This window comes from Trachurus trachurus (genome assembly GCF_905171665.1).
Source record: "Trachurus trachurus genome assembly, chromosome: 16".
Lineage (NCBI taxonomy): Eukaryota > Metazoa > Chordata > Actinopteri > Carangiformes > Carangidae > Trachurus > Trachurus trachurus.
In genome coordinates this window covers 24,536,653-24,680,291 of record NC_139902.1, presented here as the reverse complement: position 1 = coordinate 24,680,291, position 143,639 = coordinate 24,536,653, and the positions used below count along the sequence as shown (strand labels likewise).

At 41.7% G+C, this 143,639-nt stretch overlaps 4 protein-coding genes across 5 annotated transcripts; 2 read left to right on the top strand and 2 right to left on the bottom strand.

The window, feature by feature from the left end:
* Positions 1–5,401: 5,401 nt before the first annotated feature.
* On the top strand, positions 5,402–11,406 carry prss35 (serine protease 35). Its single transcript, XM_083989867.1, has 2 exons — positions 5,402–5,603; positions 8,966–11,406. Exon 2 carries the CDS (start codon positions 8,985–8,987, stop codon positions 10,257–10,259), a length of 1,275 nt encoding a protein of 424 aa, XP_083845993.1. The 5' UTR covers positions 5,402–5,603; positions 8,966–8,984; the 3' UTR covers positions 10,260–11,406.
* A 19,809-nt stretch (positions 11,407–31,215) lies between these two features.
* Positions 31,216–64,113, bottom strand: snap91a (synaptosome associated protein 91a; the record flags this gene model as incomplete). The annotated part of the gene is made up of 9 exons (XM_083990540.1): positions 31,216–31,281; positions 34,978–35,019; positions 35,125–35,231; positions 35,824–35,935; positions 36,393–36,486; positions 37,091–37,193; positions 37,856–37,931; positions 41,164–41,306; positions 63,984–64,113. The coding sequence occupies 9 exons, from the start codon at positions 64,111–64,113 to the stop codon at positions 31,216–31,218; spliced, it is 873 nt and encodes a 290-aa protein (XP_083846666.1).
* A 1,998-nt stretch (positions 64,114–66,111) lies between these two features.
* Positions 66,112–97,647, bottom strand: dop1a (DOP1 leucine zipper like protein A). Of its 2 annotated transcripts, XM_083989653.1 has the most exons (37): positions 97,217–97,647; positions 94,499–94,694; positions 92,610–92,791; positions 92,333–92,503; positions 91,632–91,821; positions 91,234–91,332; positions 91,001–91,100; positions 89,996–90,105; positions 87,722–87,836; positions 87,470–87,590; positions 87,072–87,191; positions 86,722–86,839; positions 84,558–84,824; positions 81,561–82,083; positions 80,500–80,783; positions 80,262–80,414; positions 80,056–80,156; positions 79,567–79,832; positions 77,065–79,204; positions 75,595–75,706; positions 75,238–75,420; positions 74,406–74,531; positions 73,853–73,987; positions 73,424–73,479; positions 73,217–73,321; positions 72,975–73,041; positions 72,649–72,790; positions 71,832–71,911; positions 70,239–70,348; positions 69,272–69,421; positions 68,610–68,671; positions 68,150–68,302; positions 67,705–67,841; positions 67,513–67,568; positions 67,252–67,416; positions 66,895–67,024; positions 66,112–66,669 (listed from the first exon to the last, which is right to left on the bottom strand). In XM_083989653.1, exons 2-37 carry the CDS (start codon positions 94,634–94,636, stop codon positions 66,361–66,363), a joined length of 7,476 nt encoding a protein of 2,491 aa, XP_083845779.1. In that variant the 5' UTR covers positions 94,637–94,694; positions 97,217–97,647; the 3' UTR covers positions 66,112–66,360. The 2 variants fall into 2 exon arrangements, 1 of the variants encoding a protein (XP_083845779.1); XR_014596037.1 differs by lacking the exons at positions 66,112–66,669; positions 66,895–67,024; positions 67,252–67,416; ... (2 more) ...; positions 68,150–68,302; positions 71,832–71,911 and having other exon boundaries at positions 68,616–68,671.
* A 1,799-nt stretch (positions 97,648–99,446) lies between these two features.
* ube3d (ubiquitin protein ligase E3D) lies at positions 99,447–121,955 on the top strand (the record flags this gene model as incomplete). Its single annotated transcript, XM_083990318.1, has 11 exons — positions 99,447–99,466; positions 99,583–99,667; positions 102,890–103,101; positions 103,661–103,751; positions 105,531–105,750; positions 106,224–106,296; positions 106,385–106,463; positions 108,977–109,085; positions 110,704–110,870; positions 112,956–113,094; positions 121,935–121,955. The coding sequence occupies exons 2-11, from the start codon at positions 99,585–99,587 to the stop codon at positions 121,953–121,955; spliced, it is 1,194 nt and encodes a 397-aa protein (XP_083846444.1). The 5' UTR covers positions 99,447–99,466; positions 99,583–99,584.
* Between the last annotated feature and the right edge of the window lie 21,684 nt (positions 121,956–143,639).

The window sequence follows — 143,639 nt, the reverse complement described above, 5'->3', positions numbered from 1 at the left end:
TAGTGAGGTAGAGAGTCCTATCATATCAATGGTGGTCTGTTTTGGAGCGGAGCTAAAAGACCATTCAGTTGCCAAAATAAAGCCAGTGGAAGTGAGCTGTGGGTCAGCGCTGTGGCTGCTAAGCAGGTTTATTAGTGCGGTCTGTGCAGAGGGGTAAGCAGCCTTTAATGTATAGTGCTATATACAGCAAAAAGGTCAAAGGCTCCTCTGATATGGAGCTTCAATGGAGAAAAGCTTTGTGCTTGTTGTAACTCGAATGACGCAGCTTGTGGCCCGCAGACAATCGATCCCGTAAGAATGGGAGCACGGCACGCCTACAAGTGTTCAAGAAAAACCTGATATATTTCTTTAAAAGTCATCAGCCGTTGGTGAGTTTACTGTTGTGAATGTGAAGCCAGGGAAAGTGTCACCCAACACACCCAAACAACGCTAATGAAATGAATGTGAGCGTCGCCACCAATAAGCATCTGTCTACCACAGCAACGCGCACAAGGGAGCACTTCCCATGAGGGTGTGACACCAGGCACAAAAGCCCCTCTATCCCACCATGCAGCCACCACCATAAATATCATTGACTGCGTTTTTCTATTTGGAAAAGCCACAAAGCTGGGAGCATAGACAACTCTCTCTCTCTCTCTTTCCTCTGTTATATCACTCCTCCTCTGTGACCTCTGACCTTGAACATAACTGAAAGCAGGAACATTTGTTTAGTTTCTTTGTCTGCATGTGTTATGGTTGTGATAATAGTGGTCAAAGCTGGTTATTGTGTGGTCTCTGTTAAGAGAGGAGCAAAAAAAAAAGTTGCCAAGAACACAAAAACAATGCACCACATTTTTCAGATAGTCAGCTGACTCATTGGGTTATACTACATGGACAAAATCATCCATCTGACCACACTATCTCATGTGTTTCCACAACCTGGCATTCAATATTTTATCTGTCTGTAGTTTGTTTATGTTTAAACTCTCATTTAGCCAAACCAAACTTCTTCACTGCAGGATGGAGAAATATAGAAGATCCTTTGTACCTACAGCCATCAGGCTTTGTTTTAGGATCAATAAAGTAATTCTTCTTCATCAGCTCTTGTTAAGCATTTTCATGTTTTCCCATATTCTGTGTTGTAAACTGTTTTCTTGTCTGTACACACCATCTATTAAGCCTACATGTCTGTCCGTCCTGGAAGAGGGATCCCTCCTCTGTTGCTCACCCTGAGGTTTCTCCAATTATTTAGGCTACTGTTGAAAAGATTTTCTTGAGAGTTTTTCCTCAGTCAGTGTGAGGGTCTAAGGGCAGAGGGTGTTGTCATGATGCTGTGTAAAGCACTTTGAGACAAACTGTAAAAACGGGCTATACAAACAAAACCGCCTTGCCTTGCCTTAACTTTATGGGATTCAGTATTCTGATAAATGCACCTGAGCCTCCAAGATTATATATTGTAAATCCTAATGAAAGAAGAAGAAATTGGTCAAGACCCTGTTTAGGCTATTCAAAGGAGCTGGTTACTGTATAAGTAAGTCAATGTTAACATCAACAGCTGATTACATAACCAGTCTTTTTTTGGTCATTGATGCATTTAGAAAACAAGAGGTTATGATACATCCTCTGAGCAGTAACTAGACAGTCTGACTACTAGGCCAGGGTTACAAACCAGAGTCACAGTCTATGTTGCAGGGCAAAATAAAACAGTTGTTACCTTATTATTCAAGAGCTTGAATCCCGTGTGCAGAGTTACCCGGCGGTCTCTCTCGGCTTCAGAAGAGGAGCAGGACGGAAACAGGTGAGTGTCTTGAGTGTCTCTGCAGCGGCCTTGGTCTCTGACGACGACAGTGTAGTAGACCTCCAGTGTAGTCCAGGAAAACACCAAGCAATGTCTCCATGGTGCCGTGTTAGCTCAAATCAGTCTCTGCTTCCACGTCCGAAACAATAAACGTGATCTACAGTAGGCTAATGAATGCTAATGAGACATGTTCAGCATGCTAATGAGCCGACATAGGCTAGCTACGTACAGAACTCATTTTATTTCGAATAAAATCTCTAGTTGCTCACGAAATAAGTGTAGCCTAGCATCTGTTCCAGACTTACGAGTAAGTGAGTCTAAGTCTAAATATAAACTACACACTTGTTTGTACTTTTTGCGCAGGTTTTTCCTTCGACACGTCAAACGTTTTTGGATTAACTCAGGTGATCACTTCCTGTTTTCAAACGCCTCAGCCAATGAACAACTCTACCACTTTTAACAACCATGACCCCTTCAAAATAAAACGGTATTTATATTATTTATATCCTAGGCCTACCTCTGCACACTTTCAACTAATTTATTTAGATTTTACCCTTTTGACTCTAACATGAAATAACGTTTAGCCACAATTGACCTTTTAACATTAACCTTTTTTTTTTTTTTAAGTTAAAATGCTTAAATGCAACCAACCCTATTTTATGTAGGCTACATCATGAATATAATTTTTTTTACTTTGTAGCCTATCGTTATTTTTTAACATGGTTACAAGAACTAGCCTATCTATCAGTTGCATGCAATCTAGAAGAACTTAGGCCTACTGTTAGGGCATGGTGGCATCCCTAGCTAAAATGGTTTGAGTTTCCAGTGCTGCAGTTCCTTGAATGTAGCCTATGTCCACCAAATAGGCTAAAATCATCAGGGTCTACTGTGAAACAAAAACAACAATCTCCAACAAACTCAAACAATCGGCCAAACAGAATACAAGTCTTCGTTGAAGGCAGTTCCACCAGGTTTTAACCTTGACAGAAAAAAATATATAAATTGGATAGATTTTCTAACCACTGTGGAGAAAGTTGCTATTTAATCATGATTTCTGCCAAAACTGAACTACAAATTTATAATGAAAAGAAATCCTATAACCTGTAAATTTTATGTTGAGACAAGAGTTGGTGGTAGCTGCCAGTGCCTCTCCCCAGTAGTTTAACATTGTCAGCAACTCACTCACATTGCAGGGAGTGTGTTCTGGCGTAACTGATGGACACAAGATGCCTCTGATTTCACTGAAAAGGCCATTATCAGCAAGTTTCCAGACGCCACTCATGTAAAGTGAAATGTTGGCCCATGACTGACTTCCAGATTAGCTGTGATGGAATAGATGCACGCGAGATTAAAGGTGAGCAAAGAGAAACCTCCCCCATTCAGCAGACAAGTGTGAAAACAAACTCTGCTCATATCGTGAAGCTCAAACATAACAGTGAAGTAGCAATAAGAAAAACACGTTTTTGACTGGAGGGGACATGAAAGGACTCTCAGCTGTGGTCATCCCACCTCTGCTCCACCCACGCTTATTGCCTAAATAATTTAGATATCGTGGCTTCGGTAATTTGAGAAAGATGGTGGTGCGCGGTAACCAAAACTTAAGCTTCAAAAACTCCCTTCAAAAAGCTGTGGGTGATGTCACATACACAATGTTTTTCCACAGACTGTGTGGCCTCCTGTATAATTTAATATGCTGTGCATGACCATGCAAAAAGTCTTAGTATTGTGTGCAAGAGCCAATAAGGGACTCAATTCCTGGCCAAAATGTTTCATTAACATGACAAACCTGAGTGAAGAAGCAGGACCACACCCAGAGGGAGCAGGACCTCTCACGCTGACCCATCCTGCTCAGGATATATTCGGCTTTGTATTACATGTGATCACCACCACCACCCACATGGATGAGCGTTGAGCAGGGTCTTCAACATACTGGTCAGGTGTGCAGGCCACCCAAGCCCCCTCTCTCTTGCACGCACACACACAAACACACACTTGAGGTCTCATGGAACAGGTGTAATTTTATCAGCAGTTTGTTGCAATCACTGGACTTGGTGTGAAGCCTGCTGAACATCAAAGTGAATGACAGAAGTGATTACACCGAGATCGGTTTCTCTTCCAAAATGACATCCTGCACTCCTCATTCCCTCTTTATTGCCAGATGTGTATCATCACACCCCCACCTCCTCCCCTTCCTCTCTCACCCCCCTCTCTTTCTCTCCCTCATTGCACACATATTTTCCATGTCTTTTCTTGGCTCATTGAGACTTCAACCAGTCACCATGGCATTCTTCCTCTGTCAGCCAGAGGCCCTGCTTTCTTCCCTTTGGTCCTGACCTCACGTAATGAAAAGACTAAACACAAAACTGATCTTCGCTGGTCTCACATAGTCTCTCCTGTCTCGGACCTTTGCGGAGGCAGTCAAGCAGTCAAGTGCTCACAGATGCTCTCCTCCAACCAGAAGACAGAAGTTGTCAGTAAGCATCCATACATACATCCTCCATGTGAACATATGTGACCTCTTGCCAGAATATCGCATTTTACCAATAAACACTGATGTTATAGTCATCAGTGAGTATGTTCTTCCTGCGATTTTGCCATATGATCCTTTTTAAAATGACTGTTATCTGAATGAAATCCTTTATCACAGGTTGTGTCTGTCCATGAGCTGCAAGCACCTCCACCAAATCAGTGTTGGAAAGCACAGTATTACAAGTACATTATACATTATATGCTTAACAATTTAGTCATTATTTTTGTACTTTTGTTATATATATTCAATATAAAACATATGATCACTCTATAAAACGTAATAACACACAAAGCATCATTCAACTCTGGTGCCAATTCAACCAACCAACATTAAAATGCTTTGTTCTTCAAATGTGTTATAGCCTACAACAAGACTCTGAGCACTCTCACTTCTAAGACTACTGTATACTCATAATTTAATATTACTTAAGACTTTGGCTCACATAAAAGTATAAATGCAGGTGTAATGTTGTTTTATGATCAAGGTTTACAGTCATATCTTGACCTTTGGAGAGTATTGTCATGAGGTCCCACCACCACCACTATACTTTTGTTATGTGTCATGGATTAAAAAAAACAAAACACTATCAGAGATTCAGTGAATATTAAGCATTAAAATGCACACGTAGAGATCCTTTTAATGAACTGTCATATCTATTATTTGCCAAAGGCTGATTTTTTTTTCTCTCGAACATAGCCTGTTACACCAAAGTGGACATGGCAGTGCAGAATAAAGGTGCCGCATAGTTGGAGGTGAAACTATTGTTGGGACCAGTGGAACTAATTCCTTCACACAGTGCGCTCAAGACGCGCTTCATCTCTCTCCCTCTCTCCCTCTCTCCCTCCTCCTCCTGCCTCGCGGCCGCAGCAGCAGCCACACCGCGCGCACCTCCCGACTGGGCTGCTGCTGAATAGACCACTGACTTCACCCAATTCAGCCTTTAGTTAGAGCGCTCGGTCTGGTCCCACCCATATGTGAACAGCTTTTGTCACAAGTGAAAAAAAAGCAGTCTTTTTGAGTTTTCTTTTTCTTCCTCCCCCATCCCTCCCTCCCTTCCTCCCTCCCTCCCTCCTCCTCCTCAGCATCAAGTGCAGCCTGAGCGGAGTGTCCCGGCTGCGACTTTCTCTCAGCCTCTTTGAAGTAATGTGGAGAAGGGAGCCGTCGCCCTGCTGATACCAGGACGTCTGGGATGCACTAACGTCCGTTTGTTTTCTACTGGGATCATATTTGTATATATCTAAGGGAAACAAACAATACACTGCGGATTTGGCGTATCCATCAATCGGATGCAAGCAGGTAGGACGCCTTTGTCGTTTTTTTTGCACAATTTTTGTGATCTCTCGTTGGAGCCATATGGGAAACTATTCTTTCTTACTTTGTTTTTAATTGCTTATTACATATTTTTATGTTTTCTCTCAGTTTTGGCCGTACCTCCTTTTCTTTGTGGATGCAATTGTTGACTTTTCACGGAAGATTTAAACTGACTTCATGGTCTTAGCAGTGCACAATATTCCTTATTTAGCTTTCATTCTAAGTGCTGATATGATTGGATGAAGCCATTCAATGAAAGCATTTACATAAGTTGCTCAAGATACATTCTCCCTCTTCTTTCCACAGCTGATGATGCAGATGTGGAATTACAGATGTTTGTTTTCACATTTCACATTTAATCTAAAGTAACAGGATATTAATTTACATGCAATTAATTTTGTGTTATTTTATTTTATTCTTTATTCATTATTTTTAATTGAGTGACAGTTTTACCAAAATGTCAAAACACATTTTTATGATAATAGCAATTAATGAGTATTTCTAAACGTTTTGGTTGTTCAGACATTTTGGAAAACTTCCTGAGAGGTGAGGTTGTGAAAACGGGTCAAAATGAATGAAAACACCTCTTTGCAATAAACGTGATGTTGAACTAGACAATAGAGGCAGACCCATGCTTAGCCTACTAAAGAGGTGGAAAACTGTGCCATAGCGCCATCCCTTGGTCACTTCTGTCTCCAGGGCACCTCTCTCTCTCCCTTTGCAACTTCTTGTGACTCCCACCACCACCGAGGGATGGAGAGGGCACAGCTCCTTGTTGAGCTGACTACAGTGGAAAATAGTTGAGTTGAAATGAACGCCTTCTATGACCAGGAGCCATCATGGCAGCATATCAGTTTCCACTCTATGTTGAATAATTGCAGGCTTTCTTCTGATTTGTGTTATGTCTGAGTCTGGTGGTGGGAGTGTGAAGCTGAACAGAAACTAAAGGTCATTTTTTTGTATTCTTATTTATTGAGACTGTTTTACAGCTCTTGTGGGCTTGTACTTTATTACCGTCTCTTTCGGACTGGTTAGATGTTGGTCACTGGGTGCGTTTTATTGGACACTGCATGGTACACTTCATCCAAAATATTTGCAGTCAGATTCATCTGGAAGACAGAGCAGTACCTGGTGAACAAACCTGAGATAAAAAAGGGGGGATGCTTTGTAGTCTCAGATAATTTAAAAAAAAGTAGGAAGAATCAACATAATGGGATGATAAGGCTCTGATATGGTCCTCAGTCGATGCCACATGCAATGAGGCAATTCTCCGTCTCAGCTGAGTCTCCTGGGAGGTTTGCCAAACCAGGCAATGTCTCATTTTCATGCTGCACTAACAGCTCATTGAAAGGGAATGTGCCTCTGTGGACCCTTTGGCCAATCGAGGCTGCCCCCTCCCCTAAAGATGGCCCCCCTCTCCCTCTGAACGCCCCAGACGTCAGCCTGTCTGCCACACTCCATTTAAACCACTCAAACGGCCAGGATTAATGGTTATTTCACTCTGGACTTCTGTTTGAAATTAACTGTTGGATTTTCACTCTTGCTACATTGCTGCTCAATGAACAGCATCCAAATGATTTTCTTTGCCTGAAATTGCATGTGTGACTTCACCCCCACAGCACATGCTGACGTACTGAAGCTCTCCTGCTCCTTAGTTAAGTGATGGTCTGTTGAATCTATTAACACACACCCAGGCTGTAATTTACTTTATAGAGGTTATCAGGAGGATTATGGCAACATCACACTCATACAGTAAGAGGCATGAACCAGCAGGGCTGTCTGTCTGCACTGCAGCCTGCACAGTCTCTAAGTTTGATGTCATCTGTATGCATGGACAAGGAGTGGAGTGGGGCTAAGGAAACCAGATATGGTCATTACTGAGAGAGAAGGTTAACCATTGTGGCAAACCTCCAAGCCACTGTCTCAGCCCATTCAGAGGATCAGGGTTCATCCCGTCCTTCTCTCTGCCCGCAGCCTCCAGAGCGACTCACAGGACATAAATTTCCTCTAAACCACAAAGCATCAACTCTTGAGAAGTTTGATAATATTTTAAACAAAGTGCTATTTTCCTTATGAATAATGGCACCAACCCTTTTCTGCAGACCTGAGCATTTTGAGGAATCTTATAGCCTAAAAAGCCTTAAAAATATATATATATGTATGTTGTGCTGTCACATGCTGCTGAAGTATTTAAGTTATAGTGGCTCTGAGCCCAGTGGATGTCTCAAATAGTATGTGCTCTACTGCCTCCGTGTGGCCATACATGGAATTGTATTTTTTTTTTTTTTGTTAATCAGCAGATGGCAATATTGAATTAAAAAACTGAATCAATTTAGGGAAACCAAAATCAAAGCTGATAAATTCTGGCAAGATAATATGTTTGTGGTGCTGCACCAAATGAGAGGTTTAGTGCTTAACAAAAGACAAACTGTTGTAAGTAAGTGTGTTTTGTGAGCTATTAACCACATGATATGATGAGCTATAACTCATTCACTTCCAGCTGTTGGCCTGTGTTGCATATCATTAGTTTTTTCTCTCTCTTGGTATAATAATGATGAGAGACTGATGTGTGTCAAACACAGCATAACAACATCACATTAGTTAGTACTTATGTAGCTGATGTTTGCTTATCTTAAGTAGGAACAAGTCTATTCTTACGCAACTGAACATCTAATTTAGGTAGCTGAGGATGTGAATGCCTTTCATGCAGAGATTGCAAAAAAAGGTGGACGTCTTAAAATTTTGATGTGATGTTGAGATAACGTCTTGAGTCATGACATGACAAAGTTATCACAATTAATGGGGACTTGGGACTTCAATATCTTAGTGTATCAAATTACAAATAGCCTTACTCAAAGTCAAACAAAAATCTAATAGTGGTGTTGGAAAAAAGGGTTTGCAATAGTCATTATTAGGATTCAGTGTCAGATATTAATGTTTATGCAAAAGAATGTGCCAGTCCATTACAAAGAAGTTGAGACATTTCATTGAATAAGCTCATTGCCAGAAACACGACATGGAAAGTCTGGATACCAAAGTTGTTAAGAGTCATCCTCTGGATACCATGGATATCTCAGCCAGTGGGAATTTATGCTGTATGTCTCCAGATATTTAACTAAAAACTACAAATTTCAATCCAATAGTGGCACTAAAGTAAAAGTTAGGGTATCACCAAAGTTGGTATAGGATTCATCCTCTCGGAAACATACCATGCCTAACATGCCTATACAGCTATGCCAATTGAGAAGCGTGTTGCCTTTGGATCCAGAAAGAACAAACTGAATGTTGTGCTGAATTGAACACATTGTCAAAGTTGCTCATGACTTCTTCTCTTTTCCGTTTTTCAGAGCCAGGCCCGACTTAACTATGGGCCCTATACCCCTGTGTGTCCTGCTTCCGGTGTTGGCACTGGCCGTGGTGGTGGCTGTAGCTGCTGAGGAGAACGCGATAGATGATGAGTATACATGGCCACAGTGGAAGGTGCCTTTGGTGAGGAAAAGACGTACCGTGTCGCTCAGCAATCCCGACTTCTCAGCCCATCCACAATCCGAGCTGAGTGGGACCTGTGGGATTGAGTGTCAGCGTCGCCTCCCTGTGCCTTCTCTGGACGACCTGGAGCAGTTCCTGTCCTACGAAACGGTCTACGAGAACGGTACACGCACGTATACCTCAGTTTCTGTGCAAGGTCTCAATGAGGTGACGACCTGGAGCAGGAATTCCTCGTCCAGCTCGCGCCACAAACGGGAAGTGTATGGCACAGACACCCGCTTCACCATCTCCGACAAGCAGTTCTCTACCAAATATCCCTTCTCCACCTCCGTCAAGATCTCCACGGGATGCTCTGGGGTTCTGGTGTCACCTAAACATGTTCTGACGGCGGCCCACTGCATCCACGATGGGAAGGATTATCTAGACGGAGCACAGAAGCTGCGTGTTGGTATTTTGAAGGAGAAGTCCAGACGAGGGAAAGGAGGCAAAGGGAGGGGAGGGCGAGGAAAGGGCAAACGGAGAAAGGGAGACAAGGATAAAGAGGAAGGTGAGGAAAAGGCCGAGAACGATGGGAAAGGAGAACGTAAAGGAAAAGGGAAAGGAAGGAAGAGCCGGAGTCGGCGAAGTGCGGAATCTGAGAAACCTTCATTCAGGTGGACCAGGGTCAAGCAGACCCAGATTCCTAAGGGTTGGTTCAAAGGTGTGGCTAATGGACTGGCTGCAGATTATGACTACGCTGTTCTGGAGTTGAAGAAAGCCCCAAAAGTCAAGCACATGGATCTGGGTGTCATCTCCTCGGTGAAGAAACTCCCTGCTGGGAGGATCCACTTCTCTGGCTTTGACGATGACCGACCTGGAAACCTGGTCTACAGGTTCTGCTCCGTGTCCGAGGAATCCAATGATTTACTTTATCAGTTCTGCGATGCCAAACCCGGCTCCAGTGGCTCCGGGGTCTACATCCGCCTCAAAGAGCCCGGCAAGAAGAAGTGGAAGAGGAAGATCATTGGCATTTTCTCCGGGCATCAGTGGGTGGATGTAAATGGGGACGGGATGCAGCAGGATTACAACGTGGCAGTGAGGATAACGCCCCTCAAATACGCTCAGATCTGCAACTGGGTCCACGGGGACTCAAGTGAGTGCCAGGTAGCCTAATGAAACACAGGATCCAACACCACCTCACTCCTACCCCACAGAAAACCTCTGAACAAGGGACACCTTCCCCTATCCTTACCCCCGAACCTACTATGACCAACCAACCAGGGGCCCGACGACTGCCTCTCCTCTTCCTGCCTTCCTGTCTTCCTGTTACCTTCCTGTTGCCTCCCAACAACTCCTCCACTGATCTATACCCACTGCACACACGCACACACATACACACACACACACACACACACACAGCCATGCAGACTCAGTGTTGACTGCAAGAACTTGTCAATGCATCAAGAGAACGGTGGCTCTTCAGCTTTTCTAATTTATTAGTTTAAAAAAAACGGAGAAAAAAAAGTATTGTACGTATTTACAGATCATTCAGATCTGCAGTTTTGCCTTCTGTTTTGACTCTTTTTTAAGTAAAAAAAAAAAAAAGATTTGACCTTTTTGGATACAATATTGGAAAGTATGTATATGTGAGCAAAGCTCCGATACATTTGTCATATATTCCAACTAGGCTTTGTATGGAGAGACTTGCATTGTCATTGGCTTTGACAAAAGACCCAGGAAAAGAAAATGTTAACTTTTGTTTTGATGAATGAAATGAACTATATAGAGATATTGAGAATACTGTTTTATGAGCTGGTGTTTTGCATTGTGTATATTTAGAAGTCTGAATTCTTTTTTTTTTTTTGTTGTTGTTACAACTACCTTTTTTAAATAAGACTATTTTTCTGTCAAAATAGAGAAAGGGTCCTTGTGGATCCTGGATAGAAACTTTTCTCTGATTTGTGAGTCTCACCATCTTTTCTCTGTTCTTGCAACACAGTGAAATGTGGCTTCATTGTTGTGCACATAATTATATCGGTGCTTATCCAGAAGACGTGGTGCTAATTTATGGAATTGTACACTTTTTTTTTTCTTTCTTCTTTTTGATTGGGGTCAGGGAGGGGGCTTTTCAGAATATATTTTGATAGCCTAGCCTAGTACTGTAACTATGTATTTAATGTGAGGCTACATATTTGGGTTGTGTTAAGATGGGACTGAACCATTTAATAATTTACTTGAGCTGTTTAGGTTTCTGTAATTCTGAGGGTTAAATATGATTACAAAAGTAATATTGTTAACACATTTAAATCGAGGGATGTGATATTTTTTATTTTTCATGTAGCTTGTTCCAAAAAGTTTAAACGACTATCGTTTTGAATACCAAATACCTGAAATTAATCTGAGAATAATGATGCAGATTGAAGACTACCAACCATTAAACCAAGATTACTTCTTGTGTGTGTGTGTGTGTGTTTGTGATTTTTCTGATTACAAAAACGGATTACCACTGTAAACTGTTTTTTGGGGAACAATCATTAAGATCACTGACAACTGTACTAATACTGTATCTGTTACTGATACTATTACTACTACAACTATACTGTTACTGAGAAGAATATCAAATGATGGCCCAAACAGAGTGGGTGTGTAGGTGGATTATATACCTGAGTCACATATTCAAATGTGATGAGTCAGAAAGTGTCTACAAGAAATCAATCCTATCGGACAGTTTCTCAGAAGATATCAATTATGGTGAGTAAATTTCCAACAGTACAACTTTCACTGAATGATCATGACACACAAAGTGTGATTTATAATATTACAACATAAACAACGAAAATGGCAAACCGTAAATGTAATAATCAAACAAATAATCTCTAATACAGTCATTGTGACAGTAATGAAAACATTAGGCTACACAAGAGCGATGGTTTACTGAATAAGTTTTAAACAAAACCTTGCACTCCCAGCTGTCTGCATTTCATTTGTTACACTGTTCCAGTAAATCTCTGTTTCAGTAACTTCCTGCAACTCAAATATTGAAGTGAAAGTGATTGAAACAAAAGTTTTAGCAATGGTAGAACACTTAACTTCTTAACACAGAGGCTGCACTCACCCTGTGTCTGTTAATTTATGTGTGATGATTTTCTCGGACAACGTTGTAGTTCCACATTCAGGATTTGACCATAGGCAGTCTAACATTGAGCCAGGTTTATAGATAGTGTATTTGCTGCAGCGAGTGCTAAAGATCTGTCTCAGGGTGATGAGCCCGTTGAACGGGTAGTGAAGGCCACACAAGATGGTGAGCACCTATGAAATACAACAGCTAAAGGACAGACTAAATACACACTCTGAGATTCAGATACCAACCAACACATGGTTGTTAAGTAATTGACAAATAATGAATCTTGGTTTTTGTGGCTCCATTAGGGTGCTTTCCTACTTTTTCAGTTTTAAATCCAGCATTAGTGCTCAGTGAAACATGCACCGGTGGCAGGCTACTAATGATGAAGTGGAACTTAAGTTAATGAAATCAGACATTATCTGCAATATACTGAGAAAGAAAGGAAAAATAATTCAGTTCAATCCGCCATAGAATTTATTGCATCTCAAAGGGCTTACATGCACTGGGGAGGGCCATCGTAAATAAAATAAATTTACAACTCAACAAAAATACAATTTTAATAATCCAGTCATGAAAAAATGTCAATAATCTCCCATTATTTACTCTGCATCTCATTTGATTCTCACAACCAGTTACATGATACACAAAGTACTGTCTGTACTTTATAACAACAGGACCTTGGACTGACGGCACACAGCTGTCCACATGAATATCAACACCAGAACATACTGATCCCACTGAAACCAGCGACAACAGTACTTTGTGTAAAGATGCCAGTGGGGGGGGGGAGGACAAGATCAGGGCCAAAAGATTCAAAGAAAGAAATCCAACGTCCTGTGGGTGTCTCAACACGCTGCTGCATGTGGCCACAGAGTGCATCCCAGAAGTGATAGGACTGACAATGGGTCAAAGGTCGGCAGTGATCAAATGAGCAGGTTGAAAACATTATGTTCGGACAGGAATCAAATCTATTCTTTCATCAAATTTAATTTGGTCCAAAAGCACTGGGTGAAATCTGTTGATAACATGGACACAACATTAAAGGTGCTCTAGGGCATTTCTGAGCACTAATAACCTTTTTAATGACCAAATGACCACATTGTTTGTTTACAGGTTGTTTATGAGTAAATAAAAAAAAAACATCTCAAAAACTCAAGAGGAAACCTTTAATATGTTCCAAAAGTCTTTTGCACCATATGACCATGTTGACTACTATTCTATAGCTGAGTTTCATGTCCATTTCAAACTATGTCTCATTATAACTTGTCTGACCTGTCTGAACACAGAGTTTGGTATGTATATATGGGAAAAATATATTATTAAATACAAAATTAGTTGCAAAGTTGTGAATAAAACACAAGCAGAAGACATACCCACATGAGACATGTTAAAATCTAAGGTAGACTCTTGTACAGTTACATTTAAGGACAGTTTGAATTCACCTTCATGATGAATAAGTAAAGCGCTTTCTCTGGAAGTCAGTGTTGAGATATGTCTTTTAATTGCAAAGCCAGCAAATATCAACAGCAATCTTGAGGATTATTCTAAAAGAAACAGAACATATAAATTAGACAAAAAGACAAAAAGACAAAAAAAAACATAGAAAAAAACAACAACAGGTACAAAAAGATACAAACTAAAATGATCACTTGCTGGTCTTGTATGATTGAAGCCCGTAGAAGTTGTTTCTCAATATACAGTATATTAATTATATAGCGGTATTCATATTTGTTTCCAAATACTTTCAATTGATGACGGGAAATAGAAGGATACTCACACAACTTCTTACAATTTCATGTCAGATTCACATTTATATTTCTCTTCAACAGACATACAGAATAGAGACGAAATCCTCGCCAGAGAAATCTATGTACATCAAAGAGGACCTTTCTGTAAACAACACACCACATGTTTCTCTGAAAATCTACTGGGGGGGGGGCTTGGTGTACCACTCATAACCAGTCAGAGTGGGACAAAGAAGAGCTCCGCCCCCTTCATAAGGAGGCGGGGACAAAAATACAGGGGTGGTGGGGTGGAGCTTAAGACACCAAAGCACATCCATCATTCAACTCAACACTAGAAAGAGGTCTAAACACATACGCCTTCACTTCCTGTCACTTACTTTTGTGGACCTTTTTTTCAGGGTTTTGTATGGTTTTGTTTAGACAAAAGATCGGTACATCTACATAAGCACACGCTTGTATTTTTTTTTTCTCTTATATTTATATATAATCCGCTATGGTTCACTTTCACAGTTTGTGCTACAACATCACACAGGGGAAGGGCGGGGTGTTGATGTATGGGGGGCGTGGAGGGGGGGTTAGAGAAAAGAGACTTATAAGGTTGAGTAGCTGAACGTCGCTGGCATCCTGAGATGTTGACAGACACCAGGTAAAAGGTGAGAAGGCCCTGCTCCAGAGAAGGAAGCAGCTGGAAGACAGGAAATAGACAGCATTTCAAAATAAGAGTCTGGAGTATTGTTTTCTTGTGGATCTTGGTTGAAAGATTAGGTTGATTTTCACTTTATGCACACTCCAAATGGGCCCTTAAACAGCAATGATGGGAACTAATCATTTAAACGATAAACACGCAAGAACTTTGTAAAAAAAAATGTAATTGAAAAGATGCCAGTTGGAACAACCAAACCCAATGTAGATTTCTCTGTCCATCAAACATATATTTAAGGGATAATTCAACATTTTGGCAAATTGGCCCATTGCCATAATCCCTATAGTTTTAGGAGTAGGTTCGTTGCCTTAAATTGTCGGTGCAAGCTATTTTTAGAACGGCGGAGCAGAGCCGTGAGCTGCTTACAGCTACGCTACGGAGGATAATGGGATTTCTTGGTTTCCCTCATCAAACTCATCAAATACACAATCCAACAAATCCGAAACGCTCACGTGGACAAGTTGTGACCTGCACATTCACAACGCTATGAGATAATAACGGCAAGCAGTCTCTGCATTTGCCTCGAAAACAACTCTGTCTCGTAACGATCCGTTGTTATCTCATAGCGTGGTGAATGTTCAGGTCACAACTTGTCCACCAGAGCGTTTTGGAGTTGTTGGATTGTGTATGTGATGAGTTTGATGAGGGAAACCAAGAAATCCCATTAGCCTCTGTAGCATAGCTCTGAGCAGCTCTGCTCCGCCGTTCTAAAAATAGCTTGCACTGCCAATTAAAGGTAACAAACCTACTCCTAAAACTATGGGGGTTATGGCAATGGGCCATTTTGACAAAATGTTGAACTATTCCTTTAACACATGCAGCAACTAGTGATGAATCAATCACCACACAGAGAATGAATTAAAATCTTCCAGGTTGTTGGAAGCTGTTTCATACATACTGTACTGTGCTGTATGTGTTGTGGTCTAAACTCTCACCTGGGGCGTTATAAGAAGTCCTTGAGATCGAGGTCAGCCAGAGGGTCCTTGGGCTTTTTGGGACTCAGGCTTGCAAGTGCTGGAGAAAGCTGTGAAACAAGCACAAACATTACATCTTTTTACAACAGTGTGTCTTCAAATGAGTTTTCTTGATAAAGGGCGTCAATAGTGTGTGTGTGTGTGATCTGTTACCGGCGCTCCTGGTGCAGCGGCTCCAGCTGCAGCCACTCCTGTTAATGGAGGTCTCATCATAGGCTGTGCCATCATAGGCTGCCCCATCATGGGTTGCATCAAGGGCGCTCCAGGCCCTCCAGCTGGAGCCTGGTAACACAGGAAGTACGCAATAGATTGGGATTTATTAAAGCTATTGTACCTGAACAGTTTTCAAGATTTTCTCGATGTTGATTACATCTGGACATGAGGGACATGATGAGCTCACCATGCCAAAGCCAGGCTGTGCACTCATTGGTGGCACCATGGCTCCACCAGGGGGGGCTGCTCCCGGTGCACCAGGAGCTCCAGGTGTGGCACCAGCCTAAAGGAACAGACAGCACAACTTTTATTTTCCTAAAAACTTTTAAGCACAAAATCACAGCTTGTTGGATTTCTGAAACTATTTCCGTCATGGCTGCAATATTTTTTTTTAACATTTAACTCATGGTGGGGGAGTAAATGCTGTTCTTACCATGGAGGCTCCTGGTGTGCCCCAGCTTGTGGGCGCCACCTTTGGCATCCAGTTAGCGCCTCCTGTCAGCTTCTTCTCACTCTGTGGGTCCCTGGAACAGATCAGACACAGGACATATCTGACACTCTGTCCAAATCCCAATACATTTTTTACCAATTGTAATAGAATTAAAACTGCTGCTGTAACATTCATCACCATATTCATGTGTAGTTTTGATCTTACAAAACAAATATTCAGGAGACATGACACAAACTTGAAGTAAGCAGCTGATTTTGTGCTGCAGTTCCCAAAAATAAGTTCAAATAATTGATGCATGATGTCTTACCAGCCTGGACTATTGCAACCTTTATTATATATGAATAAATAATTAAAAGCCTTCTGGACATTTCAGCTCTATAGGAGGCTGCATGTTTAAACTGTATAAGATTCACATATTAAAATGCACACTTACTTTTTCTTTACTCCAAGATCTGAACAGAAGAAAGAAAGAACAAGAACGGGTTAACTTATGAAACATATTCATTAGAAACAGGAATGTACAGGAATGAAAAGCTGCTGTCTACCTCCAATCAGATTGGCCAGTGACGAGTCCAGATCTCCACCAATAGTTTTGGTGGGAGGTGGGGTGGCGGGGGGAGCGGCTGCAATGCCTCCCCCACCGACGGGAGTTCCCATGCTTCCAGCTGTGCTTCCAGCAGTGCTGCCCCCGGTGCTCTGGGGCGTCAGAGCAGGCATCAGCAAGTCGCCTAATCCATCAAACACTTCGGGGAGAGGAAACAACACCGATTACACACCTCTAAATCTCTAATCTGATTACAACACAGGCAGAGGGGCAGAGGTGAGACCGGGCGGCACGGTGAGGGTGGACAATCCAGCTGTGACAGCATCGGTTGTCATCTGTGCATCGCATGCCCAATGTACAGTCGAACTGTAAATATATCTGAGCATTCAAAAGGGGGATACAACTACAGCAACTGCACTCACTTGGCTGGTTGCTCAATCAGTTTACATACTGTAGACACATGTCAGGAACCTAGACGCTGGTTGGTTTTGGAGTAAAGTTTTGAACCAGGTGTCATCAAGGACAAAGACTTTGCAAGTTTTCACTCCATCTAAATGCAGAAATACTAATAAACATATTTTAAATTTGTACAGAAATGGCCGTTTGTCCTGTTTGTCGCGCCGAGTTGTCCCGAGCTGCAACACGAGTTTACCCGAGTAAGGAAAACGAATTTGATTGGTCGTTATCGAGCGGGCGGGATATTCAAAGCTTGGAGCGAGCCCGAGCTCCGTGTGTGTGTGTGTCTGAGACGTTTGAGTGACAGATGACGGATCCAATATCAGTGGCTGGTGAATCGTGTACAGGCTGACGTATAATCCGTGCGCCTGCATTATCCAATGCGAAAAAACAAACAAACACACTTTCATCCCTTTTCTGTACACCTTTAAATAAATCTTGACTTTACAAATATTATAATTTATTTATTTTGTATCTGTATTATTCTGTGCACTTTTTTATGCTGCTTTTTGATCAAACATTGTGGTGCTACAAATGAAATTTAGTTTTGTTTTTATACGCAATGATAATAAATTAATCTATCTATCAAATAATCCTGGTTTCCTTAAGACATACATTAGATAAACATGATTTAATGTGGAGCTGACAAGTAAAAATCTTACCTGGTGTCCACACAGAGCCCTGATGCAAAATGTTGATTGATATTTTATAATATTGGCATATATATTATGGATGTCACAATGGTGAGAGCTGAGTTTGTTTTTGTGTTTGTGTTCTGGAGAGAGTTACTTGTGTCTTATGATTGTTTATATGATGCTGCTCATCTGTGTTCATTTTGCCTGATGAACAACTGGACAATCTTATCAAAGTAACTCCAAATGACGTGGCAGCGTGTGGGTTTCTTTAATTCCCTGCAGTGACAACAATGTGAGCTGTTTAACAGGCCAGTGGGAGGAGAAGAATATCAGTGAAAGGTGTTACTGTGGCTCCTTGGGTCCAGAGTGAAATCTTGCAGACAGGCTTTGGCCTTGATGACATGTGGTAACTGGAGGAGCCGCTGCTCCAACAGACAAAGGAGAATAAAGATGCTTTGTACAAACACACACATCAGTAGGCTGTGTCTCATGCAGGAGTCAAACAGGGTCAGGTTTAGCAACATGCCATATCCTTAAAAGACTCAGAAGAGGAGACTCATCCAAACTGCACATGCTGCAATGAACTGCCGGGTTGAACTCACCAAGTACAGATTAGAAGAAGCAAACAATGACCCAGCAGAGTGGAGGGGTATGAACAGGGGGGCGAAAAAGGAAGACAAGAAAAGAAGCAGTACGGTGAAGGCGTGGCGCAGAGAGAAAAGATTTAAAAAAAATACAAAAAAAAGAGAAAGATTATGGAGCAAGGGTGTGAATGAGCAGGAGGTGGAGAAAGCACAGCATTTGTGAAAGTGACAGAGAAGGGAGTCAGAGCAGCTGAGGAGTGAAGCAGTCAGCAGAGAGAACAGTTTCATGTCTGGAGAACAGTGACAGCAGCAAAATGTCAGTGTGACATCCATGCAGCAGTCAGGCTCTCAGCAGGAACAGATCCGTTGTAAAGACAGGACAGTTTCAATAAAGCCGACCAGGTTAATGCACATCAAGCACAAGTCCTGTGCAAATATGAGCAAAAGACGATTTGAAATTTTCTAACATTTCATTTTTCACAAGGCGTGGCAGCGACAGACATTACTGAAAATAATTCCTCTTTAAAGACAAATGATGTTGCACTTACTTGAAGCATCAAAGCCACCAGAGGGCGCTGCTGTGGTGGTTGCAGGTTCTGTTGCTGCTGCTGCAGGAGCTGGCACTATTGGTACTGCTGCAACTGCAGCAGGTACAGGTGGTGTCGGCGAGGGCAGAGAGCCCAGAGCGTCAAAGCCTGACTCCAGCAGGTCATTCTGCACCGGCGCCAGGGCCGGAGCCAAGGGGGCCAGAGCAGGGGCGGCGGTGGGGGCCAGGGTGAGCGACATCAGGCCTGAGGGGCGTAACAGGGATTATATAAGAGAGATGCATGCAGTGCTGTTTCCTGTCAGAATCACGCTAATTCCATGACAAACACACATTAAAGACGATAAAACCGACGCAACAGATGGCAGATGCGACATCTTAAAAGGAAAATGAAATTTGAACCCCATCTGGGAAAGGTTGATCACTGCAGCAGCAGTTAGTAGCAACATAGACAAGATGAATGACTCAACCAGCTACAACACTGGATCCTATTGAAAATATTAGGTGGACAAATATGAATCAAATTGACATTTCTGCTTCACTGCTTTTCAATGGGTATTATTGTAGTGTTCTTTTGACATCTGTCGTTACTAATTCATTTAGTCCAGCACAATGAGCTGTAAAAGACCTCTTACAAAAACAGTGCCTAGTTTCCCCTTGTCATATTTCAAAGCTGAACAGCTCAGAAACCATCTGAGCAGTACCTGGGGCTGCAAAGAGGTTGAATTCTCCAGTATAAAGTCCCTCAAAATAATGAGATTTCTGTCACAGACCTCTTTTTATTTAAACTTTTAAGACTTTTATGAGCCCTTAGATTGATCTTGTGAGCCTGTATAATGCAGCTAAACTAATGTAATTTAAACCATGCAGCTGCAATGGTAAAATACTGTGCACACACTGAAGTGTTTGCAATCTATTAATGCCATATACAATAATACATCAGTCACAGGAACATTTTTCTGCAGCACGGACACTTTAACATTTCAGCACATTTTGGTGATAATACTCTAGTACTTTTACATTATTAGGACTTTAAAGGCAGGATTTTTCCATTGTAAATAATTTAAGTGATTATCAATGTGAATATTGAATGAGCCAAATGTGTGAAATGTGCAATGTTTTTGGTTTTACAGCTACATGTATGATATACACTATAAAACCCCTATACTGTTAATGTAATGTACAATTGCAGTGCTGAAACTATAAGCAGTCAGTGTAAGGTGATGTGACTCCTGTCTAACAGTTTTGGCCCTACATTTAAATTCTGCATAAAGTACTTGAAAAAGTCATATTCGTAACTTTAGACACAAGGACAAAAATATTAAAGCAAAGAGCAGCGACACTTTAATGTTCTTAATTATCAGCTATTGGCCACATAATACTGACAAAGATACGATTTGGCCATGACATCACTACGAGGTCATGGTGGACAGATATTTCAGACTTTTCCAAATGAGTCTAAAGCCACTGTAGAAATGCTGTGTAATCAATTCAACCATTCCTGCCAAGTCTGCGCCATTACAGTATTAATTTGACAAATGCATCTCCATCATTACTTACTGCACCGTTTCTTACTCAGCATAAAACACTTCCAACAGTTGTGTGCCAATGCCAACATTAAAAAACTTTTTGACAAGACTGCCATCATTTAGTAAAACATCTCTGGTCCATTCAGCCTCTGTGATTTAAACATCATTTACATCTGATGCTTTGATGTAACTCTGAGAAGCGAGAGGAGTCGGAGCAGTCTCACCTCCCAGCAGGTCGTCTCCCGGACCTCCGGGGGCAGAGCTCTGTGTTTCCTCCACAGGAGCGCTGAAGGAGTCTGAAGGTCCCGTCCAATTATCCACAACGCAGCATGGAGGGTAGAAAGGGGTGAAAGGTCAGCCCTGGACCACACACTGAGACGTGGTGGGGGACGTAGGAGACAGTGAGACAGATCACACTCTCAAGTTTAGAGGTGGACAAGGAACAGATTTTAGTCAGTGTTGGGATATGGCAGCCTCTTTTACAGTACTTAATCTCTACCTTTTTCATTTCGCACATGAATACTCCAAAAATACACCAGAATCAGCACATATAAGCAGCATATAGATGTTGCAAAAATACTAACAGGAGCTTGAAGCCAGGGATGAGATGCAACAGATCCATTATACTGGTCTGCACAGCCTGCACACTTACACATGCCAATTGTGCTGGGAAAAGCGTATGAACAGAGCTTAGCATTTGCTATTTGGCTCTAAACTCATTGTACTGTACAGCTAAGGCTTCTGGGACATTAGTTTTGCAGGATATTGAGTGTCTGTACAAATCTCAAATCCAAATCCATCCAGTAGTTGTTGAGACGTATGAACACACTGCTGCAGTGGTTAAAGATGTTACTCCAAACCTCTGGATTTAGCTCGGCAGATTTAGCTTAATTACATAAACTGAAGTGAAATCACAACAGAGCCAAACACACAATGTAATAAATATTTTTGGAATGTGACTGGGGTCTACTGCCAACTATTGTCTGATCTGTTTCTATGATCTATCTACTGCCTTTTTTAAAAACCTACTGTAAGTCTACACCACTTCATCCTGACAGCATCAGCATCACTGGCACAATCATCACAGAACTTACTGGAACAAATCAGCAGTGATAAAAATACCAGGAAGGAAGAGAAAAGTTAAATTATGAAATGCACATAAAAAAATACACAACATATTTTGTCTCAAAGACGAAGAATGTGTGTATTTGTATGTGCACACAGTGAGGTACAGTACCCAGCAGGTCAATGACCGGCGCCGGCTCTGCTTTAGGTGGAGACGAGGCTTCTGGAGCTGGAGCTGCAGCTGGAGCAGCGGCAGGAGGAGCAGCAGCAGCAGCTGGAGATGTAAACGTGTCTAAACAAAGAGACAGAAGCAGAGAAGGGGCCGAATTACCCTCAGATCTAAATGACTGCATTTGTCAGTGACTGCTTTCGTTTCAAGAAGGAAATGCTCTTGCTCATGCAGTATTATTTTTGCCTGCTCTAAAATGCTACAGCAGGAAGAGGAGAAGACGAAGAAGAGGAAGCAGGAGAAAGGAGAAAGCATCCCTGCATCTTAACTGTGTGTCCACATCCTTGAAGCGTGCATCATTTGGGAGAATAGGACTGGTGTGCATGAGCACGTCAACACCAGCACCATGCAAAAAATTTGATTTTTTTTAAAGTCGAGTCTGGCTTCTGGCTGCACTCTTCACGGAAAAAGGAAGGGAGACAGTGATGCAGTAAAGTTAAAGCAGCTTAACTCACCCGTTACAATGTCTCCAGCCGGAGCCGGCTCGGGCAAAGGAGAGGGCCCGCGTGAAACAGCAGGAAGGTCTAATTTACCAATGCAAGCGAGAGGCAGAATACGAGAAAGAAGAAAACCATGGAGGTAGGGGGGGGGGCAAAGAAAAGCATTAGCGTGGCAGGTAGAAAGATACTGCGTAGATAGAAAGCGGCTACAACTACGACAATCCAAGACTGAACAAGTGGGTACATGCACAGTTCTCATACCACTATGGGGGACAAACCAACATGTGAAGATAAAAAAAAAAAAAGAGGAAACAGTCGACAGAGGAGTGGACGTATGGAAACCAGAAGAGATGAAAGAGGTTCCACACAGAGAAATGGATATCAGCTCCTGTACCTGAACCAAAAAGGTCTACGCTAGGAGTGGTAGCAGCTTTGGATTCTGTGGTGGGGCTTTGCTCAGGCATAGAATCAAACATATCTAAGAACAAGGACAAACAATCATATGTACATTCAGAGTTTAGGTCCAGTGCATAAAGAATGATGAGTTAAGAAGAGACAGATGGAGGGAAAGCAGAGAGAGCATATACTTTGATCATTAATCAAGTTGCAGTGTATCTTTTCAGTGCAATGCAAAATGAAATAGTGCAAATGTTAAACGGGAATGTTGCCAAATCTCAATAAAATAATGATCTGTTTGCATTAGTCACATTTGACTACATAACCAGAAATCAATGTAGATCAGAGGTTTTCAAAGCTGGAGGTGGGCCATATCAGAGGAGGGATAGTTATTACATTACATAGTTATTAGTTAATAGGAGGATTATGTAAATTTGTTTGATTTGGTCTAAGAGATAGTTTTATTTTTCCCACTTTCACAGAGTCAGAAACTAATTACAACCAGATGATAAGATCTTTTTAGGCAAAAGGTTCATTCTTAAGTAACTATGCAAAACAAAGCATGTAAAGTAGGAAGTGCCTTTTCTAAGGTTTGTCTGAGGGGAGGCCGACAGTCTCTGACTGTGAAAACCCTTGGAGGGGATCATCCAAATTGTAACATCTAATGTTAGAGTCTGTGTCCTGGGCTTTCTAGAGCTAGTATATGGAAAGTCTGATTCACCATAGACAGCAGGATGCATCATCAGGAGACCATGAATACATACTTTCACCTATTACTGTAGTGGATTTTATTATAATAGCTTATATATATCCTTACATCCATTATCTATGTATCCAGGGGGGTTTTGATCCCGTCTCAGCCCATATTTAATGAGTTTTATGTGGACAATCTGGTCTTAACCTATTCACCTTATCTGCATGAAAGTGGGATCTAACCTAAACAACCAGAAATACTGTAAAATCCACATTGAAATTGAGCAACATTCCCTTTTAACCAAAGTGCATACACAACATTAGAGCATTCTCAGCTGTCAGTAGCTAAAACACTTGGTCACAGGCAGGAGAAGAAAACTAATTTCTTCTCTCTTAGGCTTGGCAGACTATTTGTTAGTATTAGGATAATAATCATAACAAGTTGAGCCACCTCTGCTAATGAAAGGAAAACATTATCCATATCTGTCCCTTGAGATCAAATTAAAGGGGTTTTCTGTGTCCAAAAACAGTGGATAATTAACGGCTACACTTGTTTGTTTATCTATATTGTTTCTATTGTGCAGAGGAGGCCAAGATGCTTGATTAACTTGTTCAAATGGTCTGTATCTGAGGGAAAGGCATCATGGAAAATAGAAAAAAACAAAGCTGAAATGTAGGGTCTGGGCAAGTAGTTATCATTTCCACTACTACTATCATCATCATCATCACTAGCAAGAGCAACACAGTCATCATCATCATCAAAACCTTCAGCATGTTCATCATCAGAGTATCATAATGCAGGGCAATGCAAGTGAGAGGCATAATGAGAGCGAGAGGACTTTACCACCAAAGATATCTAGAGTCGGAGCGGCTGCAGACTCTGTGGTGGTGGTTGTGGTGGAGGTGGTGGTGGAAGAAGGGGTGGGGGCAGCGGGGACAGCGGGGGCAGCGATGGGGGCAGCGATAGGGGCGACGATGGTCGGCGCCTCACTAGAGGTGGGAGGGGTGATGGTGATGGCGGCGGCGGCGGCAGCGGCCCCCGTGTCGGAGGGCATCATAGCGAACAGGTCCAGCTCTGGAGCAATGTCCGCACTCCCCTCCGTCGTAGCGAAGGGGTCTTCAGGAGGAGCAGCAGGAGGGAGGGGGCATGGTTAGAGAAGAAGGGAAGGGGATGGTGGGTGGATGGGGGAAGGAGGGGATTGTTAAAATAATAATAATAATAATAAAAACACTGTAAAAAGCATATTTGAGAGGTGAGACGCCTCTGAAGCTCAGGGTTAGGCACAAAGAAAGTAAACCATGCACAGGGTCAGTAAGTCCATGTAAGTGCTGCAGCAGACAGTGGGCGACAAAGCTAATCACTGACTGTGCAGCTGGTAGTGGAGGGTAATTATAGGTTGACTATTGGCCTCGTGAGAATCATCTCTGTCCCTTGTACATTGTTATGTAACTGTACAAAGCCAGATGTTACTCACTCGCTCAATTCATTCACTTCTAACCCGGTAGCCTATTGTTACATACAGCAAATATCAAATTCAGATTAGTGCAACCAGTACATTAGTAGCCATCATCGGTTCAAACATTGATTCTTGGGTGTTTTTAAGAATGTACAGGCACCATTTCTATGTTGTTACTTTACTTTTCCTTATTTTTTTTCGTCTGAAATGTTGGAGCTACAGAAGACACACATAATTTATTTAAGTATTTGTAATTCTACCACTAGAAAGTTAAGATGACCATTAGGAAAATATTTAAATGACAGAAATTAAGGGTTGGGGTCCTATAGGAAAATGAGACAGGACATATTTTAATACTCAATATAAACTGTTTATAAAAGTAGGTTAACATGCCACAACCTGAGTGACAGTGACTGACACACGTGCACACAGACACACACTCAAGCACACGTGCGCACACACACACACACACACACACTCTATATATATACAGATATATCTCTAATGTGTCGCCTGTTGCCTTTTATATAATATTGTAGGAAATTATATTGTGACGTTTAGTCACTATTGTTTTCCTCAAACTGTCCTGCCAATAAAACATCTTTTCACACAGATAAACCCAAGAGATCAAGTGTTGGAGCAGAATGAAATTATTGTAAGAAAGTGTTACATTAATGTTAATATTCTACTGTTTTAAAATAAAAATCATAATAATCAGTGAGAAATCATGGACAACTCATGGATTGCTCCAGTTATTGTCCTGCTGTACTGTATCTCATTGACCAAAGAGAGAAACTGAATGGAGTTATTAAAACAATAAAGGCAAAAGAAGAAAGGCTCAGTGATGATCAGTACAATCATCACCATCAGGGTTAGTGATATCAAAACAAAGTTGTATCCATTCCTGGACAACAGTGTTACTGTAGAAATATCCGCACTGTGCTTTTTACTGCAGTATTCACTGGGTGAATATCAGGAGAGGGGTCGTCAGGATGTGGGAGGAAAGGGTCCATGACTGGGGCATTACAGCAGGATTTGGGCTGAGACAGTAGGCCCTCAGGGGCAAATGTTTGTTCTACTGTCTCCTATGGAAGCAGAAGCAGCTTTGGTATAATAAAAGCAACAACAGCTTTCACATTCACACACACATCCATACATTCACAAAGACACACACACACACACACGCACGCTTGCACATAAAGCTGTTTTGTCACCCACCAGATCCACCAAATGCATCAGCAGCAGGGCCCGCGGCCACGGCAGCAGGACCATCTCCTGGGGAAGGTGCAAACGCATCTAGGGTATTGCAGACGAAAACAGCCGGACCGCAAACACACACACACACACACATAAAAAAAAACAAGAACACCCGGGCCGACACATCGACAGACACATGAATGTAAAGAATAGAGGATGAGTAAACAGATGAAACGGACAGGAAACAAAAATGAGAGGTCAGCATCAGGAAAAAGCAGAGAATACAAGAAATATGCAGCCCGGTTACCGTGGCGATTGGTCTGATTGAACTGTACCGCCACCAGTCAGGTTATGCGTTTTGTGAGGCTGCATAATGCTGCATTCAGTGAGTGCACGATCTGTGCGGGCTTGTGAAATGAGGAACGTTGTCACAAGTTACTGGCACTCTGTGACAAGAGGGGAAAATGTCAAGTTCAGGGATGAACGGAGGGAAAATCTCTCTTTGACAAAGAAATTCAGCCAAATATTTGATGCTTCACCAACATCAGGGCTGAGTCTAAAAATAAAAAAGCCGAAATATCATTAAATGAAATCCAGCTACTAATCATCTTGACATATTTATGAAATCATTGGGAAGCCATCAGGGAGGAAATCATTAAGGTTGATGAACAAAAACCAACAAATCCCAAAATTGCGAGTCTTAATAATAGATGAATTACATTGCAGTGGGTTTACTGAGGTGCACACGATTATGATGAAACCCTCTAATGAATATTTAAAACATGTCCAAGCTTTTTCGGTGCAGCTCTGAATAAAAAAGAAAGGACAGTTATCCACTACAACGGCCCGTAGTTTTGGGATGTGCCAGAAAAGACAAACGTTTTGCTCAGTGCTCAGAGCAAAAACAGGGTGAGTATATTAGTGTGCATGGTAGTAACAAATCAGGATGTAAAAACATTAGTAAAAGGTGAGAATAGAAAACTATTACATCTGAGTCACAGCGCTAACCATCAAATATTTGGAAACATATAAACCTCAAACAACCCTCACTGCTAATCTCAAGGTTTTTTCAGGATCCTCACTTACTCTTACGGATAAACAGCTTTTTAAATGATGGTAACATCAATTTGATCAACATGAACCAAAACTTAAAATTGAAATATCAGTTATATTCATATATTTTTATGTTTCTTTTCAATACTTTATATTTTGCTTGTGTTGAAAAAGAAAAAGAATGTGTCATGTAGAGCTAAAAATAAAATAAAAAATGAAAAAAAGAGTTATCTTCAGTAAGAAAAAATTATATTCCTTCCAGACGGCAGGAAACAACAGTAACACATCAGTAATAACTGAATGTTTAGCTTGTGTGACTTGAATGTGATGGTAAAAAATCTGCACAAGGCACAAACTGGAGCTATATGGTGCCATCTTCTCACTGAAATGTCATAATATACATAATATACTTTTCAGGTTTCTACAAAATGTTCATGTGACATCAAAAAGTGTGAGAATCACAAGGTCAGATTCTCAGCAGTCTTTAGATGTCACAGAAGCCATGCATAATATCACATACATGTGTCATCTGATGCGACAAAGGCCTGTGGACTTTTCTTGTTTTACATGTGATAGCCTGTAGCCTAGGGAGCGATGGTGAAATCCCAGCTTTTTATATACCAACTCTATCTGTAAATTACTAAATGGACAGCAGCAGACGAGCAGGCAGGCTGCCATGTTTTTTTTTTATCACAGCCTACATCCTACCCTCCAACCACACTGACCTCCGAAAAGGTCGATCTCGGCGGCCGAGGTGGTGGCGGGAGCCGAGACGGGCAGAGAGGCTGGTGCAGCCACAGCAGCAGCGGGAGCAGTGGCGGCGGCAGCGGCAGCAGGTGTGGGTGCAGCAGCTGCAGGGGCAGCAGCAGCAGCATCATCATCATCAGCAGACTCTCCCTCGTCCAGGAGAGCTTCAGAGGCTCCATCAGAGGCAGCTGGAGTAGCTATGTAGATAAACCACATAATCCAAATGCCGTGACCCAGTCACAACCCCCCCAGAAGAGAGGCACAGGAGGAGAGAGAGGGGAGATAGGAGGAAGAAGGCGGTGTCAAAGAGACTGAAATGTTTTAAAATAGACTTGGTGTGTGGTGAGAGATTACCAGGCAGGATTCAAGTGCTCACGGTTACAATGTGTGTGTTTGCTAAACAAAAATGACAAGGAATTGCTGGTAGAAAGCAAAGGCAGCAAAAAAGGCAGCAAAAAAGTCAACTCACCCTCAGCCAAGAGATCTGTAAAGCAGACAGACAGGAAGAGAGACAGGTGAGAATGAATGAATGCAGAGTGAAAGTATAGAAACACTCTAATGAAATGTAGAAATCGTTCATTTGCAAGCTGCCAACATTATAAAGTATGATCCAAAAAAAAAAAACACAGATGTACACCAATGGTGAAGCCCAATTGAGTTAAAAGGTCCTTAATGTAATTTCGGTAAAGGAGGGTTAAGGTTGGACTCTGGCCAGGGTCAGTGTATCAGTGGAGATGTGGGGATAAACAGAGGCCATGCCAAAGACCAACTGCAGTTTTATAATGAAAATGCTCTATAATTTAAACCACTGGAGGTTTTTACACAGTCCAGTAAAAACATCAGAGAGCTCCACTTCTTTATTTTACTGTAGAGAATAAACTGTAAGAAACTAAAGCTTTACCGTCGGTTTTCAAATTGATTTTCTTCCGACTTCCTACTACCAGGCAGCATTTGGTTTCCATTATTTTTACTGTGGTATTAAATTCACACTGTGCACACACTCTCTGTATGCTTCAGAAGAAATGCTCCCCAGTAACGTAAAGGGGTCTACTCTGTAGTTAATGGGATGAAACATGCAAAACATTAACATGGTCCATTTGAATGTGATGAATTTAAGTGAATTAAATGTGTTTTCATTTGCTGATATTTGCTTCTATAAGTAGATTAAACTTTCAATGTTTTTTTCTGTTGGGTTTAACACAGATTAGTTTTTCCATCTTGGACAGATTTACAGTTTCAATTGTATAATACATTTTATATTGTAAATAATAAAGATGCAGTTTTGGTTTTGTGTTAATAAGCAGAAATGGGAGTTGAGCCAGTAAAGGAATGAAGATTTTGTTAACTGTACTGAATTATACAAAATCAAAGACCGCCTTCTACCAGTCTGGAGCATTACATTCATTTAAATGTCATTTTATTTTCAAACTGTGTTTGAAGGTGGTGAGAAAAAAATCCAAATCTACACATCTTCCTTTCTTATCAAGTGTCTGTGTGTCTGTGTCTGTGTCTCCACACACAAACTGGCTGCATGTGGTAAAACAACATAAAATGATGCAACTCTGATTAACAGTTAAAAATGTTTTTTTTTTTTTTTTTTTACCTCAGTCTGAAGGATCCAATGTTTAAATTACAATTAAATTCAACTTTGGCATGCACACTGCTGACAAACCCATAATGCAATGTGAGTGAGCTAATGAAGGTACATTATATGGGAAGTTGGGAATGAAATACTGAATGAAATGTGTGATTTCAGAAACCAGCCAATTACTGTGAGCAGGAAGTTCTCACCTCCCCATCCAGTTATGGAGGAAGCCGCTGCAGCGCCCCCCGTTGACGAGGAGGAAATTGGATCTAGATCCAACAAGAACCCATCATCAAGGGCGCTAAGCACAGAGAGAGAGAGGGAGAGAGGAGGGAGCCCATGTCTACTGTATTATTCATGTAACTGAGTTCAAACACTTTGTCATATTGTTCAGTGACTCTCACTTGCTAGCGGCGGCGGCGGCTGGGGCTGGCGCAGTCGGGGTGACAGAGGGCGGAGGAGGTTTGGCAGGGGGCCCGGGGCGAGCAGGGGGCCCGCCGCCGGGAACAGGAGGCGCGGGCTTGGCTGGTGCAGCAGTGGCAGTAGCAGCAGCAGCAGCCGGTGAGCTGTTGTTGGCTGTCACATCCTATGGCAGAAAAAAAAGACCCGCGTTAATATGACACACAGCACAGTTATGTAAACAGCTTTTTACTGCATCAGTTCACAGTGAATCACTACCTGTAGCAGAAACTGTTAGGGGTGAACTTAAAAGTCAAACTTGCCATTTATACAAGTTAATGTGAAGATCTTAATAGTAGGCTATACAACAGGTAAAGACTATCATTATAGCCACTACATTATGATTATCATGAAACGTAGCTTACCTTAGTAGGTGACCTGCAGAAACAATCAAAATACATAGGTTAAAAAAAGCTTTATGATGTACAGTACTGGCTCACACATTATGACTGTTTCTGAGATGGGAGGCAAAGTGATTGAGTATCACTTTGGCGTTTTCAAGCAGGCAGCATTTCAAAGCAAATCCCATTTAGTAAACATCTGCAATTAATGGGTCCATGCTGCACTGTTGAGTAACAGCACCTTGGCCTCAGCTCCAGTGTAATAAGGTTTGTCTTTTTCACATTACAAACACAAAGTAAGAGCTGAGTGTTTTTCAACTGCATGCTTCTAAAATAAAAATAAAAAAGTCAAAGCTGACTAGAAGATGATGCCACACTATTATCTGAGTAATGACGCAGGGAAACGGCACAAAATATGTACGAATAACACTCATACAGAAAACAATGAAACAATGGCGCTGTTTGCTATAGAAGTGTATCTTGAACAAGGCTGCCTGAGTATACAACAGTACCAATGTCTGTTGCTTGTTCAGATATCATTCTATAGACTTTCAACTCAGAAAAATCAAATAGTTGAAACAATAAGTAGTAAGGAGGATGGTAAATTAGTATTTCCAAGTCCAATTCCATTTGATATTAGGATACTTACTTATCCTCTCTGAGTAGGGTAAAGACGGAGGAAATGACATGTTAGAGAAGTAACACTGAATAATAAGGAGATGTCAGCAATTTAACACAAATTAAAGATCAAACAGGTCCCAGGAAAAGAGAGAAAACTCCCCCACTAAAACACCAAACGTACTCTGGTGCATGCTGGATAACCATATGTCGCACCAAAATCCCAAAAGACATGGGTGTCATCAGGATTAGTGATGCTTTGGCTCTGTGCTATACTTCTGGTAAATAAAAAAAAATAAAAAACCCACAACAACAACAGGCCCCAGGCTGCAGATATATTTAGCTACTTACGGCTTCTTCCCCTCCAGAGTGTTGAGGTGGGTCTCCAGGGACTCCAGAAGACTTTCCGGGGCCTGCAGAATGACACATAGTGGATACTCTACCAGCACAAACACATAGGTACGGTCGGACGACGACAAGAGAAACTTTGATCATGTCCAACAGAGTCACTGAGAGGCTGCATCAGGACACGATCGCAGCTTTTATAAAGATGTGGGGCTTTGATAGATGAAGTTTCTTGCTCCTTTCGATTTAAAGAGCAGAATAAAGATGAATAATGAACATCACTTAACAACAGCAGTAAGGGAAGCGCCGCATTGACTACATGTCGTCTGTGCTGCTTATTTGCAAGATGGATATTTCAAATAAACCAAACAACCAAAAGTAAGAGGCTCTCTAGTACCCTGATTGTTGCAGTGGGTTCTGCCGTCCCTCCACTGATATACTGATAATCATCTTCCTTGTGCAGTTTTACAGAATAATCTAATGAACAGTGACTCACACGGCTCCAAAGTGAACTGAGCCTCAGTCCGGCACAAGGTTCAGGTGGAGACACACCACTTCTCTCAGGTGACACGCTCCCTCTTGATCCAAGTGTCCTTATTAGGATTTTAACTAACTGCTCTCCTGGCGTTACTTAACTCTAGATTTCTGCTTTAAATGAATTAACATTTAATAAACTTGGTTGCTGAGTATTAATCCCTGCATACTTCCTTTGTGATCCTGTTTACTTACAGTATTTTTTTTTAATCAAATATTCCTGGTTTCAACTGATAACTTTGAAGATTTCACATATAAAAGAACAAATACAATAATTATACAACATTTCTCAGCTATTTTTATGAATGAATCATATTTTGTAAGATGTTGTTAGTATATTTTGTTAGTCATGAAATGAAAATCCAAGAGGAGGATAAAGCAGGATATAAAAACAACTAACAATAATAACAACACAACAGAAAAATAACCCAAAAAAAGGTTTAATCTTCATGCCAGTAGAGAGAACAGAACAGAACAATATTCGAGCCAGCAAACATGCAAAGCTGCGTGCTCAGTCAGGCTAAATGAGACATTATCACCTCCCGACATGCAGTAGAAAAAGATCGCACAATAATATCCAGCAGGCTTATTAACGAGAGGTCAAAGCTAATTCAGCCAATGAAATAAGTCACTAATTCACTTTCCTTTAATTCCCTGCTCCATTTCCTGGATCTACCCTTTTGAAGCTGTCTAGTCTATTATCCCTAAAACTTAAGAGAGACCAGGAAAGCAGTGAGGCTGATAATATTTTGTCTTGGCACTGAGGGGGATGGGTGGACGATTTATCATCCAGCAGGGACTTTAAAGCGTTTTGTCCTCCAAGAACAAAAGAAGGTTGCTCTGGGATCAGCTCTGCCACAGTGACAGAGTTGTAGTTTTCATTTGAGGACACTGGCATGAAAACCGCTGCACTTTCTCGCTGCGGATGCTGTGACAGGCAACAAGCATGCGTTTGAAAGATTATCTGATATGACTGACAGTGCCTTCAGTGTTGTCTAACAACTCTACACACAAATATACAAAAGTGCACATGAGTGATGACATAACAACACAGCTCCTGAGTCAGTCAGATGGTAATATTATTATTTTTTTTTTTTGTGTGTGCGAGCTGATGTAATACCTCCTGGAAGGGATGGGAGCAGAAATTGGCGGCTGAGAATGAGATTAATCCACTGTAGTTTGAGGGATCTGGGAGATTAATATGGTTTGCTGTCCTGGACACATGAATCGAATTTTATTTATCACTCATTTAAAATCTCATTTTCTAATGGTAGGGCCACTGAGCTCAGCGGCAGTGACGATTAATCAATGATAAACAGTTAATTTATTGCAGAGTAGTATCACTGGTGATACTCGCTGAGATTTATTTGTTGTTTACCTTTTATTTCATTAGGCTAACACTTCTTTTAATACAATTATCTACATTGTATTTCAATTGAAGTCAATGAGGAACAACTGATTGGTTTTTCAGACACGACAAAACTCCAGAATAAGTCCAGACACTTCAAACTGAAAGAAATTCATCAGTAAAGAGGCCGAGGTGACGAGACTTCGCCACAGGCAGAACAACACAGCAGAACATCGCTGCCGGACATATTACATTTTGAGAAACCTTGTCAGGAGAAACTCTTGCTACTCACTTTCTCACTATACATTTTACATGCCAGTGATGGAGGTTTCAGTATCTGTTGTTTTATCTTCTTTACCAGAATGTGCACATAATTAAATGAATCGCTAAAGTAAAATACAAACGGTTGACATTTGGGAAAAGGCTTTAGAGAGAGCTGTCCGTCTGTATGATAAAAGTTAAGAAACAGGAAGCAATGGGCTACAATATTTGTTTAAAATTAGGCTTTTTTTTCCTTCTTGATTAAACAAACAACATTAGCACGCTAATTAGTGAGTCTCAGAGGAGCTATTTAAGGAGGACTTCAGACAAAGCCAAGATAGCAGCTTCCCCATTTGCAGTCTTAAAGTAAGCTAAGATAAGATAAGCTAAGATAAACTAAGCTAAAATAATAAAAGCTCAGATAAGCTAAGGGCTGCTTGCCCTTGTATTATATTTAGAGTATAAACAAAAATATTGTGTCTCAGTTACCTCTCAACAAGAAAACCAGTATGCATACTTACAGGAATTTAGAATACCATCAGCATAGCAGCACAACACAACTCAGGTAGTAATCCTTGACTCAAGCATGAATTTATGAAACCCAGCTTGACGCAAATTTATAAATTTGACCTCTTCTGAAAAGCCAACATCCAATCTCCATTTCCAAATACTCTACCACAACAGTGCGATACATGTTTAGTGTATCACAGTTTGGATTTGTTTTATACCATTGGCTATACATGGACCTGACAAACCTGAGTTTGATCAGGCAGCATTACAGCATGCTTTTCATGCAAATCGTCCATACTGTGAAAGGTTAACCTCAACTGAAGAGTCTCCACAACAGGACATAGTGTAGATGTCAAAGACTAATTCAGGGACCAACGGAAGAAATCAGCTTTCTCTTTAACTTGTCGTGGAGACTCTGCAGCACAGTCCCAGGATAACAGCCTGCTATTATTTTATACAGTTGTTGAACTAAAACTATGTTTAGCTCAAGAGTTTAAGCAGCAAAAAAAACAGCCACCTGATCAGCAGCATTGCTCAGCATTTCACAGTTTATCCAATCAGCTCTTCCAGTCACATCATCCCACTTCATCACAGCGCCTGATGTCTGTCTGCTGGGTGTGCACTCGCTGTGCAGTGTGCTTCAAGTCTGTGCACTCAAAGAGAGCTCATATGTTGACCTGCCCTATATGCTTTTTTGCTCCCCAAAGCTAGCTCTGTGCACTACTCAACTACTCACACTCTCAGCCTGAATGATCAATCTGCATCTCTGGAAGTGAAAAGAAAAAAAGGGGGGCACAGGGGCCGTGAATCATCACCACAGAACCACAGCTCATTGGCTGCATGGAGGCTGGAAGTGCACGTGGGGTACAGTCACCTCTTTAAACGAGACACACAGTGTACTGTAGATGTCTGTGAACGTCTGATTATGATCAAGGGATAAAAAATCACGGTGAACACAGCAGAAGAAAAATTAGATGGCAGCCTGAAGACATTCACATGACATGCAGTGTAAATGGGGAAAAAATACAATACTGACATGCTAAGTTAGTATTTAGTCTAAAAATAACTTCACTGATCCAACAGTAAGAGATGAGGTAAAGAAAAGTCTTACCTGAGTCAGTTCAGGGATGTCGTTTTTGTCTATTCCCACTTGCTGTAGGTGGATACAGTGACATGTTAATAGAGTAGTTAATAAACAGCAGAATATGTATCTGATATCCAGTGATATAATAGATGATACATGCGGATTGAGGACTACCTCAGCAATTTTGAAGAACTCGGACACCCGAGTCATTCGTGTCAGGAATCTCTTGTAGATCTCCAGCCCGTCTTTACACTGGCTTCTCTTCATCTGGAAAAATTTTTCTAGACAAGAGAAATTGCAAAATGTGACTCCTCATTCTCATAAATGACACTTCAAATTAAATGGCGTAACAAAAATAAATTGATCCTTGTAACAAGTAACGTAGCATGCAAAAAAAAAAGAAATATCTGATTTGTCTGTGCCAAAAAACATCCACTGTCCAAAAGCTATTAATATCACACTGTGTTAAACCATCGCACTGGGTGACATGTTCCCTCCTAACTGTGAACCTTAACACTGGAGTTTATAATGAGATGATCCCACATATATACTCACTAGTGCACCAAATACACAACTAAAAATAATTCCCAACACATGCACAATTTATTCCTGTAACTGTAACTTTTGCTAAAAGCCGCAGTTCTCAGCATTGACTATTTGTGACCCATGGGTTCATCCTGTCTGTACTGTGGGAACAGATGTCTTGGTATTGTCAGGGTAAAAAAAAGTTTTTAAAGCTTGTTGAAAATATAAAATATAGATATATACAGTATAATAAACACTATAATAACCCAGCCTCCTCCCTTCAGACAACCTAACTTTCATTCATTGATTTTGAAGCTCACATGCAGCTCTTTACTTTAGAGTCTTTACCTAACAGGTTGATGATGCCGTCATTGTAGCAAGCATATAACTTGATCAGATCTTTGAAGAGTAGAAGAAAGCAGGCGTTTATCACTCCGTTGTTCAGCTCCGGTGCATGTACCTGTAGATGCAGGTAGAAGCCAAGAGGCACAATGTAGTTAGGAATCATTGAGAGTCATTAAATGTAACAGAAAATAACTTTTAAGTCACAAATGTGGAGGCAGTAAAAGAATAATACTTGAAAAAAAAAGTAATACATACAGTCTCTGTTTATGTACTCTCACTGGTATATCAGCCTCACTCTGCTATTGAAGGTAAACCAACCAGAACTTTATATTGCACATTAAGGATTAAGGGGGTTGAAATGTACTGCACTGTTTACAGAGAAACCACACATTATTAACACCAGCACTCAGGGAGTGGGCCCATGTGTGAAAGGAGCTGTGACTACATGTCATCATACATTCTGCTATGACATTAAGCGGCGTTAAACGTGGCTGGCAGTTGTGTTCATCCCTCAGCAAATTCAGTAACCTTGCGAAGAGCGACTTTGTTCCCTTTTAGCGAGTGTCACTCACTTCAAAATCGAGCAGTGCGTCGATCTGGCTCTGCAGGGTGGGCATTCCTTTCAACAGCTTCTCTACTGTCATGGTCCTCATCACTCCATCAGCTCTGAGGCGAGAGAAGAAAGCAGAAATGTGTGAATATGTGAGTATGTGAAACATTTTAGGCCAGAGTATTAGACCTTCTTTAATTATAGCCTGGCCTGCAGGGTCTAGAAACCACAGAAATGAATCCAGTGCTGAGACAAAGTCAGACTCATATACTGTCTGTCAGCACATGGATACCTATGCATGCACCTGTCACACATGTAACATCCATCAACGCGTCTAATCTCTATTCTGTAGCCTGCGTCTGTATTTTCAGTGCCTTGAGGGACCTTGTGTCTGCCAGCTAAACAGAGCTGTCCACCCTGTTTGCATGAGTAATGGCCCACTCTGTATTCATCTCTGCACCCAGTAGACGCCAGTAACGCCATACACTTGGCTAAATGCCACGCTGGAGGTAACCAAGTTCATACCACTCACAAAAACAACCTCTGTGGGATGTATGTCATTCTGATGGATATGGAGGGCAAGTAAGCAGCAGGCAGCGCTCTAGCCTCGGATAAATTAACACACAAAATATCTAGCAATAAAAAAAAAAAGGAAAATCAATAATAGTGCTGAAACAGTCATAGAAGAAGGGCGGTGCCATGAGAAATGAAAACCAATACCCTTTCTTGACTCGGCCAAAGTCGAAAGACATCTGTCTGTAGGAGAAGGCCTTCTCGTTGAGATAGCGGCTGTAGCGTCTGATGAATGTGGACATGTCATAGCCTGAGGAAGACATGGAAACACATGCACAGTAGTATGGTATTATTATGATATTATTCACATTACTTCATGGTTAAAAAAGATAAAACAAACATTGAGTCAAGAAAAATGTCATAAATAAAACTCCTCGCACACAAAATCTTTGATAAAGTAAATACTGCATTCATTTCATTCTTAAAAGGAAGAGTTCAACAAATAAATATTCTTATATAGCAGATGCTAAATAATTTCCTGGTCAGATAAGACAAGCTTGTCATTCTTCTCATTCCTCTTATCTGTATGTTAAATATGAGATTAAAACCAGGACTGGAAGCAGATGACTAGCATTTTGTGTTTCTTGATTCTAATATAACGGAAAATCTCTCAAAAATGGATTGTTCAGCTCTCTCAGCTCTGCGGACATTTAACCCAGTGTTTATCACTGTGGGAAGCTGCACTGATTTCCATGGAGATGGGTTTAATTGAGGGGAACAGGGGTTAGGAACAGGGGTTGCAAAGAAGAGTGGTCACGTTGGTTTTAACATTCAAGCTTGTTCTGCTGTTGTCTGAACTGTTTAACGATTAAAATGCACATGCTAGAGAGCGCAAACTCGAGTGGCCTACATAAATAAATTGATAAAAGAATTAGCAAATGGAGGGTGTCTGTAGATCTGTATATTACGCACCGTGGGAGCCAGTTTTGTCCAGGAAGTTGCTGAGGTTGAACAAGGTGTTTCTAGACGCCAGAAACTGCACGAACCTCTGCAGGAAAAGAGGAAACACACAGGGTTTAGTTCTCTGCAAAGCGCTAAATGAAAAACAGATGAGATAAAATAGTTAGCATTCTCAATTAAAACTTTTTTTCTGTGGCGAGTAGCTGTGTGCAATACAGATGAGCTCTGTAACATCCCTGGCCCTGAAATTGTGATGCTGTACGTGCAGTAGACTCCTGCATAGTTTATTGTTCTTAATAATATACTGTTTAGAAGAGGAGAGTAGCCTGACTGCACCATATTTTTTTCTATATTTAATCTTAGTGGTCAAATTAAGGTAATAAGGCAATCAAAAATAAATAAATAATAATAATTTCTAGTTTAGACATTTTGGCTTGTTTTTGCCAAGAATTAGTAATGTTGAAGCAAAAAAGTCAGTTATCTTAGTACTGTATAGCTTAGCTTTGCATATACAATGAAAACAGGGGAAACAACTATTCTTACTCAAAATGAGCTTAGAGGTCCTGGTCCACTTTAATTGCCTTTGAAAATAAACAGTCTCTCACTCCAGTCTCCATGCTGTTCCCAGCCTGTATGCTAAGCTAAATTAGGCTAACTAGCTGCTGGCTACAAGAATTTTGTCAACTGTCAGCAGGAAAGCCAATGATCATATTTCACAAAATGTTCAGGCCTAGCTTTAAACATCACTCTGCTATAACTACATCCCTGAAGTCATACCTTATTATATTTTCATTTGATTTTATTTCATAATTATCAAAGGCATGCAGCGGGGATAATATAAAGAGAAGACTTGTTTGATGTTGGCAGCTTCCCTCAAAGGAGATGTTCAGCACTTTCAGCACAAAATGTGAAACTGCCTATAGAAGATAATGCAATTAATATAAGAGGTGTAATTCTGTACTTGTCTTTTTTTTCTTTAATGATTAGATCCAGTTTAAAGGAACCATGCTACAGCTTTCATAAGCGGGAGGTGTGAATATGAATTAGACACATGGGGAGCACCAGGAAATAGAGCATAATAAAGACAAATAGGCTCCCTCTGCAGCCCCGCAAGTAAAAAGCTTACTCCAGTGACAGTGACACACATGGACATAAAACACCCCCCCACACACACACATACACTGCTCATGCTTATTTTAATTACACAAAGCAGAGCACCATAAATTGAGGAGAGGTTAAGATTGAAAATGTCCTCCCAGTGAGCCACAAATGACCTCCTCCAACTCCTCTCACCCTCGCTCCACGTTGAACCAGTACTCAATTTATCATCGCCAGGGACACTGCCTGGTTAATGGCAAACATACACACACACACACAAAAGGTACATGCTGTATAACACAGACTGTATTACCTCGTCAAACACGATATCATAGTTCACCTACAGCAGTATCCCTTTGAGCTTTTGTTTCCACATCACAGTTATATAAAAATAAAAATTGTGTGCGTGTCGATAAAGAGTATCCCATTGTGGCCCAAAGCAACATAAGTACACTTGCCCTTTTGACCTGATACGTGATGTAATGACTTCAAAGGTTAATGCTATTATCTCCATGTACTTAAATCTCTTCCAGGTCTGCTTTCTGTCCAATGCATGCTAGCATAGACAACCCACACAGGGAATAAGGAATAGTGAGATGAAGGTACAGAAAGGGAATGAATAACTAAATGAGATTATGGTTTGATTGCACTGCTTCTCTCATGTCGTTTATTCTCCTTTACTCTGAACCTCTCTCTTGTTTTGCTGTATCAATATCAATATCTCTCTCTCTCTCTCTTTCTCTTTCTCTCTCTCTCTGGCCTTTGTGTCATCTACAGCCCAGTGGCAGCTGGGGCTTTTTGATGGGCAGTGAAACAGCATCTGTTTATCTCTCCAAAGTTATCCCTTGTCGCCCATTCAGAGCCTTTGTTTTTCTTCAGCTGTCAGGACATAAACTGGGTCAGGAGGTCAGGACCAGAAAGCAGCAGGCCAGTCCCTTTATCCAGCCCATGGAGGCTTTGTTGAGCCATATTTAGAAAGTACAGCACAGAAGTGAAACTTGAATGGTATTTTACCTAAATATCTGACATCCACAACCAGCAGAGCAGAGATGATTTTAAAGTGAATTAATAACACTTATATATAACCTATAAATATATATGGATAACCATTGGCTACAGCATCGTGCCACTAGATGCATATTGTCCAAACAGTTGCCTTTGACACGGTAAAATGTTAGCCTTTACTAGAGTCATGTTCCTGTCCACCTGCAGAATTTAAGTCAAGTATTTACTCTGTCCATTCTCCCCTCTCTCTTGCTCTCTCCTCCCAGCACTTAGCTCTCACTCGCCCAACACCAACCCCCTGTGGAGCTGCTGTTATGAGAGCGAGAGTGAGAGTGCTGCTGTGTTATGTTCACCAACTAGCCACTAACACTGTCAGTCTGCCATTTGGTGCTGGACTGTAGCACCTCTTGTTGGATTTCTCCTAAATGCTGTATCGACCTGAGGAGGAGAGATTTTTTTTGTCACTAAACTGCAACAGCGTTCACATGGTTATTTGGACCATCCATCCAGCCATCATTGACGCCAGTTATTATCGGTGAGGATGGAGCCAATCTCGGCTGACATAGGGAGAGGGTGAACATACATAGCCACATTCTCACCTACAGGCAATTTAGAGTCAATTTAGAGATTCCAATCCACCTATTACGCACATGTTTGGACTGTGGGAGGAAGCTGGAGAACGAGGAGAGATGGCAAACAAGTACAAGGACAGCATGCAAACTCTCCCCAGAACCTGTGGCTACAAGATTGAAACATTTATTCTAGGTTGTTAGATAGTATATCACCTGTCCTAAAAGACATTGTAGCTAAACACTGTCATCAGGTGTGGTTTTTACACAACTGTTGCAAAGTTTGACTGTGATATTAGTATCCTGAGAAGTTACTTCCACTCGTTTACACTTTTAACATGGTTGAATGAACAGAGATCAAAACTGCAGCTTGCATTTACATGCATGGAAGGTTATCTGTGCTCCTGCGTTTTTGAGCAGGTATGTGTGTGTGTCTACTTTAACTCTTGTGTGGAAAGTCGTACACACATGTCCTTGTCCAGCACTGCCCTACTTTATATTATATATAGATTCCCACAACAGCCAGTCTCCTGCTGTCATGACTGGGGGCTGCAGTTGCTTGGTGCCGGGCTGGAAGTGTGTGTAGCTCAGGGAAAGATCATATATAGACTTGGGTTGTGTACGTTTAAGCTTGTGCTAGAATCTCACCTCGTTGCCATGCACCATGAGGTGGTGTGTGGTGATGAGGGCTTTGAAAACCACCACCCAGCTGGCGTTGCCGGCCCTCTCCATCAGCGTGTCGGCCATCTGGGGGACGTTGACGTTGGTCTCCTGGGTGGCCTGGATCAGGTCTGACAAGCACAGAGAAGAGAAGGAGCAGGAGGTCAGACCATGATATTAAGAGGGGAGAGACTCAGCAGGTACAGACTGTGCAGAAAGACTTTTGTTCCACAACGGCAGGGATGAAGAGGACAGATGGGTTATAGATGACAAAGAGACGTGTAATAGAGTAAATGTGTTAAAGTGAAACTGAGATGAGCTTTGCTGTTTTTAAAAGACACAATCTCTCACATCCTGGTTTTCGCTCATGAAAAAATATTTTCTTGGGCAAATTGAAAGATGTACTTTTACTTGTGCTAAGTTAAAGGGATAGTTCACCCAAAATTCAAATTTCACTCATTATCTATTCACCCTCATGTCGACTACGGGCTGGGAGAATTTTCAGAGTCCTCCGTGCCTTCTCGGAGTTACGAGGGCGTCAGCGCAGCAGTATTTGTCCATCTAATGGTTGTGAATGGTGCTCACTTTTCTTCATCCAAAAAGACACACCAAAAAACATCCAAATACCTCCATACTGCTCGTCTATAATGTCCCCCTTGTATTGATTATATGGACATATACTGCTGCGTGGACCCCCCCCCCCCGTAAGCCGTAACTCCGAGAAGGCGTGGAGGACTCTGAAAATTCTCCCAGCCCTTAGTCGACATGAGGGTGAGTAGATAAAGAGTGAAATTTGAATTTTGGGTGAACTATCCCTTTAATCAACCTGTTTTAAGACTTGTAGTATAGTAGAAATGTCCTCAGTCTCATTTCACAATATCTCCCTCCAGTGACAAATCGTTTTACCAATACTCTATAGTGCTTTATTGGGAGCTGGTGGGAGTAAAAGACCAGCAAGATAAAAACTGAACATACAGTATGTGCCTGTCTCAAAGCGCCAATTTTTTATTAAGTAGAAGACTAATCTGTGCAAACAAAAAGAGATAGTTTTTATCGACAGAATTGCCTCTGGAAGCTGCCATGTTCCATCTTAATGTTTTCACATGCTACAGTACCATTGCTTGGTATGAGTCACACTGGCTGCTGCTACTTTGTTCATCTCTGCAGCCGGTCATTAATACCAGCACCGGCAGAGGAAGAGTGGAATATTCCACAGCAGAGAGAGAAACAGAAAGAGAAGACATGATTGCAATGAGAATCAGATTTCCGGCCTTTAGAGACCAGAGTCAACCTCACAGACAGAGCACACACTGAGGTTTGAAGAGACTGGCCTCTTGGTTAACATACTTATGTGGTAACTGCCTATTTATTTACCCATGTTGATTATTCTCATTTACATGCAATTTGATTCTAATGAATGAAAAAAGGCCTGCAAAGGGATGACAAAAAATCACCTTGTCCAGATGGTCACAGTATTGAAATCCCAGCCATTATCAACAATTTATATAGCAAAGTAGCCTAAGCACTGTGGTTTTATGATTATAATTCACTTGTAAACAGCTGACAACACATCAGTGGCAAGAATTGCTACATTAATCTTTTTATAGATCTAATTGAGTAATGTAGCCTACGCACATGGCCATTTGTAGCCATGTGTATAACTGCCACAGAGTCGTGGAGGAGCAGAGGGCATCATCCACCTATGTAGGAAATCTGTGCCCAAAAAAATGTCCATTCTCATGAGTTCATCTCCTTTTGTGTGTCTGAAGAATAACACACAATGTCTATGTCTGAGGCTCAGCAGACAAAGTTAGTGACCAGCATGTCAATACATCAGGCCATTTAGTACCTCAAGAGGAGGTGGAAACCAAACCAGAGCTTCAGTGGGAATGTATGAATGTTTGGAGGCCATACACAACAAACTACAAATCAGTTCTAATATCCAAACTACATATGCATCTGTTTGCTAACATAATATGTGATTATTGTCAACATGTCAGCTTTAGACAGCTTTTTCTGCTGCCTCTAGGTGGGCAAAAAACATGTGTTGCCACTCTTGATTAGATATGTTTTAAGATTCTCTAATTATGAACCTGTCTTATCTCCATTAGAAAACACTGTTTAACTTCAATAGTGTTAGCTAACACTGCAATGCGTTGTTTATGCCAAAGTGTTAGCACTTAGCACAATGCTGCTAAGTAATTCAGAGCAGCCTGCACTGTGTCTGTCGGATACCAGTGGAGTCTTAGTAAAGAACATCATCCATTCAGTGGCAGATTGCAGAGCTGTCCTGGAGGCAAACTTCAGGGCAAGTCTTCAGAGACAGCGAGAGGAATACAATAAGCAGGTGTGTGCACAGAGTGATGGACGGAGGAGGAGAGAAAACCTGACCGTCGTCATTTTAAAAGCCTTGATTCAGCAGAACGGGATGGAGCAAAGCAACTACTACTGAGCCCTGTGATTCATTAATAGTGTCATATCCATGTCTGCACATTTACTGCCAGCAGCGAGGCAGCTGAGAGGTGTCTATTGAATTGTCCTCCCTGTCTTAATATAGACTAAATGCCACCAAAGCTCACACACGGAGCAATCAGCCACATGCTATTAAGACATGAAGTAATGAGTGATGGGGTGGCGGAGTTTCTTTGGAAACTGAAAAGTTACAAGATATTGAAGGAAGTGAATATTTTCAACAACCTGACAACACTTTAAAGTGGTTACAGATTGATTTTTTTGTGCAGGATAAAAAATATGCAAAAGCTCACCGAATCATATCTCTCATCTTGTTAATTTAATCTATATAGGAAATGAAGTGAAAAATACCAATTTACACTTCTACAGGAGGTCACTGTATGTGCCAGACCTGAATATTTCATAGCTGTGACTAGCTGGAGTCGTGTTATCCCTGTGAGGCAACAAGCAGAGGATAAAATACCCACAGACATCATTCTGGTGATTCATAGTAAATAAATACTGACAAACCAATGCTGAAAACTGCAGGTGTTGGATTCAGAAAATCACATTATGTTTCTTCTGAATTGTTTTTGAGCTGCTGCAAAAATAGGGAAGCATTTTCCCTCAAAAGATGAACTACCTTTATCACCATAACATGCAGTGCTATACCATTTTGACATGACATTACAGAGCTCCAGAGACATCAGTGATCTATTCTGCACTCAACAGTCTACTTCTCACATATTGCCATGGTGAAAAGCAATACAAGACAAACATGCAGCATATGGGGTGGATTGATTGGTATAAAATCAACGTGCAGCCATATTTACAGATGGATTCTTTTTCCAAGAGTAATTTAGTGGCTTGAGACTGATCAACATATTTCAGAGTTGTTTTATTCCTATTATTTAGTTTTTGAGTCTAACACTTCTTCATCTCATTTTTATTCAGATATAAACTTAGTCCATTAAGATTCTTCAGCTCTTATGATGATTTCTTTAACCACCAACAACCAAACGTGGACCTTTTTCAGTTCATCAAATGCTGACTTTTAACAAAAGTCATTATTTGGACTCCAAAATGGTTACCATTTAAAACAACCCACTCTTCAATCTCTGTGTAATTTAAGTGTTGACTGCAATTACACGGTTGCAGTCTTGTTTTGCACTGACATTGCAATGAGAAACGTAAGTGTTAGATAACAATTTCTAGTGCCGTCGTCTGTGGGTTATCTACAAGAAATTATTTTTTGAAGTTTAAAGTTTAATTCAATTTTAAAATTTAATAGTGTTACCATTAATAAATTCAAATGCCCGGTAGCAAGAGTGGGAACAAACGCGAATGGATGAATAATGATGTGAAAATGTGTTCAAGGTCACTTTGACTGCCATGCTACTAGTCTGCTGGCTCATTTGCTGCCTCTATCATGCTTTTCATCATGCGGTGATGATTGCTATGCATGTCCTCTTCTGTAGTAAGGCAGTCGACACACACACACACACACAAATACAAACACACACACACACACACACACTTAAAATACACACACGTATATGCACACAGAATGTGAAGGATAATCCCTACAGGGCTGATGAGTCAGCAGCCTGCATCATCCTACGCTTTTCATCTCTCCATCTCTTGTCTGTCGCTCTGTGCGTCTCACTCTCTGTCTCTGTATGTTTCACTCTGAAGGGATTGTGCTGTAACTGTGAGACAAAATGTAAAGCCAACAACACCATCTCATACAGTATATTTATGAGTGGCTGCCTCAAATTTACTGTGAATTGTGTAGCCTACTAATAATGGTAAGATGATAAACAAAATTTAACTGATATGCAACAGATCTGAGCTGTAACAGAAGATAATTTATTCATCTTTTTCTTCCATGATTTGCTCCCAGGTGTTCGTTGCTTCAGCACTGCAGTAGATGTCTCTTCTCTGCTGCTGTGCCGCTCAACAACTACTACAACAAGTATTATGAATTGTATTGATACAATCTATCATAAACTGCTGAATCCCTGATGTGTCCAAAGGTGAGCTGACATTAGCTTGTTTGAAAGTCTGTTAGATTAGACTTGGGAATTATTTCCACAGGCAGCAGAGCAGCAGAATCTCAATCATGTACAAAGGGAGGGGCCGAAAGAGAGAGGCAGAGAGTCTCAGTTGTGATTGAGATGCTGAACAACAATTCAGCAGGAACTCCTGACTCACCGCCCCCCCCCCCCCCCCCAAAACCGTCCTCCTCAATTATTCATGTGTGCGTAAGAAAGAGAGAGTGAGAGAGAGGGAGGGAGGGAGAGATAGAGTGGCCTTGAGGAGTGCTAATACACACACACCACACATATTAATTGCTTGAATCCATATTCTTTTTAAGGTAAAATGCAACACACAGCAAAGTGGATCATTTTTGCACTGCAACACTTTCTGTCACAGTGATGTAGACAAACGACACACCTATGCATCTATGAGAAAACAAAGTGTCAATTTCAAAAGTGTATTCAAACATTTTAGGTCTTCATTTCAATAATGCGGAGAGACTCATTTCTGTAAAATTGCCTCGATCAGTCAATCATAACGTAGGCAGAGAGATATTCTGACATTTAGATCCCCGTTTGAGACAGACAGATCCATTGCTTTCTGAGCCAGAAAGCAATGGATCCTACAGTTCCCATAATGCGACTCAGTAGAGGAACAGCCAGCTTGGCAACGCCCCGGGCAGTTTTATCGGTTTATCTTAATGAATGGAGAGAGTCATAACTTCACTTTTAATGGTTTCCATCCAGGAGATAAAAAAAAATCTGCACTTACAGAATGTCAAATCTGATTTAAAAATAATAATAAAATAAAAATAAATGATAAATAAATAAAGCAGACGATTGTCCTATCGAGGTATAGGGGAGGGACAAGCATCATGTAATACCAACTCTCCATAGTAAATGCTCACATGTTTAAAACTACATAGCTGAACACTAACCATGGTGATATTACCAGGATTATTTCACTTTAATGAGTTCCTCCAGGGATGTCACATGCTGATCTGTAGCCTACTGTCTGCCAAGGGTTAAGTGTGACACTAATGGAGAGTAAAGATGACAAGACAAGATCTCTGACATCCACATATGAATTATATTGTAGTCAGTAATAGTATTACTATGTACATTATAGTATATTCTTCATAAAACTGTTGTAGCATCCCAGTACCTGGTCCAATCCAGTGACAGCACACAGCAGCATGCCCTTCACTTAAAGCCTGGGGATTTTTTTTTAGATGTTACACAAGGTCATTAATGGCATGGGGATTACATAGCCCCTACAATATTCTACTATATCATACACATGCTTTAGCAACAGCACATGTACAATAGTCCACACGCACATCTGCTCTTTTTTTTTTTTTTTTTTTTTTTTTTACAGCAGCAGCACCTGAGCTGCGATCGTGCAGCGTAGCGAGCAAAACCAGTGTAACATGTCCACATCCTCTCTAGCTACAGCCTGTGTGACCACTCGTTATGGATCCATGTTTTGTTTGATGAGCACGAGAACAGAATAAGTTTTGTGTCCAACATGCAGCCCCCTCTGTTACACAGTAAAGCTGGTGACAGTCAGTTCTCTCAAAGTGTCATTGTGAAGAATCACCATATCTTTAGTGCCAAACTCAAACAGAAGCTACTAGGGCATGTCTGGATTGGAAGACTGGAAATAAGGCTGTTTTACTGTTAGCCAACACTGGTCAGGCTACACAGCTGATTCCAGGGCAGTGGCGACCTCGGAGGTATTGCAACATTTTCACAGGCATGATATTTTTAACACGAGTTATTCTCTGGTTCATAGCCACAATTTATCACTGAACCGTGATAGGCTTCTAGCATTCTTTCTAACCACTGTGGCAAAAGGTTGTTGTTTTGAGTATAAAGCTGTTGTTCTTGTGTTGTTAGTGTTATTATTCCCCGGCATTGCTGCAGTCTGCAAACTATTAAAATCACATAAGAGTTGCATTAGGCTGACGGATTCACTCATTGAAATAAATATGGCTGTTTGCACCGCAATAACTCCATGATTGCAATCTTTGTCTCAGGGGAGCAGCTCTGTGTCAGAAGAGGACATTCAGGGATGTGGCTCCTGTCCTGTTAAAATGTTGTTGCTCAGCTGAAAGTAATAAATTACCATGGTTATGTTTATTATAGCATGGCTCTTTTATGTGTTTTTAGTTGTGTCTGGATGAGGCCTATTGTTATATCAGACTGCAGCTACACGGACATCGACTTCATATTTATATTGATTATAAGAAAAAGACTGACTTGAGAGCTTGTAAGATTCCCTGAAGAGGCTACAGAGACCTTACTTTTCTACCAGTATATCTCTATGATGCCAGTGGCCGTTATAGCCCATTTGGGGCAGGAGAAACAGGTATACCATATAAGACGGTTGTGTCCATGTTGCTGGATAACTATTGCCCATGTGGCCCAAGCCTGTTGTGGCTGAGAGTACTGCTGTATTATCGCTGTGTTTTGCAATGCTAAATGCTAACCATACCATTTTCCCACTCACAATGACAATGTGAGCATGCAGATGCACCACAGGTTTGTTAACCATATTCACAACTGTATTTTGCTGCTGCTTTCGCATGCTAACATCTGCTATTTATGTACCACTGCAAGCAAAGAACAGTTGAGAATGTCATTCATTTTTCATTAGTGCAGATCTGTCAGCTTCACTTCATGCTGCCAAGCCAACCTCTTGTCACACCACATCCCAAAGGTGTTAGGGTTATCTTTTTTGTTTTTTTCTTCCTGCATTTTGGACTTCATGGTTGAGACTATTGTCTGTGAAAATCCAGACCTGCAGCGTTAGAGACTCTCGAACAGTCATTGAAACTGTGGTCACCTTTTTCTTATGTTTGTATTTGGATGATTTTATGAATAGTGCAACATGACTGGCTGACGGGATAACTGCATGAATAAGACAGGTACTGGTATTTGTTATAAAGTGCTTGGCCAATCTGCTGACACATCAAATTGGAGACATGGGATCCTTGTTTTTTTTCTATGAACATGAATACTGTAGTTTATTCTACGTCTATAAACAAAACAATAATAATTCAAATTGATATTTATTAAGCACTATTGTCTGTCTGTTTTAAAGATAATATCTCCAGTAGAAAGCAGTGAGCTAGGAGCTGAGTGTAACAGACGGGGGAAAAGGGAAGTGACAAGAGTTTTGGTCTTTTTATATATAAGATAAGAAAAGTAAAGTCTAATATCAGGCTTAACCTGTAGTGTTGTCTTAGTGGGCGATGCAGAAGATTTGTATTGATCAAGATCTTCCCCTCTCACACTTTTGGACTTGTGTGTGTGCGCTATTGACCGACACAGTGTCAGATAACAGTGACTGAATACCGTATCAAGATGCCCTGCAGTGCCTGCCAAACTCAATACATACCTGAAAGGACTCCAATTTCAAATAAGACCCGTTAACACATCAATAAATGTAACTGATATCAAAGCCCCCGCTCCTGTGTGTGAGTACAACTGATGGCAAAGCACCAGGTACGCATGCACCGCAGGACACACTCGAGCATAAACGAGCCTGCACGACACAAACACGCAACATCCTCCTCGTATTTTTCATAGATGGGTTTTGACAAAGGCACCGCTGGGGACATGCCAAGGTGGTTTCCTAGGCAACAGGCTTTTATATTTGCAGTGGCATCAAGGATTCAGTGAAATTCTTTTAAAATCAAACTCCCACAGCAGTGTGGTCTGATAGGGGTCATCGAGCCAAAGCCTGGTGTATCTGAGTCATAGCAGGCTGAAGAATTCAACACAGACTCCACCAATAAAAATCCAATCAATACCCTTTATATAAGCTTTATGTTGAATATTATTTTCCATACTGGCATGTCCTGTACATACATATTGTTGAATGGCTGACTAAACATGAGGACTGGTGAGGAGTGAGCTCTCCCGTCTATGTAAGAGGGCAATAGTGTGATACAAGCCATGCTGCATGAGTGATGCTACACATGAATGGACCATGAAAGCACAGCGTGTATTTATAGCCCGTCTCTCCCTCCAGCAACATACAGAGGGAGGGAGGAAAAAAAAATACCCAGAATGCACTGAGCCCCAGTGTAGCATAGCACGACTGTGGCATGGCAGCCAAACAAAGAGGAAGCCATTGGGATCCAGACACCAAGGAGGCTGGAAGTGACATGAGAGGAAAAAAGCTGGCAGTCCACACAATGCTGCCGCTTCTGCTGGTGGACACAGATAGCAGCGCTGTCTTCTGAGTTATTTCGGCTTCCAGTGACATTACGCTAACTAACTTGTTGGTGGATGGAGTTGTGGTTTGTTTTATGTGGTGTAGCTCAGGTGTTGAAAACCCCTTCTACTCAGTTTGTGTATAAGGTTGTAAAAAGTTAGCTGCGTCACAGAATGTGTGTGTGTGTTGATGATGCTGACGCTGATGGTGATGATATCACTACTATGCAAAAGACAGTCATGGATATCGTGTACTAGTAAAAATGTAATGACTACTCACACAATTGGGCTTGAATTTGAACATGTCGACAGCATTCAATTGGTGGTCTCTAGTTAGATTTGGTTTAGCCAAATGCTACCTACTGCATTTTATGTTAAAGGGCATTTCCAGTCGTAATCACCTCAGATATCAGGTCACCTATGTCAGTTTATTTCATACCATCCATACTCCCAACTCAGAGAACACAACAGTAGAGAGACAATGCACAATTGAACAATGCAAATTTTGCTTTAATTTAATTGTAAAGCAAATGTTTTAATTTAAATGATGGTCAAATGGACGTTACTTGCGACAACAGAACAATTTTAAAATTAGTCCGGAGCCCATTAATGAACATTGAAAAAACGATAGATTCTTGAACAAAAACGAATATAAATGTCCACACGCTGCAGTTGGGAGTATGGATGGTATGGAATGAACTGATATCTGAGGTAAACATTGATTACGACTGGAAATGCCCTTTAAACCAACACTAAGGAACTTTTCAACCTTCATAATATTTTCATAACTTTTGTGATGGTACATCGACTTACAACAGGTTGAATGACACCTCTGTCATGGCCTGAGGGGGTCTGTATTGCCTTCACTGGCACTAAGCAGCTTTGAGGAGCATGGTAGGAACCCGGCTCTCACTTAAGTTTCACTTTCACTTTCGCAAGTCACAACGAGGAGGGAGCAGGCAATGCGTCACCTTTCTGTCGGATTGTGTATGTGTGTTTACTGTGAAATGATCCGCTGGTAACAGAAACTTAGTTTGGACGTCTTCTGTTAAAGGGATAGTTCACCCTAGAATGATATTTCGCTCATTATCTACTCACCCTCATGTTGACTGAGGGCTGGAAGAATTGTCAGAGTCCACCGTCCCTTCTCTGAGTTACAGGGGGTCTCGGCGTAGCAGTGCATTTCAATGCAACGGTTGCAAAGGGACACCAGAGCTCTTCGTAAAAAAACACACACAAAAAAACATCCAAATACCTCCATGATGCTCGTATGTAATGTCCGTCTTGTGCTGAAGCCCCAAATTGCGTAATTGTCCCGAAAAAAATTAAAGGGACAACGAGGAGTTTTGGAAAAGCGAAGCGTTTTCACACTACATTTATGAGCCTCCGCGCGCACCGTACATTTCTTTGACCGGGTGCAAGACGGACTCATGTTTTCATTCATCAATAATTAAAGTCAGAGGTTCAAAGAGGTTCACATACCACCGTAGTTCCGACCATAAACGGCGATGCGGCTGCGTTATTCTCATGATTCGCAACGAAGGAAACGCTGGTCGGCTCGACCAGCACTTCCGCCACCACTAATAATAACAAAATAACGATAGAGACAGAACGATATATTTATCGAAAATGGGCCCATTAACAAGTGTGGGTAGCGGAGATTCATCCACATTAACGTGAGACTTTTTTATAACCGAATAGAAACTCCTCGTTGTCCCTTTAAATAAGTCTATATTTTAAGCTTGTTTGTAGCGGAAGCTTCTCGAAGCTCCTCTTCCTGGTCCGTCCAAATCTCGCGTGATTTGCGCCGGCGTCAGTGCGGTTACTGCGAATCACGCGAGATTTGGACGGACCAGGAAGAGGAGCTTCGAGAAGCTTCCGCTACAAACAAGCTTAAAATATAGACTTATTTAATTTTTTTCGGGACAATTACGCAATTTGGGGCTTCAGCACAAGACGGACATTACATACGAGCATCATGGAGGTATTTGGATGTTTTTTTGTGTGTGTTTTTTTACGAAGAGCTCTGGTGTCCCTTTGCAACCGTTGCATTGAAATGCACTGCTACGCCGAGACCCCCTGTAACTAAGAGAAGGGACGGTGGACTCTGACAATTCTTCCAGCCCTTAGTCAACATGAGGGTGAGTAGATAATGAGCGAAATATCATTCTAGGGTGAACTATCCCTTTAATTTCCATGCACCGGGAGATCAGGATGTTTACGGCGCTATGCGCTAGTGCTCATGGGAAATGGAGTCTTCCTTCAGGCAAAACACTACCACTTTGGGCCACTGGCGCCGCCAAACTCAACCAAAATTGAAAGTTCTTAAGTACTGCTTTAATTAACTGATTAAAGGAAAACAATGAATGTCAGACTCACACAGGTCGACAGCTCCTCATTTACAGTGTCCAGAGAAAGACAATCATGTGTCTGTCTGATTAGCTCTGCCTTGACCTTAAGGTCGTGGGTTTGATTCCCATGTATATCATACTGTGAGGAAATGTTCTTGTTATTGTCCTTCCTCTATCCCACAGCTCCCAAATCAGCTGACAGCTGATGGCCTCTCATAGTAGAGCCTACTGTATGTAGCTTCTACCGCCTTTCATCTTTTCCCTCCCTGTGTAGATTTATTTTGTCCCATTTAATTCCCTCTGTCCTTTATTAGCTGTTCATTTCCCATAAGGCTTTGTGTCATCCCTGCTTGAGTAGAGCTTGTGTTTTTCTATAGGTGCAGGTTCTGCTCCAAGGGAGGCAACAGAGACAGAAATCCACCCTGCATGCTGAACCAAATAATACAGCCGAGATATTTTTTTCTTTCTGGATTGTTGGAGAAAAATCTGCATCTGTGTGGGTGCTATAATTCATCTGTCCAGGCCTGAATAAACTCAGGAAGGGAAGGTGGGAGGTGGGAAAGTAACAAAGGGATAAAGGAGGGAAGGAATTAGTTGATACATAACAATTAAAATCAACCATGCCCTACTAATGTTTGTCAGCACTGAATATATCCATATTGCAGTGGTACACAGAATACAAAAGGTCAGATCCCCACAGATGTTACAAACCCATTAAAAGGCAAATTGTAGCTGGCACTTTGGGTAACATTCAAGCCTGATTTGGGCCAGATCTGATCAGATATGTGACTCACAGCATCTAAACCAATTAAGCTGAATACTCCAAATAAAATATGTGAGTGCGTAGTCAAATAATGAAACAGAGGGTCAAACAAAACATTTCACAGTCTGTCTTGAAAATCAACATCTAGGTGTCTGCATGGGCTTTCTCTCCTTGGCAACAGACACTGTTCATATAGCCTTGTATAGTTAAGGATGGAGCCTTTTTCCTTAGCCTGTCTAAAACCAATCAAAGGTGTGGTGAATTTATTATCTCTCAGTAAATAAATTAAAGATATGGGCTAGTCATTATTGTGAGACCCCATTAGTCTAGCTCTGTCTGAAATCATCTGTCAAGTCATTATGTTAAACAAATGTGTGCCAACTAGCAAAGTGACAGTAACAAAGAAGTGTTCAATTTCTAAATCTGATGATGACTGATTTGCTGACAGATACTGTTACTGCAGGGGCTTAAGGGAGTGTTCCCAGGGGAGCTGTGGCTCTCGCATAACTTTTGAAAATGAGTCCAAACTTTTTAAAACAACATAAATGTTCCCAAAGGGTCTCTAGCATCTGGTGATTTAGTTATTAGTAAGGGAATACCTCTCCGTCACACTTTTTAATAGCAGGCAGATCCTGAGGTCAAACAGTAATAAAACTGCAGAAAACCCAAGCAAGCACCACTGTATTAAGTGTTTTACTGTAGCTGCCTACACTGCTGCTTCTTGCCTTCATATAGACAAAAAACTGTTTACTTGCCTCCTACTCTGGGACATCAAGCTTCTGCCGTCACAATCTGCCCATTTAAGTGCACAGAAACCCCCACTGAGGAAACTATACTGTAATATTAATGTTTCATATGCTTAGAGTAGGAGGCTCAAGGGCATCATGACCTCTAGAAAGCATGAGAAAGAGAACTGAGAGGCATGGGGAGAGGTGGGCGGCATTAAAAAAAAGAAGAAGAAGCAGCAAATCAATTTAGATCAGCTGGTCAGTTTTAGAGCAGATAATGGTCTGATAGCAGCTGTATGGGGGGATCCTGGACCCAGGTCATTAATCTGAACACACACTGTTAGTAGGACAGTCCAACTCCCACACAGTTTGACATTAGAGAGGGATTCTGAGCCTTTCAAGGATGCCCGCTGTGAGATCAGCTCTGCAGTACGTACACTGAGCCCTCTTACTGTATCAACTAGGGCTGGACGATTAATCGAATTTTGATCGTGATTACGATTTTGGCTTCTCACGATCATAAAAACACTGTAATCGAAGAAAAACTATTATTTTTTTGTCTATTGGTGTTTTATTCTGAAAAACACACATGCGCGCTTCCGCCCCCGCGCCTGCACTGCACTCCTCTCTCAGTTAATGCTGTGGACGAGTCCGCTCATGTGTTGACAGCGGCGTTTAAAAATCAGCGCCAGTGAAGAAAGAGCAGCGGCCACCGCTCAGGACGAATGAACGGGAAATAATCATTTAAAACACTCGCTCGTCTCCTCAAAGCGGCCGCACAACAACAACCCTTCTCCTCCTCCTCCTCCTCCTCCCCCGGCCCGTAGGCTACATGTGCATATGTTTACAAAGCCGGCAAGGAAGCCATCTGTAGAGCGGCGGATAACTTTATACGATGTTACGACGTGTATTTGTGTAGTTTAATCTGTCATAAACAAGAGATCACTTATGGGGCGCGTCAAAAAAAAAAAAAAAGTTATGGGGTGCGTTTGTGACGAGAGCTGGGACAGCGCAGCGGGGCGGAGGCTCTGATCTGAAGCAGAAGAGCCTCCATTCTCCCTCTTACGTAATAAAGTTAAACCATGACAATTACTCCAAATCTGTTTATTCAAGGTAAAAATGTAGAAAAGTTAAGCTAAACATCCTGTATAGTTTCTGCTGCTGGATCATAAAACTTAAAAAAAAAAAGTTTTAAATACATTTTGAATAAATATTTAAAATTATAAACTTAAAAACCATAAACACACATTGACACTGTTTATTTAAGGTAATAATGTACTATAAATCCTGCATACCCCCCCCCCCCCCAATAATCGTGTATAATCGTGATTTCAATATTGACCAAAATAATCGTGATTATGATTTTTGCCATAATCGTCCAGCCCTAGTATCAACCTCCTTTTACATTTCTCTGTTCATTTCAACTTACCATTAGGGAAGCACTGCGCTGAATCGTTATAAAGGAGAGAAGAATAAATAAGAGCAGAGTGGGAGTAATGGTGTTAGGGTAGGACAGGAGAAAGATGAGGAAAGTGGGAAATAAATTAGCTCCACTTGAAGAACAGAAATGGTGAAGTATTTTCCCTTTATCACATTCAGACACTGATACAAGCACCTTAGACAATCTTTACACAGAATCATCTAATGTTTGATGGGTTGTTTATTCAACTTTTTGAATCTTTAGAGATTCTACGTCATTGTGGAGTACCACAGGGGTCAATTTTGGGACCAATTTTATTCTCATTGTATTGTCTTTGATCCCACTCCCTACCCAACGAAAGCTCCAATAGGTGGATTCTTAATGGCCTAGTCAATCCTTAGATTGACCAATTAGCATGCACACATGCACCATTAAACACTTCTAAATGTATTGGGTTTGGGTTCAAGTGTTAATCCTAGGACCTTCACACCCTAAAATTTTTCTGAAACATTTCGTAAGGTTTTGCTACTCAATGCTACAGGAGGGGACAACCAATGACGGAAAAGACAAAGAGGCTTATATCAACACACTGCATCATGTGTGTGTGAGCAGGTTGGGATAACTTGTGTGCAATGTGTAATGTGCAAGTATCTTAGTATCTTTAAAGCAGTGTCAATTTTTGATCTTTGCGTTATTTCAACTTCACTGCACTCTCTCAGCCACGAGCTGTCATGTAGGGTGTGGGAAATATCCTGCTGTGACCCGTTTAAAACGAGAATCTGTTTCCTGGATTGTAACTGTGAAGCAGCATGAAAGAACAACGAGCAGCTGTAGCCAGCAGATTCAATGAAGTTATCCACACTGACAGCGTTGGGTCAGCAAGTGGAGGTGCTTAAAACAATGTTACTCCGTGTCAGTTTTACCCACATTTTTCAGGCATGCCACACCTCTGCTGCTAACGTTCAAACTCTGTTTTAACTTCAATAGTTTGCTCGTGCTTGCCTTGGAGTGAGGACAAGGTGTCTAAATACTGTTTGAGCTTTCCTTCCTCAGACAGCGGACGTGACAGCCTCAGTTCAACGTGTTACTGTTGCTGGGAGACATCAAATCCTTTCTACATATTTGGTTAATACCTGAAGCAGAAGACATAATCTCAAAGCAAACTGGTGACAAAATGAGAATCTTAATATTTCTAAACCTGGTGAGTCACTTTGATGGTGTACATATTCTGATTGCAAGAGCAGCTATAAACCAGATGTTTACACAGGCTGGACCATTTAGCTGTGTTATCAGACAGAATTAGACTAGCATAAGACTAGTTTGAGACATATGTTTACTTCATTTCTTGCCGAGAGTTAAATTAGCAGGTTGAGACCACTCTCATGTCTGTGTATTTTAATATATAGCTTCAGGCAGCAGCAAATTAGCTGAAGGTAAAAAAAAAAAAAGCTAATGTAACAGACAGAAGAATGGATTTCAATCTTCTCAACTCTAAAGAAAGTGGACTTCCTAAAACGTCAACTCTTATTTTAATTTGTGAAATGATACCACAGAGTGGAAACGGGGGATTAAGCTCAGATCATTTTTTACACACTGGCCTTTGTACAGATCCGTAACAGGCCATCCTCTCATGAAATCCAACAATGGTAAAATGTCACGATCTGATTTATTTGAAAATGATGTTTAGTTTAGTTGAGTTTACTTTGGTTTTTGATTTTAGTCAACAAGTCAACATTTATGCAATAGTGGGTGTCAGGTCACACACCAGTACAAAGTAAAAACAAAGTGTAAACAATTGTGTAAATTATTGGCATTGGCATTGGGCGTCCCTTTCCTGCCTGTCATTCCCCCTCTCTCTGCCTCCCCATTTCCTGTCTCTCTCAACTGAACTATCAAATAAAGGCATTAAAACCCAAAGACATGTAAAAAAAAAAAAAAAAAAAAAAAAAAAAAAAGAAAGTTAAATCTCACATGTGCTACATTTGCCTTTACATCTTGTTCAAAATGTAATGTATTTGAGATGCAACCTGCATGTGCAGCTGCAGGACATCACAGTGACGTGCCGTGACCTTTAGGCAGGCCATCACAGATTCAGCAAATCAGCTCATCACCTTATTTTTACAGTCTATGCTCATCATGCAAAAAAGTCACAACAAACAGGTTTTGCACAATGGTTTGCACGGATGAGTCTTAAAATGTGTGCAACACCTTCTCATCACAATCCATGCCATCTACACACAATTCTCAGCTGTTATTAAAACCCAACTCATCAATAACAGGATAGCGATATTGGAGCACCGCTCACATTAGCTACAACAAACCGTTAACAATCCACACTCAAACCAAAGCAACAATAATGTTAACTGTACTCAACAAGCTATTATTATTATTATTATTATTATTATATTACAAGGTTTTCAATATGACATAGGCTGTGTGTGTGCGTGTGTGTGTACGAAAGAGAGGGAGGGAGATAGAAAGTAGCTATAAAACCTGCTAACTGTTAGCTAATGCTACCTTAGCTCAGGCGTTGGTCTCCCGTCAGGTAAAAGCTGCCGTTTATTCCTCAAATGAAGCTCATGAAGTTGTTGATCCTCTCCGGTAGTGTTATCCATCACTGCAGTTGAATTAGCCGCCAAACTGCTGGACGCAAAAAGCGAGGGGGCTGTCTGTGTGTTGACAAGTCAAGAAAGCAACGTGAACGTATGTGCCGCTCAGCTAAGTATATGTGGGAACAAAGTGCGCATGCGCAGCCACATGGACACCATACTGGCAGAAGAGGTAGAGCAGCTCTGTGCCTCTCCTGAAATACGACAAGACAGCGACTGGCTTCTGCAACTCTGTTTATTACTAGACTATGGAAATCACCAAATGCAGACACATTTAAACCTATAGCAAAGTTATCTGAAATAAAAAAATAATAATTAAACCTTAGATCAACTAAATTATTTAATTTTTCCTGACAGCCTAGGTGAGGCACTGCCTCACCTGCCTCCCCTGACTGCACATCCTTGCAGTATATATAGGCAGATACTCTAAATACACCATTCAAGACTGACACAAACATGGGGGGCTTTAGAGATTATCATAACAGCCCCCACACTTCACTCTCTCTCCCTTCCCCCTATATCAAGAAGACTGTCTGTATCGTAAAGGTGGGAGTGCATTGATGGTGACTCATATTGTGTAACAGCACCAAAGAAGCCAAAGGGAACTGAGCACGCTGTTTGTGTTCTCACTGCTCACCCCTCAACAAATACACACACACACACAGCAGGTCATATACCCTGCATTTGCTCTGAGCAGGGCTTAATCGCATCTCTGTGTTAAAAATCCTGTTAATTGGAGTGACTAGATTTAGAGCTGCAGCAGAGCTTGTGATAATTATTGCAGCAAGGAGACATAACCTGAACCACGATGCTTAATCATAAACAAGGTCATGATAACGATAAACATTGGATTTAAATGATTGAATGTAAAGACGATGCAAAAAAAAAGTGTGTGCGGGGTAAATTATGCCATATATTTGTCAAAACATAACCTTCAAGCTGCAAACCTGTCTTAACTGTCTTCACAGTGGAAGGATTAAGAGGCTGGGGCAACATGAATAGCAGTAGATAAAGATGGAGGCTATTAGGAGGAGCAGCAGGAGTGGATGATGGGCCTGTCTGTGGAAACAGAGCCAGCTTCATTTGGCAGATATTCAAACCCTGATACACTGGTTCTCTAGTTGTCGTCCTCTGGGCAGCAGATAACCTGCATGTCCTCTGATCTGTCCTCCGGGCCTTTGGATTCACACTAAGAAGCAGCCCAGTTGTTAACCTGAACAAACTAGAAAAAAAAGAGTATTTTTCATCACAAGCCCCTGATTCTGAGTCAGTCAGCTAGTATGAAAATATGGTGGCACTGCAATTCAGGCGCTTCACTCTCTATGCCACCAGTGAATTGTATTATTTACCTTTGAGTCTAGTTCAGGGATCGCTTTGTCATGCTAATATTTCTCACAGTAGCATCTGACTCTCGTCCCACACATCGCTAATAACTCCTCGGATTTACAAGTGTCAGTGAAAAGGCTTGTGTGTGCCATCCGCCCGTCCCTCCCTCCATCTTGAACCCCTGAGTCATGTGGCTGCCAGCGTGCCAGATGGTCAAACTACTGCAGCACGAGAAGACATAGTGTAATCAAAAGCTCACTCCCGAGTTAGAAAAAGGCAAGTACTCATAGGTTACTTTCAAAAATTGATAAATCTGTCATAATCAATACTTGAATATATGAGAAGAACATTTTCAGACCATTGCTCCTGCTGTACTAAACCAACAGGTTGTTTTTATGTTTAGTGCTTTCATGTGGAATCCATTATTCAAAAAAACATTTGCAAAGCTAATATTTTTTTTGTCTATTCTGAATCCAGGATTGTGTTGAAAGATGGCTGACTGATACCTGTCTTCTTCTTGTTCGTCTTCACTACCTGTATCAGCACATTGGCAGGGATGTAAGTTTCATGCAGGTGCATCCTTGTGTGCATGTATGATAGAAACAAATGTCCACTCACAATATGATTGCTCTATAATGCTGCTGCTGACAGCTCAAACTTCCACAAGGTACCTTGTAACCTACAGCACAAAACACTTTTACTTTATGGTTTACGGTTGTTAATGCACAATGAGCTTCCAGATTTCGCCACAGACGAAGACAGCTAATCTTCTTAGCAATGCTTCTTCTTTGTTCACTGTAATTATCCTAATGCCTTGAAAACTGGAGTCAGCTGACTCACAGCTGCATCTCCTCCCCTGCACCACCCTGCCTGCTCCCATCTAAAAAAAAAAAGGACATTCAGTTGGATCCTCACACAAGTCTTGTACTGAGATACTGGTAGTGGCATGTTGCATCCAAGTACCTGTTTGCACATGTGCAGGCACAGTTGCACACACACGCACACATACATATTAAGCCAGTCCAACTCTCAGTATCAATATCAGGATCCCTCTGTAGGACACACTCAGGTCAGCAGGGTGTCGGCAATCTGTGCTGCCGCCGTTGTAATCATTTCAGAGTTGAGACGACATCTGACCGCAGTCATCTGTCAGATACTTTAAATAAAAGGAAAATTAGTCTGCAAAAGTCCTGCCAAAACTCTGGAGACACATCTCTGCTACTGTTTTGTTACTGAGAGTGCTTCTTGTAGCCTCAAGTCAGTCGAGCTTGCAGTTTGTGGTGGAAACAGCTTTGAAACTAACCTGTAACAAATTTAGCTTATAAAAATGAAACAAAATAGAAATATAATCTGGATATTTACTATGCTTACTATGCTATAAAAGAAACCAACATGTCTGTTTGTATCTGTGTCCCACACTTTAGTAACATCTTCTATTTATGTTGCCTTTGATCCACAAAACGCTGGAGCACCTGATTCAGTTCAAACATTGTCTGATGTCTGATCTTCTCAGTTTTTTTCCTCTGTCCCTCTGTCTGGGGCTTTTGGGTCACAGCGTGAGCAGCTTACTGCCCCGCTGGCCGCTGCTCTCTGGATGTCAGTTGAACTAGATCAGCTGAGCAACAGACCAATACACATTTGACCGTCAGTGGCAAAATCTATAAAAGGATTATTTTTAGACCCTGGACACATACAGTATCTGTTGAGAAATGTCCAGATGTTGCACTAGAATAAGGTGACGATCGGATCCTCGGGTTAACGGTTAATTCATGCTTTAGGCATGATATTGCTTTAACATTGATGATTAGCTTGAGCCACTACATTACTGGATGCCTAAGTCGGTGGAGATCACTTGGACAATGATGAAAAAGAAAGATAAGAGATCATCTCCATCATCTTCATCACTGACCTGTCACTGGGCTGATTAGCAGCTACGTGGATTAGAGCCACAAACCCAGAAATAAAACAAGATCAGATACTATCAGTGATATCTTTCCAGCATCTTAACATAATTAAAATATGCAAATTACTTGAATGTATATGTGCGAATACCAGCAATATCTGTAGCATAATGTGGAGATCTTTGAAGTGAAACAGGAGGCTATGGTGTAAGTTGATGGAGTCGGTGAACTGGTTTCTAAAGCAGTCCTATATAACCTATACTATACAGCATGTTAGTGTTGATAGTTTTGATCGTCTCAGAAAAACACACTAATAGTAATTAAGATGTCTTTACTGAATACTGTCATGTGACATGGTGTAATAATAAACTGTCCTTTAAGCTCCTCTGTGTGAAACAGGGAGTAACAGCATGCTGGTGATGAGGTCAGTAGCCTACTGTGGTAAGGGAATAGGGAAAACCCTACCAGACCAAAACTGGATTTTATTTATTTTTTAATAAACTTCAGTTCAGGATGAAATTGGATGAAATGCCAAACAATATCCCTGCGGCCTGTTTCTAATATGAAACTAATTCACCTTTAACATAAAATGAACTGGTTGCTTTAATGAGTGAGTAAAACAAACCTCTGACTTCTTCTGTTTAACTAAATGCTTCCTAGAAGTCCATGAATTCACAGGTCTATCAAGCTGTCAGCACTTGTAAACTAATGTTCAAAGTGAACATGTAAAATGAATGGTTTGAGACAGTTTTAGTGGTTGTGTTGATGGAAACTCTCGCTCTCTGTACTGAGAAGGTTTCAGAGCAGGTTTGAGTAGCAGGTGTTAATATGCAAGATACAGTCATAAGCCTTTACAGGTGTGTAGTTGAGAATATGGGTGTGGATAACTACTGTGCACTCTTGGAATAACACAGTCGTACGAAATCGCAACTTGTTTCATTAGTTAAGCTTGCAGTCGGCTCTGTTGTGCCATCAATCCATTAATCCCTTATATTAATTACGGAATCTGTTAATTATCATTATTTCATTTGTTTCACTTCCTCTGTGGATGACGAGGGGTGAGTGCTCCCATGCCGACAAAATGCTGACACACACCTTGGCAAATGGTAAAGCAGTCTGTACTGATTCAATGCAGCTCATCATTCAGATTTATTTCTCAGTCTGGACACGAACCGATGTCTGGGTTCAGTTTGTAATAATTGCCAACTTCAACTTCACGCCATTTCCTCAGACTAACAGAAATGTGTGATGTTGATGGCTCAACAGTGCGCTGAATGTGTATAGCTGAGTCATTTGTACAATGACCTGTTGTTACAAAATTTGGTGACAATTTAGCTCCTTTTCAGTATCTGTTAATATGTAGATTTGGTGTTGAACATTTTGTTATAAGCTCTCTGGACTATTCTGAGGCGAGAAAGCAGCTGGAGAGAGCAGTTTTATTTCCATGGATGTTCTGCTGTATTATTTCTAATTGTTGCAGTGTTGACTGCAGAGGGCTAATTTGAAATTATGGATGAGTGGAGACAAGATAACAAAGGGAGGGAGAGAGGAAGGGGAGGCTACATTTATATCTAACATCAGATTTTTAGAGTTTATTGATATTCACTCAGACTGCTGGTGAGCATTTATTCATTCATTATTGGATGTGGATCGAATCAATCCTGTTGGGCCTGGTGTACAACACAATGTGTCCGATGTGTTTTCTGCAACTGGGCCCACAACTAAGTTCAGCCCTCACACACTGATGTTGAGCTGTCTCTGCATGAACTGGGGGAACATGTCTATCTTAAAATATGATTATGTAACTTGTAGGTTGCTTTCTTCAGTTATTGTTAGACGGATAATGATGAGTTCACACCATGTTTGTCCAGTTAGAGAGACAGGGAAGATGTGTTGGGGGCAAGAGCAGAGGTCAAATCATGGAACACGAGGGAGGAGAAGAACAGCAGCATCAGTACCTGAGCTGGAGGAGTGTCAGAGCAACACAGGTTTATGGTCTCCTCCCAGTACGTCCTCTCGTGTTGGACTGAGGACAGACTGGACACTACAGTGACTCACTATCACCTCTTATAAGGGTCAAAGTGATACCACGAAACAGGACAGCTAGCTGGTTATCATGCAAACTTCAGCAGACATCTCTGCAACACAACACATAGATGTCTTTGACACATCAAAACAGATGTTTTCTCACACACTGGTGATCATTTCAGTTAATCTATGAATATTTTAGATATTGTTGCCCCTTTAAATCAATATCAAAGCAGGTAACTAAAACACTATAGGGCCAGATGATACATTCACTGTACTGTATGTGCATCCTCTGCAACACCACCATGGAGGCCCATGGTGCTGCTCACCTTCCCAAACATAATTTTTCAATTCATTCATTATAGAAATTCAAATGAGAGCCTATATTAATCTTTTCAGATAGAACCAATTGGCAAATTGCTCCAAGACAGAAACAGCACAGTGATGCCTTGTATAAGCTACTGTAGCTAATGCTGGTGTGGTACACAGCTATCATAATGGACAAGATCCCTGTGTTTAGTAGTAACAACAACAGCACTTTTAACCTTTTCAATTATGCATCCACCAGTAGGGCTACTGGAGCAGCATGGGGAGAGACAGACCTCCAGTCAGCAGGAAGCTCCAGCACCGGTTCAAGTTCATCAGGGTGAAGATGAAGCCCTGGTGGCATTATAGATTTGTTTGTAGGCTACAGTGTGTGTGTGTTTGCTTGTACACGTGAGCATATACTGTGGCTGAGGAAGGAACCCCCTCCAAGCACATTGACACATGCTGCTGGAGCAATGGATGGGGGAGGCAACCATCATGGTAGGCTACTTGGTGCATGGCCTAGTTGTGCATGAGGAGGATGCATGGATGGATGGAGGGTCACAATAGATAGATAGATAGATAGATAGATAGATAGATAGATAGATAGATAGATAGATAGATAGATAGATAGATAGATAGATAGATAGATAGATACTCACATTCCAGGTGTTTTTTCTTTGGAGCGGTCTGTTCATGTGTGGTGGATTTACACACCGCCCGGGCCACCTCGGATCCCGTCAGGCTGTACTGCGCCGCGGCGATGCGGTCCGTCAGCGTTTGACCCGACATCTTCTTTCCGTGGAGCTCAACCTCGACTAGGCTACCAAGCGTCCAATAATAATATGGTCCTACCCCCCCTCCTCTCCTCCTCCTCTTCCTCCCTATACAGCGAAGTGAATGACCAGCCTCAGTAAGACCAGCTGCTCTCAGAAACCCCCCACTCCTCCCAAAGGAACAAGTAGCCTACCACTAATAAAGAGACAGACTGGAGCTCACTTTCCTTCTATTAATTGATTTTAAGCTGCAAAACCAATTCTACAGGAGCAGGCTGGTTCCCACTCAGCTGTGTTGAATCTTTCTGGAACAATCATGAACTGACTTTCTCTGCTCAAGGCCAGCCCCCTCTGGAAATTATAGCCTAGTCTAGTCTATAAACGGAAAACAATAAGCAACTGCAAAAATCCTTTTCCTTTTTTCTTTTCGATCACCTCATTGTTGGACACCCTCCCTGACAAAACGCTCCTCTCTCCGGATGATGCAGCCTCCCTTCCTCCCTTCCTCTCTTCCTTCTTCTTCCAGTCTCCTGGATAATCCTCAGCAGCACCACCACCTCCACCACCACCAGTCCGACAGTCCGTGTGTATCAGCGGGGCGTGCAGGGGAACATCAAGCCCTGGCTGGCATCATCACCCTCCACCATCCACTGCAGCGGTTTCTCCTCCTCCTCCTCCTTCCTCCTCCTTCCTCCCCCTGATGGACGCTTCCTCTGCTGCTGCTGCTCCACCGTCAGCCTGCTGCGAGCCCCGGCGATGGACGGCGCTTCACACCGGGTCGATGGATGGATGGATGGCGGTGTTTTCGGAGGGGATTTACTTACATCCTCTTGTTTATTTAATTATTAATATATTTATATTTCTCACCACGCCCCGCCCCCCTCGCATGAGTCAGGTGACGCAGTGTTACCAACCCTGCGGCTGCCTTTGTCATCGCGAGAGCTGGGAAGAGGAGGAGGAGGAGGAGACGAGAAGAGGTTGCGAACGTGAGGGGATGACGTGAAGGGTTAATGAAGCTACTACACACACGCAGGCAGGCAGGCAGGCAGGCAGGCAGGGCTGGATGCTCGTCATCATGCCGCCACCACACTATGAAGGTCATGTGAAGCGTGCTGCCTCGCTTCACACTATTTTCTTTGATCGAGGAGCCATAAAAATGAGATGAAACTGCAGGCACGCGCGAGGGGACGCTGCCTCTGTCTCTGTCCATGGTGCTGATATCATCAGCTCTGGTGTAGCGGGTGGTTTGGACTGTGATTTGTTGATCTTTTCTTTTTTTACATAAAATACTAATTTTTTTTCTTTTTATCATTGCACACGTTATAATATAATTTGATATGTAGGCTTTTTTTTTTTTTTTTTTTTTTACTTCTGGTGAGATTTTGATATACAGTGACATGCAAAATTTCAGTTAATGTGAACAGTGAACAGCAAGTGGAAGATTAAATGATTTCCAAAGTTAAACATGAAACACTCTTTTGCAATATTTTAAGCAGTATCAGTGTATTATTTCTGTTTTCTACAATTTATGAGTGAAAAAGGGAAAGCAGCAGAATCTGCAAAAGAATGGGAATCCCAGGAGACTTGAGCTCTCAGATAACTTTGACCAAGGTATCAGACAAGCTATTTACACACACATACACTGTGATTGTTTCCAAAGGGGGGGCTACTAGGTACTAACTATGCAGGGGACCCAAACCGTCGCTGCAGGCCCCTTTCCTTTTCTGTCATTTTGATCTTCCACTTGCTTAACCTTTGCAAGCCACTGTAGTTGCACAGGTATTTTTTCTTTAAATGATCCATGCTTCATCTACAGTTGGACACTGGGTGAGTCACTCCCAGTATTTTATGCAATAAACTCTGCTCCCTAATGTAAAGTAGAGAAGGAGCCGTGACCGGATCCCCAAGACCTGACCCTGACAAGTGAATATTCAACATTGTGATGAGAGTAACACAGGTCCTGTACCCCTCCGTTAGAAATCTTTATTAAGTCACATCGATATGGAATGGCACAGCATCTTCACTTTGTCCCAGGGGACCCACATAAAATGTTAAAAGTCAGTCATCAAAGCTGCTCCATATATACAAATAATTAAAATTAAATACAATAGCCTTTGAAAAGTAAAATAATCATTATAAATACAAAAAATGTACAAACTATTTTCCCCATTTATATTCCCTTCTTCTTAATGTACAGGTTGAGGTTTTTCACTAGTGTTGATCAGTTATGAGTTAATCCCATGATTCTTTCCTTGCCGTGTTCTCACGTCTTGATGAGTCCCTCTAGAAAGTCTTTTTCCACCATCTCCTCGATGTTCTGTCGAGCTTGACTCCAGAAGACTTTCTGGCTCTCCAGTTTGTGGCCCTCCTTGTGGCTGGGGAAGGATGAGTTTGTGGGGTTGTGGGTGTAGGAAAGCCCTGAGCGGCTGCCGGCCTTGCTGTTGAACACCTGGCTGAGCAGGTTGAAGAAGGGCAACAGCTGCTCCATGCTGCGGATCACATACAGGGTCAGCATCAGGTGGCCTGGCTCCCAGGACAGGGTTTTGGTGGAGCAGTCCTCCTCTGGGTTTTTCTAAGGGAAGGAAGACGTAACATAACGAGTTACTATAGATGACAGAGTAGACAAATGAATGTGAGCTTCTGGAGGAAACTGCAGCAAGAATGAAATGAGCTGTGACATAAAAGAGAAATTGGTGTCCTTTCATAAATGTTTCTGTGAACACTAGACACGTTGAATGAAGCAGCCATTTCTCTCCATCACTTATAACCCTGTGTAGACAGAGGGCGGATGATATACCTTCGCTCGTTTCCTCAGCAACTTGGCCAGTCGGACCACGTATGGCTTAAACTCCCTCTGATGAGTCCCCTGACGTCTCACTTCCAATCCTGAATCATCTGAAGCCTCCGGGATGAACGCCCAGCGGTACCTATAACGAGGCAGATCTCACTCAGGAATAGCACAATTTTCGTCTATTTACTGAGCCACCAAAGCATTAAACGAGCAACTTCCAAACACCTTATTCACGTGCCCACTCAAATACACACAACACAATGTGATTGGACATTCTTCCATTCATCGCAAATGAGGAAAGGCACACATTTAGAGTGTCACATCATGCACAGCTTATTTTCACCCATGCTTGTTTGTACTGACATCTGGAATTGAGGCAGGCTCTCGGGAGGCAGAGCCAAGGCCAGATCAAGGAGCTTGCAGGCAGACAGATAGAGGTTGAGCCAGCGCTGGCTGTTGTAGGAAGTGGAGAAGCCGTTCCCTCCGGAGTAGGTTGTCTCCAGCCCGGCTACAGACGGGCCTGATGTTCTAGAGAAGAACAGGAGATGACATGTTATTTAAGGAACACAGAAAGATGTTATTATTTTTGATGCTGAAATCCAGTTTGCAGTCATCAATAAATACCTTGATATGTCTTCATCTGCTGTCAGCTCCTGCTCCATCAGTAGAAACACCTGAACCTACAGGAAGACAGTTGTATCAGCTTATGAATAAGTGTATGTGTGTGTATGTGAATGGGTGAATACATATAGAAGGCTGGAGGAATGAACACAAAGGTAGAGTGAGTGAGAGGAAGAGAGTGCAGTTGTTTCTCACCAGCTCTGTGATCATGGTGGGCCACAGGGAGGTGAGGTGTTGAGGCGACATGCGCAGCAGCAGCACTCTGAAGAACAGGAACACCTGAGCATGGAGGATGGGCACCTGAGGCAGACGCAGACTCTCCACCAGACGCTCTGAACACACACACACACAGACAGTTAGTACCCGCTCAATTAATGTGGTAAAACTTGATGGTCAAAACACCTGAAAGCTTCATCTGCAACGTTTTTAACACAATTGTTTTCAGATTCTAGATAAAACAATCCAAAGCCACCACTGTGGATATTTGCAAAAATTCTCAATCACAGTTTTCATGACTGTATCAAAACCTCAATGTATGATTTGTCTGATGTAACTCAGTCCATTAGGGTTAATTTTGTATGCTGCTTGGTATGGGAAATGGTGTAAAGTGCTGCTCCACGTCTCTGTGTGTATTATTTACCTTGTATGTCTGGCAGGTATTTCTGGTACTGGTCCACTTCGCTGCTGTAGATGGTGAAGGCCAGCCGTTTGAGCAGCATGGCCCTTTGTTCCAGCTCAGCGTCTCTGTTGGTGAACAGACTCAGAGAGCTGCTCTGAGCTACAGCCACCCGGGCTGAAGTAGGACACACACACACACACATACACACACAGTCTTTTAACTCGTAATAGACTTGAACTATATTACATTAGCATATTTTTGCAGCTGAATGGGTTGTTGATTAATTGGAGTGGAAATTAAAGTGTTTGTTTGGATCAAGACACAGCTTTAATTCTGTCTGAGATGAAACATGAAAAGGGCAAAACAATCTGCAAGTGTCAGTTTGATGATCACGATCTGCTAAATGGTCTGTGACCAAACACAGCGGTGAGAGCTAAACTTATATATAAACTAAACTGTAGTAAAGAATCATAAAGCTTACTCATGAGGTCTCTGAATGTCGTCTTATCATGAGTCATCAGGTGGTCGATGATGGCTCTCCAGCTGAAAAATGACAGACATTTTCTGTATCTACCATTATACAAACACACTGAGACAAATAAGCAGACGTAGCCTATGGCATTAAAATCTGCCATTAATAATTTATGTTGATGGAAAATTTAGGTAAACACACTCTAACACTTTGACTTTAAAATGAAACTCAGCTGTGCATGAAATTAGTTCTATCAGAAAATAGCACACTGGGAGGTCTCAGTCCTTTGTAAACATACTGTGCATATAAAATGTACTGTATGTGACTTGAAACTTAGTCTTGCTTCTTGCACTAGAAACATGTGGTTAATTCAATTTTAACAAGTCCGTATGACATTGCTTTACATTAAAAACCAAGAGTTAACTAGGAAGAATATAGATGACAAATAAGTGTAAAGACATGGGAATTATTTCTGATAATTAGTGACTTTACACCTCAATCTTTAAAATGTCTTGTTAATTTCTTATGTAGGATCTTCAGTACATCTTGTTAGATAGTAAACGTGTTTATTTTCCCCCTCTATTTCAGTGTAGTTATTTAGGCCACATGTTAAGAGGAGCTATAAAAGTGGTCACCCACACAAAGCCCAGCTCTCTCTCTCCCCTACTCACTGACTGACGCAGGACGAGTCCATCTGGAAGAAGGTGTGGTCCATGAAGAGGTCGAATGCCTCCTTCTTCCAGGCTCGGCGAGTGTACTGGTATCCACTCAGGCTGCTTAACAGTTGGATACAGGCCCGGTAGCTGGGGGCGTTGTGAGCACTGCCACGAGAAAAGGAAACATTACACTTTCAAATTCAAACATGCATGTGATCAGCTAGACTTAAAGCAGATATCAGTGGAATGTTTTTGTTAATATAAGTCCTAAATAGTCCTATTTTCCGTCAGCAATCACTTACATGAAGTATTTCAGCCTAAACACGAGTCTCTCCGTCACTCTGCTCTGCTGTAACCCGAGGAGAAAATTTTCCTTGTGGGATACAAGTGTTATCCAATGAGGAGAGAGAACGGCATGAAGGGCTGTGTGTGCAGCCAAGGGATGCGCGTGAATGTGGTGACGTAGCACGAGGACCAACTGATGCCTGACAAGGGCGGGGGCTGCTAACTCATGGTGCGTTCAAAGAAACTCGTACTTTGTGTTTTTCCTTCCTGTGAAGTCATACCAGTTCGATCTGGTACGAGTTCACGGGTCGGAAGTTACGAGTGGCCGTTATAGGGAACTTTCACAGACAACAGGATGGTAAAAACACGAGCTACGGGTTACCTGGAACGCTACCAAGTCGTAGTTGTGACTTGAAGCTGTAACTTACGGTTTCAAAAGCCTGCCTTGAACGCAGCATTAGCCGAAACGGCCGTGAAGCTGATATCTGCTTTAATTTCATACTCGCCAGTTCACTGCACTTCATCCTCCTTAGTAACATGAAAAAATATTTGTTTGGCCTTTTCCTGACATTTCAACTTGTATTTTACGTAAAAAGACAAAAAGTGGAATTTGTAGGTTACAGCTGTGTAAAGCACAATATTAGCCTCTAAGCACAACCAATTTAATGAATTTAATGAAAATAAGGTTTGTTCACACCTGTGGTTGCGGAGGTAGGGCACTACATAGTGCATGATATTAACCAGCAGTGGGATCACCCTCTCCTTCTCATCGCTGTAGAAGACCATGTCCAACAGATGAGCCAGCACCTAACAAATAGATGAAATCAGGATTCCTTAAGTAAACACGGCAACACTGACTGATGATGTGCTTACAGATATAATTACAACAGCAGGCAGCAAGATTATAAATACATCTCTTCAAACTGGCATCTTCCTAGACACGTTCAAAACAGCCACTGTAATACTCTCATTAAAGAACCCAGGCCCAGAGCAGCTATAAGCCCTTCTCCAACTTTCATTGGTTAGGTACTTAAAAAGATGGTTTCAGACTGTGTAAATAAAATAAATCCTGGAGGATCCTCAGTCAGACTGTAGAACATTACACAGCACTGAAACTGCCCTTAAACCGCTCTTAAAAGAAGATGCAATCTCAGACTACACTGTGATGGAAATAAAAAGTCTTGAGTATTGTTGTCTCAGATCTAAGTGTAGAGCTTGATATCCTAATCAATTATTATAAAAAAGTTGTTCATCTTTCTGACTACAAGGTAAACTGGTTCAAAACAGACAACAAAGGGAGATTTCAAAAGCCTTTATTTCAAGTCAGCTCATTTACTGTAATGCACTTTTTACTGTCCTCCCCCCAAAAAATGAAAGCACTGAGACTTCAACTAGTTCAAATACACACTCTTCTGTTAACCACAACCAAGAGGAGAGGGCACATTAGTCCAGCTCCAGCTGCTCTGCTCTGGCTTCCTGTAACATTTCACATTGATTTGAAGATCCTCCTCCTTTTATACAAAGGCTTTAATGGATCAAGCCACATTGCTGCTAACTCCCATGTTGCCCATTTGCTTTCAAGAGCACTACAATCAGCAGACCCAGCAACAGCTGAAAGAAAAGCAGGAGTGTGGTTTCTGTCAATTACGCTCATCAACACTAATTAACACTATGGAACAAATATAATAAATATGAAGAAGAAAGCTAACTTGCTAAACATTTTTAAAAGAAAGGTTACCTTTCTTCACCCTAACCTTCAACCTAAATTCAGCTACAAGCATTAAATTGCATTTTGTCTATGAATGTGTTTGTTATTTATTCATTTATTTAGGGCGCCAACCCTTTGAATGACAAACTGCAGTTTAACATACTGTATATTGATAAACTGCCTCTACTAAACATGTCAGTGTATAAAGATGCAAATAGCAGTAAAGCTCAGGCAAAATCTGCATAATTAGCTTCTAGACTGGGCTAAAACAGCCAGGGTGGAAAACATGGTGCATGGCTTCCATTGTCCAGCTCAGCACATTCACAGCACACAGCACTAATCCCAACAAAGTGATTTATTGGTTGACTAATAATGATTTACATCAGGGGAGGGGAGCTAGTTGTAAATCAGCTGTGTGGAGTTCAGTAGGAGTGTACTGTGTGTAGTCAGTGTACTGTCGGGCTACGTCTGAGAGAGCAACAGGCCTGGACATTGCTGGTGAATGTGAGTGAAAGCAGCTTGAGACATAATCAAGATGAACAATGGAAACAACTAAGAAACACTGAGACATGAGTGTTTTACCTCAGCCAACAGTGTGAGGGCGTGAACACTGTACACTGATGGAGTGAAGCTGGAGGCCTCCATCACTGTGAGCATTAAATCTACAAAACACACATAGCAAACATTAACAGCGGCTAAACAGCAGAATCATATTAATATTGCCATGCTGAGGCATGCAGACCATTATGCAAAAATATGCACACATCTCACATGCTTATTGTGGTGCATGTGAACAGGAGCATCTGAGTGCTCTGTTCTTACCCCTCACATGTAGTTTCAGTGCCTCACATTCAGATTAATTTCTTTCTCTGAATCAAATGGATCACCCAGATTAATAGACATCTCTAGTATACACACAGAAAATACCTCTCCCTTTCCAAAACAAAGACTACCACAACTTTGTATTGAACTTATAAAATATCAGGGCTGAGTTCTCAATCATGCCTGTTGATGTGACTTTGTTAACAAATCAGACAGCAACATATATGTCTGTAAACATATATGCGTATAATAGATACAGAATGTATTTTCTTAGAGCCCACATGAATCTCTTTCAACCCTGATTTATTGAGTTTAAATTTGTGTTGAATTTGTGGTTATAACTGATCACACTGTTAGCACCAGGACATCTCTCCCATGTGTTAATACAATGTGGAAAGGGATATAGAACAATATATTAAAGCATTTTTTTCACTTTCCTATTAGACATGGTGCCAAAAGTTTATATTAGTTTAAGGTGTGTATACATATATATACACATTGCAGCAAAATCTAATCAAACAGATATGATCTTCATTGGCACTTGCTCCAATGGAATAAGTGGATGAAAGAATCTCACCTTCTACATCAGACTCGGTGGTCCCATCCACAACGATCTGAGGAGAAGCCTTCACCTCCAGGTTTCTCCTCAACCACGTGGTCTGCTCCAGAGAGGATCCTGCTATTGTCCCGATGGCCTCCACTACTTTGTGGGTCACGTCCTGAATATGCATAGAATACTGATTAGTAAGGAGTAATATCCAATCAGGGTGGATTACAGTAATTCAGTCTATGATCCTGTGTGACTGTAGATCATGAAAGTAAAGCAAAACTTCACTAAACATTAAAACAACATGAAAACTACATGACATAATCACAATTTAGAGTTAAAGGTGACATAATCACCTGCAGCTCCCTTTGGTCCTTCTTACTCTCCAGGTTGGGGTTCTTCAAGATGAACTCATTCAGAACTCTAGAGAAAAGAAAGAGAAATGAGCCTGTTATATAAGACTGACCTCAGTGATCTTCACTCCAACATCCACAGATGGACAAATTTAAATACAATTGTTCAACTGATTCCCCAGAGGTTGTGAGGCTATAAGGACACCTATACAACAACTGGAAGGAGAGAAGGAGGAGAAACCCACCCCAATATGAGAAACTGTCCAGGGGCAGGCAGGCCCAACTGCACAGAGTCCTTCAGCAGCGCCAGCAGAGATGGCCAGCTGTCCACTAAACTGGACACAGGGATCCTAGGACAATCAAGAACACAAGTTTAAGTGTAAAAAAATAAGTTAAATCATATACAGTAGATAAATCCAATATATACTATTGTTTGGAAGCAGTGGGCTCACCTTTGAACATAAGCATAGAAGAACTGTAGCATGCAGACCTCCAAAGACAGGTGCTTCTGTGTGTGTAGAGAGGAAATATCATGAATGACGAGGTGAAAATAAGAGACTCGTGAAAAAGCAATGAACCAAAATTGCAATATTGCACTGCATAACTTACAAAAGCATGATTAACATGCTAATATAACAAACTTCTAACCCTGTACCTGCTTTGGAAATAAAAGCAGCTGTGATTAAATGAAGTGTGATACAAATTCCTGACTTAAATTACAAGTTAACAACCTGTGCTGCAGTTGAGCAGATGTGAAAGTTATGGTGTGGTGATTCAAAGCTCTAATAGCTCTGCAGCCTCTAATGGTCCTTTGAATAGTCTACAAGCTACAGTCAGTAACAATACAGTTACAATACAGCGACACAAACATAAACACAAACCTTGTCCTTTGCAATGGCAGGTGGCTGTTTCAGGACCTCCTTGACCGTCTGCATGACCGTCTCAGTGCGCATGGCGCTCACCGAACGAACCAGCTCGACCAGCAGCAGCTGCTCTTCACTAGCCACCTGAATCACCTGAAAAACACACACAGCATAAATCCAGGTCAGAGGTTTAAGTGTAAGCACAACACCTTCACTCAGAGTAAAACACATTGAGTCATCAATAACAATACATGCACTGCATTTTCAGTGGCACCTTCTGAGCACCTAGTGATTAGAGAGTCGTCAGACACACTGGGGTTGTAATGTTTTACATGGACGGTAATGGCACAGGAAACATTCTTATCGCTCAAGGGCCTTTTTAAGGTATCATCTCTCAAAGCCATTATAATGAGAGGTTGGAATGAAACGGCCTGCTGTTATATTTCACTCTGCAACATTAAGACATTTTTCTCTACTTAGTGAGCACGAACGACTACACTTGAAAGTAACAAAAGACGTGTTAAGATGCTGCTCAACCCTGAAACTGCGGGATGTTTTTATCAGTACTCACCTTATTTCTGACTGGAGTCTTTATCTGTTTCCTCTCATTCCAGACATAAGCAATTGCTGCCATGAAGTGAGCTCCATGGTTCATGGAGATTGGACCAAGCAGCTCGAGAATTTGCTGACGGAGGTTCTGTCAAACAGATTTATGTGAGGTTAGACCTAAAAACATGTATTATTCAACACTTTTAGTTTCAACACACTATAAGCTTTGCTAATAAAATGTCTGCAGTGTATTGTACAAAGTAAAACACAATTGACTGCAATAACTCAGTGTTGTAATATGCTTAAATCACTCGGGCGACATCTCATTTACAATATTACATGCTAGACCCTCCACATGTAGTCTGGTTAGATACAAAACAAATTCTCAAACATTATCATTATTGTTGTGCTGCCCTGATGTACAATGTCCACTCCCCAATCTAAAACTGGAAAAAACATGGGAGTCAGTTGTTAAAGTAAATTAGGTTTGTTATTATTCCTCCTTCAGGGACACAGGCCGGCCCATCAATGATTACAAATCATGTTCTGTGCATGATAGAAATCACTGTATTATCTCAGTGAAAATTACATTACAAGTCCGTCTCCGGAAAAATGTAATGTTATTTAGGCAAAGTTATTAACTATTTTAAGAAAAATACAGAGCTATAATTGCAGAAAAAGTACTTCACGGTCATTACTGAAACTGTTGAGACCTGAAATCCATATAATGTGCATTAGTTTCTCATCTTCACCGTACCTCTTATGGAATTATTCAGGCTTTTTTTATCGGTTAGTAAAACATGCTAAAACTGCATTTTAATATATTACAGAAAAACTCATGCTGCCTGGTGTACCTTTGTGGAGCCCAGGTTGATGTTGGAAGTGGAGGAAGCGGAGGCAGCAGCTGGCTTGTCAGAGGTGTCGGCCTGGTGGAGGACACTCCACAGCAGAGTGACGGATGACATGATGGTATGGAGGATGGACAGTATACCTGAACGGGCCTCAGCAAGGTGCTTCTGGTCAACACTCACTTGTAACTGAAAGACACAAAATTTAATGAAACTGTGAGTGCTTATTGAACAATACCACATTATGCAATGAAGTAGTACATTTGGCATCTCAATAAACATGATAATTATGTATCAAATAATGACACATATCAGTTTTTATGTTCCAAACTGTTACAACAATGCTGCTAACAGCGCCCTCACCTGGTGATACTGGGAGCTGGGATCCAGCAAGCAGTAATGGATGATGGCCGTTATCCCCTCCAGCACTGTCAGAATCAGGTCAGGAGGGATGCAGACGGCCATCCACTGAGGTCTGGAAGATAGAGGGAGAAAATACAGTTTAATCAGTGCAGATTTGGAGTTTTTGTTTATTAACATATCAGGACAAAAATGTGGAATGCTGCACAACGAACACAATTAGTAAACATCCAAAAGATGGATAATGTATAACAGAGCAACTGTATCCGGCAGTCAACACTGCCACCTGGTGACCAAAACCTTGCTATGTGGCTCTACAGCACTGTACTAGCTGTAGGATGTCCAAACTATTCCACAAAGGGCTGTGTCTGTGTGGCTACAGGTTTTCTTTCCAACCAAGCAGCAGAACACCAGACTTGACTCATTTAATCATCTGATCTCAGTCTTCAGACAAGTGATTGGTCAAACTGTGTGCTCTTGATTGGTTGGAACAAAAATCTGCAGCCTGATGGCCCTTTGTGGACTAGTTTGGACTAGAGCACTGGAAAAGAGAGTAACGACACGCATTGGTCCAATGGAAGCGCCTCCTGATGGCGGAATATGGGTATTGCAAAAGCGCCCAAGAACTGACAACTCTGCATTGTTGGTGAATGAGCAAGTGTGGTATTTTCAATAATTTAAGGACATTTAGATCACCCACGTTAATAGCATCATTGAGGACCCTTTACAGATAAACATTAACACATAGGCGAGTAAAAAAACAACAACAAAAAAACAGTTGTCTACATTAAAGGTGTACAGAAATGGCCGTTTGTCCTGTTTGTCGCGCCGAGTTGTCACGAGCTGCAACACGAGTTTACCCGAGTGAGGAAAACGAATTTGATTGGTCGTTATCGAGCGGGCGGGATATTCAAAGCTTGGGGCGAGCCCGAGCTCCGTGTGTGTGTGCGTGTCTCAGACGTTTGAATGACGGATGACGGATCCAATATCAGTGGCTGGTGAATCGTGTACAGGCTGACGTATAATCCGTGCGCCTGCATTATCCAATGCGAAAAAAAAAATACACACTTTCATCCCGGATTTACTCAAAAATAGAATTTTGCACAAAGTTTGGCCTACAACGTCTGAAAGATGAGTTATCACATTAATTGTATGACCCAAAGTGGGCTCAAATTCAATTTTCTTTTCTGTACACCTTTAATGTTTCAATCTACATTTTGTAATAAACAAATTATAAGTATAATTTGATATGACCAAGACACCTAAAAACAAAAACACGGCCGTTTTCATCAATTTACAAGCAAGTGGGCAACACATATACATTGGAATGAATGGGTTTTCTGGGCGCTTTTGCAATACCCATATCCTGCCACTCAGGGCGCAAAATGCTTACCACGGGAGTCAATGGTGGTGTCGTTACTCTCTTTTCCAGTGCTCTAGTTTGGACATGCCTGATGTAAGTGATGTTCATACCTGGTGTCAGTAATCCCAGTCTCATAGCGGTACTGCTGAAGAAGATTGTCCAGGTTCCTGCACAGCTGCAGAGTGACAGAGGCCACCACCCTCCTCAGCACCCTCCCCATGTACGGCAGCGTGGCTGTTATGAGCCCGATCCACTGGGGGTGCATCTTGCACGCGTGGTGCTGATGGAGCGCCCTGATCACCGCGCACAGGAACATGCCCTGCGCCGTGATAGGCTGCCCGTGGAGGTACTGCAGCGATGTCATCGGCTGCTGAGGGTTGACGACGTGCTCCACTTCGCCGCCGAGGATTTCGAACCCTGCCCCGACGCCGCTTCCCGTCCCTCCGCCACCTACCGCGCCTCCAGCCACGGGTACTCCTTCTCCTCCCTCCTCGGCCGGCACCAGGACTCTGTGCTCAAGCACGACGAGGCTCTGCAACAGTCTGAGCAGCTGCGACTGGACGGCGCTGCAGCTGTCGATCTGGTCCTCCGACAGGTTGATGACGCTGTCCTCCGACAGACCCTCCTCCACCGTGGCCACGTTAACCCCCGCCACGCGCTGATCGTGCCACTTCTGGGCGCTGAATATGGAGGAGAGCAGGCAGTGGAGGACCACCTTTTGAACTTTGCACTTGGAGAGGACATCACTGATGAAACTGGCAAAGCCCTTAGCTGAGCCACCTGTGACTTTGGATAGCTCGCTAAAGAGGAGAGCCAAGACCTCCACACTGGTGAGCTGCATGGCTCGGTTCCCCGCCAAGTCCTGAGGGCCCGCCGCCAAGTGGGCGGAGTAATAGCTTCGGAGGAAATAGAGACAAAGGGAGATGATGATCTCCAGGTACATGGCGCTGCGAAATGAGTGGGAGTGAGAGTCCTGGGGAATGGGGCAGTAGAAGTCTTTTCCCATGACGGAGACTCTGTGGCGTGCTAAGAGGTTTTGGAGTAAAGACAGCTGTGGAGTGTAGGTGTTGTTGATGCTGGTGGTGGAGATGGCACTTACGAACCCTGAGGGAGCAGCTTTCAGCATGGCCGCGATGGCTGACAGGGCGTGGAGGGTCCGGGAGGAGTCGTACAGCTGGAGGTAGAGCAGGACGTGCTGGTAGAGAGGGTGGATGTTAAAGCGAGGCGGGGCGGAGGAGGATCTGCGTCCCGTGACACTGCCGCCCCCGACGCTCCCGACGGGACCCCCGCTGGGTGAGCCGGTGTCGCTCTCTATCTCTGATACTTCACCTTCCCCACAGCTGTACCAGTTCTCCAGGTCCAGGCTGTCCCCGAAGAAGATACTTGGCGGGCGCAGCTTCTCGGCTTGGAGCGCTGCTTTCCTCTGCCTCTCCTCCTCTTTCCTCTTAGCCTTCTTGACCTTGGGCTTCGCTCCTGGAGATTTGTCCGACAGCCTCTCCATGATCTTCCCTTTAAGGCTGAGTTGGGTGCTACTATGGCTACGCTTGCGGGCCTGAGGGTCGTCCACCCGCAGGTTGTGGTCCGGGGTGGCCGGGTCGGAGCTGTCCGGTAAGGTGACGATGGAAGGGGACGAGCTGTGACGGGTGATGCCCTCTGTGTGCTGCTCCTCTGCAGACATATCAGCTGGTGTGACAGAGAAGAACTCCAGTGTCCCACCGGCCAGCATCTCTGGCAGAGTCTGGTGGCTGGAGCCAGGAGGCGGACCACCGCAGTCGAGACGGTGACCGGTCGATGTGTCGGAGGAAGTGCTGTCTGTGTCCGTCTGCGGCCAGTTCTCAGGTTGAGACGAGACCTCAAGAGACCCCTCCTCTACTAAACTCAGAACCCTGTCTATTAGCTCTTTCATAACCGAAGACACAACTTCTTCTATAGAGTCCTCATATATGTCATCAGATGAACCCATCTGTTGGTCCGAGCCATTGACGGCGCTGATGCCACCCTCTGGTTCCTCAAAGCTGCCATTTTCCACCGTTGATGAATGAGAGCCACTGGACTCTGAGCTGGGGGGCTCCCCCTGCTGGTCAGCAGGCTGATAGTCACCAGCTAGTTGTAAATTCTCACTGCTCAGACTCAGTAAGGACAGGCTGTCACTCAGTGGATTGACAGTCAGACAGAACGGCTCCATGTCACCCATGGCCAGGCCTCGGAGCTCCTCATGTGTGATCCTCTCCCCATGGATGTGGCCGAAGTCTAATGAAAGAAGAAAGAAAGTGGGAAAAAATTAAAGACCCCCTAGAAACAAAAACTTTTTGAAATTATTAACATGTCAATGTAGTGTTTGGGTTCTGCTACAAGACATTTCAGCAGCAAAGTCGCTAATGCAGTGGGCGGGTGCAAGTAATGATGCATTTGCATACTCATGAATATTCATAGAATCTGGATTTTTCAATGGGGGAGAAATAGTAGACGTGTTTTTAGCCCCTTTGAGAGTTTTTTTTTTTTTTTTTTTAATTTTGTGGGAAAACAATTTTAATCAAAGATTGGTCATAGCAGAGCATTTTTACACATTTTAAAATGCCTCTTTAGGGGGAAAGTTAACAGGTTTTGCTCACTGTCTGAGAAGCCAGAATCCCTGGCGTAGATGGGATCTGATGGCTCCTGTTCAGGACGTTCAGGATAGACCTGGGCCCAGTGCCGCTGGGCTTGTACTCTCTGAATGGACACTCGGTGGGTCTTGGGGTGAAGGAGAAGGAGGAGTAGTGGCTCAAGGACCCGGGCAATGTCATGTCTCTGAAGGACCTGATTCAGCCAAGCCCGACCAACAGCACTGGTACATGGATCCCAATAACTCAGACAGTCCAGCATGATGAAAAGAGACCTGCAGGACCAAGCAAGGAGAGAAGAGAAGAGAAGAGAAGAGAAGAGAAGAGAAGAGAAGAGAAGAGAAGAGAAGAGAAGAGAAGAGAAGAGAGGGGCAGGGGGAAAAAAAAGTTCAGTGAGACACAGGAAAGGCCCCTTGATCCAAAATACAACTGGATCAAGAAAAGCCCCATCAAATGAATTAAGCACAATATCCATGTTGTCGATAGCTTCTGACCCACCTGTCAAATGTGCGACAAAAAGGAGACGACTTGGTGATGTTCAAATCTCGTGTCAAATGCCACAGCACGGAGAACTTCACGTGAGCCTCCAACCGAATCCTCTGCAATAAAAGGTGTTTGGTTTAATGGTGTGTGCTTTTGTTTTATGTCTGTTGGACACGTTGAATGACCTTGTGTGGATATGTTTCTGAGTGATTCGTGCCAACCTTGTCTCTGTGCATGAGTTGCTGGCTGATGACATCCTCACAGATGCTGGAGGAAGGCACCAGGTTGTGCAGCTGGTAGAAAAGCTCCACACTGCGTTGATGGTGCTGAGGTGTCCTGTCACTCAGCTGGTCCCACAAGATCAAAGCCACACTCTGAGAAAAAGATTAGAGATTAATAAAAACAAAAAAACATGAACACCACCCACGACCAAACTCTGACCCAAGGTAAAGTCTCTACCCTGAAGAAGTCCGTCTTGTCAGCGATGTACTTCAGGATTCCCTGAGTGAGTGGCGGCCTGATGACGACAGCTACTCGCCCCTGGCTGGGGCTCATGGGCTGGGTGGACTCTGTGTTTTCGGCCGACGCCACGCTCTCAGCAGCCACCATGGCAACGGACTGGGTGAGTCCCACCAGGTCCATGAGGAGGGAGATGGCCACGCCCTGCAGGCTGAAGTCACTGGCCAGGCAGCAGGCATCCATCAGTGTCTGCAGCCACACCGGAGGACGGACCTGCTCGCTGTCTGCATGGACACAGGGAGGATATCCAGTATCGTAAAGGAGAATTTCAACCATTTTTGACCCCTAAACCGTTTTCCTGATGGTCACTTAGTGTTGGGGGGAGCAAAAAATAAGACTAAATGCAGGCAAAACGGAGTTACACCATGGCTACCCGGCGTTAACGATAGCGACAATGGTAACCCATGGGGGCAATTCTTTCAACCACAACAAACACTCAAAAAACAATCAAATATCTATGGTACATGACTCGAATCCTTATGACACACCACTGAACTCATATAGTGTATATACATGTAGTATAAACAGTATAAACTTTGTGTTTTTGCATCAGGAAAATGATTTAGGGGTCAAAAATGGCTGGGATTCTCCTTTAATGTAGCACAGAATTATATTTCCCTCAGATTTTATTTTCTTAAAACACATAAATGCCCCCCGAAAAAGCTGTTTCTCAACTCAGGGACTGCACTCCTCCAAGAACAAGGTCGCTGTACTGTAGATCACAAAGGCCAAGCCAAAACAAGTGGTTTCTGGTCTACGGAGGGTTTTCTATTCATCCTTGAACAATGTTTTATTTGTGGAATCTGTCCCATTTATTTCTAAGTTGAGCCATGAAGAACCTGCCTGTATTGAGACTCAACTATAATCCCTTGTTTTCTTAGTATTCATTTCAAATATTCAAGTGCCATTCAATCAAGCCTAACAACAACAGGCATACTTCAAAGCACTTACTGAAAGAAAGAGACTTCCCCTCATTCATTATTAGTGTTTTTGGTGCTTACCTAACTGCTCTTCCTGTGTGGGGGAGGACTTGAGGTTGCCCTCTGCGATGTAGACAGGGAAACTGGAGCACTCTAGGAAGAGTTGGCAGGCAGCAGTGAAGGCAGCAACACACTCCCTCTGGACCAATCCAGACTCTGAGCATAACTCAGCATGATCACAGTTTTGGGAACCCTCTGAAGCAAGAGGCCCCAACTGCATCACCTCATTTCTTTCACCGTCGGGTCTGTTGCCCGGCCCAGGTGTAATATACAGGGTGATTAGTCGTGAGAGAAACTGCTGGAAGTGCTCCAGGCAGCACTGCATGACTGGTTTGTCCAGAGGCTTGGTCTGAGAGGGGCCCGAGGAGCGACGGCCTGATTTGACCGTTGGGTGGGAATGAGGGAGTCGTTCCACTTCCTCTGAGCCATCTCCCTGGTACTGGACAAAGTCTGTGAAGCCACTCTCTGAGGAGCGGCCGCTGAGAGGGTTTTCCCCTTCCTCAAACACTTCCCCACTGCCAGGTAGCTCCAGAGAAGCGGTAGCCTGTAGGAGGAAAGAAGTAGATGGGGGGTGAAGGACATTCTAATGAAAACAGAGGGGAAAAGGTGGTTTGCTATCCTGAGAATATAGGCTTGATATTTAAATGAGCAGATTCTGTAGCATTTGTGACCATGATACTTTCTTTTGCCACTCACTTTATGAATGTGACCAGAGCTCTTTGTTCCCTGACCACTACATGAATTTACAATGTATAGAATACTAATACTGTAATAAAAGCAAATATAATGTAACAAGCAAAATGCACAGTACTAAGTATGTGCATTATGAAGATAGATAGATAGACTTATTGTTGTCATTGCACAAGCAGAACGAAATTGGTCGTAATCCCAGGTGCAATGAAAATGCAATCGCAAGCACTGATGATTTGTATTAAGGCATTCTATTAGTGTTTTTACAAACATTAAATTAATTACATGAACAATTGGCATAATGCATTTGGTCACAGATCATGAGGTCTGAGGTCTCTCTAAGTTAGAATAAAAAAAATGTAATGTTCTTCGTATAATTTGGATTTCACTGATGAAAATGTTCATAGCTTATGCAAGACACGGGTATCCCTGCTCAGCATGCTTTGAATTGATGACTTTTTCTCTAAATGCTCTGCAAAGCCCCATTAAGTGTTCTTCATGATCCTGTCTGAATAGACAACTAGTTTAGGTTTGGGAAAATAGTGGGAAATATGACCACCAAACTCTATAAAACACTCACAATGCTCAGCAGAGGTCTAATCAGACAACATAAGTGAAAACACCTGTGTGCATGGGTTATGAGTGTATAGATACTGGAACAACACGATCATGGAGGTTCTGATTTGTCAGGAGTTAAAATCACATGTGTAATTAATAAAACAAATTAAGGCACAGTTCAGTTCGAGTGACCCAGAACGGCATCTCTTAGAACTGATCACCTTGATGAAATGCAGTCTTTATTACGGTGGGTAATATACCACTTTGCTTTTTATAGAAAAGCTTAACAAAGTGTCAAATCATAAAACAATTGTAAAGATTGTAGCACCATCTACACAGGATTTGTTGGAGTACAAAAAATGCCATTTACTCAGCTTACATGCTAGTAATCAAGGATCTCTCTCAACAGACAGAAACAGCAAAACTATCACCCTCAACAGACTCTTTAACCACTCTGTGTTGTGTACACTGGTTATTTTGTAGTGAGGCTGCTGTATACCCAGCTGTTAGGACCTGAGGGACTGAAGAGTAGACTGAACTGTACACCAGACTTACATCCTGCTGCAGACAGACTGACAGACCTACAGGTTCATACGGTTCTTTGTCACAGTCAGCCTTTGGGGACCTGAAGCCTTCGCAGGAATACATTTTGATTCAGGCAGCGTGCACATTTTGGAGCCTGGACTCAGATGGCAAGTGAGCTAGCACGTTCTCTATATGTCCCTCAGGGTGGGGGTGTGTGTGGATGTTATATTATTCAGTTGATGTATGTGGGATGCTTTCCACTCTGATGATTACGGCACACCCAGGAGGCATCGCATGCTAGTCGACTCCTCTTCCTCCTCTGAGAGAAAAGGGCGAGCCGGGCTCAGCTGTTGGTTAACTATCTTCTGTCTGTCTGCTTGTCCTCTCTTCTGCCCCTTATGGGCCTATACCTCGATCCAGTTAACCCCCCACCCATCTCCAGACATGGGACTGAGTGACTCAACTTTCAATCATGCCTCACTGAGCTCTCAAACACTTCATCATCAACCAGGTTGCTGGACAGGGACCAGGAGGACCAGGACAGCCAAACGAAGCATTTGCTCTGAACAAGTCTTCAAATGCCTTGTGTTGAGGGACTGTGGGAGGGCAGGGCCACCCAGCCAACTGCAGCACAGGGCAAGAGGCTGACAGAAGGACACAAGAGCCAGAAAGGGCCCTGTTCAGGGACCAGGGAACACCACCAGAGCCTGAACCGATGAGTTTTTTGGGCAATAACTTGTGGGGGAAGTGGGTCAAGTAGGTCAAACTGGGATTTGCTCTGACTGGGCCAACTTCAAGGTTCATGTTTTCAATCAAAAGACTTTTAAAGGGATCATTTAACCAACAACAACATTTTAGAAAAGCCAGTTATCAAGCAAACCATAGCAGTGAGAGTGCCATACGGAAAGTTGTAAATAACCTGAACATTAAATGTGGAGTCCGACAACATGTCTGACCTAGTTTTGTTCTTCTTTAAGTGACAGACAGTGACAAGAAAATGAATCATATTATCCCACTGCTAAATAACCGCACTGACCCGCTGTACCGTTAGAACAGATTTTAGTTCTTTTACTAGTTTTTAAAGATTTAAATGGCCTTGCTGCACCTTTCATTATCTGCTCCAGACAGCTCACTAAGGTCCTCCACTGCTAAATTGTGGAAATAATTCCTACTTAATTTGTTTTTCTAATGGAAAAGAGTATTATTATTTAATTTTCATGAAATATTTCAAGTTATTTTCCTCACCTGTCTGCCCTCCTTGTCTTTGCTTTTATCCTTTGCTGAGTTTGCGGAGTTGCCGGTGGAGTTGGAGTGGCCCTGAGCGTGGGAGCCCGAGGGCAGGGCCAGAGGCGACACCAGCGGTGGCTGCACTTTGCTGAGGATCTTAGAGCAGAGGCGGAGGCAGTGGGTGAGCTCCCCGAGGCCCAGGGTCTGCAAGTGGCAGGTGAGAGCCGCCACCATGCGCAACAGCAGCTGAGGAAGATGTTCTGTCTGGATCTCGATGTACGTCTCCTAGAAGTTTTGAAAAAACAGAAGTGTTATGAGGAAGTGAAGATACAATTACTGGGTATCTGGAGGGAGGTGAACCTAATCCAATATAATTTTGACTGGTGATTTAATTAAGGTTCACCTAGACTAGATTATTGACTTCATAATTGATGTGATACTGTTTGCTTGATTAACTGTTATCAGATACACAATTACAATCTAAAATTTTCTTATGTTCAGTTTTATTGCTATCACATTATCAGGTCAAAGTATTAACTGCTATTGTCGTTTTTATGGGAATATTTTAAAAGCCTAAAAAAGTTGGGATACACAATTTTCTGATGTTGATGTTTTCTTATTCAAGCATTTAGTAACAGTTTTATCATGAAAGATATGAGACTAATGGACCTAAATGTAGGGAGTCTCAATTTCTCCATATTTGATTTTCATTGTCTTCTCACACCTTAGTGTTGTGTCATGTCTTCACATGGGGTTCTTCTCTTTTAGAATGAAACATAGTATTTTTACTCAACATGTTGAACACTTTATGAAACAAAACCAGAATGAAAGAAATAACACCTAAATGATGAAATAAAAGCATGAAATCATGGACAAAATTAAGATACTCATATTTCTTACAAATATGTGAGCACTGCAATAGCATATAACTGCATGCATGCTTAACAGAAAGCACATACACACTGGGCAGAGATTTCATTTTCACAAGATCCACACCAAAGCTGGGACAGGTTTTCACCACATATAATGACTGTTATAATTCCACTTTGCCTTTTGGGATCATGTTCATTTCTGGTATTAAAATATGACAATAAGTCAGTCATTCTGAAATGATCACTCAAAGCAGGACAGGAGCAAAGATGGCCTGAGGGATGTTGGCAGGAAGTTGCAGAAATGTTATCGTAGCCTCAGTGAAGCAGGGTGAGGTGAAAAAGCAGGAAAGAGCAGTACTTTACCTGGCAGATTACCCTCATGCTTCTAGTAGGCTTCAAGGAGAAAGAGCAGATAGTTTGAACAGACAGGAGCAAGCAGAGCACAGGCCACAACACTTCCTTGGCAGAAACACACACACACACACACACACGTACGTACGCACACACATCCTCAACCCAAGGTTCTCTCTCAAACACAAACTCACAAGCATTTAAACAGGGTAATAAAAAGACAGAGGGATTTCCAAACTATTCAGATTGGAAATTTCATAAAGACAAGCATATTTCTAGAGGATGCAAACAACATGTTGGCAGGGAAACTTAACACACAGGCGTTCTGAGCCTGTGTAGGGATTGCACAAACTGTATATACACACAGAGACATGGAAGAGACGAGAGGCACACACACACCCTACTGGTGGCCATTACAGAAATGGAGCTGGATTACAAATCTGACAACATGAGGGCCAAATTGTAAATGGACATGACAGTTATTTATACTGAACACATTGGATTTAAGAAGGAAGTGTGTGAGCCAAGAGGCAGTGAGAGATAGAGTCCAAGCAAACGCTGGGACACAAGGGACTGTGGAGAGGGAGGAAAAGATAATGTGGTGGAAAGATACAAAGACAGAGAGGACATTTTCAAGAAAACTGAAATCAATAAGGAAGGTGAAAACATGAAAAGGTAAGAGTAGAGAATGAACAATGACAAAGACAGAAATGAAAAATTGAGCAATAAAGCAGTGCTGAAAAGACAAAGAAGTACAGAGGGAATGGAAAGAGTGGAAAAATCTATGTAAAAGTGTGAAAGAGAAAAAGACGAACAAAGAAATACATGTAACAGTAAAATAAAATTTTAAAAGAGTGAAAGGAAAGACAAGGAAGAAAAAGAAAGAAAGAAAGAAAGAAAGAAAGAAAGAAAGAAAGAAAGAAAGAAAGAAAGAAAGAAAGAAAGAAAGAAAGACTCACCAAGGAAACAATATCCAGTAGGAAATCGACCAGCTGACAGAACTCCACTAACGAGAGCTCAGGAGGATTTAAGGTCCCAGAATGCCTCTGTGCCCTCATGTTGCTGTTCAACGTCCTCCTGCAATGGATGTATATCTTAGATCACTTTGAGTAAAGTATGACGGTTAGAGGTGTTCACATATGATATCATATAATGATGCTAATGTGTAGCTCCACTTTGTTTGATGCCAATTAAAAAATGAATTGTCTGGTACGAACGGGTCATTAACTTTAATGCATAATTTGTCAGATCCTAGTTGGGTGTATCCGTCACTGTACATGTGCACATTCATTATTTTACACCCACAAACCTGCAGCACTCCTCGAACCAGCGAGCGATGTAGTCCCACATGTAGTATGGCTCAAATGAGTTGAACAGGAGATTGGCTGTTTTAATAAGTTCTGCTGTTTTCTTGTTTTCTCGTAGTTTACTGAAAAAGAAGACAAAGTTTAAATCCTGTTAAAATAACACCTCAAGAATATGTAACTGTTTACAGTCATTACATTTTATAAGATTCAACTTTTCACAGTTCGTTCTTTGTTTGTATTAATCATTTATTCAGTGTTGAGATCATTGATTTAATTCTGTTACATTTTACCTGAATATCTCTTTGATCATGCAACAACCAATTTTTTATCATAGGATTTATTACATTTCTTATCATTCTTAATGTGTTATGGGTACAGATTAGTGGTGGGCTGGACTGACCTGCTGAGGTGTGTGTGGTCTTTGCTGAATGGACTCTGGTTTTGGAGGTCCAACTCTGTTCGGCATTGTGTGTGTAGAGTCCGAAACACTTCAATCAAAACATCCTCTAGGATTGCTGGACCTGGAAAAAGACAGATAAACAGCAGGGATGAGACACATCGTACAAAAGCAATCTGTATGTGCAATATGCATCATAATTTACATATTTATAACACTATATATTACACTGTTGGTGTTTACATATTGACATACCAAGCTCTGGTTTATCCAGCAAACTGATGAGGATGCGAAATGGCTTGAGGTCATGCATGAGGATGCTCTCCTCTTCCCCACCTCGGGCCTTGCCCTGCAGGATTCCTACCATTGCCTGAAAATACATGTACACACACACACACAAACACACAGACACACACCTGTTATAGCAGAGATCAAAACATATCTGTAAACTCTAGAGCCACTTTTCATGCAGCTGAGGGCGAATTCCGTTTATTCAGAGTTTTCTTTCATGCGTTCCCTGTAATATTTGGCAGAATCAATCTCATATTTGCATTGAGTCCCCTTTTGGTTTCTTTTGTGTGTGCGTTTCACACTTCGTCTGTCACATAATGAGGTGACGCCTGGAACAAACAGTCTCTGTAGTACCAACCCTCTCCCAATGGAGGGAGCTCCAATAAATGTCTCAGCGCAGATGGCAGAGGAGCAAACAAAAAACAAAACAAAAACAAAAAAAAGTACTTTCAACAACAAAAATTCCCCTCCCTGTTGCTTTCTATGCTCCCTGGAATATCACATGCCAGGAGGGCTGGAGTTGTTTTGAGTGAGACAGGACAGAGTGTCTGTGTGTATAAAAGTCTGTGGGAGAACTGGGAGCTGTCTTCAAAGGAAAAACTGTTGGGAATTGAATAAGAGAGCTGGGGCCTCATTTATCATTGTGGATACACGCTTTTTTACACGCTCTTTCCCCCATTTTGTGCGTACGCACTTTTCTCCGCCTAATTTGGGATCTATCAAACCAAAACTTGTCGGGAGTAAGTGCAAAAATTTACGACCAGTCCGACCATGGCGTACCGGCATTTACACGCTTTTTGAAGAACAGGAGGAATTGGCGACGCCGCTGCAGAGTCAGAGAACTGCAGTGTGCGAGGGAGAGAGGAGCGCGGACACTGTTTGAAGTAGCAAGTGGTGGTGATGATGACCCCCCCCCCCCCCAGCACCACCACCACCACCACCGCACACGTGTTGACGTCGGCACTTTACATGAAAAGCACAGCGACTCTGATTTCCCCCCTGTGCATTTACACTAGTTTGCTCCTAAATACTGGCTTTATAAAACGAATTTCGTTTTCTTTTGATATCATGTTGATATTTTCCCCTGCATGTAGGCTACACCTCTTCCACAACCAGTCTGTCCAGTCTGGAAAATAATTTCTGAGACGTGCGTGTGTTAAGTAGCCAGACTGGACACACACAAGCAAGCAGCAAGCCCAATGATGTCGGCGCAAATCAAAGCAAATGAGAAAATATGATCGATATTTTTTGTGTGAATAATATTTATTGTATTTAACAAAAATGGGTGCTGCCCAACATCATTTTAGGAAAAGTCACAGACTGGTGGACTTCAATGTTTTTTTTTTTTTTTTTAAATATATAGCTATGCACAAATGAAAATCAAATCTTCCAGTGAACGGAAGTTGGGGGTTAAGGGGTGCAAAGTAGTACTGACTGGCAGTGGAAACCCTGCTTTAAATTATTATGACATAATCTAAAATAAGGGGCAGAATAAATATGATTCTTCTTCTTTCTGCTCTGTTTCATTTAGATTTGGGAGTTTTTTGTTTTTATTGTAGCCTTTCAATGCAAGATGATGTTTCTGACTGATATTGCCTTGTTACCGTGTATCTCGCTTTCAGAGAAATTCCGCTTCTTTCTCCGCTCTCCGTCCGTCTGTTGTCTTCACCGTCTTCCACTGACGTCATTCCACAGGTTTCCAGAGCGCACATGGCTACTTAATATGCACGTAACTGATTTGCATTGACCACATATGGTTGTGTGGGGCTGTTTAGGGGGCTGGGTAAGAGGCGTGTTCTCATCCACGCTTTTCTCAGGTCCGGTGTGATCTATCAAGGGAAATACCGTGCAGCCGTGTGTACGCGGAGTTTGATAGATCTGAAAAGAGTGTATATTTTTTGGTCGTACGCACATTTTGCCTTTCCGTCGTACTGAAAATTTAAGAGGACTTTTACACGCTCTTTGATAAATGAGGCCCCAGGACGTTTATGCAAACCCCAGAGAAGAAGGGGAAGGTGTGGGAAGAGAAGGATGAAAGGGGATGGATAAATTATGTGGAAGACAAAATGGGGCCAGATTTGCCAAATTTAGGGCAATCCCCCATCAACACACACACAGTGTAACCTCACGCATATACATGTATAATCTCAAGAGACATCACATTTTTGGGGGGAATTCTACACATAAAAAACATGTTCCTGTTGTCGGCCTGTGTTTACAACGACCTTGAAAACTCACCAGGACCAGCATGTCCTTGGAGAAGGTGTTGAAGTAGTGGGAAGCGTGCTCCTCTGGGTTGCTCTGTCGTGTGCTGCGGGGGCCTATCATCACCCCATTGTTATCAAAGCCTTTAAAGAAAAACAAAGACACACTGTTAATTTTGAATAAACACTCAAAACATGTACATCCAGCACAAGGCAAGAAAGCACACACAGCACTTATCCAGAGTTAAGTAAAATCAGTATATAATGTTTACTGAGATACAATTTTTCTATGTTGAAGCTGAAGAAGAATCCTCTGCATCAGTCCTTCACAAACCGACTTTCATACAAGATATCACATTCATGGGGGAAAAACTCTCTAACTGGGCTCGATTCTGGCATTAGGCATTTACAGATGGCATTATGAACACACTGTACTGTGTATCCAAACTTCTCTCTATTTATAACAGGTTCCTTATCACTTCTGGTGATCTAGGAATTTGAGATATTCTGATACTGAAATAACTGTTCAGTTTAAGCTCGATGCATTCGGTGTCCATCCTCAGCCATGCAGACACTTACCAGTAAGATCATCCACAGTGAGTTGCAAGCAAGAGAAAATGGAGTAAAACAGTGTTCACAGTATATACTAGCCTAGTATATGATACACAGAAAAAATAAAACAGCTGCAAAGCATCCATATGCCTCATGTGTTGGCAAAAGGTTAAACAATAATGTACAATGTGTGAGAGAAGTTTGTATGTCATAGTTCCCATGGTCAATTTAAAAATGTCAATAACTCAGATTTGTTTTTAATAATTAAACGTATTCATGCTTTTTCCAAGTGGATTTAGACCAAAGTGAGGTCTCAAAAACAGTTCATAGGGAATACTAAATTATATTCTTTCACCATTGCCCTTTACTCTCGTATTGCATAACATGCAATTACCTCTCTAATACTGCAATATTGTAATTTTAAAACCAAATTGTGTTTGAGTGTCAGTACTGTGCCTGTGTGTCTGTGTGTGTGTGTATTTCGCACCCAGCAGCCAGGCATAGAGTCGGCGGTTGAGGGACATGTCTCTCCTTAAGACCACGTGCAAAGCTGCTGACAGGATCCGGATCATGTCAGGCCGAGTCGCCTGAACACAACAGAACATTTTTACTTTCACACGCATCTTGACTGTAAGACATGTGTAAGACATACACATAACTGTCATACTTCACTAACAGTATATTACCCAGGTTAGACCTTAGACACACAGCTTGTCATACCTGGCTCATGTGGAAGGGGAAGCAGAAGAGGATCAGGTCCAGGGTGCTCCTCTGAACCAGCACACTGGAGTCTTGGACTGAGGTACTGACTGCCTCAACCTAGCGAGAACAAGAAAGCACTATAAATTAACCTGTCAACAAAATACACAACATCATACTGGTCCATTGTTACTCAAGCTGATGCCCATAAGAACAAACAACACACACCAAGATTGCATCTAGCAGTTTGTTTAAAAATTGATTACCAAATGAAAAACACAACATCATCAATAAAATATAGATTTTTTTGAAGGCGGTGAAGCAGTTTACTGTTTCCCTGAGCACCTTCACTGGAACTGGAAGGTGTGCAAACCCCTTTTTGACAACAGCATATTGCTAAGAGACAGTGTGTCATGTACCATGAGCTCGATGTCGCTGCCTATAACATAGAGCTGGTCCTCCATGGAGAGCTTGCGATTAAGGTGCAGTAGAACGAAGGACACCCCAGGCAGACGCACAGCAGGGCTGGTCAGGATGCTGCCCCACAAGGCACTGTAGAAGGCCGACTGCTCCACCGCTGCAGCCACTTTCTCCAACAGGGTGTTGGTCCTGTGGGAAACAGAGTAGGACACAATGAATGTTTGGCTCCAACCAACACATTATACATAATTAAATGTACAGTATGCATTCGTACAATATAGTATTTGTAGATGTGAGGCAGGGTGCACAAGTCCCGCTCTAGGCCAATGATGCCACCACAGCGCCCTCTAGAGTATAATTGCATTAACACTGATGGGATGGCTAATTTACAGCACTGTGTGATATCTGAGATATTGTTCACAACTTGATGAACAAATACTTGTGGCTGTAAGTGCTCCACTACAGAGCTTTTAAGAGATGTGAGACAGAGTCTGTCGGGTGCAGACAGAGACAGAAAACTTCTTTGGTCTGAAATATTAATCTTGAAATGTATCATCTCATGTATCATTCATACAATCTGCTATCGATTCAACTCCTCACTTTGCCATAGAAAACCTCTCCTAATGGTCTGTTCTCTTGCCTGCATGTGAACAGTTAACATTTTCATTATGTTGTTTTTCTTTTTATCTCCGCTTTTTACCTGTCGTAGTACTCAGATCCCTCCTCCAGACCAGGCAGTACACCAGTCAGTAAGCCCTGTAGGCCTGGTTTCAGAGTCTTCCCCAGGGGCAGGTAGTAGGTCTCATAGAGTCCCAGCAACACAGGCTTCACAGACATAGCGGCATTGGAGAGTAAAGGGAAGAGCCCAGAGCTGCAGGGATAAAGAAGATATGGCTCATGTTTAAGATCTGATGCTCACAGAAAACTTTGTGTCTGGATAATTAATCGTCCCCTGCACACAAGAACATGCTCTTTACCTATAAAGAAACAGGTCTTTGGCTAGTCTCTTGGGGCCAATGATTTTGAAGATGATCTCATAGGTCTCCAAGGCCTTGCGGTGGACCCCGCTCGGCAGGGCCGGGTGGAGGCATTGGGCCAACCGTTTGCCTATCGTCAGCTTCTTAGGAACCACTTGATATTTTGCATTGTTCTGCAAAACCTGCGACAGGATGTGAAAATTGGTTAATAGGAAGTGAGAGTGTGACAAGCAAGATGTTAGAGAGATATTCAACTGTTTGCATTTAGCATTTGTGACCACACAGTTAGATGCCACCGAATCCTACACATCAGCCACTTTGTTCCATCAAATTTTTGTGCAATATTTTTTATAGTGCTCTTACTATGGTGAATTTATGAGGTGTATGTATGTGCTATGTTATGGGGTATGTGCAATATGTGCTATGTTATGGGATATGTGCAATATGTGTTATGTTATGGGATATGTGCAATACTGCTATGTTATGTATTTGCTGGTGTATGGCTGAGGTTGTATTGTTTGTTGTCATTGTGGCCATCAAAGGCATTTATGGCGCAGCTACAGAGTCCATGACAAATTTCCCTGAGGGGGACAATAAAGTTTATCATATCGTATCATAAATTGATTTGGATTCACATATTTGGTGGTAGGATAATAAATCAATATAAAAACATATCAAATGCAGATGCATGTACTCTGCATTGTACAATTAAGCAGTTGGTATCCAGTCATACTTTGTAGAATCATGTATAAAAATGCTGAACGAGCCAAGCTGAGTTTGTACCGAGGTGGCAGAAAAAAAAAGATGTAAGTGACAAGAACAGTCCATGGACAACTCCTAAGACAAGATGTTCTAGCAGGGCTACAGTTCATAAACCAGCTGTGTCATCCTTCACCTTATTCTGCAGAAGTAGTAAAGTACATGAGCAGTGCACACTAAGCAAATTGTGCGGGCTTGAATGCTTCAACCCCTACAGCGAGGGCATCTGTTATCCTGCAGGGGGCATTTTGCTGGCGTGGTTCGAGTCTGATTGTCCCCTTAAAGGGATACTTCACCCAAAAGGGTTTGGAGAACTTTTCAGAAAACGGATTTTCATATAATGGCGGCAGATAGAGCTCACTTTTGAATCGTCCAAAACTTGATGTTTGTGCACATGCACGAGATTTGCTGTGAGATGTTCGTTCGTTATTGTAAACCATTGGATGTATGATATAAACACGGAAGAACATCTCGCAGCAAATCTCGCGCATGCGCACAGAGCCACTGGGGGCTACTACTACAACAAGGCTAAAAACAGAGATCAAATTCATTTTTTTCGGAACAACTTTTTCATGTTGCAGCTTCAGGACACTTGGGTCAGTACGGACGAGCAGTATGGAGGTATTTGGATGTTTCATAGTGTGTTTTGGACGATTCAAAAGTGAACTCTATCCGCTGCCATTATAGGAAAATCCGTTGCTAGCTGGACCCCCCCTGGAACTCCAAAAGCATTTTGATGACTCTCCAAACCCTTCCTTGGCATGACAGTGAGTAGAAAATTGGTGAATTATCGATTTTGGGTGAAGTATCCCTTTAAAGGGAAGGGCGATCACTGAAAATCAATACAAAGTTGCTGTGAGTGATCACCTTTACCCTACGATGGAACATCTCTATCATGCCGGGAGTGTTTTTTCCAGGATGACAATGTTTCCATCTAAAGGTCACTGCACGGTTTGATGAGGTGAATAGTTTTCATCTCTCTTGTGGCGCTGCTGTACTCAGTGGACCAACACCTTATTACAACGCTTTATGTTGGCGTTTCCTTTAATGTACATGTATGTGTAATATTATTGGCTCCTCTTCTGTGTGTAACCTAGCGCAGTGTAAACCAGGCTGTATCTGCTCCTTACCTTGTTGAGTTTGCCCAGTGCAGAGATGAGATCGGCCCACTCACTGGAGTACTCAAAGTTCTTGAGGGCTTTGTCCACTGCTGCCACATAGTTCCTGTACTTGGAGTCACCGAGCAGCTCCACTTCCTCTGCATTCATTCTCCTGGGTGGTTATTATGCTATTGTAAAACACCAGGCACGCATATATACATCACACCTATGACAAAGAGAAGAAAGCAAACAAGAAGAGAGGAAAATTAGATCAAGGACATCAAAAGCACACCCCGATATCACAACTTTAAGTTGAGTCATTTCAGGAAGCAAACAGCATGAGCCTATCAGTCGGCAATAATCTCTGCCAGGGTGCAGCGGGAGTCGTTTTAATGGGCTGAGTCATATAAATAAGGAGCAGCCAAGTCTTAAGGGAACGGCTATTACTATCTTTTTGTAAGGGAATGGCGTATGACGGACGACATGCTGAATCATAAAAATGACCAACTTTCTCCAAAAGTTTGGAGAAGAAGACCAGTCATCGACTTTCACACAATGCTGCAGCTGCATCAATCCTGCAGGAAAACATTATTCAAAGGAATATGGCGGCAGTCAGGCATCAGATTTGTGTAGCTGGTGAACGGGAGAGGAGAGGAATAACTCTGTTTGGGATTTCACATTACAAGGCGAAGGCAGCCTCACAGTGAAATGGGCTCTTCTTGTTGGCAAGCGGTGATATTGTTAAATCCATGAGGCTGACAGTCAGGCAGCTACGTCAGCTTCACTCCCCTGGTCTACACAGTCGGTCTCATCCAGGCCGAGAGCGGCCAACCATTAAAAAGTGAAATGCTGTTTAATTAATTACATTACAGACTTTTAAAGGTAGGCTGATGTACTAACACGATGATACAACATGTCTTATGACCTCTAATGAGGCAATGCTAAAACTAAGTGCTGAGCAAACCTAATGATATCATGGCTTTATTTATCCTACGAGCACAACTGTCTAACATACATGCTGTCTTACGTTCCTCACACAAGAGGACTTCATGCTTTGTTTGTCATTTTGTCAAATAATACAACAACAACACAACATGACATGACAGATTTCTAATAATTACACAGTAAGTAGGCTATTCATACCAAATATGCCACAATTAGTACTCTTTTTAGGTTGTTATCAATACTTGACGGAAAAATATGGTAACAATATGTAAACTAACAAAAACATTTTTGAAACATATGAACATATCCTCCAACATACTTTACATTGTGTAGTGAGATGACTATTCAATTGTAAGTCAACATCTGCACAAATTTTTATAATGAGCAAATATTGACACATAAATCAGGCTGTTTTTTTCCTACCTAGCTTTAATAGTCATATAATATTGAAATCTTGTGGCTGACATGACACAAGTAAGTCAGATAGTGCCCTCTCTCACAAGGTCAACTTAATATGGTTTTGAAACACATTTGTGTGGTGACACTGCTTTTTATGGCTCAAATGACATCATTGAAAGAAGGAATACCAAGCCAATATAATGCGGTTTTAACATTGTGTATATCTAATACATATCTAGGATGAGGCAAAGTGCATTTTTGTTGTTTCAGCAGCTATTCATGGTGGACATTTTGACTTGTACTAACAACATACTGTTGTGTTGGCTCAGCAGCAGCAGCAGCAGCAGCAGCAGCAGCAGCAGCAGCAGCAGCAGCAGCAGCAGCTCACGGGACCACAGTCAACTGTTTCTAATCAAAGTTATGACTCACACCTGTGATTTCCCTGCTGTCACATGTCAGGACAGACAGACAGCAGGTAGAGACAGGACTGGATGGAGTTTGACTTGAGTCTTTTGTAATGTTTGACAAGTAACAAAACACTTTGACTAAGGTGGAAAACTGCAGAGTAAAGGAAGGTTGTTTGCAAGTGGCTAGATTGTAAACAAGTTGGTTCAGTCATGGTGGAGCAGGTAAACACACAAGCACACACTAGTGTTGTTTTCAAGGTCTTGGTCTTGTCTTGGTCTCAGTCGAGCTGGACCAGCCAAGACCACAGCTGCAGTGAGTGACATCTTTTTAACCGCAAATGCCTCTCTCTGTTACTCACTCACTTTGGCACTTTGGCTTATGTAGCTACTGTAATGTCATTCAATAACTTTTAGATCATTGAAATCATTCTACAAAGGTATGCTTGTGTGTAACCATCTGAAAAACTTGGGTTGCACCTGTGTCAACAGTGGGAGAGACTGTTAATCTGTTAAACTTTGTCTCAACTAAATATATAGCCTATAGGTTGTTTTTTAAATAAAATGATATTTTGGGGTACTGAATACAGTAATGGTCTCAGTCTTGGACTTGGTCTCGACCCCCCTTTGGTCTTGGTCTTGACTCAGTGGTCTTGACTACAACACCAACACACACCTGAACGTAGCCTACAGTGCAGGTAACGTTATAGCAGCCGTTACGTAGGCTACTATTTGATTACACTGCGGTGAAAACTAGTGTCACGTATGACAAAGAAAATGATATAAAAGCAGCTTTGACTGAGGGATATTCGCGAAATATGTATGTATACAGTATAGGCTACTGGTTACTAATGTAATGCTGCTGCAGTGTGAATGAGTGGGAGAGAGACAGAGAGAGCTAACTGTTCCTGTAGCTAACAGCTCTCTTGCTAGGTGAGGTGAATAATATCAGCTGCTACAGTAAAGACACTTTACAACGTTACTGGTAGAAAAAGCTTACCGTCATAGGACACACAGGCCTTGTCAAGCTGTCATTCATTCATGTGTCCGACTGGACGAGTTAAAAAAAAAAAAAAAACCGGCTGACAACGTCAATTTATGTTGTGACTAGCGAGCACAGGCTTGCTAACGTCGGTAGCAGGTTGTTAAAAATGATGAGGGGAGATGCAGCAGCAGCAGCAGGGCCCGGCTCTGATGTCACCACCACCCGCTAATAACAACAGTCACGTCTCCCTGATAGGAAGAAGACGAAGGCGGCGGCTGAGGAAGTGGAAACAATAGGTGATTATATCCTACATATTCTTCTTGTTTCTCAAAGTGCCGTCCCACCGCCCCGGCCCGGCCGTGTGTAAATAATAATACAGTGATGATGATGATGAGCGCATCGGTAGCTTGTGGTAGTGACAGAGATACAAAGCAAGCGAGTGGATTGACAGCTCCCAGACTGCACTGCAGATTAGCTTGTAGCTGGATGCGTCCAACCAACCACCATAGCGCGTCCGACTGGTCTTCCGCATGGACGTCGGCTTCCGCCTCTCAACGCTGTGAAGTTACCCGCAGTCACGTCGAAATATACCGGAAGCTTTGCGTTAGTCCTTCACAATAAAAGGTGCAAAATTTTGCTCACTATCCCCAACCCTACTATCCTGAAGTATGAACTTCATTCATTCATTAATTATAATCTTTATTATGGACTTGAAAAAGTGGTCCGAGCTCTCACACACATACACACACTTAACATACAAGACAAAACAAAGCAGACAAACAACCAAACAAATAATATAAAATACAATAATTTGTCACTGTTAAGTGCAAACTATTGTGCCAGTGCTTACGAAGCCTGGGTGTGAATGCAGTTATCAGATAGATCCAAACGACACATGAAATTGAAAATCAGCTTGCACAACAATGCCGGACATGTTGATACATTGAATGAATGAATGAATGAATGAATGAATGAATGAATGAATGAATGAATGAATGAATGAATGAATGAATGGCACAGAGCCATCCAGCCAGTTATTTGTATCTTCTAATGATTAGAAGATACAAATAACTGGCTGGCACTGTGCCATTCATTCATTCATTCATTCATTCATTCATTCATTCATTCATTCATTCATTCATTCATTCATTCATTCATTCATTCATCTATCTTCTGTAGCCTACCATTTATCCCATAGGAAGCTGGAGCCTATCTCAGCTGACTTAGGACAAGAGGTGAGGGGTCCAGTCAATCACAGGGCTAACAGACAGACACTGACTAGTCCCATTCACACCTACGGGCAATTTAGAGTCACCAATTAACCTAACCTGCATCCCTTTTATTTGGTCTGTGGGAGGAAGCCGGAGTACCTAGAGTGAATCCACACATGCACAGAGAGAACGTGCAAGTCCAGTGGGTTCAAACCCAGAACCTTCTTGCTACTGTATGAGAAGTATGCCACCAGAAGTTTGAACAAAAGAAGTATGAACATTTATTTTGTGTGTATGTATTCAACTGTGTCAAAAACGTCCACTTCCACACAATGTATATGCCCATTGTAGCTTGAATTTTTTGATGAAATAAATTAATACGTAATCATAACAAATTTGATACAAGTATTGTTTTATTAATTGTTTAACTCATCCCAATGCCAAGTCCAGAACCAGACAAACCACAGATAACACAGATACTGCACTCAATATACTCAAGTTTACAGAATCTGTATTGATCATTTTAAATAATTGCTGATTTGCACCATTGACATATGGCATTAGACTAGGCCTTATTATTCGTGAGGATGCCGCCGGTGGGTAAATCTGCATGGAGCTACATTGAAGTTCAGTAGGTTTTACTTTTAATACTGGGCCACAATAGGAAAGAGGAACACTTAGTATGTCACAAACCAGACCTGTCCTACAAACTAGAATTTAACATGTGTCTACAATGTAATCAATAAAAGACTCTTTATGTGGCAAAAAATTCAACAATATGACATTACATGAAGATGTATGCGAAAACATACTCTGGTGAAAAAAACGTGTTGATTATGGGAGTCAAGTATACAAAAGCTCAATACAACTTACATTTACCAGAGCATTTCACTTTCCATTGTGCAATGTCTAGTAGCCCTTATTTTTATTTTGAAACGCCTGACCGGATGTTCCTCCCTTACTGCGATGTACTTGACGCCGGTGCTTTTGTCACGCTGCAGAGTAGAGCCAACCCCTGGAGGGAACAAGCTAAATCGGACTAACATCGTTTCACGTGTGTTTTGCTTTGGATGAACGATACTATCCACAGTCATTCAGCGAAACTGAGTTTTGTTCAGTTGCTGACTTCTAATTGTTTTTTCTTGATTATTGCGCTGAACTGAATGGCAGACATGGAGAGACCAACCAAAGCAGCTGGTGTTGGAGTCTTCTTAGAGCTGAGGAAAAGGCTGCAGAGTGGACTCCTCATTGTCGGGTAATCATTGTAATAAACAGCTACCAGTTAACAGTTATAGTTAGGTAACATAATAGTTGTATGTATTGACGGATTAACATTGTATTATATCAATGCTAATAGCATGAGCAGCCTTAGCTCACTGTAGTGAAGTGATGCTTAAGAGAGTCAGACCATCTCCTGTGTTTCTGTTGTTTCAGTGACTTGTTCAAAACCACAAGTTAGATAGGATAACTGTTGTTTGAATTTATAATGGCATTTTATTTTGGTAGGACAGGCTATAGTTGCTAAAGCCTCATTATTCCACATTATCTGCTTCACAGGTCCCTCAACTGAAAACAAACAGCAATATTGGCTATAATCCACTTTAATAATCGAGATTAATACTTCTTAACAGCATTGGACATCTGCATTTTAAATGGATAAAAGCACTGTCTTTTTTTTTGCTTTTTGTTATTTACTCAACTGTAGGCTATGTGACCACATGCTCACTTTTCAGATTAACATTTGTTGACACAAAATATCAGCTCAAATTATAACACATGATGTGTAAACTATTATAGATTTATCCAACAGCATAGGCCTCCTGGTACATGTGATACAATGATGTAGCTAACACTGGCAGTGGCAGTAGTACTTTTATATTGATTCTTGAGTGACAGCATGTTACATACAACTTTATAGGGGACATGTTGATCTATCTTGCTGTTACAGGATGGGTATAAATCTAAAAAAATAAAATAAAGTGTCACATAGTAATGAGACATTCATGGAGTCCACCCACTGTCTACTGGCTTCACACAGACCATTGTTAATCTGTATTTGAAAATATATTCTAAATGTTATTAATTATTATGTAAAATAACTATATTTATGGTGTAATATGATTTTTTGAGAAGTGTTTTTTGGACAATCTTTGTTTGCTGAAAGTGATGCAATATTACTACAACAACAGTAGATGGTGTTAATGAGACATGTCATGCACTGAGGTGAAGCACGGTCCTCTGCTCTCTCACAGTGCACTGCATTCACAGTGGAGGTTTGGTTGTGCATCTGACTGGACAGTGGAGAAACTTTTTTTTAATGATAATTTACTTCATATAACATCTTCAACAACTAATATAGGGCCAGCAGGGGTTGTGTGAGTATGATGGGGACTAAGGTTAAACATTCTTCACCAAGCTAATTAAATTAAAAAACCCACCACGATTGGACTCAAATGCAGCCCTGAGCCAGAGGAGCTGCTCAGCATGCAGCGAGTTTGTTTCCAGTTCAAACAGTCTTTCTCTCAGGTAGTGCTCTTAATGAATTCAGACATTATTCAGTGTTTCCTCCAGCTGAAGCGGCATCGTGCAGCAGGAGGTAGAGGCAGCACTTATCTTACTTACTTATTGTAGTGGCACTATAATTGTTCTTAAGCTCATTTCTGCAGGAGGTAGTGGGATGTCATCTGAATTCTCACTTTTATATAATACTGACTCTACTCAGGATCACTTACATAGAAAATAACACACTTCGTTGTGCAGACGATGGTGGCTCATTAATCACTCTGTCATATGAAACAAATGCATTAGAACAGTAAAGATTGTTGCCACGTTTTTGGGTGGAAATTGACTTAGATATCAATAAAAGAAACTTCAAATGACCAACCTACTTTTGTAGAACAGTCATAACTTGAGATGAAAGAATCAATATATTAATCAATAAGTCAATAGACAGAAAATAACTACTTTCGTCAGTGATAAATCATTGGTAATTTTCCAAGATAAAATACCAAACATTCACTGGTTACTTTATATGATTACTGGAATATTATTAGACAGGTTATTACAAAGAAAAAAACTAGAAATGTGAAGAGTCACCTTGAGCTCTGGAAGCTGACTCTGCGTGACAAATGAATGAAATGAAAGTTGATTTTTTTCTGGTTATTGGATGTCAACACGTAATTGATTAAGGTCTGTCAGCTGTACTGATGGCTGCTTACCTCCACCTTGATGTATTAATCCATTAGAGACAGACATGTGACCAGCATCGTCACCCTCTTTGCCCTCACCCAGTCAACACTTCTGACAGGGACAGGATGAGGAAACAAATCATATGATGATGTGGACAAGGCTTTAGTTTACTATAGGGGTGGGCGATATGGCAAAAATATCATATCACGATTTAAAAAAAATAAAATAATGATCTCGATTTTATCACGATCTTAAATCGAAAATTGAAAAACAGGCAATTTAGGTCAAAGAGCCTTTCTGAACAGATTTTAATGGGCTCTCTGCACAGCTCCACTACTTCCTGAACTTAATGCTGCTCTTTTATTTCCTGTCTTACATTATTGGACAAACTGATTAATCCAGGTGTGTCTGAGTAGTCACAATGGTCAGACACACCTGGATTAACCTGGATTAATCAAAAAAAAAAAACGAGCAACTCCTGCTTTGGCTTTCAGCCATGGTTCTCCATGCCGCTACCGCTACACACAAACAAGGAGGAGGGTAAGAAAGCGCGTCACTGCCCGTAATTCGCTATGATTGGTCGTTCAGGTTGACGACGTAATACGTCCGGTGCGTCAGTGCATCAGCATAGAACTGCAATTTATAGAATGTACCCAAGACGATCCTACGATCTCTGCACTTTGGCAGATCGTCTACACACTCTAATCACTTCACGATCTAATATCGTCACATCGCCCACCCCTAGTTTACTATAATGAAAATCTACAACTGTAATAACTGTAATATGGAAGAAGAGCATCCAGATAGACAATTAAAGGAGCTGGAGGCAGCAGTTGGCATGTTTTTTTTTTCTTGACAGTGACTATAAAGTGATGAATAGTTGTCATTAACCTTTTTCTTATATGACTACTCATTTAATTGGCCTATAGTTGCAGTTTTACTGGTGTTAATGTTGGGGCATTCATGTGAAGGATGTTGTAAAATAATGTTGGTGTCACCTCACAAGAACCAGGCCATTAGTCTTGTTTGTGTGTGTGTGTGTGTGTGTGTGTGTGTGTATCACTTTAAGCCTGCATATGTGTGTGTGTGTGTGTGTGTGTGTGTGTGTGTGTGTGTGTGTGTGTGTGTGTGTGTGTGTGTGTGTGTGTGTGTGTGTGTGTGTGTGTGTGTGTGTGTGTGTGTGTGTGTGTGTGTGTGTGTGTGTGTGTGTGTGTGTATCACTTTAAGCCTGCATGTGTGTGTGTGTTTGTGTGTGTGCATAAACCTTCTGCTCTTGTCTGTTCTCCAGGAAAGATGTAGCCAGAAATCCTGCCGACGTGACTGTGGCAGGTGGCGATTCATCCCTCCGCATCAGGACTCCGCGAGGCGAACTCACCTTGACTTTACCTGCAGGAGTCACCTTGGAGCAGGGATCCTGCATTCCTACGTCTGCCGGAGCGTCCTGCGGAGAGGAGCTGCATTACAGGCTGCGCATCAATGTCACGCGGAGCTCGGATGAAGGTGATGAGTAGAGAAAGGCGTTCGTTCAGACACGTGGGATGTCATGTCCTCCCCGCTTTGCGAGAGACTCCTCTGTGCCAAGACGAGAACAAAAGTCTTTTGGTAGCTATTTAGGGCCTTCTTGCTGTCTATTCTGAATTAATTGGATTGAGTCACTTGGTCATCTGAGACAGCGAGGGTGTACTGTACATTTTTCCTCTCAGGATGCTCAACGGCCCATAAGCAACCGATCATCTGAGTCACAAAACAACTCCCTTTAAGTTTTAAATTGATCTCATATCATCAAAAGTGCGCCCCAGAGTCATTGCATAATGTCCCCAAACTCCATCCGTTGGCATTTAGTGGGATTTTTTTTTTATGCGACTCCTGGTGTGAGATGAGAGTTATAGCTAAGGACAGTCGCTGACAAATCCAATCAAAATCAGATTGATTGCTCACTCCCTCGCCAGGCCACCGCCACCACCCAGTATATCATCGATTTCTGTGCTCTGTAGTACAAGGTTATCACCCTTTTCACCAAATCTGCCTCATTTATTTGTTTGCTTTTGGCTCTCCACAGACACTCATGACAGCGTGATGGAGATACTCCGGGCAAAAGAGACTTATTGCTTCTACTGCCAGGGCTGCATGACCAGGATGCTGGAGGACAGGTGAGGAGCAGACGGGCAGATGGAGGTGGAGGAGGAGGGGGGCGTTGGGCGGAGGGTAGGAACGGCATCTGTGGAAATGGGTTTTTATTTACACCCTCCTCTGCAGGAAGAAGAGCAAGTGTTTATTGATGGTGTGACCCAGCAGTGGAAGTGAGAGTCTGGTCTGAGAAAAGGGAAAAAAAAAATTGATGGATGGAGCGGGAGCTGGAGTCCACAGTTGTCAGCCTGACTGGGTTAGAGTTATAGAGTCGCTGTGACGTAAAGGTCTGCACTACCTATTAAAAAACAATTGTGTGGTTAGGTGCTTCAGTTTGGACGGGGCTATTGTTGCCCTTCAGCTTGTAGCGTTCTCTGGTCAGCAATGCTGAAAATTGCAATTGCTGCATTACCGAGACCCTTGTCCTCCAGCTATGTTTCTCAGCAATAACCCACTAAAAGTGGCCAAACGCTTATTTGTTTTGGGTTTCAAAGGGGACCAGGAAAGGTAGAAGTGTCAGACGTGCCCACAACAAGGTGAGAAGTTAGATTTTCATTTTGCCTCATAAGACTTTGTTCTGAGGTGACTACAGCCATCACAATGTGCTTTCTACATATATTTTTTGGGATGTTTTGCCTTTAATTGACAGGACAGAAGAGATTGACAGGAAATTGGGGGCAGAGAGAGGGGGAATGACATGCAGCAAAGGGCACACGGGGGATTCGAACCTTGAACCTCTGCATATGGGCAATAACCTGCTCAACCCAGTGAGCTAAACAGCCCCCCCCCCCTCCCCACCCCCAGTTGAAACTGTTTTTAGAACAGAGTTGATTCCTCAGTTTGTGGATGGATTGGTGTTCCCATTATTTTCTCCACCACATTCATATCAGTGATGGCAGCCACTTCTCCGTAATGAAATTCAGTTCAATAACGGCACAGTTAACATCCTTCACAATGATTGTACAGCTGTGTCAACACAAACTTGAGCATTACAGCCTTCACGGAGGAGGATTTATTGTAGGACTGCGTTGGTTTTTAGCTAAGTGTTCCTATAATAAAATATGGGGGTATGAAAGCACCATCACAAGCAGTGGCTCAATTGACTACATGTAATATGAAACAGCTTGTAGTGATGGTTCCAAAGCTCTGAGGTCGTGCCAGCTCTAATGAGCATTTAGCATCTTTCAAACCCTTTGCTTTTTGGTTCAGCCGCACTGATCTTATCCACCTCATTTCCAGCAACAGGAAACTGCTTTTGGTGAAAACCTCTGATAAACTCCCTGGACACCAACCGAACCTTCCAGGTCTAAAAAAAAAAAAAAGCAAAGTCACTGGCTTGATGAAGCACAGTGGAGATTTTATAAGCCAAAGATCTAGATATTCCCCTCAGGTTTGAGGGACTGTAATCAGAGCAGATATCTGACTGGAGTTAATCAGGTTGTCGGCACATACTGGAACTTCACAAGTGATGATGTTGCTACTAATTGCCGCCTTTAAAAATGTAACTGTCTGCAAACACTTCAACCATAAAAAAAAACTGGAACAAATCTGTAACATCCAGTCTCTATGAAGGAACCACTGGAAAAAAAAAAAAAACATGTGGAGATTTTAAATGACCTATCCTCCTCTTCGTCTGGGGTAATTAAGATTTTTTTTTCTTGTTTAGATTCTTCTCTTTTTTCGATCCTGACCCTCTGTCTCTCTCTCTTTTCTCCTATTGCAGCAATAACTAATCAATACGATGTCAACACAGACTATTAGAGCGATAATACCTGTAACTGCTTTTCTTCTTTTTTCTTCAGGGTGTTTAAGCGAGTTCTTCCTCTCCCTAACGGCAACTGGAACGCCCTCGTGGACGACTGGTGTTGCCACCCAGATCCGTTTGCTAAGAAGTTGCTGCCCAGAGCAGAGGATTGTTTACTGGGCGACACCTTCCTCCTCCTACCCAGAGATGACAGCTGCGATCAGACTCTGACAGAGGAAGTGAGCCCGGTCGGCACAGAGGACGGTCAGGACCCAAAGGTGAGAGACGTGCGAAGGGAAGTGATGGTTTGTTGTTGCTTCGGAAGGGAGACAAAGCCTCAAACAGCATTTCGGGTTAAAAAATAAATAAAACTGCATCTGAGGGAAAGTGAAAGAATTACAGTAATAAAACTGACTCGATGTTACACAGCCCCTGCAGGGACAGAAGGAGTGAAGGAGGCACTGAATGGTCAATAAAGGTTTTTTAAGGCAACACAAAAAAAAGATTTACAGTGAATCTTATACTCAACCACACAGACACTCAGTCCTCAGAAGGCTGCATCAGTCAAGCCAAACTCCTTTTTCTATTAGTCACTGTCTGTACGAGTGGCATTTGGATAAAAAGAGGCAGATAGAAAGAACAAATGGCATTGTACCTATTATCTCTCTCATCATAGTGGCTATTGAAAACAGCCAGCCATATTAAAAGTGGGCGCATGTTGTTGTCATTGTTGTGTGTTCTGTGTCTGCAGAAACCCTGTCGCCGGCTGACTCTCGTCTCTTGTAAGAGCTGCTCTTCAGTACTAGGAGAGGCTGTTGCACCAGGTACATTATTGTTCAAATAGATTTTTGTTGAATAAATATTTTTCAGTTGTGTATTCAATATGAGCTTCTCTTCCGTTGTGTCTTACAGGAACCCTGAAACTGTACATCACTCAGGTGGTGGTGGAGCCCGCAGTGGGAGACAGAAAGCCGGACACCTCGGTCAACAGGCAGGTTTTTATAATCCAGATAATATTTTCAACAGGCTGTGATTGGTCACATCAAATGTACAGTATGTAATGTAAACATCTTTCAGTCAGTTACTTTAGTAGTTTTCTAGATTTATTGGTTTCTCTCATCAAACTCATCAAATGCACAATCCAACAACTCCAAAACGCTCTTGTGGACAAGTTGTGACCTGCACATTCACCACGCTATGAGATAATAACAGAAAGTTACGAGATTTTGTTTTCGAGGCAAATGCAGAGACTGCTTGCCGAAAAACTGCCCCCGACGGGAACGCGCATCAGCGGTTTTGCATGAATTTACCTCAAAACAACTCTGTCTCCTAACGTTCTGTTATTATCTCATAGCGTGGTGAATGTGCAGGTCACAACTTGTCCACCAGAGCGTTTTGGAGTTGTTGGATTTTGTATTTGATGAGTTTGAAGAAAGAAACCAAGAAATCTCAATAGCCTCCGTAGTGTAGCTCCGAGCAGCTCACAGCTCCGCTAAAAATAGCTTGCACCGACAATTAAAGGTAACAAACCTACTCCTAAGATTATAGGGATTTTGGCAATGGGCCAATTTGCCAAAATGTTGAACTATCCCTTTAAGTTTATAGCTTGACATATTCTCCCTAACTTGTTTTTAGAGTTGAATAATGGGTTAGTGTGTTTGGTTCAGTTGCTGGTTTGTGATTCAACGTGACAAAGCAAAGGTTTCAGATGTTTTGGTTCATTGCTGAGTGTTGGAGAATAGTAAATGTGATGCTGGTTCAATGCGGGGAGTGAGAGCCCAGGTGTAATAACCCACAGCACAATTTCACTCTGCTATCACTTTAAAACCCAATGCTGCATCGCTCAGGTAAAACAGACTATAATATCTCATGCATTGTTTAATTTTGAAGCAGGGAATAACCTTGTTAAAGACTTCACTTCCTAATACCAGTAAAGGAGCTTAGGTGTGATTAAAATGGATAAGACCCAGGGGCAGTAAATAACTCCTAGTGAATTAAATTTTCAATAGTGCATTTAGTCGGTGTGATTCCTGTCTGAGCTAGATCGTCACTGAAAATGACCTGGATAATTCTTGGAGTGTGATGATGAGACACTGTGGCTGTTTTACAGGGGAATAAATAAAGAGTGCGGCTGTTACACGCTGAGGATAGCAGGAGAGAAAATATTGTCAGACTCGGTCTCTCTGAGTTAATCACTGTGACTGCCGGGCCGCGTTTATTTTCAGTCCTTCACAATAAAATTCGTACAGGGACTATAACTCAGCTCCTTTTCATTTTTGTGTTAGTCTCACCCAATATCTGATTGGATTTCACTGACACTTTGGGGAATATCATGCATCAAACCACTGTGCTCAAAAATAATGACTCTATTTCAGTTTGTCTTCTGAATTAAACATTTTAATCATCACATCTCACATTGAGCGAGTTTGAATAATTTAACCGTTATACACAAACATCAGTGTCTCACTATGTTTGATTGTTTTTTTTTAGGGTGTTTTTTCCTCATACATTCCCTTTTTTAAATGAATAAAATCCAGGTCTCTCAGAGTGGACCAATGGAAAAGGGACTTAGTCTTTTTTTGTGAGTTCATTTGAAAGAGGTGTCATGTCTCATTATGATCCACTTCAACTCCTCACTCCTCTTTCTGTTCACACTCTGGAGCTCTCAGACCCTTACTGCTTTGAATTCTGGGTAATTTCCGCATTGAACCAGTTGGCCGCTGCTATCCTTGTCTTATACTGTACACATTCCTGTCGTACTTGATTAAACAAGTAATATTGTGTTACTCATTTGGTGAAATTGCGGATATAATGGAGTATGTTGTGTTATACAACTGTGACGCTATTAGGTTAAACTGAGTAGAATAGGCCTTCTTTTGCCTCATCATTACTTTATGTGTTAACAAATGCAACCTTATAAGGGAAAGTGTGTGTGTTTGTGTGTGTGTGTGTGTGCAAGCAGCAGAGAGAAGGGGAGAGGGGGGGGGGTTAGATAGTTGCCGTTTGATGTGTTCGATCTCTATCTGGAGAATTACAGTAGTTATTTCCTCAGCAACCAGCCTGCTCGCGGCTTCGTGTTGCTCTGTCTGTGTTTTTTCAAGTGTCCTCCGTGCAAATAGCATTTGTCCAAAGCCTGGCTGACATACAAGGGCAAAAGCCAACGCAAACCTGGCATGCTTTTTCTTTTCTTTTCTTTTTTCACAATACACAATACACATGTTAAAAGAAACACAACATGGACTTGAAGTGGCAGACAGGTCTGAGTTTATCTGGATTGTTCCCATATGCACAAAAAATGCAGAGTTCTGGACAGACACATGATCATCTCATGTCTCGAGGTGCTGAGAGAGAGAAGAGCTGTATCATCTTGCCAAAAAAAAAAAGTCATTGATACCTATATTCTTTTATGCTGTGAGTGCATGACTGAGAGGAATAAATGATACAGTATATGCCCTTTAACGACAAGGTTTCTAACTGACTGGATATTTTTTTTCTTTCGGACAGATCTCGCTTCCTGGAGGGGACAATAGCAGCCAGGCTGTTGGAGCTGTCAAACTCACTCAGCACCTTCCACTTCTCTGTCCAAACCCCTGATGAAAAAGCCTTCTTACTGGTGAGCGAGAGACAGACAAACACATAATGTTTTAGTAAAAATAGACTCCTCAGTGATTTGAGAAATGGCAAGGAGTGATATGGCAGTTCTTCAATAGAAAGAGCTGATTGATTGTTGAGCGTTGAGCTGCCCGGCTTTCAGCTCCTTTAAAATCAGCTACACATGGATTACTACAAGTGTCTCTTTGCAAAACAACAGTAACACATGACTGCAATATAAGAGACTGCAACTGTCCCAAATTTATTTTCTGCCACTTTAGGCAGAGCAGAATTATCTATTTCATGATGCAGTGTTGTGTAGCAGGGGAATGTTTGCACATAATTCATAGTAAATCTGACTGTAACCACATCTACTTTAATGACTAATATTTGTTCATATTCCAGTACTGATGAAGCTGGCAGATAAAACTCTGTGCTGATATTTTTTCAGCCTGAACATTTTATGCAGATTTTGTTTTTTGGCAGGGTTTAAAATCGAGGACATTAAAACTCTTCACCAGAACTCAGGCTGGGAATTACAATAATCAATCCTGTGTGAAATTGGGCAAAAGTCTTTCAAAAGATATAATCAAAGACCCGCCACCATGTCAGAGGTTGATGACATGCTACACATTAGAGTTTCTTGACCCACAGAAAACCCCAGTTTTATGGGAAGATTAATAAATTAACCATTTTTTCCTTGTCTTTGTCCATTTGACTGAAATTCAGTCCAATTTAATTTACATAGCACCAAATCAGAACATAAGGCACTTTACTGGGGAAATATTTCCATAATACAATACTATAATGCACAGGTCTTCAACGTTTTTCAGGCCAAGGACCCCCAAACTGATGGAGAGATGAAGCAGGGACCCCCTACTTTAAATATGAATAAAATTGTGTATTATAGTAAACTAGGCCTAGTAGCCTACCATGTATAAACGTACCCTGGATTCAATACTCAGCTATTCAATTAATACACAGGTTTGTATATTCATGGTTGTGCCACTGTCATTTATAAACAGACCTTGTTAACTGATACCAATGCCAATATCAACAATGTCTTTCAATTGAATGACAATCATGCATACAAGCTATTCACATTTATGTTTTTATTCTAAGCATAAATATGGAAACAAAAACAAACCAAAAAATGTATGATCAACCAAAGGTTTCATGACCCCCCCTGCAGCACCTCTGCGGACCCCCTAGGGGTCACGGACCCCCTGTTGAAGACCTCTGCTATAAAGAGAAGCTCAGCATCCTACATTATTAATAGTATGTAGAAATGTATTGAAGTGAAATCTGACTTGCACATTTGTTGAAGGTGACAAAATGAGGAGATAATAAAGCACCGTGAACATGTTTTATGGGCCATGCATCTAAAATATGTCGTAAACTTCAAGTTATTTTTTACATCAGTTTCCATAATATTGTGATAAAGCAACGAACTTGGTGTATTTAAGTGAGAAAACAAAGTGAAATTGAGCAGAACACGAGTGTGAACAGAAGCTATAGTCTCCCTCTGACAGCAGGAAGCAGGAGTGGAGACGTGGTTTTGTGTGATGGAGTGTGTTTCCTTGCCCTTGCGACGTTGAGCATGTGCAAGTGTTAAGTGACCTGTCTGCTCTGTCCCGTAGCTCTGGCTGCTGAACAGCGACTCCGTCATAGCGTCAGTCCCAGAGACGTGTTTGGAGGGCGAGAGTTCTGTCAGCTCTCCCGCTCTTCACAGTCCATCACCCAGAGCTGCCAGAGCGCTCAAACTCCTCTACGTCGTCTGCTCCGACAAAGGCATCGCACAGAGAGAGTAAGTGACGGCCCACCACCACCACCTACTCCTCCTCCTCCTTCCATCTTTGTTTCCCTCGTCTTAATCTTATCCTTTCATCTTTCCCCACACACCTTCTCAATCACAACCTGCCTCGGCGCACCACGAGGGATGAAAGACTGCTTTGTTGCCGAACAGATTTCGCTCCGTAATAGACAACACTTTGCGCTGTTCAGATGTAATTGTCTGTTATTTTGCAAATGAGATCCCCATCAAAGGTGCGCAGCATCTCAAAGTTGTCAGTTGCGTAAGCCACACTCGTGTTTGTTGCACATACAGGAGGGGAGGAGGGGTTGGGGGGGGTTGTTTTGACTGGAGAGAGGCTCCGTGTACCTCGCTGTGATGCATTAGAGAGGTGTAGGTGGATGTGCTGCATGTGGTTCTCCATGCTCGGTACAGCAGCACCCCACTGGAGGAGACTTCCACTCTCATTATTTTCAACTGAATCAGGACTCAGCGTTTTTCCCCTCCTCCTCCTCCTCCTCTTCGTCCTCCTCATCCTCCTCCTCCTCCCTGCAGCCACATAAGAGTAAAGGCAGAACAGGGAAGTTTTGTTGTTTCTTACTATTCTGACGAGCCCACCGGCTGACTGTTGGAGAACGAGTAATTAGAGGCAAAACTCACATGAAAGGAGGAAGCCTTGTCTTCCGAGTCAAAGCGGTTAGAGTCCATTTAAGTTACATGATAAACTGGATGAGCTGAGTGATGCGCGGGAAACTTTTAGACTGCAGAGCGTGAAATAGCTGATACAACATTACACCGCCGCTAGACATGAAATAAAAACATCACTCGCTGTTGATGCCTTGTGGATAAACTACGTAAAGGGGATAAAGCCATCTTTGATATATCTGTAATACAATTTCTTGTCATTTGTCTACAAACACACAACAAATAAACATCAGATTACACGTTGTATCATTCAAGCGAATGTATTGCCCCACCTCTATAATATTATAGTCTCGCTCCTTAGCTGCTTTTTTTTTGTATTTCGCCCGTTTCTGCCGTCTCTCTGAAGTCTTGCAAAGCTAAACGCCGGTGTTACTCACACTTCCATTTCCCCCTACATAATTTACCATTCATCCTTCATCACTCATCTCTGACATTTTTAAATTAAATGTTATGCCTGGGGAGCTGGACTCCCAGGATGATGGCCCTCTTATTCGGGATACAGTCGGTTACAGTTGACTGCAGCCGGGGGGGTTGCGGTCCGTGTTGTTAAAACTGCCAATAATTGGCTAGAGAATCAGTGAGCCAATGACTAAGTGGATTACGCTTGTTGCTAATGGCAGTGGCTTGATTATGAGTTGAGTGAAAGTCGCAGGCACCATCATGGCAGAGCAGCACAATGGGAAACTGGAGGCCTCATAGGTATGGAAATGAAATCTAATGGAAGTTGTGTAGGCAACTCTTTTTTCAACAGAATTAATTCTGATATAATCCTGCTGTATGTGATATTAACAACATGACCATGCATAACGAAGAAGGATTAAAATGTATGTGTAATACACTGGACTGGGTGAATATCAGATATCCTAAATTAACAACTTCACCTGAGAAGACCTTCATTGGTACTGTAAGAGTGTGTTTTCCATTCGTTGCTAAAGCAGTAGTGTTTCTTCATTGTGATATGATGTCTTAAGTAAAACTACCAAAACTTTGAGAAGACTTTTCCCTCGCAGGAACTGCACAGATGGCTAAATGTCACCCAAACAGACTGGATCAGCACCACTCACTGACAGAGCATCAATCTCTCTTCTCTCAGGCATTCTTCCTGTTCTCGTTTCAGTCCCCTCTTCTTTCCATCCCACACACACGCACACGTACAGTATGCACACCGACATGCACAAAGATTGACGCCACGGATCACACACTCGCCATCAGTCAACTCGTAACACGTGAATCCCTACTTATCCACTTCAGTTTACGCTTTAAAACTGCTTAATTAAAAAACGAATGCCCCGGCGTGGGATTAACATTAGTGATTTCTGGGCATCATCTTGACTGTATAATGATGTGGCAGTCGCTATAAATCACTCCCACTCTGTGTTATGTGTGTGTTTTCAGCATCGTAACGAGCTGGGAGGTCAACGCCATCGGACATCCTGTGGTGCTGCCGCTGACGGTGTGCGAGGAGCTGCTCAGAGTGATAGATGACAGCAGCGCCACACTTCCTGCGTCCATGCGTTGCATGAGGTCCTACGAGGTGAGATGGGCACTGTTCACCGTAATGGATGACAGATGATGACTCAGGCATGTTCAATCAAGCATTTAGTTGATATTTCGTGATAGAGGCAGAGAGATGCTGGAAGCCGTCTAATGCATCTTCATCTTTGGTAAAAAAAAAAAAAAAAAAAAGCTGTATTTGCAGCATAACAGTAACACTTTTGGCCGACAGCGATCACTTATTTCATATAGTACTTCCTGCTCCCAGCGCCTCGCTTTTCTATTATTCACCAGTGCTTGACAGTGTTTTTATCCTCCCTTAATTAATTTCATGATTCACAGCTTTCAGTTACCAGCTTCGCTTTAGGGATTATGTGGGTCACATGTTAAGGTTTTACTTTTGTCAGCCTTATTCCTGCCTCCACACACCTGTGATTGTAGAATATGTGTATATTTAGCCTCGATCCGCAGAGGAAAAGCCCCCTTTGACTAGAAAATAGGAGGTGTTAACTTTGCTGACAACTCTATTCTCCCAGCCATTTTAAACATAGTGACGGGGTAATTAGCACCATTATCCTCCACTTCCTGCTCAGAAAGTTTAGGAAGTGACTGCTACTGCTTAGACAAGTTTTACATCTGCACAAAAAAAAGAAAAAAAGAGTACGAGAGCTGAGGTAATATTCAGCCGGAGTAGAAAATCCGCTATTGTGCATCATGTGGAGCTGCTTCATGTCAGCACAGACAGCAAAGTCTGGAGAGTCTCTCTAAATCCACACTGGAGAGGGAAAACTTATTTGCAATGAGAACATATTACATTAAAGTTCTCTGGAGACAATCTTAAACTGATAGTTCAGGTTATTTGACGAGCTTTGTGCATGGTAGTTATCTGTAGTGAGTGCATGTACTGCCTGCGGTAGATTTCGATCAGTGCACTGCCAGTTTAAAGACTTAGACAGGATCACTGGCTGCTGCTGTGAACAGAGCCCATCCGCAGAAAAACGTGTAAAACATGCTCACAGAGAAAAAGCTAATATCAGTTGAATATTTCCACTGCTTTATCTGCCCCACACTTACTCAAACAGATTTTTTTTTTTTTTAGAATAATGCAGTGCACGCTGTCAGTGTGCTTGTGCGTAGTAATACAGTAGTTCAATGATTCACTGAAGGACTGTTTGACCACGAAATAGTGATAATGATGTTTATGTTTCAAATAACTGCACAGAGCACCTGCACCTGTACCCAGCAGAACTAAAAAGCATGCCACCGTGCAGATAAAGCAAGCTGCAGCTGGTTTGTGTGACAGGGTATGATGGTATGTGTGTAATTGTTCTTGATATGCGTGGAAACAAAGTCCAGTGGGTTGCTTGTGACTACAGAGCACAACTTGGAAGCAAACTTTCTAAACTCAGATAATGTCAAAGTAAAGTGAGACTGTAGTCTTATTTTACTTTCAGATGTGATCTGTCTTGTTGGAATAAGACAATTTCAAAGTTGAGCAGCAATTCCCTAAAGAGAAAGTGCAATTTAGAATAGAGAGCTCAGATTGCTATTCAAATGATTTCACTTACTGTAGACTCCTGTCTTGCTGTGCTTCAAAATCTCTCTATATAGTTTCACTCTAAAAACCCTCGGGGGCAACAACCGAATGGAAATGTCAGATCTTTTATCTTCTTTCTCTTACATTGTGAACATTGTGGTCAAATGGTAAGCACTGCAGTGTTGTTGTATTCTGAGATAAGGACATCAGGAGCGGGCGGCACGAGGGGAGAAATTAGGCTATGTTGAAATGGAGAAGGCCACAGATAGACCGACCCAGACACAGGACACAGTATCTGTCTGGTGGTAAACAGTGTGATAAACTGACACACTTGAACACTTCCCGGTAGTAGGAGCTTGTTATGCTATAGGCAGCAGTAGAGGACAGGAAGGTAATGTGATCATAGAGTCGTCTAGGGTTACAGGAGATGGGCCGAGAGTTGGTGGTTAAAACAACTGTTTGAAGAACACTCCAAGCGCCGTGGCGTGGCTGGAAGTGTATCATGATCTGAAGAGCTGCCAAAGACAATGAGATGAAGATATGTGAGAGGAAATGGAACAAAGAGGGAGGGTGTTGTGAGATATGGTCTTGATGGAGTCGGCTGCTCCAGGCCGTCAAGTGGTATCACCATTCACCATCACTTCATCCTCATTTAAATGGGAAAACAAATATTATGTTTCATATAAAGTGCTTAAAGGCTACAATTATTATTGACTAACTTAACTGCTGTGCATTAGGAAAAGCAATACAAGTGGTTATATGCTCAGACAGGAAGTCAAATATTTGGTAAGGTTGCTCTGATCAGGATTTTTGACGCCAATCACAATCCTGGGATCTTTTTGAAGCGTTCTATTGAACCTTTATAAATATGATTATAATTAACATCATTGTAGTATCAATTACTGCTTAGGTCTGATATTTCATATCACAGAATTTGATTTAACATTAATAAAACTGTTTTTTGGGCTTTGGAATCGGGGGAAAAATCATTCAAACCAACACACATAAAAAAACAACATCAATTTTTTTTTTTTTTGCACAAATAAAGCAAAAAAGGCAGGGCTCACATTGCTGCTCAGATTGTCCCATTTTCAAAGTTGGGAAGCCATTTGTCCAACAAAGAAGATGTGTTGTATTTTATTACTGAAAGTTTTAAAAACAGGTCGGTAGCTGTTTTGTCGATTGTCGATTCTCCAGATACCGTAACTGCTAATAGAAATGATCAATGACCAGTGGCTGACGGATCTGGGTGCTTTTAATGTTTTGTAAAGATATTGATAGTGATATCAAAGTGTGAAGGCACACACATGCACACATGCACACATGCACGCACACACATATTTCCCCTTGTTCTGGATGATTAGGTCTCTGTTCAGGTTGAAGTAAAATGGAGCTCTGCTGAGAGAAACTCCATGTGCTCATACAAATTTCTCATGGCACATTGCAACATGTAATAACAGTACAAGCACAGGTGCAGCTTAATTTAGAAACTGTTCCTAAGCCATGCTGTTTTTGTGCACGCTGCCTCACCGGCCTCGCGATGCTCACAGGGACATTTAAGAGATCAGAGCCGTCATTTTCTGTTAGTAATTACACCCTTGTCTCTCTTGCTATGAATAGTCAAGATCATGTGAAACACACCAGTCGGAATAGGTTAGGAGACCGAGGAAGATGTCAAACCATTTATACCACCACTATGAGACAAAGGTGGAAGCGCCTGTGGTCGACCATGGCTGTGTAGATCATCTCCTGATTCTCATCAATGCATTGTGTGGACCTGTATATGAAGTATTCTTTTTTTACTGCAAACGTTTTGACTCATAGCCTAAGTAAAACTCACAAAGGAGCAATGATTTGTTTCAATTTAAGTGACTGTTCAGCTGGCAAGCAACTTTGGGAGTGTAGCACAAATTCAGTGACTTTTTGGACAAACCTCAGCTACTTTCTATAGAGAGGTGCATCACCATGAGTGAGAGCTACACTTTCTCTTTCTGCATCTGCTCTGTTCTGTGAGTGCAGCAGTTTGTTACTCAGACGTCGGCTGTTCACTGCGACTGAGTCACTGAGACACAAAATAAAAGAGATATTTTGTTTCTTCCAACTCGCTCGCTGAGTAAAAACACAGCCCCGTCTTTGCCTTTAATTGTCCAATCAGGATTTTAGCGGCTTTGAAATGCCTCAAGGTGACTGCTGGTTAAAGGAATAGTTCACCAAAAAATGAAATTCAGTCATTGTTGACTCACCCTCATGCTGATGAATACTCCAGAGTAGTTTTTTATTCCTCAAAGTACATCTGGAGACACGGGAGGGGCGTTCAAAACTTTATATGCGAGTACGAACAGCGGACGAGGAGCATGGAGGAATATTACAGGGTTTTTGTGTAGTTTTATGGACGTTTTTGTGTCAGGCGCTATTATACTACTATATATTATACTCTCATGTAAAGTTTTGAACGCCCCTCCCAGGTCTCCAGATGCACAGGAATTAATAACTACTCCGGAGTATTCATCAGCATGAGGGTGAGTCAGCAGCATGACTGAATTTCATTTTTTGGTGAACTATTCCTTTAACATGGACCACACTTCAGTCACTCTTTCTAACTTGTTCCATTGTCTGAGAGCATAAAAAAACAGATGTGCAATGACATCATGAATTAAACATCAGTTATTAGCACATTATGTCATTCAGAGACTTTTTCAGGAGTTTTTAGTTGTTCCGTTGTTTACAGGAGTTCCACAACCGTTTTTAACTATGTCCTCAGTTTTTGTCTGCCATGGGAAAAGACCAAATTCACTTTTTTTCCTTTTTTTTTTTAATGCATTATGCGTACACTCTTCAAAAGGCCAGCCCAACTATTGCAGTGACATATTTTGTAGGTGTGTGTGTGTGTTTATGTGTGTGTTTTAGTTTAATATCAGCCCCTGTGAGTAGATCAAAGCCTGCACCATATCCCAGCCTGTTATTATGCTGCTGCATGTGGAATGTCTAGTGTTGTCTGGGCTGCTGTGTTTCCCGCCCTCCATCCCTGGTTCTGCCAGTGTAATGGGGTGTAAAGTAGTTCTAGCTCTAAGTGTCACTCCTGAGCCCGAGAACAGACAACACCTCCCTCTCCCCCCCCCCCGCCTCATTAATCTCCTCCTCACTCCCACAGAGACGGCATATAGGTTAGACAGGAACTGATCCAAAAACTGATCCAGCGCTTTTAGAGGCTGAGGAGATATATCGAACATACGTGGCCTCGGTGTTCCTGTGGTCCGAATCGGGGCTACTGAACTTTGTCTAAACAAATTACTTCCCCCGACATGCTCACGTCACAAATCATTGCACATGGACCAATGAATGAGAAGGGCAATTAATCAATATGGCTCGGGGTTTGGGAAGCATACTATCAGTGTTGTAAGGGTTTGTGTATTTCTCAACAAAAAAGTTGCTTTGGCATTTGTATATAATATTGTATAGAGTTGTATAACATGATATCTGAAGCAGAATTTGTTTTTGCCATACTTGCATGTATCCATTCAATGAGCTCAGTTACTCCTTCAGTGACACAAATCTTCCTGTTACAGATGTGTTCATTTGACATTTTGATGGTAGAGCATGTTGTCCACTAATCAGAGGTTGGTGATTCATCTCCGGCTCCTCTGGTCCACATGTTAAAGTATCGATGGGTGTGATACTGAACCCAGAATTGTCCCCAATGTTTGTAGGGTCATAAAAAAGTGCTATACTGTATGTTTGGAAAAGTGCTGTATGAATGTGGGTGAATGTGACTTACAATATAGTGTACTAATTACTTTAAGAGACTAGAAAAGACCGTATATAAAAATGCAGTACATTTACCTGTAGCTATGTCCATATCCATGGATATTGTTAAAAATAGTTTTCATTCATTATGTTTGATGGTTTTTGTCAGGTTTGTGTTCCTAGAGTGAAAACAGTCAACTGCTTAATTAGCCTGTTGAATCTGGTACAGTAGCTCAGGCTATATTTTCACCCGTGTCTGATTATTGTTTCACCCTTTATGTGGATCTGATTAAAGGGGTGGGTCCAGGATTTTTTTTTTTTATTATCCCTTTATTAAACATTGTGAGCATTTTTCCACAATTTCTCTGGAAATAATTTATGGATTTTTAATGACATTTTTATGTCTCCACTGCAGTCAGCAGCTGCCTCCAGTGGTGGAAAACATGCTGAGACCTTCATCATTTTCTCATAGTGTCTCACAGTAGCTACGTTTCAATCTGCCCTTCAGTAACCCTGCTCAGAGGGCCTATTATATCCTATTGCATGATGATGATGACAACTGCCACTGAAGCTTTTGTTTAATAAATAATATAAAATGCCACTTACAAATAAGTTAATAAAAGATGTTGTAGACAGGTAAGAAGATGCTTCTTCAACAAACCCTATGAGACATCATGCAGACTAATAGTAACATGATAGCTGTTATACTTATACACTTATACAGTATCTGTGTTGGTTTCTCAACACTCAAGTCAAAGTGGTAATTGGTTCTTGCATCTCAGACTCAGATCCAATCGTTTTACTTCCCTTTCTTATTTTTGAAAGAATTGGATCATGTGCTTGGGGTGAAGTAGACACAGGCCTATGGGTGACAATAAAATGCAACAATACATACAGTAGGTCACTGATTGTGTTCATGTTTCCAGGACCATATCTGTGTCTTGTGTATTTTCATGAACTGCAGAGTTGAATATTCTGTGGAGCGGAAGCAGCTTGTTTCTTTTGTCATGTTCTACTTTTCCCACACCTCTTTCCGTCTCTCTCTCTTCATGTGTGAAGAAATATGCTGTGTGCTGCTTGCCAAATTTGGAGTGTTATGATAACAGAGTCCCTGGCACCAGGCATCAAAGAGTGTGTTTGTTCAAAAGACTTCCTTACACCAGCCTCTTGTCATTGTCTCAACCGTTAATATCCAGACATTAACCCCTCTTCCGTGAAGTCCCTTCAAACCGAAGAGCTTCTGTTGTTTAGAGATGGAGAATAAAACGACCATAGGTAATCTATTGCTACTGCTCGATGTGTTACTCTCCAGGCTTAGCAGTGATGTTTGATATTTCACTGTGCTAAAACTCAGAAGAATTCCAGTAGGATCAAAGATGTGTAAGACCCTTAAGCATATTATCATCAAGTGTTCTGGGCAGACCTACCTTCAGCAGCCCAGCCACTTTCAAAACCTTCATACAATTTTAACGCTGTTAAGAACAAACTATCTGAGAAACTCTTTCTGTGGGGCTTCTCATAATATAAACAGAAAATCAGGAACAGGCGGTACTGTAAATGGTGAGATTTCTGACCATATGTTTGCTTGTTTCCATGATTTCCTCTCTCAGCCAGCAGCTGGCATGGAGCTTGGAGTTCACAGGTGATATTACGCAGTAGAGGAACCACCACTTGAAGTCTTAAATTAGCCGTGCTACCAGCTGACCTTCACAGTTATTTCTTTTCTTTGAAGTGGAGATTCAAAGAAACTCCAATCTGATTGGATCTGATCCTGGGGATCCCTCGGGGAGAGCACCATGGGCTTTTCCTCCTCCTTTATCAGGTTATTAAGTATAGCGCTGCTTATTTTCATTATCAGTTGATCAATGTACAATTTGTTTGGAACCAAGAGAATAAAATCAAATTGCTGCTGAAGTTCAAAAATAACATGTTAATAGCTCTTTTTATGATTTAATTTAATGTTATATGAAACAAGGGAGCCAAGCAAGTAGCTTTGAGGAAACTGCAGCCTTGAAAACGTATACGTCTACTCATGTTTGAAGTGGAGCAGGTGTGACGGAAGGAGGAAGATGATGAGCTTCAATGAGTTTGAATCAATGAATTGATTGAATCAACTGTAGGATTTTTGCTTAGGTGGGTTTTTCAGCGTTCTTTCTTTATAAATATCTAACAGTGATCATCAATATTTTGCTCAAGTTTTTTCCTTAAAGGACAATTCCGGGCAAATTCCACCTGGGGCTCAAGTTTCCTAATATTTTAGGCTTTTTACATCCCTCAAAACCGTTTTTTTTTCTCCCCCAGACAGCGTCAGATGGCTATTCAAACATACACCGAGGGGTTTGTTTACTTCAACGGGAGCTTCAGACCTGTAAACATACTTGGCCGCCAACTTGACTCTCATGCGAGACTTCGTGAGACTTTGTGTTAGCTCTCCATTTATAAACATGTCGGCTTGCTTGAAGTAAACAAACCCGTTGCCCAATGCGGTTTTGTGGGATGTAAACAGCCTCAACAGCGGAAATGCTGTCCGCTCTCATTCATCGCTGCCGTGGCGATGCGGGGACAGACACAGCTACTGCGAAACAGGAGCAATTACAAAGAAAATCTTCAGAATCCATTATTTAGACCTAACATAATAGGAAACTAGAACCAGGTTGAATTTGCCTGGAATTGTCCTTTAACTTTAAATTTGATTATTGCTTGTACAGTGATAAATATTTTATATTACAAAGTTTTTTTTTTGTTTTTTTTTTAAGATTTAAGGAAAGTTTTCAGGGGTTTGTTCAAGCAAGAATGTATCCTGTCTGTCTGCTCAGGTTTCAACATTCCCAGTTTGAGCCTGTCAAATGCAGCCATTGTTCTTGTGTCAGCGACTGCAGCTCCACAGAAGCTTTGGATTTTGTACCTTACTCAACGGCACTTTGTCCTGGGAGAGGACGACGTTCAACACAAGCTTTCTCCTCTTTCATTTTCCAAGCTTCAACCAGGAAACCACGGTCTCTCCTCTACCTACATCCCTACTGGTTTCTTGATCACTCTGTCTTCTTTTTTTCTGGGACTGAGACTTGTTTTAGCAACACCTCCCCTCTAGTTGCGGTTTGTTATCATTTGTATGAATTACCATTGATGCGCTTGAGTAGCGAGCAGACATTGGCATGGGAACGCAGAAGACGGGGCCTTGAGTGAGGCAAATGCCCTCATCCATCATCCCAATATAGATCCCTCAGTGGAGCACAGCCATTGTCTGCAGCAGGCAAGCACCCAGGAATAGCAGATGGAGGAAGAGAGAGAGAGGATGGATGGAGCAGATTTATTTTCTGGGCTTTGTTTATCTGAATGTGTGTTTTTTGAAGTTGATTAAAACTCTACCACCTGTGGTTTTTCTTTAGTTGTTTGAAGACATAATTGCAGATAATGTGTCGCTGTGCCGATCGGCAGCCAGTGCATCTGTGCTTTTGGGGGAGCAAAATTTCTCAATGTAAAGTACAAAGTGGAGTTTGGAAAAAGAAAGTTGAACTATTTTTTTGTTTTATTCTCATGTTTCACAAGGGTCCACGTATATTTTACCCTCTCTGAACTTTTTGCCTGTTGTTTTTTAGGTGGCGTACCTGAGACTCTGAGGTCAGAGGTCAGAAGCCAGGAGGTCATGGCTCCACCCATCACTCCTGGTAGAGAATTCAAGAACAGCCGAAAAGCGGGGACCTCCATCTTCACATCAGAAGAAGCTGCAGCTTGTCCAGCATGTGTAGTTGTGGTTTCTGGTTGTTTCCTTCGACGTGTTTGTTCGTGCATCACCGCCTGTAAACAGATTCATGTTGACACAGGATGTTCCCTGCTGCTTAATGTTAACACATATCCAGTAAATGCAAAACTGGAAGGCAATGACAACATCAAATCAGATTTCCATAGAAGTCTTGGTTGCATATTCTTGTTTTTATAATTTGTAATCATAATATACTTTTACACCAAACTGTATGATAATGGTCGTAAAGCCTGTACAGCTACACTGTATGTTCATCTATTTCTAAACTTGGTTTTGTATTATCCTTACCATTTTCAACAAAGGCAGATTAAAATGTTGTATTTTTTAAAGTATCACCCCTTCTGTCCTTTTTTTATCTACTGAAGAGCAATGCTTGTTGATATGTGGGACATTGTTCTTGAGTTGGCTCTTGATGACGGCTTATTATAGATGCACTTCAGCCCCAGGGCGCAGCAGTGCATCCTCCACTTGAATGTAATTACGGCTTGTGGAGCTAGGTGATTTTTTTTTTTTTTTTTTTTGGTCCAGTTGTGGGTTTTATTTTGGAGTGTGTGTCAATGATTGAGGGTAGTTATGTAACATGCGTAAAAGTGGAAATCACCATAAAATGGAGCGTTAAACTCTGAAAATGGGCCTTTTGATTTGAATGGGTCAAATAGTTTTTCAGTGTTTCAGACGATTACTTCAGGCACATTAGCAATGTTAAAGGGATAGTTCAACATATTGGCAAATTGGCCCATGGCCATAATCCCTATGGTCATAGCAGTAGGTTTGTTACCTTTATTTGTCGGTGCAAGCTATTTTTAGCCGTGAGCTGCTCAGAGCTACGCTACGGAGGAGCGAATGGGATTTCTTGGTTTCCCTCATCAAACTCATCAAATACACAATCCAACAACTGCAAAACGCTCTCGTGGACAAGTTGTGACCTGTACATTCACCACGCTATGAGATAATAACAGAACGTTACGAGACAGAGTTGTTTTAGAGGTAAATTCATGCAAAACCACTGATGCGCATTCCCTTCAGGGCCAGTTTTTGAGCAAGCAGTCTCTGCATTTACCTCGAAAACAACTCCTTCTGGTAACGTTCCCTTATTATCTCATAGCGTGGTGAATGTGCGGGTCACAACTTGTCCACAAGAGCGTTTTGCAGTTGTTGGATTGTGTATTTGATGAGTTTGATGAGGGAAACCAAGAAATCCCATTAGCCTCCGTAGCGTAGCTCTGAGCAGCTCCTGGCTCTGCTCCAACAATTAAAGGTAACGAACCTACTCCTAAAACTATAGGGATTATGGCAATGGGCCAATTTGCCAAAATGTTGAACTATCCCTTTAATCCAGGGATGACTTTTGTCTGTTATTTGGTCGGTTCAACATTTTGCGTTTCAGGTTTTAGTACAAACCCCTGGATTATCCAGCATTGTAGCAGGGTTGTAGCTTCCAGGTTCAATGCAGGAGTGGCAAGGCCTACTATCCTCGCTTCCAACCCTTTCTCCTCCACTGCCAGACGCTCCAGGCTGCAGAATCTGCAACATTTACCAGCACAGATGTTTGGGAAGCATGTATATATGGGGAAATTCTGGTGGAGATATGCTTGGACTTTGCAGCAGCGACAGAGAAAGAGTTGACAGACACCTTATCCTTTTTTGCACGGCTCTGACGTCTGGCTGTATATAACCCCTTCACACAGAGCCATGGTAGGCTAATTCACTGGTTTTCAGTCCAAGTGCAACTCCAACAAGCAACACGACAGGAAATTTAAAAATGGCAAGGTAAAGTGATCCAATGATCAACAGAGGAGTAGCATGGATTGATTAAAAGATGAAAAGATCATTGGAGAAGCTGAACCAAACATTAATTGTCCCAAACAGGGATTAACTAATTAAATTTTTTCTGTCGTCACGGATCATCATCCTAGCCTGGGATTTTTTTTTAGCCATCTATGGTTTTTAATCTGAAATGATATCAAATTCAGCCAAAAGTGCAGCCTGGGGTTGATTTGGGCTACACTTAGGCTATTATTCGAAGTGATATTAGGCCTAGTACTAAATGTCATATGGGCCTACTAAAAGTAACAAAATAAACCAATAGCCAATGCATTTGCTGTAAACATGTCATAGCCTAATTTCTTTTTGGTTTTAAACAAACTGCAACACCAATGTGAAACAACAACTTAAAGTGCAACCACAACCCCCCCTCCCCCAGGTTGACTGTCCTCTTTTTTGGAAATCAAAATATGGTCACCCTATATTAGGCCTAGCACTAAATGTCATATGGGCCTAATAAAAGTAACAAAATAAACCAATAGCCAATGTATTTGCTGTAAACATGTCATAGCCTAATTAGCGCGGTTGACTGTCCTCTTTTTTGGAAATCAAAATATGGTCACCCTATTAACACAGGAGAGACCACATCCTAAAATGCTGAGGGCATTCCTGACGAGTATAGCTGCAAGACTGCAATGAAGGCTTTATTCTCACAGTTTTTAGTACCTACCTAGTTTTTACAAATGCCTATAGGCCTATGGGAAATTATGCAGCTGAGTTATTATCATATTCAGAATTATAATAACATTTTCTATCATTTTTTTAGCATAATTTCTCTATATACCAACTAACTTGTTTTTGTGAGCAGGCTCACAGACTGTAGATTTTTGGTTTTTACCGTAAAGAGAGATGAGACCATTTCGTGTTCAGCGGAGGAGCTGCCTGCAGAGCTCAGTCAGCTGAGTAAACCAAACTGATATATTACTGATATTCACTGGAGCTTGCGATGCAGGACACCTCCACTTCATGGTTGGCAAACGTGGCATCACGCTTCCTCAGATTGTCTCTCACCAGCAATGCAGCGTAACGTCGGGACTGTATGTCTATGTTACAAGCTCTTGGTGAGGCCTGAGGAACTTTTTTGTTCTTCCTCCTCCAAACTGCATGCCTGGATCTGTTGAATGCTGATGCGGCAAGTGACAATTACTTTTAAAAATACAAAGACGCATTGTGCCCACTGAGACGGCAAAGCAGAGAGTGAATTGGCTAATTAAATACATCTAACACTGAACCGTCAAGGGGTTCTCATTTCCTTTCTGCCCTTTCTCCACAAGTGCAAATGAAGTAGGCTCTAAATAACCCATTTGTTTCAAGCCTGCTGAGCAGAAGGAGCTACTCCACATTACTGGCTACTGCTGCTGCTGCTGCTGTTTTGAACACACCGGCAGACACAGTCACCCACTAGCCCTGAGGAGTTGCAGGCCGTCTTTGTCCTTCTCCCCTTGATGATAGACAATGAAAGTGTCAAATTAAAAGTTTTTTTGGCCAGTACACCACTGCCTGTTGACACTGTGCAGCTCATTAGCCTTTTCAGACAGTTCGGTTATCTCATGAAAAATATCAGTCTGGGTAAAGGTCTACTCCATATTGAGCCTTAGTAATTGCTTGTCCATGGTGGAGGACAGTTTTGCTTGTTCCTCTTTTACATGTGCTGCTGGTGTGCAATAGATATAAGATTAAAAGGTAGACACTTCTCAGCAGCAGCCAGCATGAATGAGAATACATTTACGGTGTTGTGGCTTGCTACATAATTCCCATCATTATATATTTTATATACCAAATTTGACTGTCATGTCATTATTTTAATGGACCCTGGTGAATTTTATTTTCGAGGGTTACAATCTATATGCATCTACAAACATTGGTTTGGCTACTCCAATTGTGGAAATACCACAGTAGAGATACAACCTGAGGAACCAATTTAATTAAAGGTGAAAGATTTGGGAGGGGGTTGGGTGTGGGTCTAATACCCTTGGGCTTATGAAAACATTTTAAAGTCACACTAAGAGTATAAAAATAAAACCACACTGAGTCAACATGCTAGCAGCTCTGTTAGAGTGTCCTCACCCAACCCAACCGTGTTAACATGTGCCCATATGCTGTATATTTTACAGGTGCAGTGTTTACAGTGTTAACGATATCAAATGTTAGGATTTGCTAATTAGCATAAATGTTAAACACAAAGAACAGCCAAGGCTGATAGAGACATGATTACGTATTGGACAGCGGGTACAAACAACAAATGTCTGCAATTTTATTTTATTTTTTTAAATATATTTGGGGATTTTCCCTTTAATTTATAGCACAGTTGAGAGGGACAGGAAATGGGGAGGCAGAGCGATGGGTACTGACATGCAGCAAATGGCCGCCCAATGTGGGATTCGAGCGACTGAGGCCTCTTTATATGGGGCGCCTGACCCACTTCGGCGCACGACACCCCAGCTTTTTGCCTTTTAGTTGATAGTATAGCATGAGAGAGGGGGAATGACATGCAGCAAAGGGCCACCTGAGTTGGGATTCGATCAGGGACTGGCTGCAGTGAGGACTATAGTTCTGAGCTAAATGGCACCCCAAATTTCTGTTTTTTTTTTCTATAGCAATCCATATAAAAGTTGTCAGGAGGACCTTTCAATCAAAATCACAAACATCAACCTCTTGGTAAAGCATATTCAGTCAGGTGATCACTGAAACCATTAGTATTGATCAGCTAGGAACCAGGAATGTATGTGTTAAAAAAAAGTCCAATCGAAGAATGTCTAACAATTCATCTAATAGTTTGGTGATGGCGCTATAAAAACACTGAAGCCATAAATCTATAAAAAGTTAAACTTTTGCTGCTCTCAAGAATGACTATATTCAAGAAAGAAATTGTTATCTTGGAGAGCTGTTTTTGTCCTGACAGCAAATATTTTCTATTGTGATGTTGTACTTGGCATGACAAGCTCACAACCAGAGAAATAACCTGTCAGTCCTCCAGCACTTCGACTGGTACAGGCACATCTCGATGCATCTCCTCACACAGACCTCCCTGCTTGCTCTGTGCCTGTCCTGTTGGAGATAAATGTCCATTAAAACTGCAAGTGACATAATACATATGGAATGATCAAGTCTATGAATGCGACACTATGAATTTCAAATTGGATTTTCCAGGCTTATACCTTTGCTAATGTGTTTGATATTATTTTCAGATTAAGCGAGACAGCGATGTGTGAGATTACAGTGGCCACTGTAGAACGAAAGAGATCCTTTTGGGAGAGGTCAAGCCCATAAAGCTTGTCTCATCTCTGAGAGGAAATGAGGCATTAGATTGAGTTCCCTTTTTAGTCACCCAACCCTAATGGGTCATCTATCCAGAGAGTCTTGGAGCTCTGTGAGAGCGGGGTCACAGATGCCTTTGCTCTTCTCTTGTTTTAAACTCTGAAGGTGAAAAAATGAAGACAAAAACACCATGATAAACTTTATAATAATGATGGTTTTCATATTGTTGCAAAGTGCTGGTCTGTTGAGAAGAATTGCTCAAGTCAGCCACCTGGATCATCACATTTAGTTATTCACTGTGTCCACTTCATTCATTGCTTTTGCAATGAATGAAGTGGACACAGCCAAACACCCCCAATAAATGGCTGAACTGAGGTTTAGAATGAAAATATATTACCTTACAAATCTTCCCCGCTTGGCTTTCTATTTTAAACCTTTACGTACAAACCTTTGTCAGTAGACATGAAGTGTCGTGCACTGAAATTGCAGTGGGCAGTTCAATCTAATGGCTTGCTGATGCAATAAATCCCTTGTGAGTTTCGAGACTGTTTTTTGTGAAGTGTCTCGAAACAATTGGATGCATTGCCATGGGTTGCCATAAACCTGCCTGGAGAAAAAATAACATAATGTGACTTCACGTCAGGGTAATGTTTCATGTTGCACCAGCAACAGGTCAAAAGTTTCACCGCCATTGGTCACATCCTGTGAAACAGGAATTTTAACAATACTGAGATGTACTGGCACAAAACATTCATGGTCTCCAGATGATAGATCCCCATAACTCCCAAAATTGTAATTTGTCCAATTATTAAATAGTCAGCGCTAGGATAGTCAGCGTTAGGATGCTAACACGCTAGTCAGTGTCAAGTGTGAAGGCATGTTTTGCTGTTATCATCTAGATAATAAGTACAGTACAGTAGCTTCAGAGCCACCAGCATTTCTGTAGACTCCAAGTCTTGTTTCACTGCTGTCTTAATTTCAAACTTCCCCTCTAGCTTCCCCATAACTTTAACAACTACCCCACCACCTACGCCCGTATCTCAGTCTTTCTCTCCCTCTGCAACTCTCCCATCTAACAAGACCATGGGGTATATCAGTGGGGCCTTCGGGGGCTCATTAGTTTGTCCATTAGTCCCAACAAATCTCAGTGACAACCTTAGAGCAAACCCATACCGGAGCCTTCAAGCAGACACAGGCCACAGAGTCAACCTGCCCCTGGTGAAGAGTGACAGAGCAGCCTCAGAGAGTACAGGGCAGAAACAACTCAAAACAGATACCCAGAGATCATCACTGGAGCTTACAATGCTTGTGACAGTGCAATGACAGACAGAAAACTGCTTACTATCTCGAGTGGCTAGTCTGAAAGTGAAAATAGTTTGTGACATTGAAACTTGTCAAATCCGTCCGGGGTTATTCTGTTGTTTACGTTGCAGAATACACAGCGGATTTTGATTTTCACTCACAACATAAAAACCTAATTTTCAGAGTTTGAAAAGAAAGTGCTGAGGTAGTTGGGCGGACAGACCCGGACTGAGTTGAAAGCTCCCGCCTGACAGGTAGAGGACATTTTGAGCTGACAGCTGACAGAGGAGATGGAAGCCCTGCTGGACGTGGGGTGTTAGGATGCTGTTTCTGCCGCTGCTGCAGCTTGATATCTCCTCCAGCCCGGGGGAAGATGAATCGGCTGCTGCTTTTTGTGAGTCTGGAGATGGAGGAGCTTTTTGCTGTTCAGGGGTGGGGTGGGGGGTAAAATGCTTATCAGCGGTTATGTTCAGCATGTATTATGGAAAAATAAGCAGTTAAGTTTCCTGTTGCTGCTAATCCTCACTCCTTGGGGAAATGCAAAGTGTGTGTGCTTGCAATCTAGAAAACCCTGATTCAAATTGAACACAGTGTTTCTTTACAGATAGTCTCTACGCATTAAAAAAAAAAAAAAAAAAAAAAAAAAAAAAAAAAATATATATATATATATATATATATATATATATATATATATATATATATATATATATATATATATATATATATATATATATATATGTTCAAATTATGAAGAAATCAAAAAATGCCTTCTTAAGAGGAAGGCAATGACTGATGGCGCCATGCAACACACCACATCCTGCAGACTTTTGCTCCGAAATCGCGATCCTCTAACTTTTAAGCAAAGACTGATCATTCACTTGTCTCCCATGAATGAGATGACAGCTATATGGACTGCTCTACTGCCGCTTCAGGGAGGATCTAAATGAGGGATGGATAGAATTGGGAACAGGAAGAGATGGAGAGGGGGATGTTAACGACACGGCAATCTGTCAGCACTCACGGCTAAGACAAATGGTCCAATCTACAGACTCATGTCGTCTCTGCATGTCTCATGGGAGTACTCACCGCAGCTGTTGGTGTGGCTATTGCCATCTTGAACATTCATATAAAGAGCTAAGTATATAAAACAGGAATTTATCTTGTGGTAATATCAGACCACAGATGAGCCATATAGTATTTCTATTGTCTCATTGAGACATAGATCTTCACTATAAGGAACATTTTGAGAAATATCTTCCTGTAGTTATTCAGATTGAGACCCAGGCGGCGTGTCTGAAATGCCCAGGTCAGACTAAATGATGTGTTCAGACAGGGAGTGAAGCGACTATGAATGCAATCTGTGTTGTACCAATGTAGCTCAAGTTGGCTGGAAGGAGATGCACAAACCATGTGCTCGTGTGTGGTGTGTGTGTGTTATTATCTGACTCCAGCACTTATAAGAAACCTCTCTTCTTCCTGTTATTTCACTCCACTCTCTCTCTATCTCTTCCTCCCATTTTTTATGAAGCGGATTCATAAAGCCTCGGGATAAGTTCAAATTTTTTCGCTCAGGTTGAAACATTTTCCACTAAAGCAATCACTGTCTTCGCCTCAGTACATGCTGCCACTTTGGAATATTGCGCCCACTCGCATCTTCCCATTGACTTGGTGTATGGTGCATTTGTGCCGTCTATTAAAGTAGTCTTGCATTCTGTCAAAACAAATGGTAAAAGTCCATAGCAACAGCTACAACAGCTTCAACAGTGCTTTGATACACTGTATTCATGCGCAGCATCCTATTACCCCTCTAATATTTGCTAATAACAACTGAGGCTGAAGGGAATGTCTTAATTTTCTCATTTAGATCTAGATGAATTGTTAGGAACATTGAGACCTGAATATGAATATGAAATGTGATGGGAATCGATTCAGTGGTTGTTGAGACCCCCCACTCCCACTCAGAGAAGTCAGAGGAGCAGCAGCATCCTTCTTCTGGGGATCATGGATATCACTGCTTGACATGAAATATCTGCTCTCAAGTCAGGAGAACTTATACTCTGGGGATGTGCATAAATATTTACACAAAATGTTTTTTGCACATTCCAGTCTGGACATAAGTCGTGGATTGTCACATTTGCATCGCCATCCAGAGAACCAGGTTGCTAGCATAGCTAAAAACACGGTGACATGCACTATTTATTTCCCTAGAATGTGGAAACTAGTGGATGAAATTGGAGTGTCCATCTTTCCAGCGTTTCTAAAACAAAAAACACAGTGTCCACGGAGAGCGAGAGAAGAGAAGCGGGCAGAAAATTGCTCAGCACATATCTCTTGTCCTCCCCCTCTCTTTCTTCAGGAGTTTGGGTTGATTGTAGCCTCGAGATAAAGAGCCCTTCTTTGTGTGTAGCAGACCTGACCTCTACAACCCTGCAGCAACACATCCTTCACATGATAAACCCAAGAAAAGTGGAAACCTGGAACCAAAGCGAGTAATAGGCAGAGACATATTCCCAGTGGCCAACAGGACAGTGTCCACGGTTTTTCTGTGCCCGTGTGCCAGTTTGTGTGTTACCCACTGCCTCTTGCCAAAGAGAGGCCTTTTGTCTCTTCCAATATATTTTCATGAATCTATCTTTAGATGGGTTTCATCGTGATGAGACGGACTCCAGTTTTCTGAATGGTTCCAGGACTGTGCACATTATCAGTCTCTCTGAGGCATTAGTGTTTTGAGGTGCGAGAGTCCCATTTGTTGGAGCTGCTCCCGAATTACAGATCCCTCTGCATGCAAGTCTCATAGGCAGCTCTTTCTATTAGACAGAAGCCTTTATTCAGCGGAAGGTTTATCGATGAGACAGAACAAAGACCCTCGCTTTCCCGCAGAGGTGACAGGTGGAGGGGAGGACGTTTTGACAGGCTGAGAGCATCGTATAATCAACTTTTTTGTCAAAGTGCCATTTCCTTTTCTGCTACTATGTCTTCCTTCTTACAGTTCTGAGAATAAAAAATGCATTTCCTTATCTTATTTCAGTATCACTCGCCTAAATTGCACTGGAGATGGCGGGTTAGGGTCTCAATGAGGGATATTAAAAACCCCAGCAAATCAAAGTGAAACAAATGAAAAACTGTAACTCACAAGGGTAATTAAGTTTTTTTTTCGTGTATTTAAAGGCTGTATTCATGGTTAAACTGGGAGAATTTCCAGCCATTGCAGAAGAAAATGTCTTGACATGATAGTTCACACCCTAACTTTCTTCTGAGTTATTTTTGTTTCTTGTTTCACCTCCCTGAAGTAATCCCTCAATTATGGGGAAACTATACTCACATTTTGTGCACAGCGTGTCTTCGCATTGTTTTTGTGCAATTTCAAGGAAAGCCTAGAAACAAAGCCGTGATATTCAGGTGCTAAAACTTGAATGTTGGACCTGCTCGTCTCCACTGCTTCTCATAAGCAGCAGCCCATCCTCATGATGCCTCCGGCTGCAGATCTGGCATTGTGTCGACTTTAATAGCTTCTGTAACAAAGTTAAGAAGTGATTCACTCGCTGAAGGCTACTTGTATTGTACTGCTCTGCACTACACTGTACATGGGGAATGAATCATGGTCACGATTTGCAGTGTTTAATGTAACTTTTGCAGAGGCATAGACTGGGGGAAAGATACAGCCAGTTTTTTCCTCCCTGCTTTAATTGCAGCTACATGTTATTGTCTGCAACTGTTAACTAGGACGTTTTCAACAGTGACATCTTTATAATTACGATACAATAGTTTGAGTGTCACTATTTGTAGCGGCGTACTTTGGTGTTTGCAATTTTTTGTAAAATTATCATTCTAACGCACAAAAAATAAAAACTTGAATGTAAACATATGAAATATTCAAATCCCACTGAAGAAAAAGAAGAAGAAGGAAAAGCAGCAATTTTTATTATTGCAGCCACCCAGTTCCCCTCAGAGAGCACTAAAACAGTGTGGCCTTGGGCTTGGCCACATGCATTTGTTATTACACTGACATAACACAGTATTTACAAAGGAATTGCCTAAAACATGATTTACCATGATGTTGGTTGCAGAGAGGAAGCCTGTGGAAGCTGAACTTCGTCCAGCTGGTCATTTTGTTCTGACAAGTCGGAAACACACAGAAACGAACCATAGCATCAGCAGTAGCAACTTTCAGGTAAACAAGCCGCGCCGCGCAGCGCTCAGAGATGGTATCATACAGGTCAGAGGTTAGTAGGTCAACCTACAGACCCCGGATGTTGATAAGGTCACCCTGGACTGAAAGGGGAATAGCACTAGCGTATCATAACAAAATATTGGTGAAATGAACGAGTTTCACGGCAGATAATTCGTTATTTAGAGGCTGCATTGCGCTGCCCTGTAGACTCGCATTATACGGATATATACGCGGCTCTCGGCTGGATCTAATTTCGTCGGATCGACTTGTGATGACACCAAAGTTATCTGGGTGAGTAAATGATCGTATTTTATGCTAGAAATAAGGTCCAGATTGTAAAAAACGGCAATTCCCCTTTAAGTTTCCCGCCAGTTCTCAGCCTAATCTGGTTGCCATCACTAATCATCCACTCAGTACTTATAGCTTTCCATACCTATGTTGCCAGATTGTCAAGGTTCCTCGGTTCCAAGGTCTCTTGCGTTCTTCAATGTATACCCATGTTTGACCTCTTGTCTGTATTTTTGACCCTGCTCTTGCCCTGTTTGGTACTTTTGCCTGTGGGTTTTAGACTTTTTGGACTGTTTTTGACTCCGTGGACTACCTTTCTGTGTATGACCTCTGTAATAAAGTGTAGATCTCTGTACTTGAGTCTCCAAGCCTGTTTGTTACAAGATGGAGAAGTATTAAATAATAATGACAGGCTAATTGTCTGTCACTGTCACTCACCATCATTGACTGTAACAAAAAATTAAAGTCTATGAAAAAAATGGCGATAAAAAGTCAGGGGGCAGGGGCCCACTTCAGCCTCCTTTCAGGGGGCCCAGAATTCCTCGCCACGGCCCTGTGTACCATCACTGAGACAGCAAACTTAATAACTTGTCTCTACTTTTTTGTTATGTTTGCAGTTTTTGAATCCAAAAAAACATGCTGTTATTGCTCCTCAGACTGGCTCACTTTGTGTGTACACCCTTTATGAAACTGTCGTATAATTTTTGCCATGCGGAAAAGAACGTTTCACACAATCTGTGCCTTGAACATAATCAGCGTTCTTCAAGTGTATGTATACCCATGTTTGACCTCTTGTCTGTATTTTTGACCCTGCTCTTGCCCTGTTTGGTACTTTTGCCTGTGGTTTTTAGACTTTTTGGACTGTTTTTGACTCTGTTCTTTCGCCCCGTGGACTACCTTTCTGTGTATGACCTCTGTAATAAAGTGCGTTTGATCTCTGCACTTGAGTCTCCAAGCCTGTTTGTTACAAGATGGAGAAGTATTAAATAATAATGACAGGCAAAGTGTCTGTTACTGTCACTCACCATCATTGACTTTAATAAAAAATTAAAGTCTATGAAGAAAATGGCGATAAAAAGTCAGGGGGCAGGGGCCCACTTCAGCCTCCTTTCAGGGGGCCCAGAATTCCTAGCAACGGCCCTGTGTACCATCACTGAGACAGCAAACTTAATAACTTGTCTCTACTTTTTTGTTATGTTTGCAGTTTTTGAATCCAAAAAAACATGCTGTTATTGCTCCTCAGACTGGCTCACTTTGTGTATACACCCTTTATGAAACTGTCGTATAATTTTTGCCATGCGGAAAAGAAAGTTTCACACAATCTGTGCCTTGAACATATAATCAGCGGTTTTGGAGCTTAATTCCACAAAACATTTCGAGGAGCTGAAATCAAGCACTAAGTGTAGCTTTTGCCTGAGAGCCTTCCAGCTCTCTGTTGTTTTCATACCACTAAATGATGCCTCTCAGCGCTGTCATCGTCTGAAGCAGTGGATGTTATTACAGCAGCTTTTTCCTCTGATCTCCCTCTGTCTCTGCTTGTTATCCAATAGCTTCTTTATGATTTGAACAGCTCCATCATCATAGTACTGAGATGCTCCAGAAGAGTGCTGCAGGCCCTGTGAACACTGGGCTCGTGTCACCAGCGTCATTGTGTGTCATAAGGTTGTTGGTGCTTATAGGATACAGTACTGTATGTAGGCTACAGCTCATCAACACTTGTAGTGGAAATACCTCTCCTACTGAAGGAGGGAGACTAAACTGGCCTGTAGGGATGATGATGTGATTACAGCGTGTGTGCATGCACAGCCGATCTGTTGTCATTAACATTTTACACTCCTCTTTGTAACATCAGTGTAGCACAGCATTATTGCCTGTGGCCCTGGCCTGCCTGCAACCCTGCCAACCTTGTTCAGGATCACTGCTGATGAGAGAGGGATGTTTGAAAACTCTGCTAATGGGCACAGCGAGGAGAAAGCGTTTCATTTTTCCACAGCAGCTGTCTGCTTGACTTTGTGCACCTCCTCACACATACGCATACACACCTTTGTAGTCTCTCCCTCACTAATTAAAGTCCGACCGTACCTGATGTCTGTGAAGGTAAATTGGCTCACAATCTTCAATGGCCCTCTTGATTTTCAAAAAGTTTATTTATTATGCAGCACGTTTCAAAACAACCAAATAGTATTAAGATGTCATCATTATATTATGCACACAGTTCATGTGGAAAGTATTCACATTTCATTATATTGCAGCCTTATGCTAAAGTAAAAAAGCTCCATTTTCCCCCCCTCATCACTCTACACTCATATAATAATTATAAATATACTATAGTATATATTACACCAGTGGTTTCCAAACGATAGGCTGTGACCACTGGTGGCCTGTAAAGGTCTTGCAAATGGGTTGAAAAATCATTTGCAAAACAGTACATTTTAAAAGCATGAATAATGTTGTAAAGATTTAAAGATGAATATGAATTTCTCAATCTTTCATTGCATTTTTCTTCATGTAGTTGAAGCCTCCGATAATCTATCACCAGTGGACCACACAGCATGTTTGCTATCTCAGTCTATGCAGTAAAAGATTATATCCATGGCAACAACTTGGTTATCAAAAAAAAGAAGACGAACAAAACATGTTTTCCAAGGATGATTGATAGTTCTCAGATTCAAGGGGGCCTGAATTGGAAAAGATTGCCAAACGATGATCTACACTTTATGTGGCAACCCAGCCTATGTCTAATTAGTCAGATAGATAGCTTCAGCTAAAGCTAAAAAAGTGTCAGAGGTCTTTATGCATTTTCATAATTCAAAACCTTGTGAATATGACTTATGATTATGTGGAGACAGTTTTGTATTTCATGATTATGAGAAAAATACATTGTGCCTCAAGAGTGACTGAGGTTAAACACACATTACAAACCAAGCATGGCATTACAGCACTTTCACTGCATGCAAATGCAGAGGCCACAGAGTAAAATGGGTTTTGAAACAGTCAAGAGATTTTTATCAGACAGTGTGGGTCTTAGTGGGTACTTTAGAGACAAACTGAAACAGACCTGTCTGGAATAAAGCAGAAATGAACATTACCACAGAGCTCGCCTCATTTCTCTAATCTGCATATTCTTCATCAAGTCAAAAAGATATTTGTGGGGACACCATGCCCCAGAGAACTTTTTCAACGGATTCTGATTTACAAAGATTCATCTGAAATAAATGACTCTTCGACAAACAGTGTCTCTGAAGGCTGACAAAATATAGAAGATGAGAAAAAAGATAAAGGGAAAGAGAAACAATCAGGGAAAGTAGCGCATGTCTCTATTCATCCATTCTGAGGACTACAGAGAGACTTCACCGCATACCTCTGTAGTTAGCGAATTTACACCTATTTTGGCTGCCCACTCATGGGCCTTTCAACCACAAGGTCAGTTGTCACATCTGTTTCTGTTCATGTTTATCCCCACATTGTTAAAGGGATTTGTAGAGGGCATGATAGATTAATCCTTCCTGAGCTCAACTTTTAGTATACTCCAGTGAATTGCAAGAATTTGGTTTTGGTTTGGTTACCAGGAGAAATTAAATTTTCGACCAAAACGCCAACAACAAACCACCAATAACAGTCTGATCTCAGTGTTTAATCTCATAAAGAAAAGTATATGGAACATGTGAGTCTACAGAGAGCAGCACCTCACAAAAACCTAATTGAGTTTTTATCCGTCTCATCTCAGACTGGCTCGTGTACAGAAGAGTAACCGGAGAGATCCTAATTGCCCAAAGCGTTGGCTTGTGGATGGTAATAGAGGTATCGTGAAGTACTATCTGATATCTACATATGAAGCTCATGTTACACAGCACTTTAAGAATATTGCATTTCATCTGTCGAGGGGCTGTCTGAGCCTGTATCTGAAGCCTATTTCATTATTCTCCAGCGCTGCTGCCAGACTGCCTTGCTGGCACCGAGACTCGTCTCATTTCATACAGAGAATAGAAAATGACAAGATGGAGTGCAAAGGGGCGGAACGCCGTACTTGACAACTGGGGGCCGAGATTGTAACTGGAGAAATGTGTAAGTATTTCCACATTCGCTGAGGCTCCCAGGAGAGAGGGCTCCATTTGAGTTCTTGGATATTATCCACACACGTAAAGCTAACAGGGTATGGACCCATGGAAGTGAAACAATGCTGGACATGTTACCACAAAAGTCCAAATTATAATTGAATATTGAGATTAAACTAAATGGTTTTATACATTTCCTTTTTTTCCTGCATCCAATTACTATGGCTCATTTTAGTTTTCACTATAGTTTCCCCATTCTTGTACATTCAATCATTCATACCTTTTTCCTACAAACCTTTCCCCATTTTCCTCACCATAACTTCATTGCTGAATACAAGTCAGTTCCATAAACTGTACCAGTGCTGAGTGCTGATTTGCTAATCTGACGAATATTCATATCGTGCACCTTAAAGTGCACATGTTTCTTGTCTTTGTTAAGGGCCACAGTGGAAATGGATACAATTTTGGACCAGGCTTAGTAAATTTGTGTCATCTGTGACATTTTGTGATGTTTTGTGTTTGAAATAATGTCAAATGAGAGTGGAATCATTTTGCTTTGGCAACTGTTGAAGAGTGTATATAGAGTAGTCATGCTGCAGCAGTATGTAGTAGGCTACACCGTTTTTGATCATATTGGCAAAAACATGACGGTGATGTTCTGGAGAACTAAAATGGACATTAGTTGAGAGTAGATGAAAATTTAAAGTAGCAAGTAAAATACATTGATATGTTGATTTTAATTCAATATATCAACTAATTGAACTTTTTTGTCTAAAATGAATTTAATTTTGATTTATTATACCAAATAAACACAGAAATACCATAAAAACAATTAGATATTAATTAATTGGGAGTCCTTAGAAAAATCAAAAGCTTTGTATTTCTTTTTACAGACTATTTAAGAAGGCATAGTATAGTATAAAGACATATATTCTCGGATGGGTACCACATAGCAGAGTGGGAAACCTGAAACCGCCCTTGGCCAGTATAAAACACGATATAAGAATAGCTGCAGAGAGAGAAAAGCAATTTATCTTTAGATTTACACACATGTAAAAGAAATTGGACATGTAGGTTTTCTGACCTGGCTGACTTATGTGAAGATCTGTTAGAAAACTAGATAATTTCACGCAACGTAACAATTCCTACTTCTTTCATATAAGCGCTGGAGCCCGAGGAGTTGAACCAGTGTCCAATTTCACACGGCCTGTACCTAAAGATTAATGGCAAGAGCACGGCTTTTGTATTCTGCGTGGACCTTGTTACAGCGCCCCTACAAGGCCTGCTGAGCATCCTAATTTGGAGAGGGGAAAAAACAACATGTTTTTAAACCGGGGTTTTTGACCTTCTAAAAGCGTTGCAGGACGGTGTGATCAAGCTTCTCCTGGCTGTCGCTGTTTCCAGTGCATTGCTGCTGCTGCTGCTGCTGCTGCTGCTGCTGCTCCGGTGCTGAGGTCGTTACTCACTGTGACACCCTCCGCCGATCTACTGTACATCATATTACCAAGCGTTTAATACTGTTCCCTGCTGACCGTGTGGCCTTGCAAAACAGCCACCAGGAGGACCACCAGGCGTTACGAGATACATCATCAAAATTGTTAAAGAGCTTCCCTCAGCAAATCCCTCCGCTGTGCCTCGTCTGGAAAACTTTTTAATTTTGCTTTGCAACTTCGGTCTGACATTCTGGTTGATTAGTTATTGATCATCTTCTCTGAAGTGCTTTGAGAAAATACACACACTTATGCAATCAAAATCTTTAAGATTTCTTTTTACCTCCTGAGGAGTAAAGTGCTGAGAACTCAGAGTGATAAACAACAGTGCAGAGCTACAGTATATCGTACATTTTTTCCCCCCTCCACTCGGGTTGTATTCAATTTTCCTTACAGTTCTTACAAAATTGGAAATAAAAGTGCACACAGAGAACAGAGAGTGACCAAGATAGTTTTCCGTACAGACCTGAGGCTATGCTGTATTTCTCTACAGCTTTCTAAATCAGTTTCATTTTTCTCCACCACGGATTATATAAGAATCACCTTCACTTTATCAGATGGTAAAAATCTGTCACTGAGCTCTCACCCATGAGGAAGAAAAGTAAACACTTGTTCTCTATGATGGCTCCCTCCTAAAAGCAGAGAAATAATCTATATACACAAAACACAAACACTTCAAGTGATGTTTAAGTTGGAGCGGTTCACCATGTTAACATGTAAGAGTGCTGCTGATTTACCCCCCAAAAAAGTACTTCAGTGTCTCATTTATTACTGTCTTCACTACTCAGACTTACTTTTATTCTAGTCTTGAATAAAGGGAGTCGTGATTAAGAGAATATCATGAACAGTAACGTTAGGAGAACAATTTGACATTTCGACAAACAACTTTTTCATCTAATCCTCAGATGCTGAGGAGATTATTACCACTTATCTGTCTCTAAATATAAAAAAAGCCTGGGGATTGTTAGCTTGACTCAGCATAAAGACTGGGAACGGAGGGAACTTTTGAAAAGCTGGAGCTCATTAATTACACCGTCTGACTCTATAGTTTGCACAAACACTGAGCTGTAGAAATGACAAGTTACAGTTTTATAGGTTTTGCGCTGGACTATTTCTAAACTCGATGCAAAAAAAATAATAAGAAAGAAAGAAAAAAAGTCCTAACTGCTGAAATGTGATTTTTAGCATTCAATTAAGTCAATCAAACAAAGGTCAAAGTCAAATGGTTTAAAAAACACTATTAGGCCCACATGGCAGCTCTCAGTTTTTGTGGAGGTATACAGTAGATGTTTAAATTTCCATATTATCAATTATATAAAATATTAATAACATCGAACCAGAAAATTCAGAATCACATCAGGGTGGTGTACATGACATTTATCACCTAATTCAATCTCTAATCAACAGAATGAGCAGCAGTGTATAAACTTTGTAAATAGGAATACAAACAGAAATGGCACTCATGCATTTTTGTGCCTTTTCTCATATAAGGGGGTTAAACTCTGCCATTTCTCCAATAGTCAGACATACAGTAGCTATATATTTCTACTGTTGTATTATAATACACCTACTACTTTTTTATGAGATTGTTATGCAACTGAGTGAAGAGCTGTAAAAGTCCTGGCTTCACAGATACTGAGTACTGAAGTGATTCAAGTAAGTAATGTGTCCAAGCAGTGTAAGTATAGAGTCAGAAGAGCAACTGTGTTCACTCAGAGCTGTGTAGATTTAATCCTGACCCAGTGTAAACACATAGATACCAGAAGGGTAACATGTTTCCATGAGCTCAGGGTGGAGGCTGTTATCTGGTCCAGATCAGTTTTCTAGACTGCTGAGTTCAAACGGAGAGTAGCAGTTCATTTAATGACTTAACAGCTTCCCTTTCTCTTCAACACAAACACTGCATATCATCCTGTGACTAATAGGTACACTCTCGATCCAGAGTAGGATTGTTAGGACAGTGATGGTCAAACTTGGTGCATGTAACCAAGGACGATAAAAGATTTGGACCAGTTCGCTCAACTATGTTGTGAGATCACCGTATATAAGAAACCAGCACTATCATTGTGTATTATCTTTATTATTATGGTTTTGTATTATTTCATTTCTTTGAAAAACAAATGTCATGCACTACTATAAGTAGAACATGCAAACCTGTCCTATTTCACCTGTGAAAGTTTCATTTAAAAAAGAAACCAGCACTTGAACGTTTTATTTTCTGTCTAAGAATGCATGCAAAAGAGCATCATGGCCGACCTCAGCATCAGGTGTACCTACGTCCTTGTCCTTGGTTTTCTTTGTCCTTCATGTTACTGACATTACAAGCAGCAGACTGGGTTCCAAGTTTGACTTAGATGAAAATGTATTGAAGGAAAACACCAGCTCCTTTTGAGACTGGCTCATTGATCAGCTATGATATTGATTGCTAGGAAATCAACACAGAAATGAACCATGTGCGCCTGACAGATTGTTAGTTACAGAGCTCCAAGGGATTAACACTTCAGCATCCACTATGCTGAGTCAAGAAGACCGACTTTAAAGTCATGGAAGCTTGTGTGGATTCATCATAGAGCGTGATCTCTGCGCACATGTGAACTTAACAGCAGTGACGTCACTAAGGTTATTTTTGGCACAATCAGAAACATACACTTTTCATCAGTGCTCAATGACTAAAAGATCAGATGAAATAAGCTATTTTGCATTCAGAATCTTTCCACAATTTCCATAACTTAGCTTTAGAGCCTCAATGAATCCTAATTTTTTTTCATTACTACCAGCAGATGCTAGAAGCTTGTTTGCAAGAACCAGAACACATGCTCTATCAGGGCTACAATAAAAATGTGTGTATGTTGATTTTTTTTTAGGGGAAAATCTTATGCAAATGACAAATGACAAATGACATCTTTTTGAAATTATTAAATCTACTCTCTGAAGTCTTCCAAGAGGAAAGGTCACCCAGGAAAGGTCAGTATATTATTAACATTTTACATCTTCAACTATCGTGCACTTACTCAACATTCTGTAAAAAAACAAACTAGTAATACCTCAGCTGACCCTCAGAGCCGGCAAAGGTCATTCTCAGTATGTATTTTGACATTTTACATGTATCACGCTGACTTCCTGTTTGCTCTCTTCCTCTGTTTTCCTTTTGCCTATGTACGTGTTTAGCAAGTAAAAGCCACGAGATATCTTAGCCTGAGCTCTATTCGCTTCCCCGTCTCCCCCGTCGGTGCATCCCACCCCCCACCCCCCCCCCCCAGTATCTGTCCCTCAAGCACATGTGGCAGATGCTGCATGACTGGGCTCGCTCAGAGAGGCCGCAGCGCTGTCAGCTCAGATCCGTCTTCGTTTAGGAGGCCGCTTGTTCATTAAGTCCAACATGGCTCAACAGGAGGCAGGCTTCCACAACACGCTCATGTACACCATCATAAATCCACATTAGAGGAGACGAGGCATCTTATGTTGGGGAGGGGGTTGTTGTTGTTGTGGTTGTGGTTCAGGCAGCATCAGTAACCGACACACAGATAAAGATCTGCAAAGGAAACATCTAAAGGAATGTATGTTGCTTTGTTAAAAAAAATCTTTATCTTTTTATTAAGTCTACAAAGCGTACTCCATATGACTGCCATTTCATTTACATAGCCTGTCTTTTTTTTTTTTCCGAGGGAAAGGTCAGCGGCTGGGGCAACTTGCCAGGTGTTTGTGGAGCAGCAGAGCAGTGCGGTGCGGTGAATGTAATTACGGCACTCTGGCAATCTGATAACTTGCCAGTCTGTCTCTCAACGCGAGGAAAGTGCACCAGCATATTAAATGTGGCTCAACAAACACGGTTGTGAGTAGGGAACAGTGCCTGCATGTGTTTGTGTGTGTGTGTGTGTGTGTGTGTGTGTGTGCAGTACAATGGGGAGCAGGTTTTGTTTAAAAGCCAGTTTGCTTTTTCGGCTGTAGATGAAAACTTCTAAATTGGTGCATTTCATCAGAACGAGTCTCAAATATTGGAAGGTTGCTTCAAGGATTGGACCAATAAATGCCAATATTAAAGAAAAGTTTCCAGCCTCTTCTAAGTTATATTACACTTACAAAACAGTATCTACAGTGTTACAATTATTGATTGCCATCACTGCAACCATTCAGACCACACTCCCAGCTCTGCAGTACTGTATACCTGTAGTTTATAACTGTAGCTTCTCCCTGTGATGGATCTTTTCTTGACAATGTCATTGGTCTGTCTCTGTCTGCTTCATATTTGAGGATGAACAAGCAAAGGACAAGGTTTTTGTTTCCCTCGTTTGCCCTGAAGGCAGCGTTTCTCCCCCTGTCTGGAAGGATGTGCAGCGTTAAAGGTTAAAGTCAAGAGACAAAACTGTGCAGCTGAAGCCATGGCTTCATATGATGGATCATAACATGAGAGACTGCGGCTCTGCCAGATGGACACTGTTATGTATCTGGCTGGGGCTGAGATGAGAGGTCAGTGGTCTGACTTAGCAAAATACAGTGAAGAGCTTCAAAATGTTTTAGTGTTGCAGTGTTTATATTATTTAGCCAAATCTAAAATAACAACCACCTGATCTGTCTAACTCGTATCATATTTTGCAATGATAATGCATTTTTTATTGAAGAGGTGGACAGAGGATTTTGACCTGGCTCTCTTACATTGGAGTCATTATGAAGAGGAATCATTTCATGGTTTTTATTAACAAAAGCAGTTATTTTAGTGATCAGTAACTCTTCTAATGTACATATGCTTTGAAATTAAAGGTAAATCGTGTATATTCTGTCAGCAGGCCTTTAGTATCAACCTGTTGTACACCTGTATGCCACATCTGTACCCCAGGGCTGAGTGACGCTCAACAACTTCTGCTTTAACAGGATCAGAACCATCCCTACATTTCTACACATTAAAGTTTTTTCTGTATCTGTTCAGACAGGAAGCAACAAAAGGGTACTTGTGGAATAAAAACAATGTTTCTGTCAGTAACAGTCGGGCCCCAGTAGGTCAGATGAAACAACAAAGTGGAGGAGACAAAACACTGTTGATATCTGAATCCCAGAGCTCTCAATATCTGAAATGACGGGCCTCTGTCTGTTTACTAGTAACAAGAACAAATATGAGTCCTGCTCCTGTCTGGAGATGAGCTTTAGGCAACAGCTCC

Excerpts from the sequence above, each read along its gene's own strand:
- prss35 (XM_083989867.1), top strand. The coding sequence starts at position 8,985 with ATGGGCCCTATACCCCTGTGTGTCCTGCTTCCGGTGTTGGCACTGGCC.
- dop1a (XM_083989653.1), bottom strand. The coding sequence starts at position 94,636 with ATGAATGCAGAGGAAGTGGAGCTGCTCGGTGACTCCAAGTACAGGAAC. Across the intron at positions 75,707-77,064 it reads ACTGGGATTACTGACACCAG|ACCTCAGTGGATGGCCGTCT; the intron begins GTATGAACATCA and ends TCTATCTTCCAG. Across the intron at positions 68,303-68,609 it reads GACATTCAGAGACCTCATGA|CCCGGGTGGCTGTAGCTCAG; the intron begins GTAAGCTTTATG and ends GTCCTACTTCAG.